Source organism: Xenopus laevis, chromosome 5L, assembly GCF_017654675.1.
Source record: "Xenopus laevis strain J_2021 chromosome 5L, Xenopus_laevis_v10.1, whole genome shotgun sequence".
In the NCBI taxonomy this organism is placed as follows: domain Eukaryota; kingdom Metazoa; phylum Chordata; class Amphibia; order Anura; family Pipidae; genus Xenopus; species Xenopus laevis.
The window spans coordinates 122,434,177-122,578,355 of record NC_054379.1 but is presented as its reverse complement, the minus strand read 5'-3'; the positions used below and the strand labels follow the sequence as shown (position 1 = coordinate 122,578,355).

General features: G+C 38.5%; 3 protein-coding genes across 4 annotated transcripts; 2 read left to right on the top strand and 1 right to left on the bottom strand.

The window, feature by feature from the left end:
- The first annotated feature begins 30,095 nt into the window (after positions 1-30,095).
- On the top strand, positions 30,096-31,644 carry c3orf80.L (chromosome 3 open reading frame 80 L homeolog). Its single transcript, XM_018262455.2, has one exon. The coding sequence runs from the start codon at positions 30,450-30,452 to the stop codon at positions 31,011-31,013; it is 564 nt and encodes a 187-aa protein (XP_018117944.1). The 5' UTR covers positions 30,096-30,449; the 3' UTR covers positions 31,014-31,644.
- A 6,169-nt stretch (positions 31,645-37,813) lies between these two features.
- Positions 37,814-109,055, bottom strand: ift80.L (intraflagellar transport 80 L homeolog). Of its 2 annotated transcripts, XM_018263749.2 has the most exons (21): positions 108,547-109,055; positions 106,884-107,035; positions 106,120-106,161; positions 104,247-104,468; positions 103,852-103,962; positions 102,801-102,869; positions 101,642-101,751; positions 99,899-99,988; positions 93,885-94,022; positions 66,946-67,125; positions 65,783-65,901; positions 61,999-62,073; positions 59,479-59,642; positions 56,520-56,584; positions 54,947-55,082; positions 54,291-54,438; positions 52,739-52,910; positions 48,228-48,317; positions 47,972-48,138; positions 45,649-45,772; positions 37,814-38,203 (listed from the first exon to the last, which is right to left on the bottom strand). In XM_018263749.2, the coding sequence occupies exons 3-21, from the start codon at positions 106,154-106,156 to the stop codon at positions 38,081-38,083; spliced, it is 2,340 nt and encodes a 779-aa protein (XP_018119238.1). In that variant the 5' UTR covers positions 106,157-106,161; positions 106,884-107,035; positions 108,547-109,055; the 3' UTR covers positions 37,814-38,080. The 2 variants fall into 2 exon arrangements, with proteins under 2 accessions (XP_018119238.1, XP_018119237.1); XM_018263748.2 differs by lacking the exon at positions 106,884-107,035 and having other exon boundaries at positions 108,547-109,054.
- Positions 109,056-109,235: 180 nt separating this feature from the next.
- On the top strand, positions 109,236-141,439 carry smc4.L (structural maintenance of chromosomes 4 L homeolog). Its single transcript, NM_001087902.1, is given in 24 exon segments — positions 109,236-109,550; positions 110,915-111,041; positions 111,683-111,861; positions 112,133-112,324; positions 112,852-113,028; positions 119,812-119,976; positions 122,826-122,953; positions 123,038-123,178; positions 124,694-124,844; positions 124,991-125,155; positions 125,252-125,485; positions 126,050-126,235; positions 132,036-132,197; positions 132,326-132,551; positions 134,729-134,808; positions 134,899-135,051; positions 135,133-135,259; positions 135,391-135,580; positions 137,010-137,154; positions 137,331-137,504; positions 137,607-137,789; positions 140,138-140,370; positions 140,599-140,782; positions 140,946-141,439. Coding segments are annotated over 23 exon segments (3,873 nt in total). The 5' UTR covers positions 109,236-109,550; positions 110,915-110,920; the 3' UTR covers positions 141,123-141,439.
- The last annotated feature ends 2,740 nt before the right edge of the window (positions 141,440-144,179 follow it).

Genomic DNA, 144,179 nt, shown 5'->3' with positions numbered 1-144,179 from the left:
AATACCCTAAAAAAAATGGCTGCTAAATTAGTGTAGCATATATGCTGTAATTGGCTTAATCTATAAGTGATGGAAGCATTTTTTAAACACTAAATAGCAGTTTAATTAGGGTTATGTTAATCTGAGTTTGTTGAAAGCTGTCACGAAAATAGATGTCATCATCAGTTAAGCAGCACTTAATAAACCCGACCCAATAGAGAACTACACTGGTGAATAGCAAGCAATGCATTTTCAAGAGAATAAATCTAGATTTGCAATTTGCAAATTCATAAACTCTGTTTACTAAATTCCTTTCCCATCAGTTGTTTTATACATATTTGGTATAGATTAGGGATGGGCGAATTTGACCCGTTTAGTTTCACCAAAAATTTGCCGCCGTCGAAATATCGATGACGCCCATTAAACTCTATGGGCGTCAAAAGATTTTTGCGGCGAAACTTAGGCCTTAAAGGGGTTGTTCACCTTTAAATTAACTTTTAGTATGATATAGAGAGTGATATTCTGAGACAATTTGCAGTTGGGTTTAATTTTTTATTATTTGTGTTTTTTGAGATATTTAGCTTTTTATTCTGCAGCTATCCAGTTTGCAATTTCAGCAAGCTTCCTGCTTGGGTCCAATATACACTAGCAATTATGCATTGATTTGAATAAGAGACTGAAATATGAATAGGAAAGGCCTGAATAGAAAGATGAGTAATAAAAAGTAATAATAAAAATAAATTTGTAGCCTTACAGAGCATTTGTTTTTAGATGGGGTCGGTGATCCCCATTTGAAAGCTGGAAAGAGTTGGAAGAGGAAGAATAGCTCCAAACTTATAAAAAAATTAAATAATGAAGACCAATTGAAAAGTTGCTCAAAATTTGCTCATTTTGGAATGTTTTGATCGTCATACCAGTGAACTGGAAATTGAAATTTGGTCTGAAGAACCAAACATCTTTGAAAGCAACAAAAGCCACTCTCCCCATCTATTTCCACTGAGATACACTTGTTCAGCTTGTTCTTTGCCATAAAGCTTTCTGCTTTCAAGTACAAAATTGTCTACCTGAGCAAAATCCAGCAGTGAGTAGACTGCTCTCAGCATGTAATAGCTCCTGGAAGGATATATGATATATAAGATCTCTTTAATGAACATTTTAGAGAGGGAGAGTAACTGGCAATGCAGGACAGTTGGGTCCCCCATTTGGAAGAGAGTCAATATCTTAAAAGTCTTCTGACGGTACAGAACATTATTTTATTGTCTGTTTACTAAGGTATCTAGAGTTTCTGCTCCAAATAAAATATTCTGTTAAGAATTCCTACATGGACCATAAGTCTAAAGAAACTTCAGCATTAGCATATTCAGATACACCATATAATTTGCATTTCAAACTGGAATTGTTTTTGTCTCAGGCAATCAAAAAAGTAGCAAAAATCTGCTCTGTGCCCTAGAATGCTTACACTATGCTTAGGAGAGCAGTGGAGCAAAGGATGATTACATACTGTCACACTGCCTTCTGTCTGACTGTTACGCACAGGGCCGCCATCAGAAATCGCAGGGCCCCATACAAAAAAAATTCCTGGGCCCCCTGGGCTGCGCCCACCACAAGCCCCACCTACAGGTCCGCCCTCCACACCCCACAGGTCCAGCCCCCACCACACACTACAAAAAAAATAAAACATTGGTGGCTATGGTTCCCACATGTTAATAAAAAAATATTGGTGGTCAGGGCCCCCCCATTAAAAAATATTGGTGGCTAGGACCCCACATGTGGAAAAAAAATTGGTGGCCAGGCCCCCCCCATGTTATAAGAAAATTGGTGGCTAGGGCCCCCCTTAAACGTCCATGTAAAAAAAACTTGCATTTTCTTCCCTTATTGCTCACAGAATTTCAAGTCCTGGTAAAGCTGCATGGTGATTGGATGAGCTGGAAGAGAAGTTCAAACCTCAGCTATCCTATCCCTGAGCAGCTCAACCGGGACTTAAACTCAGTGACCAATAAGGGGAAGTAATGGACAGAAGATACCTCCCCTTGTGCTCCCGCCCTGCCTTCCCGAAGTCAGCAGCTCTCAGAAAGCAGGGGGGCTCGGCTAATCAAGAAAGCGCGCAGGGCCCCCTTACCCTCAGGGTCCCCTACAACTATCCCCCCTGTCTCCCCCTGATGGCTGCCCTGGTTACACATATGTAGTAGTAGTATATTCTTGTATATATAACGATACACTGAGAAGGAAAGATAAGTCATGGTAAATACAGGGAGGGGGCCCAAAATCCTAGAGTATGTGCATTCATAATGTCCTAAATTGCCTTGTGTTTAAGAGCTGTAACTGAGTATTGCAAATGCCATAAGTGATTCTATGAAATTAAGATGTTATAACTCCTGCTGCTAGAGCAGGGCTACCTGTCTCCCAGAAGGGCAGTGACAAGCATAATTTGTGTAAAGGGTCTCCATGCTGCACTATAGCTGTCACTCACACTTTCAAAAAAATCTTGGAAGCCAGTTCTTAAAGGAGAACTGACCCGTAGCCTCCAAGCTTCCTCCCCACAGCATCTAATCCTTTTGAAAGTTGACTCATCTCCTGACCTGTTATAAATCTGCAGAGTTGCATTGCGGAGTTCAAAGGCGCCATCTTGTGTTTGTCTTCTGATCCTCTTCTGTCAGTTGCCTATATACAGTAGATCTTGTGGGAGCATGCCCAGTAGAAGCTGATTCAGGATCTACAGTAGATTCCACTGCACATACTCCTGTAAAATCTGTGTCGCCACTCTACATAGAAAAATCACAAACAGAGAAGATGGCGCCTTTGAATTCCACTGTGCAGCTCTGCAGATTAATAGCAGGTCAGGAGACGGGTCAACTTTTAAAAGGAATAGATGCTGCGGGCAGGGAGCTTGGAGGGGGGCAAAAAAGCAGGCAGTGGAGGGGGGCTAGGGTTAAGTTCTCAAAAAAATATTGAAGAACAAAAAGAGCTAAATAGTTAAATAAAAGCTACTTCATTTAGGCAAACGCCCCACAGAGGCTGATTTCTTGTCCTGTGGAAAAACTCAGGCAAAGAATCAGCCCCTACTTTGGCAGTTCAATCATTCACAGAATGATCATTACAACAGTTAAGAGCTGAATTGTCAGATATGCATGATGAAAATATAGAATTCTACCTCTACCACCAATATCCAAGGCTTTTGCCATAAATCTACATGAAAATGTTACTCAGAGAGCACAACACGTCTTATGGCATCATAGTTTATTTATTGAAGGAATGTCATGCACTACATGTTTAGTTTTAATAGTCTTCCTCACGTGGATAAATCAGTGACAACAGCAAACTAACATTTAAACCATTTTCCCCACCAACAAGTTCTACCAGCTCCATGGTGTGGCAGATACATAGATAATTATAAGAGCAAATACGTAAATGTCATCTAGTGTCCTACTTCATAACAGCACCTTTAAATGAAAGATAGTACATATCAAATAAGTAATATCTCTGTATATAGTATAAGAAATGGTAGTTGTCTGAGCTTTAAATGCTTTTGTCATTCAATGCTTTTTCTTTAAAGGTACCGTTTGATTTAAATTGAATATGGACTGAATTCTATTTTCTATATGAACTGAACAACTCTCATCATTAATACAACTTAGGGTAGGATACAACTACCATTTCTTATACTATATGCAGAGATATTACTTATGTGATGTGTGCTATATAAAACTGTTATTTAAAGGTGCTGTTAGGGAGGAGGCCACTAGATGGCAGTACTTCTTTGGTCCATAAGATGAGTTGTGCTCTGTTGGTAACATTATATTTCAATTTGAAACTTTGTGCATTACACATGGGGGTTGCAGCCTGTTGAGAAGTCCTAGAAAACATAATTCAGGAAAAGGACAAGTGTTTATCTACTTTTTGCCTATATCGGTCTCCTCGTCATACACTCACCGAATATCGTACAAAATGATAATATTTGTTCATGTGAGACCACCTTAACATACAAACACACAAAGTAGTCCTACACAATCACCTCACCGCTTTTTGTAGCGTCAGGTGCCGACTGGGCTGCTGCTCAGGTCCGGTCCATACTCCAAAACATATTTCAGCAGCACTCCGATATAGTGAAAATATAATTTATTTGTGCAACAAGTGATGCAGCTTCACTTATAATAAATAGATTATATTTTCACTATATTGGAGTACCACCTTAACACACGCTACAATATCCTTACTTGTATACCAGCTACCCTGTCTTACCTCACACTCTTAAAGCATGTTATGACAGTAGGTATATACTGTCTCTTGACTCTTACTGAAGCCCTAATTCATGGGCTCCTTTCTCCGGACTTCTACGAAATTGTCTAGCCTACCTCAGGCTCTCCTACAGCATTCAACCCTTAACAGCATGTAGTTCTAATAGACACAATTATGGGATTCCCTCCCTTATGGAATGTGGTGCTTCCATGCAGCAAGCAATACCCTGCAAGATTTTACAAGAAGTGATTCAATTATTTGTCATATTGTATCTTTAAGCACTGGATAATACCAAAGGGTGTTGTCCAACAAAGATGTTTATGGAGCCCTTCTGCAGACTGGGGGAAATAAACATACTTTGGAGGCCCATATTCGGCCATTGGGAATTAATTTAGACATCACTGCAGGAGAGAAGTTTTAGCTTCTTCTCTTCTTCTTTATAAAGGTTTTAACCTTTAGATCTCCAGATAAGGACAGCACCAGAACAACAGCATGGAGTTCATAGAGACAGAATTATAGGATACTCTCCCTTATGGAATGTGGTGCTTCCATGCAGCAAGCAATCATATTGTATCTTTAAACACTGGATAATATGAAAAGGATGTTGTCCCACAAAGATGGTTATGGAGCCCCTGAGCAGACATACTTTGGAGGCCCATATTCGGCCATTGGAACTGCAATTAGACATCCCTGAGGAAAGGAGTTTTAGCTTCTTCTGTACTTCTTTATAAAGGTCTTACCTCTAGATCTCCAGATCAGGACAGCACCAGAACAGTTCAACATGGTGCTTGAAAATATATGAATCCATTTGAAATTGTAATATTTCTGCATAAATATGACATAAAACATGCTCTTTTAAAAAAAAATTATGTGTGGCATAAGTATGGGGACCTTTGTTTTCACTAACAGGTGTGGCCCCTTGGGCAGCAACAAATACAACTTAATGTTCCAACTATTAATGGTTGATCAGGCCTGCACATTGGCTTGGAGGAATTTTAACCCATTCAGAATGAGTTTTGCCAGACGTATCTCCCAACCTGCAATAACAAGAGATCCAGCATCAGGTTTGCAGGACTTTGTCGCAAATAGACCAGATACAGACTATATATTATTTATTTTTTTTGATCATTGAATTAATTGTAGGTCATGGGCGAGCACATGGAACAATAGACTCTACCTATAAATCCTGCTTCAAAGATCCTCCATTTGTAATAATGTCAAGATTATTTGTTATAAACTTTTAATCTCTATTACATTTAAGCTGTAAATAATGATAAGCCAATTCTGATGCTTACTCACTGCTTATAATACAGGAATGGCAGACTACCATTAGATCATCAGAAATCTTATGTTCTAGTTATGATGGGATTGCAAATTGGCTAGAGTCCCAACAATGTGATGTCTCCCCTGGGAAGGAGGACTGGGTGAGGCCACCGTGAAGATGATGGAATAGAATAAGCCTGACAAGGGCATTTGTCATTTCCTCTAAGTGCATGTACTGTATTGTAATAAATGTGTTTGAACATTTCATCAAACTTATTTATGTGTTCTGTGCAGTGAATGCCAATTTGTGTGCTGGAGGAAACATTCCCTCTGCTCACAAAGGGACAACTGAATCAGCCACACTGGTGGAATCTCTGAGCCCACACTTGCCCACCCACTCCCTTGTCTTCAAACAATACTTATTTTGTGTAATACTAAGTATTTGATTAGACTGTGATGAATGCTGTATAAAGGAAAAAGGCTCTTTCTAGCCTAATGCTTTGTCAGTATATTTTCCTTCTCTTTGCATCCTACTCAGAGGTATTTTCTATCATGTTGCCATTTATTAGAGCTATAGCCAAAATGATAGATCTAAAAATGAAGCAAACAGCTATATAAAGTCATGATGTTAAATGCCCATTTTTTACTGTATATTTGGAGCAACATTTTGTTGCATAGACTGCACTGAATACTATGGAAGCCAACTGTAAATAGGGTGACTGATATAAATTTATATCTGTATTTGAAATGACTCCAAACACAGTATCTAAACAGATACTTAAGCACAGAACAGGCCCTTTATAAAAACAAGGCAAATGCATTCTGAGTGCCTTAACCAAGGCATATAGTGTAATAACCATCTCCATTTACTTTCTATTACTTGCTTTCTCCATTTACTTTCTATTTGGCAGATACATACTATAACTTAGTAGAAATCTTGCCGTGTTAAATTGAAATGATATCCTGTTTACAAACAGTACTATCTTATATTTATTTAACATAATACATGCTGGGATGTAAAAAAAAAAGTGACTTTATTCTGCATATTATCATTTAAACATAAACTATCCTATTGTAGCAGAAGCATTCTCCATAGACTTTGCAAAAGGGTGCTGTGTTGTGGGCAGATCATACCATTTTCTTAATGCCTATAGATTCGGGCTGACTTCTATGGCCCTCCAGGGATTTTTATGTCCAGAGTCTATTCAAGAAATTCCCAGACTTCTTCATATGAAAGCTTCATTTTAATATAATATGAACCGTGGATATGTGGAATGCCAAATTATCCTCCCAGTTCATTAAATAAGTTGGACAGCACTGCTATGACAAATGGCTCTTACACTTATGGGTAAATTCAAATATCCATAGAATACAATATCCTGCTATGCCATAGGTTAGAAAACAGAATATGGGCCATAGTCTCCTTATTTAATTGTTACTGGGGCATAGTCATGAGGATTGCAGGGTTTGCTCCAAGCCAAGGTCTAAAAATGTCTAATTGTAGGGGCCACAAGGGATGAAGGACCTAAGTCAACGAGTGAACGTCTTGTGTAGTGTATACACTATAAGACAATGGTTGTTTTGGCATTTGATCCTCTTTTTATTCTTTGTGGGTTTTCTTTTTCTCAATGACTTACAAATGTGATCTGCTGCTCTCCAGTATAATGAAGTGGTCTCTAGGGTTCCATTTACAGTAGGGTAAATGACAGACTGGGGAATGAATAGGACAGGGTCTAACCAGAAATAAATGAGTAAAAATATCAATAAACAAATCTCAGGATTAATACGGTTGCTGAAATCTCTAAATATTATAAGTCCATTTAAGTAAACTGCTCCTTTAATACCAGGTGTAAATAGAGAAATACTTTGCATGGTAATTGGCAATTTTGCTGCACAGTCTGTGGGCCCCAGCTACCTGCCTGCAAGGTATGATTTCATGTTCATGCACTTGGAGCAAGACTGCCCTCACCACATAAACCCAAGGCTGAATCCAGTAAATTGAATTGCTTATTGTTTATTGTGATTCAAGCATAGCAGGCAGATATATACAGACTGCAATCTCATTTGCACAGAGATACATTTGTTAGCTGTTAAGGCCTCGCAAACGTAATGTTTTTTAAATATAAAATGTTTGCAAATGGGCATAAAAAAAGATAATATTCAAGTTCCAAGCAGAGCTGATCAAAAGACACCTTATAACAGCACAGAAAGCTGGTATCTGCAGGATGAAATGTTATTTTCTGTGGCACTGAATGTATCTGCTGAAGGGCAAAGAGACCATAGGAATCATCATAATGAAGGTAATGACAGGAAGACTGGGCTGCATGTGGATGAATGCCAGAACTCACAGCATAGAATCTAAACACTGAGCAAAAGAAATGGGCAATATATTTTCTGATGGCACAGAACTAGTGATCAGCACAGACGCATGCTGCAGACTGCACTGCGTTCCCAGTCATGGCGTATTGCGTCTTGACTGATTTTTAATTAAGCTTACAGCAAGTGCATGTCGTGTGCATCCATGATCAATTAGATGAGGAGGGAATATGTGTTGAACACTAGCTACGGATACAGTTGTGTTGGTCCCCCTACGTGCAGGACTCAGAAGAATTGGCCCTATTTTGTCATTTTGTGTTGGTTGTACCACAAAACGTACCACAAACATAATGGCAGCACAAGGTGTATTTGATCCTAACTAAGATATAAGTAATCCTTATTGGAGATGAAAGGGATTTAAAGCTGAAAATATGTTTTAACAGACTTAAAGTACATAGATCCAGATTATGGAAAAGCCCCTTATCGCAGGCATTCGGGATAAAATGTCCCATAGCTTGCACCTTGTGTGTGCAACTCAAGCCGTTAGTGAGCCCTGTACTTACTAATGACTGTAGTTACCTGCTACCAATGCTTTGTGTATATACTGTATGTGCTCCCTGTATGGGTCCTAAAGTGTGCAAGCTGTAACCCATTAGGCTAGTGTCAGACCTTGTGGATCACAGGCTGCAGAGAAATGCAAGCCAAGAATCTGCTTCTCATCTCTTTCTCTGTACCTTGATGTGCCTGCACCCGGACACATTACCTTGGGCCTCTGCCGCATCTGCTGCACTGGAGCCAAGGTAATGCATTTAAAGGAGAACTAAAGCTTAACTAAAGACGTAGGTATAAATGTTGTACATTATGTTTTGTGCTTCTGTACCAGCCCAATGCAACCACAGCCCTTTAGCAGTAAGATGCCCAGTAGCTCACTATCTTCTTTTCTACTGATTTACTGCACATGCTCTGTGCTGGTGTCACTTACTGAGCTTAGGGACTCACTCACAATGTACAGTACACATAGAATATAAATGTCACAATATAAGGCTGATTAGTAATTAATACAGATAATTACTACAGGGCAGCACAGAAACCAGTGCAACTAACATCAGAATTTAATAATCAGTCTTGTAGCATCATCTTATATTACAGAGAAACCTCATTTTCTGCTTGATAATTTGTGATGACCTCTAAGCTTAGCTTCTCAACAGCTGCTCAGAGCCCACTGAGCATGTGAGTGTCACAGACACTTTCCAAGATGGTGACCCCCTGTGACAAGTTTGAAGTCCTGGATTATTGCTGCTATTGACAAGCTGAAACTTTAGGCTGGTGCAATAAGTTCAATATATATAAAATATGGCATTTTAAGCCTTATTCATTTTTAGGGTTTAGTTCTCCTTTAAATACAAGGATTTTCAGGAACAGAGGAGCAGTGGATTCCCAGGGGTATATTTATCAAAAAGTGAAGTTAATAGTGAAGTTCCGCCACTAGAGTGAAATTCCACCACTCTCCATTCATTTCTATGGGATTTTTATAGGCGTATTTATCAAAGGGTGAACTTTCACTTTCACCCATTGATAAATACGCCTTTCAAAATCCCATAGAAATGAATTGAGAGCTGCGGAATTTCACTCTAGTGGCGGAACTTCACTCTTTGATTAATTTACCCCCCAGTCTGCATTTCTCCGCAGGCCGAGATCTGCAAGGTCTGACACTAGCCTCAGAGATTTAGCACTTGGTTAAATTAACCACTTTCTCTTTAAAGTAAAATGATTCAAGTGATTGAAATGTTATTCTATGCATGTATGCAATGTGTACCTTTTGAATGGGTGATTTCACTCTCAGTCAGGGAGACTGGCAGATCCGCTGAATGAAAAGCCTATAGTTAACGTGATTGCCTATTAAAATATAGATGAAAGAGTTGAAAGAATTATGTATTTCCCTACATTGCACCAATTCACCTTTTGATAAAGAGAATGAAGGGACAAATAAATAAATGAAATAATGCAGTTGGCAAGGATGCTGACCGCAGGCAAGAAAATCGCTTCTTAGCCAACCCTTGAGATTCTTACAGTAATGCATGTGGGTGTCTATTAAAATAATAATGTACTAAGAAATAGCTGATACCAGAATTAACTCTATCAGCTACCAGAAAGCTCGGAGAAAGTCAGTGACTCCCTTAAAGAGATAACGGCAGCACTGGAAAAGAGTATTCCAACCTGTGTGACCTGTGCACAAATGACAACCCCTGGACAGATGAAAGTTCCCCTTTCCTGAACCTTTGTAAACTATACTATTGGTGACCTGTACTATATCAGAACTACAACTCACAGAAGGCCCTTGCTACTGCCCCACTGTTTCCTTATCATTGGAATATTTATTTATTTACATCATAGAGAAATTTGTAAAGCAATGGCTGCTCTCGTGATGGTTATACAACTAATCAGGGTTGGACTGGAGTGGCGGGACACCGGGAAAAAGCCTTGTGGGCATCACAGCCCTGTCAACCCAGGCTCAGTCCCCCGCAGGGCATTTAGGCACCAGCCCTACCCCCAGTCTAATCATGGTGGCAAGGAGGAAGTGCTGTCCGTGCTGTACAGTGGCAGTGGGAAGGGGGCTGGCCAGTGCCATATGGAGGAGCTTCAGCTGGCGACTGGGGTGGGCCCCAGTCTCACAGTCCGACACTGCAACTAATCATATACTCTAGACCTAGACTAAAGTAAAACATTGCTTTCCCCAGTTAAGTGCTAACCATTCAGCTGCCTATGTTCATGTGGTTTTCTTTAAAATGTTATTGTAGCCATTTTGGTCTGTCTGTCATGGAAATTTTTAAGCACTGAAATACTTCCAATAGAACTAACCAGGCTACAGTAACCTACGTTAGTTTATTGTTAACAGAAATAAAGTCTCGACAGACATGAAAGTACATTGAATACATTAAAATAAAAGTGCAAAAGATACAAAATATACGGTGCTGTGCATGACACTTTCCACCTGCTCCGTTGTTGGCATTGCACTTAGATCCATATTGTATGACTACAGTCATTTCAGTGCAGGTTGCTGCAATGCTGCATGCATCTTATTAACAACCATTTCACATGTGGGAAGTTCTGATTTGTAAAAATTATGAGGCAGTAGACGATGAGGTGCGTAAAAAAGTGAGAAATTGATATATATATATATATATTTTTTTTTTTATTTTGCAACATGCCATGACCACTGTTTCATTGAATGCTAGGGCAAATTGATCTTAAATTATTGAATTCACTTTTATATATATATAGAGAGAGAGAGAGAGAGAGAGAGAGAGAGAGAGAGAGAGAGAGAGAGAGAGAGAGAGAGAGAGAGAGAGAGAGAGAGAGAGAGAGAACTGGAAATGCCGGCACAGCACGTATACTGGTATAAGGTGCCTGGTTGCAGAGCTATGTATTAGTATTTACAATGGCTCAAAAGAAGCTAGCACACACAGGACTTCTGGAGAAAAAAAAGGTTTTTATTTTAACAGAAAAAAACTAACATTTCGGCTAGGTCCCTAAGTCAAAACCTTTGAGAAAGGCTAAGGACCTAGCCGAAACGTTAGTTTTTTTCTGTTAAAATAAAAACCTTTTTTTCTCCATAAGTTCTGTGTGTGCCATTATATATATATATATATATATATATATATATATATATATATATATATATATATATATATATATATATATATTGTAAAGTTCAGGGGGAGTGGGATTGCCCATGCACTACGACCACAACACAGTAGTAGAATAAATGTCCTTTTATTCCTTATTCAAACAAACAAGCTGTATCCTCAGCAGGTAAAATTAGTCAACTTAAATTATAGTCTTCAGCATAAAGTATAAATCCCTTTCATGCACAGCAGAATTGAAAGAAAATAGTTCATATTTCCATTCAGGGATCAGGCTCACGTAGCCTTGCAAAGCTTTTCCCAGACAGGAGAGCAGTTTCCAACACACTTCTCTTCTGCAGACCTCACCTGTGTCTACCAGGAGCAAGTATATATATATATATAGATATATATATATATATATATACTTGCTCCTGGGATCCGCACTCCTAAGGGCAAATGTTCATGTAAGTACCCGGTTGCTGCTCCTGGGAATTTATGCATAGAAACACATGTAGTAGGGCACTCCTGGGGTTTCTTTAAAAATGTGTTCTTTTATTGGTTTATCATCATGGTTCAGATTCTGTACCATGATGATAAACCAATAAAAGAAAATTTTTTTTAAGAAGTGCGCTACTACATGTGTATGTGTATATATATATATATATATATATATATATATATATATATATATATATATATATATATATATAAAACAGTGAATTCAATATTTTAAGACCAATTTGCCCTAGCAATCAATGAAACAGTGGTCCCAGCATGTTGCAAAACTGTGGGCCTATCCATGCCTGCTGAAGCAATCCCAGTTTAGGCACTGACATTTTCTGGATAATTTTAAATTACAGAAATATCATAAATAATAGGTTGACATTAGAAAATATATTTTTTTCAGAGGAAAGTCAGCCAACAATATTTCAGCATGCCATTCTTTTAGCTTTGTTTGTTTTATTTTTTTTGTTTGTGAGCCTACATTTTTATAAGTTGTTAATGATTACATTATCATTGTATCCTCTCTCTCTCATCCTCTCTATAGCAATCTTCATCGAGATCACTGCCGAGTTGCTAGAAGTTACATGGTGATTGCATTTGCCACTTTTTTATTTATGAGGTTTTTGAATTTTTTAAGAACTATTTTGTGCTCACTAGCATTTCACCTACTTTTGTAACCATAGACCATAGAGGGGAATAATTGATAGACCGGAGGATAAAAAGGAGTGGGCTGAATAGTGAGGAATCTAATAAATTTTAAATATAAGTTCCATATATCATTTTTATAGATTTTTTTCCTTGAGAAAGGTCCTTGTGTGGGACTGAAATGTCAGATTGATAAACCTTTTCTTTCAACATATTTTGATGTAATTGTGTAAATCCTTTGAGTGCTGTGATACAAATGTGACATGAATGTGAGTGTGATCAAGTGTATCCAATATGGCTCCTTAGTTACAAAATGGATGTACTGACATTAGTTGGAGTCAAGGAACAACGTTTATCAAGGAGGAAACATATATCTCATTCACATGGTTGTAATTCTAGGCATAGAACTATTGTTTTCTTTCTCATGGTCACAGTTCTGGGCGAATGGCCATTATTTTGGTATATGTCCACAATTAGGATTAGGATCGCCACAGTCCTTTAAAGTGAAATTCTAGGATGAACTTTCACTTCCACCCTTTGATAAATACGCTTTTAAAAATCCCATAGAAATTAATGGAGAGTGGCGGAATTTCACTGTGGCGATCTCTAACTTCACTCTTTGATAAATATACCCCTAAGTCTTTATGGTGATAATTAAGTACTTTAAATAAGTTGATCATTATCACCCTAATGACATGGGGGCAAATTCACTAAGCGCCGAAGCGCCTAACGCTAGCGTTGGGCATTTTCGTTACTTCGCAAATTCACTAATGAACGCTGGCGTAAATTCGCTAGTGTTACTTCGCACCCTTACGCCTGGCAAATTTTCGCTACGGACGTAACTATGCAAATTCACTAACGCGCGCAGTGTACTGAACGCTACCTTTTACGCTAGACTTCCTTCGCCACCTCACCAGGCGAAGCGCAATAGAGTAGATAGGGATTTCTTCAAAAAAATAATATAGAAAAACGCCAGCGTTTTTTGGGACTTAGAAAAAATTTGAACTTTTTTTGAAGCAATCCCTATCTACTCTATTGCGCTTCGCCTGGTCTGAGGTGGCGAAGGAAGTCTAGCGTAAAAGGTAGTCAGTACACTGCGCGCGTTAGTGAATTTGCGTAGTTACGTCCGTAGCGAAAATTCACCAGGCGTAAGGGTGCGAAGTAACACTAGCGAATTTACGCCAGCGTTCGTTAGTGAATTTGCGAAGTAATGAAAATGCCCAACTCTAGCGAATTGACGCTAACGTTAGTTAGTTAGTGAATTTGCCCCTAAATGTTTCTGGCATAAGCAATTGTACAGATATATATGCCCGTGGCACTGTACTCCACATAAACCACCAATATCCCAGACACTGAAATGAAAAAAAACAAAACCTGTTTTCACAGTGGTTACACTGTCCTTTGCTGCCTTTAAAGTCTCTACTGGGAATAGAGCTGCATTAAAACCATTAATATTTGTTAAATGGCCTGCATGCATTTTTAATCAGCAGCGAATGCAAAAATATTGAAAGAGTATCCCATCATCAAAGTACAGTTAAATAATGGCAACGGAAAGACAAATACTCAATCACTTAAGCAGAGATAAACACAAACGCTGGTTTGTTATAGGAAAAGATATGATGTACAACTTGATGATGATTAAAGGAGTGAAACGAAAATAATGTCATCAAAAAAAAAACTCAACAAGCAATGAAGTAAAAGATACACAAAATGTACTTGTATGTCTTACCAGCTTCTGACACACAGAATGATGTTGTGACATTATGGGGTCATTAATCAATAGGAAGCAAAGCCCCCCTGCAAGATAAATGATGCTACTTATATATATGTCCCAAAATAGCAGCAGCTGTTCATGGGCTGTTTCTAAATTAAGCGACTGATTTTTGTATCAACTCACACCGTGTGGATATATGAGAATTGTCACTTCATAACTTGTGTGTGTCGTTTATATGACTAACAGTAACGGTAGCCTGCAATGTGTTGGAAAAATGTCGAACTTTAGAGCATATTTATAACGTTTTAAACATATATAATTATGTCGAGAAAAAGAAACATTTACAGGCACATTTCAGCCAGAAACATGAAGGCATGCCCAGTGATTTGTCTTACCAAGGTCTGGAGCTGGTTTGTATGGAGAAATCCACATCCTTCAAAGGGAAGACTTTTGGACATTTACTTTGCAGACATAATTTTTTAAGTGTTTCTAATGAAGCCCTAGAGCCGGGGCCTTGTTTGAGAACTTGGTAATGATAAAATGTGGCTTTATTCAACAAACTGATTTTAATAAATATGGATTTATTTATTAATATTTTTATATATTGATATATATTCAGTAGGGATGCACCAAATACAGGATTCGTTTCGGGATTCTGCCTTTTTCAACAGTATTCTGATTTGGCCGAATCCTTATGGCCAAATCCTTGTGGCCGAACCTAATCCTAATTTGCATATGCAAATTGGGGGCTGGAAGGGAAATCACGCGACCTTTTGTCGCAAAACAATGTAGTAAAATATTTTTTACCCACTTGTACCTTTCCCTCCCCTGATTTGCATATGCAAATTAGGATTCGGATTCAGTTTGGTATTCGACCGAATCTTTCACGAAGGATTCAGGGAATCAGTTGAATCCCAATTAATGGATTTGGTGCATCCCTAATATTCAGTACAAGGACATGAAATTAAACTGGCAATATGAGACAGAGAAGGCTGGTGCAGTTGTGTCCATATAATAGACCCAAGTGCATCTTATTACTACAGGTATGGGATCCATTATCCAGAAAGCTCAGAATAACAGAAAGGCTGTCTCTCATAGACTCCATTTTATCCAAATAATACTAAAAATGATTTCCTTTTTTCTCTGTGATAATAAAACAGAACCTTGTACTTGATCCCAACTAAGATATAATTAATCCTCATTTGAAGCAAAACCAGCCTATTGGGCTTATTTAATGTTTATATGATTTTCTAGTAGACTTAAGGTATGAAGATCCAAATTACGGAAAGATCTGTTATCCGGAAAACCCGAGGTCACTAGCATTCTGGATAACAGGTCCCATACCTGACTACGATAATGAAAAAATTATTTGGGATTTCCAAGTGAAGCAATCACTTGTTCCTTTTCTGCCTTCTTTATTGCTGTTTTGCATTTGTTGTAATATTTGCAGATGTATTTATATAACCCTTTGAATGCATTGCTTCAATCTCTGAATCACCAAATCACACACAGATATTCTGCATAGCCAGTAGCATTCAGCAAAGCAAAAGAGATGCCTTATCACTCAGTGTTACAGCCTGGAATTTATTATTTCTGTCACAATTTTTTTTTTTTTGCTATACTGCAGTGAACAGACATTAGAACTGCACAACAGCATTTATACTTTAACCACAGAGAATGGGGCTTTTGCCTTACTTCACTGTAGTCTAAGGTCACGCTAAGCTGGTTTCTTCCTGCATTAATTTAATAGCTTGCTTCCCAAGTATCAGTGAGTACCAGAGTTCGGTATACATTAATGCAGATTTTACTGATACATGTGCAGTGTGTGATCCTTTCAAATGTTTAAAAGGACAACATTCCACTCATTTTAGTTTGTCAATGGTTTTCTTTTAAACATATGATCACAAAATGACTGCACTTCTATTATTATGCTCACTGGCCATGGGATAGAACTAGAATAAGTACAGTAGGTGCAAGCGCACTAGAACAAAGCTATTTTTAGAGGCCCATTAAATTCTGCATAAGAAAATATATAGTAATTTCGCCATATATTTTTATGAAATAAGGTTCCAAAATCCTCTAGCCCTGGGGCCCTCCTCTATTTTATATCATATCCTCATTTACTGTATATGTTCCAACAGTTTTGCACACATATATGTTTAGAGGAAAAACATAGGGTGTTTTGTGCCCAGTAGCATGATGTTGGTACTGTATGTCATATACTCATTTTTATGGTATTTTTCTTCATGCAAATAAGCACTAATTACACCCATCCTCATTAAAACCCAACTCTTCTACCAACTATCACTTAATTTCTCTGCTTCTCTTTGTCAGCAAAACGTTTCAACATCTCACCCACAACCCTGAATCCATGTCCAGCATCTCACTCAAAACTTTGTTCTCAACTCCTGCATTCTGGATTCTGCCCTCTACACTAAACTACACTACACTAAACCAGAATCTGCTCTCATCAAAGTAGTCAATGATCTTCTCATACCCTAATGTAATGGCCCACCATGCTGGCCATCTTTACTCCTTAATTGTTCCTTTCAAGACACTTTCCTTTGGATCAACCTCACTCACGTGCAGAGAATAATGAAGATTTAGGAAGGCTTAGTCTCCCCCAAAATGAGGCCAATTGAGATATATTAAACAATACACTCTCCCTCGTTGCTCTGCTTGTCCACTCTCTCTACTGGTGTTCCACAAGGCTCTCCTCAGTCAGCCAATATCTACTCCAGGTTTCTTTCCATCTGCTATCTCTTTCTGAATGTCGCTATGTTACTTAATTTAACCTAAAATGCAATTTATAGTATTTCTGACTTCAACTTTCCCAGCACCTTACATGTTTCACAAATGAATTCTGTTCCATACGTTGCTACTAGGCTCATCCACTTACAGTTTCTTGTCATTCCATATGAACCACTCTTCTATGCAAATACTTTCAGAAGCTCCCATTTTTCTTTTGATTAAATTCAAACTTTCAATGCCCTTTATCATAAAGGGCATTATCTGCTCTGATAATCTGCTCTGATCTAAAAACACATCTCTTCACATTCCCTTTGTTTCTATTCCTCTTAACTCATGCCTCTCAAACTTCTACCACATCAGACTATTTTCTTCTCTCCAAATCTTCAATTGCTTCCTACAATTGTCAGATAGAAACGATAGTGTCAAAAAAGTAATTCGCTGATTACTTATTTCTTGCATTACTTAAATTCCTGTTCACCCTTTGCCTTAATCATCTTCCAGTCTGTCAATAAAACCACTGGTTCATCTCATGCACATTGGTAACTTATTTAACTGATAACTGTTTATATTATATAACTGGAAAGCTTCAGAAGAAAACCTTAACTGAAACAAAAACTAACACAATCACATACCATCCTCAACATCATACCAAACTAATTTCATGTTTTACTGCTACAGATCCCACTGACAGTTGAAGGCAAACTGACACTGGAGGGTCAGTGTAACACAGGGAATCGTTCTATGTCTGCTATTGATTGCAGCCATGATAAAAGGCCATTTAAGGCCCGAAACATTGTTGTGATGCCCAGAAGTCTGCAATAAAGGCAATTTTAATTCATATAGATTGAGTGGTGCTGTTCAATCACAATTGCTGCTATTGATTGCAGCCATGACACAGGCAATTAGTGATCCATAGAAATATTACCGAGAGGGCATTGACAATTCACATACAAACAGAGAAGAATATTAATTTGGTTTGAAGGACAGTTAAGTATTGTGCCGCAGGAAGAAGATGTGCAAAGGCAGAAGAGACATCTGGTCAGTGTGGTGTGCTGGAACACACTCCAAGAGCTGCATTAGAGCTGCAGCCCCCACAACCTGCTTGTAGAGCCACTGCTGCTGTGAGGGTGTGAATCCATTTTTAGGGTTTCCTTTTTCATTGACCTTGGACTCAGTCAGGTTGATCATTGCTTAAATGGTAAGTTTAGCAGCAGCTTCAGATGTCAGTGCCAGCCCAGCATCAAAATCAGAGCAGAAAGTGAATAATAGGGCTCTGTGCCTGCCAAGTAATCTTCATTGTAAAGGACCTACAACCCCATATGCACTTCCACGGAATGCCGGTGCCTGTAATTATTTTTACTGCACATCTGACATGTATAAGTCTGCAGCAGCTTATCTTCAGTGTTCCAGGGTTCCAGCATCAGGAATAAATCACTTGCAAGTGCAACAACTACTAATGGGATACAAACATAAAGACACAGATACAGTGAGAATACAACAGCGTTACAGTCCAACTGTAATTGTATCTAAGGAGGCATGACTGTCCCAAAGTAGAATAAAGGGATTAACTAAGATTTTGAACAGTTCCTGACAAAGTACAATCAACATGTACGGTAGCTTGATTATAAATAAAACCCTACACCAACTCTTTAACAACCAAACACTGTAGTTCTCAACTTGTAATGAAAGATGATAGGCAATGCACCATTTTACACCTCACATATTCACTGTTCTAAGATTAGCACTGAGTATGATTTCTTTTGTTTGTTTAGATGCCCTGGAATGTATGAACAAACAGCACAAAAAAATCAATATTCAGGCTTCTAAAATAGATTTCCTAAAAGGGACTTAACCCTGTAATTGCTTCTGAGGCTTTTCACTGTGCATTTATTTTGTGATTCGTACTGCTTTTAAGTACATTTCTAGGGTGCAGTTCCAAAGGCCGGAACTAGGGTTGCCACCTGGCTGGTAGAAATGATGAACGATGCCAATATTATTAAGAAAGAAAAAGATAGAAGTATAGGAAGGCAGTTCCTTTTTGTAGTAAAGGTGGCAACCATAGCTGGAAATTTGGGAAGGCAGAAGAGTCACGTGCCTAGGGCAAAATAGTGTGTTTGTGAGGCAGGGTCGGACTGGGGGCCCGGAGGCCCAGCAAGGCTGCTACTTCAGAAGCCTCCACACACACCCGCCCCCAAAGCCCGTTCCAGCCCCCCGCAACCCTCCACCAATCTTCCCGCTCGCACTTACCTTTCTCCTTCAGACAACTATGGTCAGGGGCAGCGGCAATAGCAGGTCTAGGCTAGTTGCCCATTGGGGTTTTCACGTGTCCTGCTGGCCCAGTCTGACCCTTGTGTGGTACATCACTGGGCAAGTACCTCTGCTTCAGTACATGAGTCATACGGGGGGTTCAACCATGGAGACAAGCGGGTGGGGTTGAGGGTAGGGCATGCTGGGGCTTGCCATGGTCCGTAATCTGAAAGCACTATTGCCCAATTTAGACCATTTTGATGAAATGCCTTCACGTCTATCAGGGATAAATTCTATACAAGCAAAAATGGAGAAAAATGTCCACACAGACTCACCCACTTTCGCTGCTCTTGTATATAACCAGGGTAATAACAAGATGGGGTAGGAGCATGCCATTCCAACACTGAGCTTCAACGCTGTGACACCAACAAAAGGCAAAACAGGTTGCGCTTCTTCTCCAAGATTAAAAACTGTTATTTGTTTGTTTGTTGAAATCATGAGTAGCTGCTGTGGTTCAAAAGCCTGACACGTTTGGGGTATAAACCCCTTTAGACTATGCCTCTGATTAAGGGTTTTATACCGAAAATGTATCAGGTTTTTGAACCACGACAGCCACTCATGGTTTTAACAACAAATAAATGAAAAAGAATTTCAATCTCTTAACAAGGAAACTTTACTCAGTTATGCAATTGACGTGGTTTACCAACAGAGATTTACATTCATCCTGGTACTTTGTCGCTCACTGCAGAGGAGATTTCCCACATGTGACAAGGTACCCTGTCTTCCATCACCCTTAATCTTCAATAACACTCTGTTCATAGTTCCTCCATTGAGAAAATATGCAAAAACTTAAAAACACATTTAAACCATTTGAAGGCAAAAGTTATTGATGTGTGGGTTGAGAAAACTTGACCCACCCCCGAGAACGCACAACCGACCCTAACCCTCCGTGAGCTCCTACTTATCTGTCACCACCCACCCCAACATCACAGAAGGGGTGAGGCACACTGGTGAGTGAATATATAAAAAGGAGCATGTCCGGCGGAATTGCGGCACTAGGAGGTTGCAAACTTTGTGCGGCAGTTGACCCAAACCAGTGGGTTCCACGGGCTTCAGGTCGACCCCCACATCACTAGTGAGTAACAGCTTGGAAACAAAATTGCTTCTCGGTGTAACATGCATAATTTGTTGGCATAAGAAACTCATTAACACTATACAGAGAAATCTTTCATGTAACATGTATACTGTATATCAAGTGGATCAAAATAAGCTTCAACAGTGATGTATATTATGTGGCTTTCGAGCCATTACAAATGAGAGTCAATTTCAGCAAGAGCTGGGGGATTGTAGCATGGACATCCCTGCTCTCTGCACTCATACTCATCTGTACTTGGACAAATACTGGCCTACAGAGTGTAGCAAATGAAATACATTTGCTGGTTAAAGTCGTTTTTGCATAACAGCATTTTAAAACCCACTTTATTTCTGTTCTGGGAGTCTCCAGGCATGTTAAATCTCCCTAAAGTAAAATATGCTTACACATCCCACAATGCAGCTGCCATATCATATACATATATAAAAGTACAAATAAGAGCTAATACCTCTACTTTTTAAAAATATTTTTTTTGATATAATACTGGGCCCCAGAGCAAATTATTTTTTAGGCCCACAAAATGTCTAGAGGTTGAACTGTTGTACCAATATTTATTCAAATTATATATGAATTAGGGCCTCATGGGGCCCCTATATCACCCGGGCCCCCCTGCAACCGCAGGGTCTGCTTTCTCTGTAGTTGCTCCCCTGTTTGTGCCCTATTCTAGACATGAAAATCAGACATTTGGGGGGCGTGGCCGACTATGATCTAGGTAGGACGCGCGTAGTTTGAGCTCCGTTTCTTTGGGCCCTAAGCAACTCGGTAATTAGCATACAAAAGCCTTTTTATCTCTGGATTCGGGTATTATTCTTGTTTTTATACGATGGGAAGACGCAAGATGAAGGAATAGACATCGCATAAAACATCGCATACGCCATGGAACATGAGAATCCAAGATGGCGCCAAAGCTGAATCAGAATGCGCATCTACCTCCTCGCCTTCTTCAGCGGCTATGATCCAGCAACTTCACCAGGTCAGTCTCAAACAGCCCCAATATTTTCACCTAACAACGATGGTCCTGTCCGAACAGCTGAATGGCCTACAAAACATGCTAACTAATACAATCACTAAGGCCATAACTTCAGCCATGCAGACTATACGGGGGGAGATAGATGACCTTGGGGAGCGCACAGACCGTGTGGAAACGGTTACGGATGATTTGGCACAGCGCCATACATCAATAGAAGAGGAGAACTTTACTCTTCGAGACGAACTGTCCCAATTGAGAACCCAATGCGAGGACCTAGAAAATAGGTCACGGCGACAGAATTTGCGATTTAGGGGGGATACTGGAGGATTTAGAACCTCAGTCTTTACAAAAATTTCTAAAAGACCTCTTTAACCAACTGTGCCCAGATCTACCGGAAGAATCCACACCGCACTCTCGCAGCTAAACCACCTGCAACTAAGCCACCACGAGATGTGGTAGTATGCTTTCACTATTATAAGACTAAAGAGGCCATTTTGAGTCGTGAGCTCCAAGAAATAATCTGTCAAAATTTGAAAATATCTATTTATGCGGATTTATCCCCAACAACTATGCCCCATTACTCAAGCACTCCGGGATAATCGTATCCCATATAGATGGCGTTTCACATTCTGGCTAATAGTTAATAAAGGGTGCAGGCAACATATCCTATGAGACCCCAGGGATGGCAAGAACTTCCTTACTGCGATGGGACTATGCAAACCATCCAGAGAATAACAGAGGGCAGACACTTCACCCAAGATGGATGTCGCCCCAATATGGTCCAAAGTTCGATCTACAGCACAGTCGCCAACTTCGTCAGGACAGAGCCTACATCGACAACCTAATTCAGAAAAGGACCGAACACCACCAACTACTTGATGGAGTCAGCTTACTAGAGGAGGAAGTCTGCTTTCCCTTTTTTTTTCTTATGGTTCCTGTCTCCCCATTCTTTCCCTATGTTTGTTTATAGGGTCCTGAAGGAGGAACTCATCTTGACTTTACACCTAAGTGCGTATTTAGACATTCCTGGCCTGCACTGATGCCCTTTCCCCCCACAAGGCAGTCAGGAAATATCCAAATATCACCTGGACACACTGCTAGATGGAGGTACCATTTAAGTCATAAGACCAGTATTCCAGTAGTGCCTCTATTGTAACCCAGAAGGGTTAATTACTTGTTTTTGTATTTGTTTGTTTTTTACACTTGTTGTGTGCTTAAATATGTTCAAATGTTTACGGTTGAAACTCTACCTGCCATACTTTTCTTGTTATGTAAGTGATGTATCTTGGGAGCCATTTATCATAATCATTATACTTAAAGGAAAACTATACCCCCCAAACAATGTAGGTCTCTATAAAAAGATATTGCACAAAACAGCTCATATGTAAAACCCTGCTTCATGTAAATAAACCATTTTCATAATAATACACTTTTCTAGTAGTATGTGCCATTGGGTAATCATAAATAGAAAATTGCCATTTTAAAAAATAAGGGCCGCCCCCTGGGATCGTAGGATTCACTGTACTCACAAACAAACCAAACAAACCCTACATGTTAGGTCACATGAGCCAATTAACAGACAGAGTTGTGTCTTTTGCTTCAACACTTCTTCCTGTTACAGTTAGAGTTGAAGTATTTCTGGTCAGGTGATCTCTGAGGCAGCACACAGACCATCACGAAATGGTGGCTCAAGGCAAGAGATGTAAAAGGGCAATATTTACTTAAATATATATTCCAGTTTGGTGAGATTCTTTAATATACCACTTAATATGATATGAACTATCTGTTGCTTAAGTGTTCATTTTGGGGGTATAGTTTTCCTTTAATCTAGAAGGATCCCATAGCAGGGGTCTGGTTTTTTGCATGATTTTTATTGCTTTAATAAAGGGTGTTAAAAATGGTGCGTTTACTGTCTATTAATGCCAAGGGGCTAAATACCATCACTAAAAGGCTCATGTTATTTAAGGATTTAAAAACCCAAGGGATAGATATCGTGATTATTCAGGAAACGCATTTTTCAAGTATTAAGCCATGTCATTTATCATCTAAATATTATCCCATAGCATTTTATGCTTCAGGACCACATAAGAAAGCAGGAGTGGCGGTGTTAATACATAAACAATGTCCCTTTCAAATATTGGAGTCATATAGGGATCCTAAGGGCCATTATCTAATTCTTAAAGGAACTTTAGCCGGAACATCTGTATCTCTTATTAACATTTATGCATCAAATAGGAATCAGATAAGTTTTCTAAAGCAAATTCTGGAGAATCTTCTAACGCAACACACAATTATGGGAGGTGATTTTAATTTAATTTTTTTCTCAAGACAAAGATAGTTCTCACTCCTCAAGGGATAAAACCTTCATTCAACATTCTAAAAGTTTTAGACAACTAATGAGACAACATATTTTACAAGATGCATGGAGAATTAACCACCCTAGGGATAGCCAATTTACTTTCTACTCTAATCCACACCAGGTCTATGCATGTCTATTTTTCTTATCTCACAGATGCCTTAAAGGAAATTTTTCAACTAAGATATTGCCAATCTCATGGTCAGACCATGCTCCTGTGCAATTGACTATTACATTCAATCCTTTCTACCACATAGACCAACCCATTGGAGAATGAATAAAGCAATTTTAACTGACCCACAAATACAAATGCAAATTAAAGAGGCTCTCAAAGAATATTTTTCCCTAAATGCCCCAACGGCCCCTTCAATTCCGGTCTTATGGGAAGCCCATAAGGCAACAATTAGAGGAATTTTAATTGCTATCCAGAAGGAAAAAACATCATATAAATATACTAACAAAACTTACAGATGCTTTAGAAAATTCACAACGCCAACATCAGCTATCTAATAATGCAGAGACTTGGCGAAAGCTTATGCAAGCTAAGCAAGAACTACATAACTATAGGCTTAAAGAACTGGATAAAACCATACAATGGTCTCGACAAACTTATTATGAACAAGGTGATAAACCCTTAACCCTCTTAGCGAATAAACTAAGGGAGCGGAAAGCTCAGTCAACTATAACTAAAATAAAGTCCCCACAGGGTTTATGTACTCATAATCCAGATGAGATAGCAGAGCACTTCCGCCAATATTATAGCAAACTGTATAACTTGGCAGATGACCCAATTCATTCAACAACTACTCCGCCGATCTTACTCCAAAACTTTTTACATGTAGCAGATATGACTAAATTATGCTCTGAAGACCTAGAGCTCCTTAATGCAGAAATAGCACCTGAAGAAATCTTAGCCACCTGGAAATCGAAAGGGAATGGGAAGACCCCGGGTCCGGACGGATTCCCCTATATATATTTTAAATCCTTCCAGGACATTCTATTACCACACTTAACCACCCTCTTTATTAAATTCTTGACAGGGACCCCATTCCGCCCTCTATGCTTGCATCATACCTCACCCTTTTACATAAGGAAGAAAAAGATCCATCCCTCTGCAGTAGCTACAGACCTATAGCTCTGCTTAATTCAGATCAAAAATTGTTCACTATGATCCTAGCAAATAGGCCCGGCTCTAATCCACCCAGATCAAGTTAGTTTCATTAAAGGAAGGCAAGCGGGTGACAACACTAGGTGGACCATTGCTTTGCTAGAAGCAATTCATAGACGAGGCAAGCCGGCCTTACTGCTAGGGCTTGACGCTGAGAAGGCCTTTGGCTTAGCTGGCCCTTCTTATTCACACTGTTAACCCACTTGGGATTTAAAGGTTCATTTGTTACTGCTTTAAGGGCTCTATAGAGTACTCCTACGGCACAACTCAAACTTCCAGGGGCAACAGGGAAAACTATAAAGATTAGCAATGGAACAAGGCAAGGTTGCCCCCTATCTCCTCTTTTGTATGCCAAAAGTATAGAGCCCTTGGCAGATTATATTAGTAACCATCCTGATATTAAGGGAATTGAGGTAGCTAATACAGAATACAAAATAGCATTGTTTGCGGACGATGTCTTATTATCCCTGGCAAACCACCATATTTCTTTACCATCTCTCCATAAGGCACTAGATATGTATAGTCATTTCTCTGGATATAAAATTAATTGGGAAAAATCGGAGGCTCTCCCACTATGTATTCAGGACACTTCTCTAAATTTTTATAAATCGAATTTTAGATATAAATGGAAAACAGACTTTCTTACCTACCTAGGGACAAGGATAACACCTTTATAGAGACCTGTTTAAAAGAAACTTCCAACCACTGAACTAAACCACAAACTAAACAGCTGCTCCAGAAGTGGATAGACTACCCGATCTCATGGTTTGGCCGAATAGCAACATTAAAGATAAGCATCCTGCCCAAATTCCTATATTTGTTCGAAACCCTCCCAGTACTGGTTCCATCCAAAACAACATCCAACAAAGTTTTCATAAATGTATTTGGGTTAGCAAGAGGCATAGGCTCTCTAAAATGGTGCTTGTTGCAAGCAAAGCACAAGGTAGTCTTTGTGCCCCATCCATACAGAAGTATCATGCTGCAGCTCATTTGCGATGGATGATAGCTTGGTCTCGGCTTAATACCGTACCACTATGGGCAAGAAAAGAAAATTTCTTTATAGCTCCAATACATATGGGAGCCATTCTCTGGAACTCAGACCCTCATTTAATACCTCCTAAAACTATATTGGAAACCTCTAAATCGACCCTCACTATCTGGCAGAGAGTGAAAGATAGATCATGTTTAATTTCTCCCTTTTCCTTGATGACCCCATTTCTAAAAAACCCCAGGTTTAAACCAGGAACACAAGCATCTTTTTATAGAAATTGGGGGGGAAAAGGTATGTTTAAAATACATGATGTACCTACCACAGATGCCTCCCAGATGCTCCAATTCAGAGATCTACAAGCAAAATTACACGAGATTCCAATACGGTTTTATGAATATCTTCAAGTACGACACTTTATATTACCTTTTCTTGCGTTCAAGTGCAACACAATTCTCACTCCCTTTGAGAATATTATGAGGGGCGGATGGCCTCAAAAAGCCCTTTTATCAAATATATATAAGGTCTTAATTTCTCTACCAAAAGAGAATTTCCCAAAACATAAACACATGAGGTATTGGGAACAAGAATTAGAAGATCCCTTGCAATTGGAGGACAGGGAAGCTATTTGGCGAAATGCCAAGTCAGGGGTGACGTGTGAAACAGAAAAAAAATGTATATAAGGTAATGATGCATTGGTACATGACTCCTCAAAAGCTGAATAAAATGAACTTGGATCTTCCAGATCAGTGTTGGAGAGGTTGTTCCAATAGAGGATCATTATTCCACTTACTCTGGGAATGTCCAATGATTACGGGATTCTGGGAGGATGTACATAGTTTATTAACAAAAGTTATCTGTAAAGATATAGGGAAAAACCCTGTAACACATTTGTTGGGAAAACCATTGGAAGGGATAGCTAGTACCTTCCAGAAATTAGCCAACCATATATTGACCACAGCACGTATTACTATAGCAGCCAAATGGAGATCACCAACCATTCCCTCAATTATGGAAATCCATAGCAAGCTTGTCACAAATATGCGTTTCGAGAGTGTGGTTGCTCATATCCAAAACAAAACCCATACATTTTTAGCTATATGGGCTCCCTACGAACTTTTAGGAAAACCAGCTGATTTATAACTTACATTTAATAAAACGGGTATAAAGGGGAGATCCATTCCGAGATATAATGGCATGATTGGGCCAATGTCCGAAAAAGAATAATTATCTGTTTCCCAAGAACAATATACTAAACATACAGAAGGAATAAGTAAAGGTAGACCAGTTGATGTTATCTAAATTTAATTTTATTTTTAACTGACATTTCAGTATGCAACAGTATTTACAAATAGATAACAAAATACATTGATAAAGTCATTGTTGTAAAGTGTGAAAAGAACACTGTGTGTATCCATTCTATGCAATGTTTTCTTTATGCAACTGATGCAAACTTGATTTTATCCAATAAACAAATCTAAGTTACAAAAAACAAAAGAAAATCAGACACTTAGGTGCAATATGTGATCTCATGTAAGCGGCAGCGTGAGAGTGGAACATGGGAACATGACCCTGCACAGTGCTGACGTGTGCTATTGAGTTGGTACAAAGAGACAGACTATGCATGATGCAAATGGAGCTCTGTACATAGGCAGGTGTTAACTTAGGGATGCCATGTAGGCAGCAGTCACCAACAGACTAAATGGAAGGGGGGGTAGGTGTAAGTTCTAATTTGTGCATTTTGGTACCCAATAGTGCACCTAACTGTTGTGTCTACCTGTGTTACATGAACCCTATAGATGCATAGTTAATCTATCCCTTCCCATTCCTTGTTCAATCTCTGATTTCCCTACTAAAATAACTCATTTAAACCACCAAAGGGCACAGTATTTAACCATTGCAGGGTCACTAATAGTGCTGTATGGAAGTTAATTTCATTTCAAGCTATACAGCACCTTTGGTCACCTTTGGTTATTGTGTTTAGACTCTTAAGCTGGCCATAGACGCAAAGATCCGATCATACGAATCCTCGATTCGTACAATTTTCGGACTATGTATAGAGTCCCATAATTTTTCGTCCCATAGAGATCAGTTGTTTGATTGATTGGACAGGTTAAAAGATTTCTGTCGGCCGATATTATCTCTGCATGTATTGCCCATCAGACGATTTTCAGTGGGAGACTGTCACCAGCTTTTGTCGGACATAACTTTCGTATGATTGCTGTCAGGGGCAGAACATCGGCTGATCTGTAAAGATTAGTGGCAGGTCGGGATATGGGGAAGTCCGATTGTTTGAGGAATAGAATGATCGGATATCTGCGTATATGGCCAGCTTTACAATATAAAAAAAAATGTAGTTTAAACAGTTGCATTTCTGAGGGGTGGTTCACATTTCATTAACTTTTAGTATGTTATAGAATGGCCATTTCTAAACAACCTTTGAATTGTGTTTTATTATTTTTTTTTTTTTTTTTTATAGTTTTTGAATTTACTTACTTTCTTCATTTTACGGTTTCCAGCTTTGAAATGGGGGGGTCACTGACCCCATTTAAAAATAGATATTCTGTAATGCTACAGATTTATTTTTATTGCTATGTTTTATTACTCATCTTTCTATTCAGTCCTCTCCTATTCATATACCAGTCTCTTATTTAAATCATTGCATGGTTGCTAGGGTAATTTGGAACCTATCAACCAGATTGCTGAAACTGCAAATTGGAGACCTGCTGAATGAAAAGCTAAATAACTGAAAAACCACAAATAATAAAAAATGAGAACCGAGTGCAAATTGTCTCAGAATATCAGTCTCTACATTATACTCAAAGTTAATTTAAAGGAGAAGGAAAGGCTTGGTGCACTTGGGGGTGCATAACATTTGGCAAAAGGAAGACGGAAGAAGATCACTCCGTGGTGCTCACTGGTATAACCCTGGGCCGGTGCAGTTTTCTGCTGATAGGAGCACCAGCCCAGGGTTTCAGGGAAGTCAATACAATCACTTGGGTTGTTTAACATTTGGCACCGCCAAGTGCACCAAGCCTTTCCTTCTCCTTTAAAGGTAAACAACCCCTTTAAATTGCTTATTCCTCCCTGCAAAGAAATTGTATTGACCAATCACCTTTTTTCTTCCATCAATTTATGAAGACTGATACAGATGCATATGTCTCTTTCAGTGTAATAACACAGATTGTCACTGTATATTTGCCTTTCAGTTTTGTGTCACTGTCTCTTTAAGAAACCTAATCTGGTAGCTAAAATATTGATCTCCCTGTGGATGTGCGCTTATAGATTCCTGAGCAACTAGACAGAATAGATTACCAATCAATGCTAATCTGAGTGCAACCACTACAAAATAAAAAAACATAATATGGAAAACTGGAATCATGGTGCAAACCATTTGCAGTACGTCCCAGGGACAGCCCCACTGCTGTATCTTGTTTCCATTTATTAACCCTACAGGAAAGCTTTTGCTCTCGCTTGTAGTGTTCTTTCTTGTTACATTGGCAAAGTGAATGGCAAAGGGGGACCCTACAGGCAACAATTCCTGGGGACCGCCCCAAAGTCACCAGAAACCATAGTATTAATGTATTGTAGGCATTTTAATACAGCTGGCAGATATATAGGGGTTTCACATATGTAGCTGGTATGTCTGTGCATTCATCTTCCCCCCCCCCCAGTCCCAGAGTTTCAAGCTGCATTAAACAGTCATTTCCTCAAATGACCTGTAAGCTGCTAGTGGCATTGATACTCAATAACAATGTTTGTAACTGGAGCAATAAAACCTCCTTAATTGTCATTGTTTTTAAATTGTTGTCTGATTGGGGTACTAACATCTCGGTGAATACAACTGTGATGGGCTAAAACGTGACCGAGGTAACACTTACCTTCATCATTACCCCAGTGATTGGAGTGTAAGCTGCTTGGGACAGTAATAATTCCTTAGATGTCACTGTGAGGTTTTAGGGATGCTGAATGTTTACCCTTTATAATACATAGTGACTGGATAGAAGAATCTTTGTCCTTGTATCCCATTAGTAATTGTTGCACTTACCAGTGATTTATTCCTGGTGCTGGAACGCTGAAGATAAGCTACTGCAGCCTCATACATTTCCAAGGTGCGGTAAAAATAATGACAAGCACTGGTATTCTGTAGAAGTGCATGTGGGTTTATAGGTCCTTTACCATGAAGCTTACTTGCCAGGCACAGAGCCCTATTATTCTCCCTCAGATTGCAGTGTGTGCTGATGCTGGGCTGGCACTGACATCCGAAGCTGCTGCTACACTTTACATTTAGCAATGATCAACCTGAGTGAGTCCAAGGTCACTGGAACAGGAAACCCTAAGACGGATTCACACCGTCACCAGCAGCAGTGGCTCTAACAGCAGGTTGCGGGGGGCTGCAGCTTTTCATTCCTCGGTCAGTCCCCCTCCCAGAAGACTCATCAAGATGTGAGGTTGCTAGTGACACTTCCAAAGAGTGCCTGCTGCAGTCTGTCTGCTCCCCCTGTGCTCATCAGAGAGGTGCATGAGCTGAGGATGGTGCAGTGCTTTCTGGAGAGGTCCCTGCTGTTCAGGGCAGTGCTGCTATGGCTTGAGCTGTTGCAGGAGTCCCAGGCTGGCTGGAGCTGTGGGGATCTGTTGTGTGGCGACAAGGAGGGCTGCTGTGTGTTTGGGAATGTCAGCCACACAGAGATTAAATGCTGTAAACTGCCTTTCCACACTTTCCTAGACAATGTGGGCTGGTTTGTCAGGAAGCTGTCTGGGCTTCTCATATTGCTGGTTCTGTTTGCCATCGGCTACTTCTTGCAGAGGATGATTTGCCCCAGCCCTCGCAGGTACAGCCGGCAGCAACAGAGGGGTCAGGGCACTCCTGGGCTGCTGAATGAGACCAGCTCTCAAGACTCTCTCATAGACAGTGTCCGGCACTTGCCTGAGCATGAGCTTCACATCATTTCGTCTCCAATTTTCCTGCAGCTCCCAAGCTATGAGGAGGTCAAGTATTTGCCCACTTATGAGGAATCCATGCGACCCAACCAAGTCATCCTGCCTGTGTCACAGATACCTGCCCAGGCACTAGAGGATAACAGGCCAGGACCTTAACCCTCATACTGAAAATGTAACAGCTTTGGGTGAAACAATGACTTAAAATACAGCACTTCACCCTATTTGCTACCAGCCACTCCTGCCTTCCCTTCCTATCCTAATAACAATTCAGAGTCTGTTCCAGTACACCTCACTGACACGCAGTCTCTCCAGCCTCCATCTCTTTTCATCCTGCAGCCCTTCCCGGCATCACTGCCTGTCCTACAAACCACATTAATATTTGTCTCTTTTTCCATTAGCCGCTTTTGCATTTGAAGCATCAATGTTCTAATGTACTAAGCGCCAATGCCCTAATGTTTCTGTGGAGCACTGACTTCCATCTGTCACGGCTGCAATCAGTAGCAGCTTTTTCCACATTCTCTGTTCTGAAGGGAGAATTTCAGCAGCAATATTCAAGGACTTTCATCATTTATGTAGATCATTCGTGTTATTTCTTACTGTAGAGCATGTCTTTCCAAGCTAGAGCTGTGAGGGTATGCTGGGGGTTGCAGTAGTACAACAGCAAGAGAGATCTGTAGGTTGGCCAGCCATACCATGAAGAAGGGCAGTCTATTTCCCACGACTGGGTTAAAGCACAACTATCCTGCTGCCCTTAAATCTTTACTGCACCATGTTTAATTATCTTTGATTTCTCATTATGTTTTTAGCTCCCATAATTAATTCAATGCACTGCTAAATACCTTGCTTTATAGTGGTAAAGAATTGCCTTGTAAACCAAGAATTTCTAAATTGTCACCCACCGATGGGTAATGTAATAGTAGATGTCATTTGGACTTAACCCCCAACTGTACCATTCTTATAGAACTTTGCCTGCACTTCCCATAACTGGTTTGATGTTCAGGGATGAGTTTCTCCCCAAGTTCTCTTCCAACAACAACCAATGCTGTCATGAAGCAGAACTACTACAAACTACTACATAGCCTGTATTTTGACTTGGATGCCATGGTCAACTTTCCTTCATCTGAAATAATCCTTCATCAGGAGTAATGCATCTTGATCCTTTAACTGGGTAATCAATAAACTCCTAGATATCACTTGCAAGAAAACTCTGGGAATCAGATTCCGAGCTCTGGAAAGAAAAGCAATGAAATATCATACATCTCATTTACATCTTGTTTGGTATGTACAGATGCAGCCACTTTGGTTTGTCTGTTTGACACAGAATAACTAAACACAGATATCCCATTTATCTCATTTAACACAGAAAACTGTGTCACAACATCCCATCTAATTAAAGCATTCACCATTGTGAACAATGGTGCTTTGGTATGCTAATGAAAAGGTTAAATGCATTAAATGAGTTAAGATAACTTTAGATAACACAGTTTCTTCAATTAACTCTGAGTCATGACGCATTTAACTCACAAATCCAAGTGGCTTCATCTGTATAAGCATTTATCTCAAGTGCCTGAGAACAGGATTATTCTATCAGCTGAACACATTAACCACTTAACTGTTGTTCAGGCCAAGAGGAATCTAAAAGCTGAGGCCACTGTGCAAAGTTGAACGGCATTTAGGATGAGGCAGCTCCAAACGCACACTGTGACTTTGAGGCGGAAAACTCCTGCACCTTAAAGGGGACCCGTCACCCAAAAAAAGTATTCCATATCCTATTTTCTCATGTTAGTCAAGCAAAATGAACTTTAATTACATTGTAAAAATTATTTGAATCTTGTTTTCTTCTTGTGGACACTGTTATTAAGACAAGCCTTGTATCATCTCAGAATCTTGTTTGTGCATCAGAATGGGGGACCTGATGTCCATCCCCATGCCCTGGCTAAACAATTAAGTGGTTAAGAGAACTGGGGGAAAGTGGGGAGAGCAGTGAGATCTAGTAAGTGATGAATGGAAAGTGAAAGTAATTGCCTGCCCTGTCTCTATGCCTAAGGAATAGAGGAGGGGCAGATTTTTAAATGAGTTTACAACAGCTACAAACGCTTTAATAAAAAAAAAGAATTTGGATTTCATGTTTAATTTGAAAAGGACTTTTATTATACAGCTTTTTATGTCTGGGTGACAGGTCCACTTTAATTATAAGGGTCTTCTTTTTAACATGAATATCAAGCCATAGACATTGCCAGGTGCTTGACTAACAGCTGTGATCGACTTAGGATGAAAAACATGTCCCTACTTTATAAAAAAATGTCATTTTTATAAATTGTGTTACGGCTCTGTGTTTTTATTGGCACATTTTGGGTTTAGGGTACTACATAGGGGTCACCTATGAGGGCTACATGACTTTGGTGGATATTCACGGCAAGATAAAATAGAGATGAATTGCAGAAAAAATATTTCAGTTGAATGCCTTGTACATAGGCCTACAATGTTTATGGTTTACAATATTTTTAGATTTTTATTTTAATTGACTGTCAGAGCTGAAAACCTAGCAAGTTAAAAATGTATCATATTCTATTAAACTTAGGGTTTTACCAGTTTGGACTATTTTTACTGGACAAAATCTATTTACTGATGTAGTTTAGTGATGTCACACCTCTGGAATACTTTTACCATGCGGTTCAGGGATGTCCAAACTGAAACCACCAAACTGGGACTGCAGAGCCATTAGCAGAACACTAACTGGTGCAGTACAGGTTTATATATATATATTTGTGCGTATATATGTGTGTGGGTTCCCTCCCACATTCCAAAAATATTCAGGCAGGTTTATTGACTTCTGATAAAAATTGGCCCTGGTGGGTATGTGACTGTGATAGGGATCCTAGATAGTAAGCCCCACTGGGGTAGGGACTGATCAAAATGATGGACAGTCTCTGTAAAATGTAACTGTAAAATAAAGCATAATAATGCTGTAAGGCTTTATGCAAACTATAGTTATATTTCTGTAATTTGTCTGTAATAAAAGATTAAGGTTTTCTGAATGCACTTGAGGCAAGGGGAGATAATATAGCAGCCGTATCCCCAGCCGCCCTTTATAACTGACATGCTATAAATTGCCATCATTTTGTCCCTGTTGCCCTGAATTTCAAGGTGCACAGATAAGGCAAGTCATAGACTACGGTTGCCACCTGTTTGGTTTTGACCCTGAACAGTTTGGTTTTTGTAAGGCCTGTTCAGGTCTGAACTTTCTGTTCGGTTTTCAACCTTATGAATCTGGCCAATACTGTACATGAAAAGCATTTAAATACTAAGATACTCAACTTTCTTATTATTACAGGTACAAAAAAAAGCAAATCAATCAAAAATCAGAATGTTTTTTTCTAAATTAGCATTGCTGTATTTCAGAGCTTCCTGGATAACTGATTTCTGTATAAAAGATCTCATACCTGTAATTAAAGGATTGGGCTTAATCATCAAGCAGAATATAGATAGAGATAGGGGTGCCACCTGTGTGGTTTTGAACTGGGCATTAACACTTTAAACCATTGTGAAAACTGGACAGAAATCCAGCCAGCTGCATCTAAGTGATGCAATAACCTTGCCCTGATGTCATAACTCTGCCAACATCATTGTGCCCACCTCTGATGTCATCATGCCTGTTCCTACATCACTCCCCCACCCCCAATGTTATCTGCCCCGCCCCCATGTTCAGGTTTAGCCATCAACAAAGGTGGCAACCCTATCATAGACCATAATGAGGCTTTGTTTTGAAGGACAAACTGGTACATAAATAGACTGAATTCTGGAAAGAAAGTGGGGCTTTGCAGATATAAGTATAAAACAAGAAATGTGTCTGTGTTGCCTTTAACAAGAATTACAATGTAGTAGAATTATGTGGCAAAGTGTAAGTGTATAAAACAAGAGTGGGAGCTGCCATACTATATAACATGACTACAGCATTCTCCTTAAATGCACAAATTAATCGGATTATGGATGCTGCAGCTGCAGTTGTGACAGCACCTTTAAAATAATTTTAAACCCATCACTGCCACTTACAGTGCAAATGAATTTATCAAATTTGCATTACATCCTGGATTCAGCTGAATCTGATCTTTTCCAGCATTTTCTTTGCCAGGCAACTTTGGAAAATGAAGTACCAGGTTTGTTTTCCTATCAGCGATCTACTTATTGACGGTGGAAAAACATACTGGAGATTGTTCACTAGTAGTGCAGATTAAAAAGTGGGTGACAAATCTCTCCATGTGCCATTAGTAGGGATGGGCGAATTTGACCCGTTTCGCCAAAAATTTGCTGACGTCCATTAAAGTCTATGGGCGTCAATTTTTTTTTTAATGCACGTCTTTTTTTTTTTTGATGCATTTCCGTGGCAAAACAAGGCGAAATAATTCAATTCAATTCAATTGTCGTTTCTGATTCAGTTCAGGATTTAGCCGAATCCTTTTTTACAGTTTTGGGATTTGGCCGAATCTCAAAACCATGGAGTCTGTGCATCCCTACATGAACAACGATTTAAATTGAATAATTAACAAATCCTATGCTGCCATTTTGTTCACTCTTCTCTGATATTTTTATTTCAATGCACCAAAACTATAAATGAGCTTTTTAGAGTTTGTTCTTTAGCAACTTGCCTATTATTTCGGTCCTTGTGTTTGTCTCTCTGCTGGAATGCAGATCAGCAGCAGTGATTCCAGATAAAAACAGGTATTATAATTAGCTAAATGGCAAGGAAAGATTGTAGTCTGGTGCGCTTTGTGCATCTTAATTATAGATCTGCGGCTGATCTGTTTCAGAGTATAATAGAGCTGATTCACTTGTTACTGATATAGAATGTTGATTATAAATATAAGGAATATTGTATCCAGCAGTGTAAGTTATAAGGCTACAGTTTGAGAGTAAAGTACTATACAGTAAAGCTGTGCCAGACAATGTGGGCTAGCTTTGGTTCAGATTCCGAAGTTCAGTAACATGACAAAAAGCAGAATGATGGACTGACAGGACAGGGGAGTAGGAGGTCGTCAGACTAAGTAGCCGAGGCAATGGGTGAACAGCAAATTTCTATAATGCAAATAATGCAAGAGCACTAACAATTTGGGCTAAGCCTTTCTTTTTGTTTTAGTCTGTATCAGTTTTTGCTGCCTTGTTCTCTGAAGAGCTGAAGACGGTGAATAACTTTTTAATCGTTGTTTGTCCAGGATCTGCAGATATTTTCCCATCTGAGACAGGAGAAGGCAAATAAAGTAAACTGAAAAAGGCAGTTTGTTTTATTTTTTTTAAAAAGATTGTCTGGCTTCATAAAGGAAGTTTGCTCAGTACAGATACACGTCTGCTGCTGCTTTAGCATTCTAAGAGAAGGGCCTGTCCTCTGTATTATTTTATATAGAACACCAAGTTTTTTTTTTATGACCCCCAGGGACTAAAACAGTGGTACAGAATGTTCTCTCATAATAGTTTACAGGGAAAAAAGGGAAAATGGTATCTATATTATTTATTACAGTGAGTTTCAATCATATACTATTCTCAGTCAAATATAATTACCACTTTGGGTTCCCCCTTTTAAGGTCAGTTTATTGCTACTCAAATGTCAAGTAACATTGTTTCCTGTTTTTGTCAGCAGCAGAAGCAAGTTCCTAAAGCTGTACATCAACGGCCGATGCAACCCTCACTCCAAACAAAAATTGTAATCCTGTCCGATCAATATCTGGCTGATTTTGGACCAGATATCGGTTGGGGAGGCCTGTTGGCAAGCCCCATGCCAGGATCGGAACTAGGGGTAGGCACTAGAGGCATCTGCCTAGGGCGCAAAGATGTGGGGGCGCTGGGCAGGTACCTGTTCAAATGTTTTCTGCCTACCCCTAGTCTGGCTTGTTTGCTCCCCTGCTGCTCGATTCCCTCCTCTCCTCCGTCCGTCACTCCCCTCCCTCCAATCTCCCCCTACAATGCATGAGCACTTACTTGTGCGCGAGCTCCCATGGCGGTGGGTGGGGGTAGCCGACCAGGTTCCTAGGCCGCCCTTTTGGCTTGGCCCGGCTCTGTCCCATACACAGGCCAATAAACTGCCGAATCTGCCAGTTTTTATTGGCTCCTGTATGGACACCTTAAGTTAGCCAATTCAAAGACATAACATAAAGTTATTTCTGCCACAGTTAATGCACTGTGCTTAGGATAACCCAGGGGCATAACGACAGCGGAAGCAGACCCTGTGGCTGTAGGGGGGGGGCAGGAGGTATAGGGGCTTCATGAGATCCAATTTCAATAAATATTGGTAAAACAGGTCAACCTCTACACATTTTGGTGCCTGAAAAATAATTTGCTGTGGCGCCCAGTAATATCGAGTTAAATAAGCACTGTGATTGGCTATTTGGTAGCCCCTATATGGATTGTCTGTTTGACAGTACAACTGGTTGTTATACAACCAAAACTTGCCTCCAAGCCAGGAACTTAAAAATAAGCACCTGCTTTGAGGCAACTGGGAGCAACATCCAAGGGGTTGATGAGTAAGTTGTTGTTCAAGGTTGGAGATCACTGCCCTAGGGAATATATACTTGACCATGAGCAATGAACACGTTTTCAGCAGAACAAGATACAAACAAAGATGTCAACTGTTTATGATGCTTACTATTCTAACTAAACCAGATGTAAAAACTGCACTGCCTTGACACTTCCATGTAGTGCAAAGACATTATTCAGGTCCTCATTAGTAAGCATAGCAAACGACTGTTAATAAAATAGTGGAAAATGTCCTAGGTCACAAACATGTCAGTAATCTCCAGGCATATAAAAATAAAGGAGTCAGAATACGGACATGCTCCCAAAGAAAATACTTGAAACAATGCAAAACAATATTACAGGTATTTATATGAAAAAAAAAGGACCTTTTATGCTCTTGAAAATGACACACCGTTTAATCCTGAAAAAAATAAAATGCAACTCAAAAGAAGCAATATAAAGACTTGTTTTATTCATAACAATAGTTTTAAAATGTGCAAAATATACTTTACATTATAAATATGAAATGATGTGCATTTAACAATAGAAAATAATTTATACATAAAAAGATACACTATTAAAGGTATTTATTTAATTGATCAAAACAGTCATTGAACATAGACAATAACACAGTCCAATCATAAACTGGTCTCCAGAATAAAAAGCTGTATCTAAACACAAAAGAACTAAAGGTAATGTAGAATGCAGGCCTAGGCTCATTAGGGATTTATGGAGACACTGCTTCTCATCGTGGTACCAATTGAACCAGCAGATGCTCTCTCTCTTTCTTTAAGGAGTTCCATCTCAATTTTGGCATTTATTTTCTCCCAGTCTACTTGGACCTGTGAAAACAGCAAAACGGGAAGTATATCGTTCAACAAAAGATGTATTCAGATTCAGCAAATTCCTAAATTACAAGACAAAGTATGGGATAGAGCATGAATCCCTCCGATGCCTCTACAATGAGATTTCTGGTTTTGGAATACAAGTTTCTTTTATGACACATGTATTCAAATATAATTGACATGGTATACATTGCAGGGCATTTAGGGAAGTATCAAATGTAACGTGGCTACACGGAGATTAAAATCAGGGGTTTGACATTATTAGGAGACGCTTCACTCAAAAAGGTTTCCATTTTGAATCCTTATGATGCTATGTACAGCCAGCATCAGACAAGGGTCTCCTGGGCCTACCACGGCTGCAATCTGAAGGGCCCGCGACTTGAGGCCCTCCAGTGTCCGCCTTTCCCTCCCCTGCGTCCGTCTCCCCAGCGTCCGTCTTTGCCTCCACCACGTCCGTCTCCCCTCCCCAGAATCCGTCTCCCCTCCCCAGCATCCATCTCCCCCTCTCCAGTGTCCCCCTCCCCCTCCCGTGCAACAATGTACCCCAAATACCCCCTTTGTCAGCACCATCCACAGGGACTGGTCTGGGCAGAAGGGACTCATAAAATCCGGGGCCCACCAGGTTTTCTCCCGGTATTCCGACGGCCTAGTCTTACCCTATGTACATAACAAATCATTCTTTTGTACCAACTACAATAATTCTAAATGAAGCATCTTCTACCATTTTGCAACATATCTATGCCAAGAAACAAATATTTCTCACAAGAGGTGAGAATTTAAAAGAAACAGTACTGGAGCCTGCCAGAAAATACATTACATGGCAACTAAAGACAAAATGTAGTAAAAAAAAAAAACAAAAAACAGTTAGCAATAGTAAGGTTGTGAGTTGCATTAACAAAGTCAATAGGCAGCCATTAGTGAACAAAACATACATTTAATGGCCTAATCAATGTATGGAAAAAAAATTGCATACGGTATAGGGCATGAAAACAAAGCAGTGTTCTTAGTACAGCGGAGACTGCCAGAGTGGGGCTTGGTTAGTAGGAACAATATTAGCAGAGGCCTTACATAATATCATCAAATGATCACAGTAATTAGGTTATAATACACAAGAGCCATGAGCCAGTGCTTAGTGATGTAATTTCCATCACATGACTCACTGTGTATTAAAATAATACACTTCCCTGATCTGTATAAAAGTTCATGTAACTCCTTATATTTTATTTTACAGGGGGAGGGGTACATCATTTTTTTTATCAGATTCTTTTTCAAGTTACAAAAAAAAGCAATAATAGGTAAAGGAAAAAGAATAAAGGAAAAAGATTGGCACTCCATTTAGTTATATCCTAGGTATTCCATTTGGTATACATTACACACTTGGACATTATTATACTTTATACATCTGACAACCATTTGTCCCAGATTTCTCCAAATTTGCCTGGACAGCCTCGTGCAATATAGGCAAGTTTTTGACCTGGGAGACTGCCATTCACCAATTTCTTCCAAAATGCCTGCGTTTGGGCTTCCACGGCCTTCCGGGTCATTAGTATGGCTTTTTTTGCTTAGTGCAAGAGCTGTAACAAGCACAGTCGTTCATTTGACTTTAATGTTAGTCCCTCCAAGTGGCCCAATGGGCAAAAAGCAGGAGTCTATATGGTCGGCAGGCCTATATTGGAACCCATAACCCTTAAAACCTCAGTCCAAAAGTGCTGTATTTTGGGGGCAATCCCAAAAGACGTGAAGGTAAGTGCCAGAGTCCTGATTGCATTTCATACAGATATTCGGGCACCCTGGGTAGATCTGTGCCAGTCTACGTGGAGTCAAATAGACCCTATTGAGAAATTTGGTATAAATAGATCTGTCCCGTACTGCAATGCAAGTGGTATTTGGTCTAATATGTCTTTCCAGGCACCTTCCTCTATGTGGGGAAGATCATGGGACCACTTCAAGCAAATGGTTTTAATTGAATCAAAACTATCCTGAAGTAATATGTGGTAAAACCAGCTTAGCACTTTAGAGAGTACTGGTCTGTGGAGATATTTCTCCAGGGTAGATGTAGTGGGGGGGGGGGGTACATAATTGACTATATAATATGCAAGGTGAATTAAGAGCAGGGTTGAAAGCCTACAGTTTAAAGTATCAATTGACTGAATGACTGGAAAAAAAGCTATTTATCAGGAACTTTACCATATACCCACACACACAGTTTTTTTTTTTCAGTTCTCTATTTACTTGTACGGCATAGAATTGTTAATGGCATACTTGCCACTATTTTTATTCTTTGATAACTACTACAGTGAAACTCAATTTTACATCCCTGATTTTAAGTTTTCCCTCATTTTACATTGTTGTTTTGTGGTCTCACCTATATATTATGCATAATATATTTCCCTGATTTTACATTTTCCTGGGTTTTACACCCTTTTACAATGGGTGTTCTACTGTATTCATAAACTATTTTGATGACTAATCCTAAAGACATTAGAGAGTTGTCAGCATTCCCTCTGCTGAACTCGACCAAATTCTACAATTTGAAATATAGATTTTCTCTACACAGATTCTTTAGTCAACTGACCACGTCTTACATGACACACATGCTTGGCCACTATTGACTATTTCAGTCATTTGGGATTCAGATTTTGATTAAAAAGACAAAGTTCAATAGGTAACACTAAACACAGGACAATGGTTGTCAGTCAAAAACAAATAATTTGAGCAGCCAAATTGCTTCATGCATAGCCTGCTAAAAAGAAGTATGAAATGTAGACCTTTTCATATGTTTTCCAGCATTTTAATTCAGTGAGATTTGAAACTTCACTGTGATATATTTTGTATATATTTCAAGTTACTTGATCCATCATAAGTCAAATGCTGTACTTCCCCATTATTAAGTCGCAGGAAAAACATTCAGAAAAAAAGTAGGGTTGCCAGCTTTTTCTTATTCAAACTCTCTAGAAAATTCCGTGTAATATGAGAGTTTTGCATGAGGTTTTAAAAAGGTAAGATGGCAATTCCAATCACAGAGTATTTTTGTATTAATTAATTACATAAATGACTAGGAATGGTAAAGGGGAGTAGCAAATGTTTTTCACAGTTTCCTTTGAGACTAAAAAAGTGAGGAGGAAGAATTAAGACAATGAATTACCTGGAAACCTGTGTTCCGTAAAGTTTTGAATTACAGAAAGGCTGTGTGCCATAGGCTACATTTTATCCAAATAATTACATTTTTTTTTTTTCATACCTGTACCATCTAACTAAGTAATGGCTGCTGACTGGCATTTTAGGGCACACATATTGTTTGTGACTCCACACACCCAGTATTTGTTGGCGTGAGGTCTTGGCTCTGTTTAGGTGAGTCTAGATCAATGTTCCCTCTAAACTGCGTTCTAGTGCCTGCACATGCAAATTTTGAGGCCAGCGTACACAACAAATTATAAAAACACAAAATTTTGTATTTATTCTGACCTGCAGACACAGTTTTTAAAAATGCTCACACAAGTTTAAAAATATTTTTTTGCACATGCAGCCAAGAAGGAATTAGAGGGATTATTGCTTATTATGGCATTAACATAGTGAAACTGAAAAAAAAGGCCTTCTCCAAACTTCTGACGCAAAAAAGGTAAGAAGAAGTTGTAATATGCTGTAAAGTAAGTTGGACGGGGGGGCCCATCAGGGCTGCCACCTAAACAGTCCCCACTTATCCCTGGGTCCCCCTCTTCAGTTGTGGGGCCCTGCATACATCGGCATTTCACCCCCCCATGCATAACTTTCCGTATGATTTGTCAGTTGGAGTTGCAATCAGGAAGTGGTAAGAGAGAGTGCCAATAGTTTGGCAGAAGGTGTGGGGTGGTGGGTACCACCAGGTTTTTCTCAGTGTTGTGCCGGCCTAGTCTGACCCTGGTGTTAAGATTTATTTTTAATGGAACCTGCATCAAATTCTAAAGATGTAGTCTACAACTGAAGTAGACTATTACTCCTCCAAACTTTACAGTGGTAGTTTATCCTTGCATAATGGCAGGATTTTTGCATGGCACTGAACAAGATGATGCTTTTGCATACCATGATGACCCATATTGCTATGGTGTCAATAAAACTATTTTCTGCTGAAGTTGCTTCCAGAGATGGTACATGCTCATTACATGCTTCAGCACTCAGCAATCAATTTCTGTAATTATGTGTGGTCCACCACATTATGACTGGGCAGTTTTTGTTCTGGGACAACACAGCTGACCAGAATCAGCTCCAGCACGGAGCTTTAGTATGACCTAGGTTTGAAGCTATAGATAAGGTGAATGTGTTCTTAATTGTATGCCTGTGTCAGCAAGGTTATAGGCATCTTGTTTGAGTGAATAAATGCATGGTTGATGGGACCACTAGACACTTGATTTGCCGAGTCTTCTGCAATCACTCTCTGTAGCATTAAAAGGTTGCAAGCAGTGAGGCATATAATCAGTGCAAATCAAACTTAGCCAAGTTGGGGTGAAGGATGTTGTGGTAAAGATAGCCAGATAATATTAAAAAGTAGCATAGTATAAAAAATGTGGACTGTACAACTACATTTAATAATCATCAGAGAAGTGGCATGTTGATGCCATTGCTTAGGTTGCACTAACATTGTGTGGCTAAGGAGACTACCAGCCATAAACCATACTAAACAGGCCAGTTATTGACTGAACAAATCAAATGTATTTTTAAAGAGAATCTGTTGTGATGCTTGATAAAACACTGGCATTGCACAATACAAAAAAAAAATTGAAATGCATCACAGAACCAAATAAAAACATTATGGTAGAACCCCGAGATTCTACGTTTCGCAGATAAACCGTTAAATCTGGGGGAAAGAAAGATGCCACTTGCCTTTATGGTACCCCAGAAAAACAGCATAAATTTTGGTAAACATCCAGGTATTTTCATGCTGAAGCTTTGTATTACATAGTTGTTTGAATCCAGAGTAATGTGACAAATCTTACCATGGTGCACCACCCTAAAAGATAATAAAAACCACCCTCTCAATCCAGACCTGGCTTCAACTGCACTTTTATGTTGATCAAAGAGAAGAAGACCCAAAGCCGTGTGAGATGTTTTCTGCCAACTCCGCTGTACAACGATACAATAAAAGAGACACACTGGGGGTGTAGGGAGGGAGGCGGACTGTTGTTTCTCCTTTAAAGGGGTTTTTCAACTTCCAAAACTTTTTTCAGTTCAGTTTCTTTCAGAATTACCAGAAATAAAGACCTTTTTTTCAATTACTTTCAACTTTCTATTTGTGACCGTTTTTCTAATATTGAAGTTTAATTTTTCTTATGCTTTTCTGAAGCAACTCTGGGAGGGGGGTCACCGACTGTAAACTGTTCTTAATTGATACATTAGTTTCATTAGTACATTATCTTTGTCCCTGAGTTTCATTCAAGGCAGCTGCTAAAATTAATACAATAGTTATAATATTCCACAGATTGTTGAGCAGTTTGTCAACCAATGTAACAACTTGTAACAGTTCAGAATCTGCCCCGGGATCACTCAGTTGCCAGACTGGAACACCAGAGACAGGAAAATTAAACTTTAACCTTCAATTCTGCAAAAAATTGACATGGAAAGCAATTGTAAAAATGTCTGAAAACAGCTTAACTGGAAAAGGTGTTTACAAGGTGAAAATATCCATTAGCCAAAGGGTTACTATAAAATAAATGTATTGTATTTGGCCTTTTTAAGAAAAAAGGTTTTGTCGAACTGCTCTTACATCACCAATCGTTCCTTCAGTGTCTCCTACAATGGAGTAGCATCTTCTCCCCTACCTCTTTCTGTTGGAGTTCCCCAAGGCTCTGTCCTGGGACCATTACTATTCTCCCTCTATACTTCCTCCCTTGGCAAATTAATAAATTCTTATGGTTTCCACTACCACCTCTATGCTGACGATACTCAGATCTATCTCTCATCTCCTGATCTCAACCCAGAACTCCTAACTCGCGTCTCCTCCTGCCTGTCCGCTATCTCTACCTGGATGTCACAACGCTACCTTAAATTAAACCTCTCTAAAACTGAAATGGTTCTCTTTCCTCCAACTAACACCAGTAGCATCCCCGAAGTATCCATCATAGTTAACAATTCCACTATCACCCCCTCTCCCCAGGCCCGGTGCCTTGGGGTTATCCTAGATTCTGCCCTGTCATTCACTCCTCATATCCAGTCACTTATTAAATCTTGTCACTTCCACCTAAGGAACATATCCAAAATACGATCATTTATCACCCAAGACGCTGCCAAAATTCTTATTCACTCTCTCATCATATCGCGTCTAGACTACTGTAACTCTCTTTTAATTGGCCTCCCCCTCCAGAGACTGTCACCTCTCCAGTCCATAATGAACACTGCTGCGAGGCTCATACACCTCAGCAACCGCTCCTCCTCTGCCTCGCCATTCTGTCAATCCCTGCACTGGCTTCCGTTACCTTTCAGAATCAAATTCAAATTAATGACACTGACTTTCAAAGCACTTCATAACTCTGCCCCACCCTACATCTCTAAACTCATCTCTATATACTCACCCACTCGCTTACTACGCTCCTCTACTGACCTGCTACTCAACTCTTCTCTCATTACCTCCTCACATGCTCGCATTCAAGACTTTGCAAGGGCTGCACCCCTCCTCTGGAACGCTCTCCCACGGTCTGTCCGACTTTCTCCCAACCTTTCTACTTTCAAGAAATCTCTGAAAACGCACTTCTTTCGAGAAGCCTACCCTCACTCTGCTTAACTACCAAACGCAATACCACATTTCTCACCCACTTAATTCGATCTTGCCCACTCCCACACCTTGTGTATTACTCCCTTCCCTTTAGACTGTATGCCTATGCATAGGGCCTTCCTCACCTTTTTGTACCTGTATTGATTGTGATGTTTGTTACTCCATATATTCTATGTATGTAATTCATGTGATGTAGTTGTATAATCACATTTACTTTACAGTGCTACGCAATATGTTGGCGCTATATAAATACATGTTAATAATAATAATAATAATAATAATAATAACTGCTCAAATCTATGCTACATCATTTAAGGAGTTTGTAACTGTATAGCACTTAGCTTTTAGTTAGGCATTGGCCCCAATGATCTTCCCTGGAAAAGCCAAGCCCTTCATCCACTGGCAGCAACTTACCATTATAGAGTATCCCTATGCCACAATTGAGCAAGCCTTATGATTCTTGGGGTTTGCTTTCTACACTGTAATAAGTGTATAACAGCTGCCAGAAATTATAACTGATTTGATCACTGCAGTTTTTTCTTTGGAAAATCACAGTGCCATTTCCCTTACACATTCTTGCTGAATCACTGAATCCTGTGATTTGTGCCACTTAAAATATATGTATGCATTTTAAAAGGACTTTGAAGGGCATTTCATTCTACCATTGTACTCTACACATATCCATCAGCAGACTACTTACACCCTCCGCATACTGCAGAAATCTCTTGTTGGTTTCTTTCTTGCTGAAGTTATCCAGATACTTTTGTCGATATGCCAAAACAGTATCGACGTGGGTTTTGTGTTTCACTGCTAACTCTAATGCCCTGGAAAAAAAAAACACGCAAATGCAATATAAGCAAAGAAACAAAATGCTTCCAAGATACATTATATTTATTAAATCAAAGTTCATTTTTTGACTATAGATAATAATAGAATGTCAAATATAATTATTATACTTGTCCCCAACATAAGCATTCAAACAGATCCATGCTATTTAACTAAGAATTTGGTAAATAATGTATGTGTGTATGTATAATTTTATTTGTATAGTGCTACTTGAAAGCAAAGCACAGCAGAAATCTCTGAGAGAAGGGTTGGTTAATAAATTTGATAGAATTTGGAGGCATGATGGGAGGCAGTAAATTATATGTCTAGAATAATTATCATATATGCATTGAGTTCTTTATACATTTGCTTATTCTGGCAATTGTCAAGGTGTTGCTAGAACAGGGAACATGCAAACAGTTTGGTGCATCTCGATCATCATAGTTGAGACATTTACAGACTGAGATTTGCTTGAGCATAGTCAAATAACAGCAAGAAAAAATACAAATGGATGGTTCAGGTTTGTTCTTATCTTTCTTTGTAACTTCAGGAAGGTGGAAAAGGAAAAGTGTCTCTGTATTGACGTAGAAACATGTCAGTTCCAACATCAACACTGTATGCATTATTACAAGTAACCTTGTATCTTATTACATGCAAAAAAGGCAAAAAAACATCAGTCCCACAAAATATCTAATACGCCAGAACAAACATGGCATTGGATCTCAGCCATCCCCTTCTTGCGGTGATCAGAATATTTACAGAAGGTCCTGCTGTCCCGCAAATGTGCTGATTGAAACAGAGACAGGTAATCCCTTCCCCTCAGTTCGACCTCTGGATTTAGCCATAAGCAAACTTTAGCCTGATGGGGGGTGGGAGTCATCTAACCAAGGCATTCTCTTATGTCCTCTGGAAAGATGTATTGTTGAATAACCATGCATAGCATTTAATTTGTCCTCCCCTTATATATTAATATATAAGTAATTATCACTGCTCATAAAACGCTTCTGTATCAATGTAGACAAACTCAGCTTGGTCAGCCTATTTCTCATAACTGAGATCTTCTTTTCCATTTGTTTACAGCGTTGCCCTTCTCTGACCTTCACTATTTCCATGATGTCCAGTACTTCATAAATATTACAATTTAATAGTTGTATTGCTTCAAATGTGTTAGTCAATAACCATCTCCATTTAAAACTATTTTTGGCAGTCTTTTTAGTTTGGGAGTCCCCTTTGCTCAGGATAGAATTTTCTAGTTAGCAAGTAAGGAGCATAGTGTACCTTTTGTACTGAGCTGCTGGTGGCTTTTCGCCATAATTTGAGTTAGAGAAGCAGAGGTTCTGAACATCTGTTTGTTTATTTAATATTGTACAAAACATACAACAGTGAAGTGCTTAGTCCATTCATGGGTAAATATGAAGATCCTCTTTCCCAAGCATTACTGAATATCAGATAAATAGTATTTTAAAGGGATACTGTCATGGGAAAAAATGTTTTTTTTCAGAACACATCAGTTAATAGAATTCTGCACTGAAATCCTTTTCTGAAAAGAGCAAACAGATTTTTTATATTTAATTTTGAAATCTAACATGGGGCTAGACATATGGTCAGTTTCCCAGCTGCCCCTAGTCATGTGACATATGCTCTTATAAACTTCAGTCACCCTTTACTACTGTACTGCAAGTTGATGTGATATTAGCCCCCTTTCTTTCCTCCCCTCAGCAGCCTAACAACAGAACAATGGGAAGGTAACCAGATAACAGCTCCCTAACACAAGATGATAGATCTAACAACAGCACTCAATAGCAAAATCCAGGTCTCACTGTGACACATTCAGTTACATTGAGTAGGAGAAACAACAGCCTGCCAGAAAGCAATTCCATCCTAAAGTGATGGCTCTTTCTGAATTTAGATGACCAGGCAAAATGACCTGAGATGGCTGCCTACACACCAATAGTACAACTCAAAGAAATAAACTGACTGGTTCAGGAATGACATTTTATATGGTAGAATGAATTATTTGCAGTGTAAACAATGTAATTTAGAAATAAAAACTACATCATAAAAATCATGACAGAATCCCTTTAATGATAAAGCATCTCACTATATTTTGGATAGGTATAATTTAGTTGCATATATTAAATACTACAATATCTGTTTATAAGCAGTGACTGCTGTTCTAGTTAGTTATCGTCCGTTACCTGTCCCAGTTGTAAGAGTCAATGTTCAGCTGGATGGCTTGGTAAATAAGACCAGCTTGTAGTAGCACAGCTTCTTGAATGCTCCCGCTGAGCAACTGGATGTTAGCCAATCTCGACTCCTTTGATGGTAGGTCTTTTATGGAATTGATGTACTGAACTTTATCAAGCTGCAAAAAAAATAAAGGACACTGCAGAAAACAAAAACGCTTATCCACATAAGACAGGTATTAAGGGAGTAATTATGCACTTTCCATACATTGCCAATTGCTGCATATGCTGCTTGTGCTGTTGTCAACTCTTTACTTCCAATGGCCATGGCAGCTAGACAAGACCACATGGTTTGCTCCTAAAAGTGTTGAAGCAGAAAGAAAAGAAGCATCCTGTCAGTAAAGTTTCAGATAAACAGTACAGAGTTGCAGAAGGCCTCCAAGGAAGGAACAAAAACATTTTTTTTAGATTTTGATATTTTCCAAAACAAAAAAAACCCCACATAGAAATACAACATAGAAAGGGGAACAAACATAAAGGGGGAGAATAAGGGAGGGAAGGAGAATTGGACTTAGTATTCTGCATTGACATGTTCTTTATATATCAACACTGATTTGGTTTATGTCAAAAGCTCCACATAATTAAAATGTTATCCCATGCATAAGAATAGCAAAGTCTGATTGCTTGTTTCCTCCTGCTCCAATGTGATTTTATATGTAACAGCTAAAATTTCTTAATTGTACTCCCCTGTATTGTTCAGGGACAACTACATTATATTCAGACTGATTCATTATGAAAAAAGTAATATTATTAACTGGGGAGTGGGGTTTGGAAGAAATTCCAGCTCTTTCTTAACTGATGCTCATTGACTCCTTGTTACACTGGGTGCTCTTGACTGGGAGACACTGAGGAGCATCTATATAGACATAAATGTTCAAATGATAAAACTTGACTTTTAAAAGCATTGTCAAGATGAATCAATTATAACCAGAGGTTTAACTTAATACTTTGTGTCAGTTCAGTTGTTTTCAGATAGCTCACCAGGCTTTTTCATTTAATACCTATTTGGGTTTTTCTAATGTAGTGTAAAATTTATTTTTTCACCTTATGCAGCTCTGGGGGGTGGGGTCTCTAACTTCATTAAAGTCAGCTGTTAAAATTGATATAATAGTTGCTAATATTCCACAGAGAAATGTATCAACTAAATGTTGCAAAATTTCAGTTCAGACTCTGCAGTCAAAAATAAAAAATAAAAAGCAATAGAAAAAAAATGCATTTGGAAGGTGAACAACCCCTTTAAAGGAGAACTAAAGCTTAACTAAAGAAGTAGGGCAGAAATGTTGCACATTATATTTTTGGCTTCTGTACCAGCCCAAGGCAACCTCAGCCCTTTAGCAGTAAAGATCTGTGTCTCCAAAGATGCCCCAGTAGCTCCCCAACTTTTCTGCTGATTCACTGCACATGCTCTGTGCTGCTGTCACTTACTGAGCTTAGGGACCAACTCACAATATACAGTACACATAGAGTATAAATTCACTATATAAGGCTGATTAGTAATTTATACAGATAATAACTACATGACAGCTCAGAAACCAGTGCAAGTAGCATCAGGATTTATTAATCAGCCTTGTAGCATCAGCTTATATACAGGCATCAGTTTAGATCCAGGCCAAGCAGTATTGGAGCCCAAGATACTACGATTTGGCCTGGCCCCCTGCCTGTCGGCTGCCTCATTTGCACACCCCAACATCACACTCGCGGCATCACCTCACCACTCAATTCTCTCCCCTGGCCCCTGTCCACCTGTTCCCATCCCCCAACTGCTCAGTCCCCACTGACAAATACTGGGAATGCAACTGTCACTGTGCTAATCCTGTTCCCTGTAAAGGTGGCCATAGACACACAGATCCGATCGTACGAATCGAGGATTCGTATGATTTTCGGATCGTGTGTCGCGTGTGCCGACATCTTTCATCCGGGAGAGATCGGTCGTTTGGTCGATCGGTCAGGTTTGATTTTGACCCGACCGATCCCGCCGGAGCCCATGGCACATCGTAATCTGATCGTTCGGCCATACGGCCAACAATCAGATTACCCCCGATATAGCCATGCCTGTTAATGGCATATTGGGGAAAGATCCGCTCGTTTGGCAATATCGCCAAACGAGAGGATCTTTGCATCTATGGCCACCTTAAAAGGCTTTCACCTTAGACTGTGAAAGCTGCAGTACACACCATATATATATTTTGAAAAGGAAAAAAGACCAAGTGCATTGTTGCCCAGTGTTGGCAACCAATCACAATTTGCATGGAATGTTTTACTTGCAGCTGGCTGAACAAAACTTATCACTAACTGCTTGCCATTGAAGTCATTGCCATGGAGATTAATATTTGCAAAAAAGGCTTATTTAGCCAAAATAACAAAGGGTAACATTCCAGGCCCTTGTTCCCTGATGAAGGACCTTTATAAGTTTCTGTGCTAAATAAAACTGTGTTGCATTTATCTTTACAGTATGCTGACTGGATTTTATTGCTGTATGTGCCAGGTGGGTAAGGCACTTTCTTTGGTACCCTGCATTGGCATTTCAGAGCTATTCAGTCTAATAGGACCAATTTGCTGTGCTACCAGTGGGAGTTTGACTAGGCTCATTTATATGAAAGACATTGGGTTTATGGTTTATTGACTTATGTTTTTGTTGACTACTTTCCATAGTATTGCGTAAGTACAACACTTAAAAGAGAGCTAAACATCCCCAACGTGAAAAGCCCCTTACACTTCTCTCCGTAGTGCCCCCTCCCTGTGCCCCTAATTGAGCAGAGCTCAAGGATGCCATCTTCCGCATCTTCAGTTTTCTGGGATCCTCTTCCTTCCCTTCAGCCATTTATGGCCAAACATCTCTGTGTCGTGTTCTCTTCCGGAAGAAAAGAAAGATGCGGAACATGGTGCCCTTGAGTTCTGCAGCGCTACACTGCACAGATATGCGAGTTTCACAATTAGGGGCAAATTTTTCATTAATGCACTATTTAGGGCAGAAGTAGGGAGGGGGCACTATGGAGGTTAGTAGAAGGGGCTTTTCACATTAGGGGGGTTTAGTTCTCCTTTAAGGTAGTCAATATAATGGTAAAATGGGAGGGATCTCTCGATTAGGTTGTGATTTACCGCAAGGCTGCGGCACAATGAAAATTCAGCTACTGGGTAGGAAAATGTACTAAAAAGGAAAGAAAAAAGGGAATGGGGCAGGGCTGGGTACATTTCTCAACTCACCTCCTATTTTATACAGCCCATGAAACAGAAAAATAATAGTGGAAAAGAAAAATAAAATGAAGTAAATGAATAATAACAAATACCAAGCAATAACATACAGATGTAGGATGAGTTTCTTTCTCACTAATGTTTCATGAAACTTCAGAAATCAATACTTGAAAGTATTTGTTAAAATCTACACAAATGTTTATAACAGGCAAATGATAATGAAGCAGGGTATCTTAATCTTTTTCTCAGGGGACACAATTACGTTTGAGAGCTTGCTTTAGACTCAAAAGGCTAGTTTAAAATGAAGTATGCACCTTATCGTAGTTACAACTGCATACTGTAACTGAACATTTCACTTTATTAATGTTATCATGGAGGCACACTCTAAACAGCATGGGGACAGAATCAGCATCAGACGACAGTGAACCTGACCTCAAGGCCCCCCCTCCACTGACTTCCACCTTTGACAATAACATGCCCCCCTCCCCTGTCACAGTGACTGAGTAACTGGGGCCCACCAGGATTTCTTACTTTATGTTTGGCATTTAGTAAAAAAAAATACAATTAGAATGTCACCATCCAATCTGACTTAACAAGGCGGTGGCCTCCTTTAGTATCAAGGCACACACTCAGATTCAGGATGGTTTGGTCGCCCAGCGGCAAATCTCCTCTTCTTTGGGGCGACTAATCTCCCCAAACTGCCTCCGGCCAGCTCGAATGTAAGTTGCCGGCGGGATGGCATTCAGAGCGATTTGTTTTCCGAAGTTGCCCAAAGTTTCCTCGTGAGGCAACTTCGGACGACTTCGGAAAACAAAGCGATCCGAGTGCCATCCCGGCAGGGATTCACATTGTAGCTGGCAGGAGGCAGTTCGGGGAGATTAGTCGCCTGAAGAAGAGGAGACTTGTTGCTGGGCAACTAATATCCCCGAATCTGAGCGTGTGCCCTGACCCTAATAAAATGGCAGTATACCACTTTATTTAACATGAATAGTGCTTGTATTCATGTTTGGTCCTTGCAAGGCAGATAACGAGATTATGAGACTGGTTAAATAGATAAAAAAAAGTGCTCAAAATATAATAAGTTAGCCAAGAATTTAATGTAAAAGTCTGGAGTGAAGGGATGTCTACCATAATAGACAAAACACTACTTTCTTCCATTGCATCTCTCTTACCTGAAGAAGGGCCACATGGGACATAAGTGTTCATTTTGTTTGCTTTTGATCCTGACTGACAGACATTCATTTAGGAAGCTTTTCTAAAAGGTTATCTCACAACAAGTTAAATGTGTAAACTTAAGTCTCAAAAAGAGAAGTTTCATACAGTCCCAGTCTGAATGATTTCAATTCTAAAGATAATGCAAGCAGCTTATACAAGGAAGATCTTGAAAGAGAAACAAATGTACATGTATTACCGACTATGAAATTCTCAAGTCATCATGCTGAAAGTAACACACATAACTATGACAAATTGTGTATTACATTATAAAGAGATCAGTGTTGAGCACAGAGCTATTTCAGGATATTTTACCTTAACAGAACTACAAAGTCTCACAGCATCATCCCATTTGGAAGAACTGACATATCCATGAAGAATTGCCGGATATGGGGATATATTAGTGTGTATAAGTGAGCCATCACTCCTTCGGATCGTCACTCTGTTGCCGACAAAGCTCACAATTTGAGGAGATTTGCTGAATTCACTAAAAGAAAAAAAAAAAGACACATCAACCTCCAATCAACAGTGCACTATGCTAATTTACATGTTTTCCCCAGATACACTAGGTAACAAATGTCACACAGCATGCTTCCTTGCAGACAACCTGGATATAAGATGGACATACTGTACAAAAAATCTGCCATGTATTGAGTCCTTAGAAAGTATTTTACAGTGTGGCAGCTTCCTCCTAGAATGAGGGCATTTGAAACTTTCCAGTGAAAATGTTTAACAGTGGGTAAGAAAGCCACTTCCCTCTAGTAGTGATGTGTGGGCCGGCAAGATACCCGCGGGGAGGGGGGGTTCAGGTGACCTTGCACCCCCATTTGCCACCTTGTACTGCCGGCTTCAGACTTCTGTTTGTAAAGACGCGCGCCTGCTCGCCCCGCTCCTTTTGTGATGTCATCTGCAGGGCGGGCGTGGGTCTTTAAAAGGAATCCGGCTGAGGGAGGGCGTTAGGGTCGGATTTTTCCGGACCCGCACATCACTACCCTCTAGTACAGTATGACCTGAAAGATTTTTGACACTGCATATGACAAGGATTTTGCTATATTTGCTTTTTTTTTTTTTTTTAAAAAAAAAAAAATTTGTGAAAGATGTCTAAATGGCAGTATTTTCAAACAGATATACAGATATGATAATATTGTCTTGTTATGTCCCAGGCCATTTTCCCTCTAATTCCTACTCGTCCATGAGTGCAAAATCATTCTTTTGTGTTCACATTTTAAACACAAAATTGGTGTGTACGAGCACGAGCGTACACCTTAGAGGGAACATTGGTCCCAGGCAGTCTCCGCAGTAGCTCATTGGAAACTTTGGACAACATGGCAGAAAATAACAACCCTGGATTCATACCTAGGATGCCCTGTTTATATATGTATATATACAGTGTATATATATATATATATATATATATATATATATATATATATATATATATATATATATATATATATATATATATATATTTGTGAAAAGAATTATCAGTAGTCTCTAAAATTTTCAAAAAGTCTGAGCAAGGTAATTAGGCATTAGCTAATGGCGAGCTCCACAGTCCCTGATGGAGCAAAATCAGCCCATCCATTTCTACCAGCATGCCCTTCAGCCATTATCCAGTACTTCTGGTGAAATGCCATCTTTAGTTTTCAACAAACAGTTCTTTGTGGACTGTGGCTAAATATCGAATATTTGCCTTGCCCCGGTGCCTAGGTGTTTATTGGCACACTTTAGTCTTGCCCTGATGTTCTTTCTGGACAGTTTTCCAGAATGTATTTAAACATTTTTTTGGAGTGACTTTAAGTCAGCACCAATCACATAAATTATAAAATACAATCTACGCAAGAGTAGCCAATCTATATCACCATACCTTCCTTCTTTTTCCAGAATTGTTTTTGGCAGAAGATCTTTGTCTACATAAACTACATTGGGATAGTACCAAATCAGAACACGATATTCTTGAAGTCCACAGAGTATACTGAACGTGTCGTTCCAGGCTAACATGTGTACTGAAGCACCTAGGAAATGCAATAATAAAATGAATATCAAAGATCTTTTAGAAGTCTATATTAGAATAAAAGTATGAGAAAGTAAACATTATGTAGATTTTTTTCATGAGATCAGTTGTTTTGCTCGCAAAACTATTTTTAAATCCATTGGGGAGCAATGCAAAGTGCAAGTTATCTGGTTTGCATAATTTTATGTAAATAATCTTAAAGCATCCTAAAGTGCAAATACTGTTTCGAGAATGAATCCCCATGTTTTAGGGCACTAATACCAACACACTGGGTGTACTGGAAGGTAGAAGACAAAGTAGGTTTCTCTATTTTTTCCCTCCCACACACAAAAGGCAACTTTCCTTTTAAAGGAAGGGTTCATTATACCAAAAGAAACAATTCATTTAAATGGTGTACAATGGATTGCAGTTGCTATTGGGCAGACCATTTTTTGTCAGTTAATAAATATTCACATCAAGTTACACTTCTTCTTCCAATCTCTCTCTATAAGCATGTTGTGAGGACTTACCAATCTGAACTGATTTCTGTTCTTTTCCAAAATTTCTTACTGGACAGATGTACAGGTCTTGATTTTTGTCAATGAATGCAATTTTCCTTTCATTTGATGGTCCTCCTTGGTCAAGAGCTATTTCTAGTATTTCCTTCTGCAACACACCAAGAACAATTCTATATCTGAGAATTATGTGTAAAGCAACAAAGCTTCCCTGGAGCTCTTGGTTGTGCAGGAGGAACAAAAGAAGTGGCCCCTTCTGAAGGTGGAACAGGGCTTGGACTGCGGATGAAGGGTGATTTTTCCCCTTGTCTAATGACCTCATCCAGATCTGGGCCGAACAGCAGTTTGCCTTTAAAGGGGAAGGTGGTCAAAGACAGTGGCGTAACTAGTTGTTACTGGGCCCCATAGCAAATTCAATTAAGGGCCCCAAAATATTTATAAATTGGCCTATTTTACCAAGATATATTAAAATTGCTAATTAATTAGGGTCTCACTGGGCCCCCTACACTCCTGGGCCCCCCTGCAACCGCAGGGTCTGCTTCCTCTATAGTTACGCCCCTGGTCAAAGATTTATTGGAAGAAAGGTTAGCTGACCACAACATTAGCCACAGGGATCTGCGTGCTGCTACTTCCAGTACACCAAGGGAGATAGAGACCGAACGTCGGAGGAGGAAATCATCATTTTGCATAATGTGTTCCACAGTGGAATGCATGGATATTTTTTTATTGAATAAAAGTTTCCGAGAACAGTGTGTAGAGTCCAGAAGAGAATGGGAGCACGGGAAGAGAAGTAAGCCTCTAGAACACCTGAGGGTGTCTGCTGGGAAGCATGCAGGTGTGGGCAGGCTGCTGGTGTCAGACAGATAGTTAGCACAGAAGTAGACACCAGATAGTGTAAGGCTGGTGATACAAATCCTGGACGGGGGAAGCCTAACTAAGGGGAGATTCTCTTCAGTTAAGAAACCCCTTTTGCCAAGACTAATTTGTCTGGCAGCATAATATGCATTGTAGATGGTATCTACTAATCCATTCTCCCTATATGTCTTTACAACATAGGCCTGTTTTTTATTCTATAAGGTTTTTGCTATAAATGACTAAATATATAACTTTATAGAATGATAACTGTGATAACTAAGACTTTTTTATATACATGAACATCCTATATAATGCTTCCTGTGTGTGTATATATATATATATATATATATATATATATATATATATCAAAGTGTCAGACAAACTACTCTGCTCAACTGCAGGGAAAGCTATTTCAAGCACCTCGCTCTCTTAGACTTTAGATTTCCCCGATAAGTACATTGTAAGCATGCAGTTATATCATCCTAGTTCCGGTGTCCTGATTCCTTTAATGGCTTTACGTAAATTGGTGTACACTGCAATGTTTCTGCAAGCAAAGAAGTGTCCAGTTTACTTGCAAAATACTTCATTGCAGATAGAATTTTCAAGCACTGCTCTCATACAAACTTGGCTCTTTTCATCAGCATGATTTATCTTAAGAAGCAGAGTAAATAACAATCAATATAGCAGAACAGATAGCATTTGTAATCAAGAGAAATAAACATAATGAGACTACCTCGTGTGTAAGGGGCTTGCCATCACCTAGTGTTTTTCCTGAGAGGGCATCAAACAAGTAGATAGCTGGAAATTAAGAAAAAAGCACATTATAAATGCTGTCTAAAATGTATTATTTCACTTTTTCTTAAATATTGCATAAACATTCTACAAACAGAATTTTAACTCAGTTCTGGTCTCATTGTCAGAGCAGGATTCTTTAAAGAATCATTATTTAGCAGAAAAGCTGCTGAACAATACACATTATAAGAAATATTGCCCAGTTTTCCTAGAACACACGGTCTAGTCTGATATATGCTGTCACATTGTTTGAAACTGCAAATTTTTGGTTTTTGTTTTGGGCCCCAGAACAAGCAGTTTGCCTGATAATATTGTCGCATGATTGCACCAATGTACTGAAAATGGAAAACCATGTTATGTGACATCTCCAATCAGCCTATTTGTGATGTAAAAGGAAATCAGAAACAGAACGTGGCTGCACTTTAGTAGTGAAAAAGCAATGAATGGCCGTGGCATACAATATCGGACTGTATAAGCTGTAATTTGTCTTTTGTATAGCCATCCACATCTTATAATGACAGAGAAGATACCTGTGAAGCCCAAAGTAATGAGCGACCATTTGGAGGTTTAAACTTAGTAAAACAAGTAAGACATAAAACTCTTTATAAAAATCACAGTAACAAATATGCAGTTGCATTTTTGAAATATATGAACTGGCCAGATCAGGAATAATTTTAACACAGCTAGCCTGCCTAATATATATTGCAATATAAAAACTTGCAATCCCTGCTTTAAAGCACGTCAGGGCATTTTAAAATTACTCACATTATACGGCACAAAACCCCTTAGGGTAATACAGTCACTTATTATTGCAGTGTTTTGTTTTTTTTAAAATGTTATTCTTAAAGGAAATGTATAACTGATTTGACTGCTATTCAAAACAGTTTTGTAATTTTCGAAATATGAAGACGATATTAAGAAGAATGAGATATAATGAATCTTGTAACTGCAGTGCCACCTGCTGGTCAGTTTTCCAGTGATCCAGTCGACAGAACGTGTCAGAAGAAAGAAAGAGACCTGTTCTGATGTAGCTCTGCTCAGGAAGGACATGAGACAAGTTATCTTCTGACGTTCCATTGACCGTTGACCAATTCACACTTAGAAAACTGACCAGCAGGCAGCACTGTTATTATGAAATTAATTATAGGAAAAAATGACAAAATGTAAACAAGCAATCCTATAGCTGAAGTTGATATAAAACTCCTAGCAACCCAGGCAGCTCAAAGCTGTCTTAAAGGCACATTAGATATTTTAGGTCTATAATCTCAGGCCTGGGGTTACTCTTCACAATTCCCATTGTCAGCAATGGACAAGAACCCACAGCACTTAACAATGGGGGTCATTTATCAATACTGGGCAAATTTGCCCATTGGCAATAACCCATGGCAACCAGATTGTTGCATTCATTGTTCTACTTGCAGCTGGCTTTAAAAAGATAATCACTGATTGGTTGTTATGGGTAACTGCCCATGGGCAAATTTGCCCAGTGTTGATAAATGAGCCCCAGTGTTTTCACCTTTTGTGTGAAGCAGTAACAGTGTAAATCCCTATTGTACCATATAGACTTTATTGGATATTAATATTAGTAGAGGGACTACCGTACATCCAGTTATAGGCATATTAAAGACGCTGTTCACCTTTACATTAACTTTTAGTATGAAGTAGAGAGTGATATATGATATGATACAATTTGCCATTGGTTTTAATTTTTTTCCTTTGGTTTTTTAGTTATTCAGCTATTTATTCAGCAGCTCTCCAGTTTGCAATTTATGGTTGCTAGGGTTCAAAAAAAACCTTGCCCTGATTTTAAATAAGGGACTGGAATATGAATAGAAGAGGACCTGAATAGAAAGATGAGCAATAACAATAAATGTGTAGCCTTACAGAGCATTTGTTTTTTTCATGGGGTCAGTGACCACCATTTGACAGCTGGAAAGAGTCAGAAAAAGAAGGCAAATAATTAAAAAACAATAAAAAAAAAGAAAAAAGAAAAAATGAAGACCAATTGAAAAGGTTCTTAGAATGAGCTATTAGAAAACCTGTTGAAAAAACAGTTTTGTAATATACCAAGCATCACCATGTTAACCCCATGATACACAAATTTCTAAACATAGAAAATAAGGTGCTGCCAAGTATAACAATTTTTTTTAGAAAGAGGAGTTAAGCTGGCCATAGACGTGCAGATTATTAGCCTATTTAGGACAAACGATCATCCCTGCCAATCTTCTGACCTGCAAGTACCATTCAGATTAATATAAAGTAGTAAAGTGAACAAATCACACAATGTTCTGGCCATTAACTGACAGGCAGCAATCGTATGAAAGTTATATCCGACAACCACTTGTGACAGTCTCCCACTGATATAGTCAGATAGGCAATACATGCAGAGGTCTTATAGTTAGCCGATATAAAACTTTTAACCTGTCCGATCGATCCATGGTACGAAAAATGTCAGCACACAATCCGAAAATCGTATGAAACTTTGTTTAGTACAATGTTATCTTTGTGTCTATGGCCAGCTTTAGCTTGAAAAAAAAATTAAGAGTAAAAATGTCTTTTCCCCCAGAATTTGGATTATACCAGGTCTATTTAAAACAATGGCATAAATAACAACATCAGCCTGGGGGAAAAAAACGGCACACTTAAATAGCATCATGACTGTGAGGCATGTAATTAATTTACACAACGGTCAACAAAGAAGGTACTGGATACACCATTTATTTTACATAATGTTTGCACTATTTTTGCAATAATTTATTGCATCTGCCTTCATAAATATGCCCCTTACCTTGTTTCATAGTTTAAATTTCGGCAGACACATCTGGATATGGACTATAATGCCCTTTTCTGTGAAGTTTTTAATTTGTGTTTAAAGGCAAGGGTAAATTCTGAATACTTACACTTTTCATCCGCTTTGTCCTTAATAGCTATGGTGTCATTACTCAGTGACACACTCTGTTCATTGAGAATATCTGTTCTAATTCCAGGTACCTTTGGCGAGGATATCAGACGACCTTCATAGGAATAGAGCCAGAAACTACCACCATCCACCAGAAGGAAATGTCTGTAGGTAAAAAGAGAGATGAACAATACCACAAAGGAAAGCTATGATGACTACCATCCCCCTTTTAAAGGAGAACTAAAGCCTAACTAAAAAGTAGTCTAGAAATATTGTACATTTGGGCTTCTGTGCCAGCCGAAGGAAACCATGCCTCTTTAGCAGTTAAGGTCTGTGCCTCTGAAGTATCTACCATCTTCTTTTCTGCTGATTCACTGCACATGCTCTGTGCTGCTATCTGTTACTGAGCTTAGGGACCGACAAAGTATACAGTACACATATAATATAAATGTCACAATATAAGGCTAATTAGTAAATAATACAGAAAATTACTACATGGCAGCACAGAAACCAGTGCAACTATCATCAGAATTTAATAATCAGCCTTGTAGCATCAGTTTAGATGACAGACAAAACCTAATTTGCTGCTTGTAAAATTTGTGATGACCCCCAAGCTTAGCTGCTAAATAGCTGCTCAAAGCCCACTAAACATGTGAGTGTCGCAGACACTTTCTAAGATGGTGACCCCTGTGACAAGTTTGAAGTCCTGGATCATTGCTGCTATTGAGAAGCTGAAACTTTAGGCTGGTGCAATGAGTTCAGTATATATAATATGGCATTTTTAGCCACATTCATTTTTAGGGTTTAGTTCTTCTTTTACATATACTGAAAGGCAGCTTTGCAACTTATACAGTATTGTGGATATACCGTCATATGAAAAAAGTTTGGGAACCCCTCTTAATTCTTTGGAGTTTTGTTTATCATTGGCTTTTCAAAGTAGCTATTTCCTTTTATTATATAACATGCCTTATGGAAACAGTAGTATTTCAGCAGTGACAATATGCACCATAACAAAATTAGACAGGTGCATAAATTTGGGCACCCCCAACAGAGATATTACATCATTACTTAGTGGAGCCTCCTTTTGCAAATGTAACAGCCTCTAGATGCCTGCTATAGCCTTTGATGAGTGTCTGGATTCTGGATGGGGGTATTTTTGACCATTTGTCCATACAAAATCTCTCCAGTTCAGTTAAATTTGATGGCTGCTGAGCATGGACAGCCTGGTTCAAATCATCCCATAGATTTTTGATGTTATTCAAGTCGGGGGACTGTGACAGGCATTCCAGAATATTGTAATTCTTCTTTGTAGATTTCTCAGTGTGTTTAGGGTCTTTGGGGGTCATTTATCAAAACTGGGCAAATTTGCCCATGGGCAGTAACCCATGGCAACCAATCAGATTGCTGCATTCATTGATCTACTTGCATCAGGCTTTAAAAAGCTAATCACAGATTGGTTGGTATAGGTAACTGCCCATGGGCAGTCCGACCCTTGACTGTAACAAGGGCCCCAGTCCCTGAACTAGCCACACAGCCCCACAGCATTATGGAACCTCCACAAAATTTGACAATAGGTAGCAGGTGTTTTTCTTGGAATGCGGTGTTCTTCTTCCTCCATGCAAATCGCTTTTTGTTATGAACAAATAACTCAATTTTTGTTTCATCAGTCCAAAGCACTTTGTTCCAAAATGACAGTGGCTTGTCTAAATGAGCTTTTGCATACAACAAGCGACTCTGTTTGTGGCGTGAGTGCAGAAAGGGCTTCTTTCTCATCACCCTGCCATACAGATGTTCTTTGTGCGAATTGCGCTGAATTGTAGAACGATGTACAGATCGTCTGGAGCAAGATGTTCTTGCAGGTCTTTGGAGGTGATCTTTGGGTTGTCTGTAAACATTCTCATAATTCTTTGCATATGCCACTGTATTTTTCTTGGCCTGCCAGACTTGGGTTTTACAGCAACTGTGCCTGTGGCCTTCCATTTCCTGAATACATTCCTTACAGTTGAAACTGACAGTTTAGACCTCTGAGATAACTTTTGGTAGCCTTTCCCAAAATCATGATACTGAATAATACTGAGGCAATTGGCCTCCTTGAATACCTTTTTTCATGATTGGATACACCTGCATATGAAATCAACGAGCTATTTCAACCAATTTGGTGTTGCCAATAATCAGTACTGAGCAGTGACATGTCTTCAAATTAGCAAAATTACAAGGGTACCCATATTTTTGCACAGCAAGTTTTTCACATTTGATTTAATTCCATACATCTGAATACTGCTTCACTAAAAATCTTTGTTCAGAAAACACCCCAGTACTCAGATGTCCCTGGGAAATGAAAGACATACCACTGTTATCTTTTTTGTTAAAAGTGGAGTAAATTATTATGCAGGCTTAGAGGGGTTCCCAAACTTTTTCATATGACTGTATTTATATGGGCCCGAACTTAAGGTCAGATTTAAAATGTATCGATTGGCAAAAACTATTAAATGAGAACAACCAAAGTATGGGATCTCTGTACCTTTCACACTGTAGAATCAAACTAACAGTTCCTTCTTTCAGGCTAAAAATAATTGGTGTGTTCCAATTCTTTGTGCTGTGGAAGAGGAGAAAAAGGTAATCATTAATCATTTTAGAGTATCTTAAAGCTTATAAAATAGATATTTAATGTTACATATTATCATGGTTTGATACAAGGTAGCAGGGCTGTATTGGGACATGTTATTGGCTTGCAGCGGACTGAAGTTTTGTAATGGGCTTTCATTCCCCTTTAAAATACTAGAACAGGAAAAGGGAAAAAAGCAGCAGCATCTCTATCTGTCCTTCCATCAGGCTCAAATATCTTTCACAGCAGGCTTTGAATAAGCAATGGGGAAACTGGCTGGAAAGAGCTAAAAGTGTTAGGCTGCTTCTGGCTCACAGGCTAAATATTTGATACCCCTGCACAATCAGCATTTCAAAAATACAGAGGGACTTCACATTATACTTGCAGAAATGGTGCAATCAATCAAGTCTCACAAACTCACTACCTCCTGAACTTTAACCAACACCAAATCGATTATCTGCAACTAAAACATTTTTCTTCCCTAATATGGATTTGGCTAAGGAACTGGATTGTTTCAGGGGAAAGCAAAGAGGACATTTGTCCTAGATCCCTTGGCAAGAAAATAGCTTTGGTAATATTACAAATCATATATTATTATATATGAGATATCCAGCTGATATTGATCTAAAACTCTCAGCATCCCACCAGCAGCCAAAAGGAGTTGCATTTCAACAACAGCTATTGGGGACAAATATAACAACAATTTTACCAGCCGGATGGCAACCCTAGCTATGTAACTAACATCAAGTTTAGGGGTATTAGGCCTCCTATACTGCCCAAGACATTCATGCATGGTAAAGCACCTTGGTCTGATAGGGGTGAGACAACCTCAATCTTGGTTCTGCCACAATGAATTTTAAATGAAACAACTCAGATGCAGACTTTCAGTTTAAATTCAGTGGGTTGAACAAAAAGATTGTGTTAAAAAAGAGGCTTTAGTTCATCACATTGTTATGCAATCACTTCATTTCAGGGGTTCAAAAGTAATTGGACCATTGACTCAAAGGGTATTTCATGGGCAGGTGTGGGCAATTAATTTGTTATGTCATTATCGATGAAGAAGATAAAAGCCCTGGAGTTGATTTGAGGAGGGGGGTGCTTGTATGTGGAAGATTTTGCTGTGAACTAACAACATGCAGTCAAAGGAGCTCTCCATGCAGGTGAAACAAGCCATCCTTTAGCTGCAAAAAACAGAAAAAACCCATCCGAGAAATTGCTACAATATTAGGAGTGGCAAAATCTACAGTTTGGTACATCCTGAGAAAGAAAGCACTGGTGAACTCAGCAACGCAAAAAGACCTGGACGCCCACGGAAGACAACAGTGGTGGAAGATGGCAGAATCATTTCCATGGTAAAAAGAAACCCCTTCACAAAAGCCAAACAAGTGAACAACACTCTCCAGGAGGCAGGCGTATCGATATTCAAGTCTACCATAAAGAGAAGACTGCATGAAAGTAAATACAGAGGGTGCACTGCAAGGTGCAAGCCACTCATAAGCATCAAGCATAGAAAGGCTAGATTGGACTTTGCTAAAAAACATCTAAAAAAAGCCAGCACAGTTCTGGAAAAACATTCTTTGGACAGATGAAACCAGGATCAACCTCTACCAGAATGATGGCATAAAAAAAATATGGAGAAGGCGTGTAACAGCTCATGATCCAAAGCATACCACATCATCTGTAAAACATGGCGGAGGCAGTGTGATGGCTTGGGTGTGCTTGGGTGTGCATGGCTGCCAGTGGCACTGAGATCTAGTGTTTATCCATGATGTGACACAGGACAGAAGCAGCCAAATAAATTCTGAGGTGTTCAGAGACATACTGTCTGCTCAAATCCAGCTAAATGCAGTCAAATTGATTGGGAGGCGTTACATAATAAAGATGGACAATGACCCAAAACATACAGCCAAAGCAACCCAGTAGTTTATTAAAGCAAAGAAGTGGAATATTCTTGATTGGCCAATTCAGTCACCTGATCTGAACCCAATTGAGCTGCATTTCACTTGTTGAAGATTAAACTTTGGCCAGAATGGCCCACAAACAAACAGGAACTGAAAGCCTCTGCAGTAAAGGCCTGGCAGAGAATTAAAAAGGAGTAAACCCAGAATCTGGTGATGTCCATGAATTCAAGACTTCAGGCTGTCATTGCCAGCAAAGGGTATTCAACCAAGTATTAGGAATGAACATTTTAATTTCAGTTTTTTAATTAGTACTTGTGAGCCCCTGAAATTAAGTGATTGTGTTTAAAAAAAGGTTTTAGTTCCTCACATTTTGATGCAATCATTTTGTTCAACCCACTGAATTAAAGCTGAAAGTCTGCAGTTCAACTGCATCTGATTTGTTTCATTTAAAATTCATTGTGGTAATGTACAGAACCAAAATTAGAAAAAAGTCCAAATATTTATGGACCTAACTGTAATGCAAAAAATTAAGTTTTAATGTAAGAAAAATAAAATGCAGTGTTGCCCTGCACTGATAAAACTGCTGTGCTTTTCTCAAAAGAGAAAATGCTCAGGTTACACTGCAGATAGCAGATAAGCTCTGTAGAACATAATGGTGTTATATGTTATTCACTATTTAACCTGTGCCATATAGCCTTTTTTCAATTTCCACAACTGCTACACTGCAGCTTGTTTATATGAACTGTAGTAGTATTTCTGAAACAAACAGATCCGTTTTACCAATGCAGGGCAACAGTACAATATTTACATTACTTTAAGACACTTTCACTTTGGTGTTACTGTTCCTTTAAACATTCTATGCAGCATAATATTCACATGCTGCCAAATGCACATGAATACAAATGAATACATCAAAAAAGATAACTGCATGTAGAACATTTGAACAAAATATTTTGATAAATGTTTCTAATAGTAGACCTTATGTAGAATGTAAAGTGTGTAAATAAAATGGATGCAACAATGAATCTAATCCACCCAGAGACAAAATTAAAGGAACAGTAACATCAAAAAATAAAAGTGTTTTAATGTAATGAAAATATAATGCAGTGTTGCCCTGCACTGGTAAAACTGGTGTGTTTGCTTATAAAACACTACTATTGTTTATATAAATAAGCTGCTGTGTAGCCATGGGGGCAGCCATTCAAAGGAGAAAAGGCTCAGGTTACACATCAGATAACAAATAAGCTCTGTCTGTCTAATGAAGTTATCTGTTATCCATTAGATATCCTGTGCCATATAGCCGTTTTTCAATTTCAGCCAGTGCTCCCCAGCAGCTTGTTTATATGAACTATCGTAGTGTTTCTGAAGCAAACAGATCAGTTTTACCGGTGCAGGGCAACATTACATGATATTTTCATTACTTTAAAACAATTAAATTTTTTGGTGTTACTGTTCCTTTAAGTTTTCCCTGCAGCTGTTCCCAAATGTGGCATTCATACTCACAAAGGATCTGGAAGTCACCCTTCATTGTGTAGAATAGGTGACCACCACTTACAGTGCAAAGCAAGAAAAACAATTACTTAAAAGGTTTTTCTTGGCTTTGGTACAGATGTTTTGATTCTTTAACTTTTCAGCAATACAGAGTGGATTAGCAGCAACAGTGCCACCTGCTTCCTATGACAGCAGTTTAACAAAGGAATAGAGTTTGGTATTGTGTTGAGTTAAAAGACCTTTGTGCTTCTCATGATTCAAAAGCAGTTAATCAAAGAAAACTGTTCATAGACAAGAAAACTTCTTACCTAAACACATAGCACTGGAGGGACGTACAGACTACTAAATGTCCATAGTTTAAAGAAGCCTTAATCACTCGCTCACGGAATTCCAGTAAATCAACAGCATCATTAATCACATTCCGAACCTGAAAGCAAAAAAATATAAGAGTTAAAGACAAGATGTATGGAATCAAAAGTCCTCCAAATGTACATGGCTTGTATTTTAGCTCTTTTATTTGTCCAGAAGGCTCAAGAAATATACCAACTGAATTAGAGTATCTTTAATTTAGAAGACAAACTAACCACAACGAAAGGTAATGTTCGGAACAATTAATCTCATGCATGGGGCTTAAAACGTGCAGGGGGTTTACTATACCAGCTGACAGATGAAACAGACCTGTAATTGATATTCCTTGTGAAAATTCACTTGGTCAATGTTACCTGCTCTAGGTGCTTACCAGGCCTGCTGAGAGGCTGATTGATGTCCATTAATTTAACCAATGGATGCATGGAAGGAGACATGAGGGTATCAGTTTTTGGCATGTTAGTACCGAAGGCCTTGGTGTCTCCTGCCAATGGCACTCTGAGAGCCGACAGATAATATATAGTGAATAAAGTACCCCCTCTTGTACTGAGGAGTTTCATGACCATATAAAAACACAAGGCCGAAGGCCGAGTGTTTTTATACAGGTCATGGAACTCCGAGGTAACTTATAATATCCTCATATTTTACAACTGGGGGTACTTTATTTATTATAATACACAAATTTTAGTGAGTCATGTGACAGAAATGACATCACTACTCACCGTTTATAACTGATGACATCACTACTCACCGTTTATAAGGATATAATTTACAGGATATTCATGGCTTTTGTGTATTATAGCTCAATATTTACTAATTGGTGTACTGTTCAACGGGAGTCTAAAGATAAAATACAAATATGATGCAAACAACTATGGCCCCGTTTCCTCTCTCCTTCTCACTTGATTAGTCTGAGATTTAGTATACTCAGTATGCACAATTGTCTTCTAGTTAAATTTTTTGTATGTCTATTTTGAGCCAATAAATCACTTTTTGAGCACTTTGACAACTTCTCCAGTGTGCTGCAGTAACCGTGTGCATCCTAGTTAAAATTAGTCATAGTGAGTTTAAACAGAACTTAAATACAGAACAGAAAAAAGCTGACCTGCATTGCTCTCCTTTTTGTTAAAGTTACTTCAAAGTTCTTCCACTCCCAGTGCTGCTCCACGATATGAGCAAAGATAACATGTCCATTTCCACAAGCACCTGCAATCTGAGTACCGTCTACAGACCATGCAATGCTAAAGATGCTGCCGGTGTTTGGCTTTTCCAAGGAATAAGACCACTAAAAGAAAAGACAGAATGCTTTTACTTAGCCTTAGATAACATTCCACATGTTAGCCTGTTAATGTTCCACAAGAAACTAGATCAATGGTAATAATTGGTGGCAAAGGATAGCTTGAAAGGTATTTCTGACCTTGATAAAAGGGCACTTGCAAGGACTCTAGGTGAGTCCAAGTTATATAAAATAATGCAGGTCCACTCCAGGGTCTGGAATCGAATAGGGTATGGTGTGCTGCTTGCGTCTGGGGGAGACGTTAGTAATAAACGGAGATCTATTAAGATTAATTGAGCTTTGGTGTAGAAAGGCGATGAGGCAAGCTTACTAACAGTGCTGAAAAGCAAGAGCTAATTAAAATACCCATTCATCAAAAACACAAAAGCAACATTATCCAGTAACTGAAAGGAAAATTTTGAAAAAGCCCGTCCAAGTACAAATTGCTGGATACATCATCTTGTGCTTTAGGGAAGGAATATTAATGCTTTTGCCACATTTAGCCATTTAATTTCTTTTGCAGGACATAAAAACCCACAAAACTTCAAGCCCTTGGGATACTTGTCAACTGTTGATATATAAATATAATGAGGTAAGACAAGTGTAACAGAAGGACCCCTTTAAAATACTGCCAGTCTGTTTATTTTATAGCAGTACTGCATTAGAAAAAGTGATTTAAGGGCGTTTCTAAAAATACAGGTTAACATACAGAGTGTATTTTGAAGGCTATAAAGAAAGGAAGAGAAATAAGCGAAGGCCTTCCATTAGTACTGTATGTCTCATAATACATGAACTCGCCAAACTCACCATATATTAAATGATTCCTACATATTTTATATATGTCTAATTAAGAGCTATATATATATATATATATATATATATATATATATATATATATATATATATATATATATATATATATATATATATATATATATATATATATATATATATATATATATATATATATTCAGAGCCAAAAAGCAAAAGATGCACATGATACAGTGTACTAAGTAATAAATCCAAAAGAAAGTTCCAAGGTTTTAGATAAGTTCACACTCCTTGTCCGGCTTACACTTGTATCCCTTAAAGTCCGAATCCCAATTTTAGATATTAGTGTACTAAGTATGCCTAGACAATTCTGGTTCTGTTGTTCCATTTTATGATTACTTTAAAAGTGAACTCCACCCATAAATATTTTTTTTGCATAATATCTGTTAATCAGCTGGCTTCTGCTACATTGTTAGGCTTGTGACACATGGGCACATTCGGGGAGATTTAATTGCCTCTTCTTCTGGGCGACAATCTCCCTGAACTGCCTTCGCGTGTCTTCCCATTCACTATAATGAAAAGTAGCCTGCGATAAAGCACATTTTCCATTTGAGGCAACTTCGGAAACGAAGCACAGTGTGTGCTTTAGCGCAGGCGACTTTTCATTATAGCGGACTTTTCATTATAGTCTTAAGTTTAGGTCAAAATGGGATATATTTTCCCTTAAAAATACCTTCCCATTCTATCAGCTGTTCTCCTCATGTTTTCCTCTCCTAATTTATTGCCTCTTATTTTCTCTTTTGCGCTCCATATAGTCTTAACCTTAATTTCTCACTCCTGTCCTATTGCTTAATTGTGTGCTGGTTTTCTTTCCCATTCTGTCAGGCACTGTTATGTACTCCTTAGTTATATCTACTTCTGCTCTTATTGTACTATCTTTAGAGCCTTCTTATACAGTATCTTCCCATTCCTCCATTCTTCTCTCCCCTTCTCCTGTTTCACTGCTTCTCTATCTGTATTATCTATTTATCATTATCTATTTGACCCTCTCTTTTTCACTTTCACCTCAGGTCTTTGTTTTCCACTTGTGCTTTTAATGTGGGAAGCAGGTGCACTGTGTTACATTACAATTGTTGTAGGACATGATCCGTGGTCATGGCAGACACCATAAACTGAATTTTGAAAATGTGCTTTAAAAGGATAATGTAAATCATGTGGGGGAACAGGTGTGTAAAACAAAAAGGTGCAGTAGCTGTTAGAAAACTAAAATAGCTCAGGTAGCAGCTGATTTTTGTAAAAAAAAAAAAAAAAAAATGTGCAAATCAAAGTTGCATTTCCCCAAGTTCTCAGTCTGATATTTTGCCATGGAGACAGCTCAGCACTGGAACTGTATCAGGACGGAGCATAGAAGGACATGGAAGCTGTAATTATGTGGCCGTTTCACATAGTTTCTTGCTGTACTGCTGTACTCTTGCTCTTTGAACACAGCAAATGCCTTCACTACCTCTCATGTGCCTAGTAGAGAATTTACTATCAAATATAGGGGGAATTAAAGAGGCTTAGCACTTAGTTCATAATACATTCTGTAGGAGTACAGAACAACTGTAACTACTCCATGATTCCGATTTACTATTCCCAGGTGTTTTGAAGCGATTAGAAATATGACTCACAAGCAAGAAATGTTTGGAATAAAAGAAGGAAACTTTGGCCCTACTTTGGAAGTCTAAATTTTATCACAACATAAAGCTGTATTGAAACCAGAAGACAGCACCGCATACAATCCACAAGGACAGTGGCAAATAAAGATTATACACAACAATGCTGGGAAAATTTTCTTAAAAGCAAAAATAAAAGCCAGAAAGAAGTTATGCCTAGAAGGTGAGGTAAATTATGCACCACTTACAATTCATTCAATCTTTGTACAGGTATGGGATCCTGAAACCTGTTATGCAGAAAATCCATCTCCCAAATTTTTAAACATGATTTCCTTTTTCTCTGTAATAATAAAACAATATCTTGTACTTGGTCCAAACAAAGATATAATTAATCCTTATCGGAAGCAAAATTGACCTGTTTGGGTTTATTTAATGTTTACATGATTTTCTAGTAGACTAAAGGCATGAAGATCCAAATTATAAAAAGATCTGTTATCTGGAAAAACCCCAGGTCCAGAGCATTCTGGATACCAGGTCCCATACCTGTAGTTATGCCCCAAACAGTCAGACTCATAATTTACCTTTTTCTGCTTTGCATACCTGTGAACTGTGCAAACCAGTTTAAAGAACACGAGTTTCTGAGTTACCCATAGACAGACTTTGAGAGAGGACACAGGAATGACAGACCTGTTGATATTATTGTTCTGTGTCTTGTAACTTTTTCTTATGTTTATCTTTCCATTTTATATGTCTGATGTATTCAATTTAAATTGTGAATATGCGTTTCAATATATAATAGTTACAGAAACTTCAAAAATGAATACAATAGAATTCTGTTTTTACATACCCATACGTTACATTTTCCTGGTCCAGAAAAGCTAAGAACTGTTTGTTTCTTCCCAGAAAAATGTAAAAGCGAGGTTCTACTGTAAATGGTATACATGCATTTTTTTTAAATTCTTGATGAAAAAGGCATCCAACCCCTCTTGAGACAAGACACCTTATTTGTAAAGCAAAACGCAGCAGGCAAAGTGCAATAAAGAGCCTTTAAATTGGCCTTTTTTCCTCACTTTGTTTGGGGCTGTTTGCCACTGTTCTCTGTTTTGAAACGAAAGACCTGTGGCCATGCCTTTGGATTCAGAGCTGAGTTAGCCAGTGCAGGATCCAAAAAAGGTGTCCTGAGGCATGCAGACATCCCCTTTGCTCGCCCCAAGCCCAAATCAGGTGCAGAGGGCAGCCACCCCAGTGGTGCAAGTTCTCTATAAGTGAGCGCTAAGGGGGGCGCTTTTACACTTGTGTCCCAAGGGTAGTAAATGACCCCTAAACTCTTATATACACCAGTACAATCCATTGCACTTTCAGATAAATCCTCCTTTGTTCTATAACCAGTGGATATCACTGTGTCCTTTGGAAAGCTGTAATGGTGAATAAAGAATCAGAGATGACCAAGCAAATCGTGTCGAGTTTGGCCATAATGCTGCATTAATTGAAATGGCCCCAGGAGATTGGACAGCAGCAGTCAAAAACAGAGGTTTGCATCTACCAAAGTAAAATACAAACACAACACAAAAATAACATATTAAATACGGGTATTTGGATCTATTATCCAGAGTGCTCGGGAACTGAGGTTTTCTGGATAAGGGATGTTTTCATAATTTGGATCTTCCTACTTTAAGTTTATTAAAAATCATTTAAACATTAAATAAACCCAATAGGTTTGTTTTACCTCCAGTACGGATTAATTATATCTAGTTGGGATCAAGAACAAGGTACTGTTTTATTATAACTGTGAAAAAGGAAATCCTACTTAATATTTTGACTTATTTGATTAAAATTGAGCCTATGGGAGATGAACCCGTAATTCAGAGCTTTCTGGATAACCGTTTCCAAATAATAGATCCCATACGTGTACCATTTATTTGCTTAACTAAACAATGAATACCACTACAATGCACAGTATCTTGAATTGCTGATCTGCTCCTTCATAGATATAAATGGTAGTTTCTCTTTAGGAACATCTGGTTCTACTAAATGGAACTTTAGATAAGCACCTTCTGCCCTTATGGGGCATACAGCAGATGGTAGGAAATTTGTCAAAATTTGTCAGTCTTTCACCAGCACTAATAACAATGAGGAAAGATTTATATATTGAAATGGTTTGCTTTTTAAATGGAAAAAAAATCACATGCTGGATATGTACAGCATGCCTTTTTACTTTGTGCTTACTTCAAAATCCTTCAGGTTTTTATATATACACATAGAAGACATGAACAGATAGATTTATACTCTGGCATACTATATAACGCATTGTAGATTTCTAGTAAACCCCTTGCTAGCTATACTTACTATAATGATCATTCTGGAATGCTCATGGTCCCTGAGCAGTGTGACTCATATAGATTATTATTAAAGGAGATCTCCACCCAAAAACTTTTTTTTTAAGCACAAAAGAAAATGTCATGCTAAGCAATGTTTCCTTATACATTTTCAGTGGTTTTAAAGTCATTTGTAAATGTAATTACAAATGAATACAGCACTTGTTTACCTCTTTCTGATCTCTGGTTCTTACTGGTGAAAGGTAGAAGTCAGTTGGCTTTTACTACATTGTTTCTGAACCAGTAATGCAGATACTATAAAAAGCCAGAAAGATTCCACTTCAATAGAAATCACGTAAACAAATAATAACAAATGCATATTGTTATTGGAATTGGAACAATATATTGGAACGTTACTTAAAACAAAATTTTATTTTATGTAAAAAAAGAACGGTTATATGGTAGAGAGCACAGCTAGAATTGTAAAAGGTGTTTTTTTTTGCATGCCCTGAGGCTGAAACAAAACATTTAACCCATACTTGACCCCATTCACTGCTGATAAAAGCAAGAAAAAACTGTTCAAAGTTGTAATATAATCCAATTTTCTCACTGGCCAAGAATTGTAAGAATATAAGTAAAAGAAACAAGCCCTAATGCTGGCTATATAGATAAAGGTATGGGATCTGTTATCTAGAATGCTCGGGACCTGGGGTTTTCCAGATAATGGAGCTTTCTGTAACTTGGATCTTAATACTGGCCACAGATTCGGGGAGATCAGTCGCCAAATCTCCTCTTCTTCGCGGCGACTAATCTTCCCGATCTGCCTTCCGCCGGCTAAAATGAAAATCGCCTGGGGCAGGCACACGGAGTGTTACGTTTTCTGAAGTTGCCCGTATTTGCCTCACAAGGAAAATTCGGGCAACTTCGGAAAACAAAGTGCTCTGTGTGCCTGCCCCCAGGCAATTTACATTTTAGCCAGCGGAAGGCAGATCGGGGAGATTAGTTGCTGTGAAGAAGAGGAGATTTGTCGCCTGGCGATGGAGCACTGACAGATAAGGAAGTGAAGACACAGCTCCTCCTCATCTCCTACTTTTCTAATTGTTTGGACTGTCGCTCAAACAAAGGGAACAATATAAACTAGATGGTGTCGTTTCTGAAGAAACCACAAGATGTTGGCTTTGAAATGCAAGAGGTGTTGGGGCCAGTCGCCCCTGGTGCATAGAGAGTACACAAAGTTGGTAGAATCTGGTTTAAAACTGTGAAAATTGAAGCAGATCAAATTGTACCATTAAAATCAATGGCTCCACCCACTCAATGGCTCCACCCACTTTTAAAATTTGAACCCCAGTCCCCCTGTGACCGACTGTGCCAAGTTTGATGTCCCTGCCATTAACTGTGAAAGAATGGCAGCAACTTATATATTGACATTGATTAGCAATAGGTAACTATTAGTGAGTAATTGTGCTGAGTTTGGGACACTTGGCATGGACGCCGTAATAATAGCAGCAATTTGGCGTTTTTTATTAAGGTCAATGGCTGAAGTCCGATTGGCTGTTGTTGCCCCGCCCCCTTTTTTCCTAATTCTGAACCAGAGTCTAACACTTTAAGGTTTCGGAATCATGACATTTAACCTGTAAAAATGGCAGCAGTTTTATGTTTTTCTCTTGAAAATCAATGAATGACATTTGATTGGTTGTTGGTGGCTCCACCCACTTTTCCTAACTTTGAAGTGCAAACACCCAGTGAGCACATTTGTGATATTCGAGGTCCATGACATCAATAACGTGCAAATGGCAGCAATTTTAATTTTTCCCATTGAAATCATCAAAGAAATCTGATTGGTTGTTTTTGACTCCACCCACTTTTCCAGATTTTGATCCCGGTCCTCCAGGGACCAACTGTGCCAAGTTTGAGGACCCTCCCATGAACAATCTAAGAGCGGCGACAGTTTTAACTTTTCCCATTGAAACAAATAGCTAATATTTGATTGGCTGTGGTAGACTCCGCCCACTTTTCAAAATTTTAACCCCAGTGACCCATGGTGCCAAGTTTTGGGTCTCTGGCTTTAACACTGTGGGAATGACAGTGTTTGACATTTTCTCATTGAAGTCAATAGGGAAAATGTTTGTTGCTCCGCCCACTTTTTGGAGTCCCCAAAATGTGACAGAACTTTTCAAGTTGACCCCATGACTAAGTGACCCAAGTTTGGTGAGTGTAACTTTAATGCTGTACGAGTGGCAAAAGTTTCAAATTTCCCAATGAAAGTCTATGGGAAAAAATGGGGTCTTTGGGGGGCCGCCACAGGGCCACGGAGGGTGGGATCGCTTAACAGAGCACAAGCAACCTATTCGGGTATGAGCCGAACAAGTGTGCAAAGTTTCATAATTGTACTCCTAAAACTCTGGGAGGAGTAGCGTTTAGAAAATTGCTAAAATTTCATTGGCTGTTGGTAGCTCCGCCCACTTTGGGGTGCCCCCCCCAAAATACATATTTTTATTCGGGGTGGCACCAACAATATACGGTCCGAGTTTGGGGAGTGTAGCTTCAAAACTGTACGAGCGGCAGCGATTTGAAAATTTTCCCTGTCAAAGTCAATACGAAAAACGGCGTCTTCGGTGGTCCGCCGCACGGGCGCAGTGGGTGGGATCGCTTACTAAAGCACAAGCAACGTACTTTGCTATAAGGCGAATAGGTGTGGAAAGTTTGGCGCTTGTACCCCTAAAACTGTAGGAGGAGTAGCGTTTAGAAAACCGGGGGGCGCTAATAATAATAACTAGATGGTGTCGTTTCTGAAGAAACCACAAGATGTTGGCTTTGAAACGCAAGAGGTGTTGGGGCCAGTCGCCCCTGGTGCATAGAGAGTACACAAAGTTGGTAGAATCTGGTTTAAAACTGTGAAAATTGAAGCAGATCAAATTGTACCATTAAAATCAATCCAAAAAACCTGATTGGCTGTTTTTGGCTCCACCCACTTTTAAAATTTGAATCCCAGTCCCCCTGTGACCGACTGTGCCAAGTTTGATGTCCCTGCCATTAACTGTGAAAGAATGGCAGCAACTTATATATTGACATTGATTAGCAATAGGTAACATTTGATTGGCTGTTTTAAGCTCCACCCAGTTTTCCGAATTTTAACCCCAGTCACCCAGTCATGGTCTGTACCAAGTTTGGGGCCTCTGGCTTTAAAACTGTGAGAATGGTAGTATTTGAAACTTTTACATTGAAGTCAATAGGTAAAATCTGATTGGCTGTTATTGGCTCCGCCCACTTTTCCTAAATTCTGACCACAATCACCCAGTGAGTAATTGTGCTGAGTTTGGGACACTTGGCATGGACGCCATAATAATAGCAGCAATTTGGCGTTTTTCATTAAGGTCAATGGCTGAAGTCCGATTGGCTGTTGTTGCCCCGCCCCCTTTTTTTCCTAATTCTGAACCAGAGTCACCAAGTGACTAACACTTTAAGGTTTCGGAATCATGACATTAAACCTGTAAAAATGGCAGCAGTTTTATGTTTTTCTCTTGAAAATCAATGAATGACATTTGATTGGTTGTTGGTGGCTCCACCCACTTTTCCTAACTTTGAAGTGCAAACACCCAGTGACCACATTTGTGATATTCGAGGTCCATGACAGCAATAATGTGCAAATGGCAGCAATTTTAATTTTTCCCATTGAAATCATCAAAGAAATCTGATTGGTTGTTTTTGGCTCCACCCACTTTTCCAGATTTTGATCCCGGTCCTCCAGGGACCAACTGTGCCAAGTTTGAGGACCCTCCCATGAACAATCTAAGAGCGGCGACAGTTTTAACTTTTCCCATTGAAACAAATGGCTAATATTTGATTGGCTGTGGTAGACTCCGCCCACTTTTCCAAATTCTAACCCCAGTGACCCATGGTGCCAAGTTTGGGGTCTCTGGCTTTAACACTGTGGGAATGACAGTGTTTGACATTTTCTCATTGAAGTCAATAGGGTAAATCTGATTGGCTGTTTGTTGCTCCGCCCACTTTTTGGAGTCCCCAAAATGTGACAGAACTTTTCAGGTTGACCCCATGACTAAGTGACCCAAGTTTGGTGAGTGTAACTTTAATGCTGTACGAGTGGCAAAAGTTTCAAATTTGCCAATGAAAGTCTATGGGAAAAAATGGGGTCTTTGGGGGGCCGCCACAGGGTCACGGAGGGTGGGATTGCTTAACAGAGCACAAGCAACCTATTCGGGTATGAGCCGAACAAGTGTGCAAAGTTTCATAATTGTACTCCTAAAACTCTGGGAGGAGTAGCGTTTAGAAAATTGCTAAAATTTCATTGGCTGTTGGTAGCTCCGCCCACTTTGGGGTGCCCCCCAAAAATACATATTTTTATTCGGGGTGGCACCAACAATATGCGATCCGAGTTTGGGGAGTGTAGCTTCAAAACTGTACGAGCGGCAGCGATTTGAAAATTTTCCCTGTCAAAGTCAATACGAAAAACGGCGTCTTCGGTGGTCCGCCGCACGGGCGCAGTGGGTGGGATCGCTTACTAAAGCACAAGCAACGTACTTTGCTATAAGGCGAATAGGTGTGGAAAGTTTGGCGCTTGTACCCCTAAAACTGTAGGAGGAGTAGCGTTTAGAAAACCAGGGGGCGCTAATAATAATAAGAACTAGAGAGGTACATTTCCTGAAGAAAATGTGAGTGGTGCTTGCCGTGGCAAAACTCAGGCCCAAATCTGATTGGCTGTTGTTGCCCCGCCCCTTTTTTTCCTAATTGTGAACCACAGTCACTCAGTGACTAACATACCAAAGTTTGGGAATGCTGTCATTTAATGTGTAAAAATGGCAGCATTTCTATTTTTTTCTATTGAAAATCAATGAATGAAATTTGATTGGTTGTTGGTGGCTCCGCCCACTTTTTCTAAACTTGAAGTGGAAACCCCCAGCGACCACATTTGTGATATTCAAGGTCCCTGACATCAATACTGAGAGAATGGCAGCCTTCTTAATTTTTCCCATTAAAACCAATCAAAGAAATCTGATTGGTTGGTTTTGGCTCCACCCACTTTTCTTAATTTTAATCCCAGTCCCCCAGTGACCAACTGTGCCAAGTTTGAGGACCCTGCCATTAACCGTCTAAGAGCGGCAGCAGTTTAAAATTTTCCTATTTAATTGAATGGCTGAAATTTGATTGGCTGTTGTAGACTCCGCCCACTTTTTGTAAATTTTGGCCGCAGTCACCCAGTGACCCACGGTGCCAAGTTTGGGAGCTCTGGCTTTATTACTGTGAGAATTACAGCTGTTTACATTTTCTCATTGAAGTCAATAGGGAAAATCTGATTGGTTGTTTGCGGCTCCGCTCACTTTTTTGGGTCCCCAAAATAGGACAGAAAAGTCACAACACCCCATTCCCGAATAAGCTGAACGGTTTGACACCTCATTCATGGGTCTGCGACAAACTAATTATTCGATAAATTCCCCATTATAAGTCAATGGGGCAAATTTGGGGACCTCTCCTGCCCCGGGGGTAAAACTTATACCCTCGTGTGGGGTATCATCTGACACAGGTCGCAAACCTCTTCAAATGTGGTAAATTTAACGTTTCTACAAGATTCCCTCTCTGCGCTAGAATCCGTCAAAAGTTGGCCTCAATGTTAATCTATGGGACTTTTCGGGGTGGTTAATTGCCCCCGCAAGGGGCAATTAACCACCCACCCCTTAGAAAAGTCATACCACCCCATTCCCGATTAAGCCGCATGATTTGACACCTCATTCATGGGTCTAGGACAAACGGTGTGGGACTAGTTACGCGCCAAACTTTCATACGGAAGAAGAATAAAAATAAGTTTGCAAGATAACAGTAGTGATGCTTTGCTTCGCAAGCACCACTAAAAATAAGTTTGCAAGATAACAGTAGTGATGCTTTGCTTCGCAAGCACCACTAAAAATAAGTTTGCAAGATAACAGTAGTGATGCTTTGCTTCGGAAGCACCACTAATAAAAATAAGTTTGCAAGATAACAGTAGTGATGCTTTGCTTCGCAAGCACCACTAATAAGTTTGCAAGATAACAGTAGTGATGCTTTGCTTCGCAAGCACCACTAATAATAAGAACGAGCTGAACTAGTAGATCAAGATGTTGGCTTTTTCAAAGCCAACATAATAAGAATAACTAGTAGATCAAGATGTTGGCTTTTTCAAAGCCAACATAATAAGAACGAGCTGAACTAGTAGATCAAGATGTTGGCTTTTTCAAAGCCAACATAATAATAAGAAGAAGAATAAGAACGAGCTGAACTAGTAGATCAAGATGTTGGCTTTTTCAAAGCCAACATAATAAGTTCAATCAGCCTGTGTAAAGGGTTTGCCTGTGTATCAACCTCTTTTGTACTTAAAGTAACAGTAACGCCAAAAATGTAAAGGGTTTTACAGTAATAAAAATATAATGCAGTGTTGCACTGCACTGGGAAAACTGGTGTATTTGCTTCAGAAACACTACTAGTGTTTATATAAATAAGCTGCTGTGTAGCAATGGGGGCAGCCTTTCAAAGCTGAAAAAGGAGAAAAGGCACAGGATAAACAGCAGATAACAGTAAGCTCTGTACTATACAATGGGAGTCTACAGTGGTTATCTGTTAGTTACTGTGTATCCTGCACTTGAATGGCTGCCCCTTGGCTACACATTAACATGTTTTTATAAACGAAAGTAGTATTTCTGAAGCAAATATACCAGTGCAGAGCAACAGTACATTATACTGTCAACAATTGACCTTTTTGGTGTTACTGTTCCTTTAAGGAGGATAGCAGTGATGCACATTATGTTTTGGGTTTCTGAACCAGCTTAGTGCAACCCCAGTCGTTTATAAATAAAAGATCTGTCCCTCTCTAAAGATGCCTCAGTAGCTCCCCATTTTCTTTTCTGCTGATTCACTGCATATGCACTGAGCATGTGCATTTCTCTGACACTTCTAATAACAATCCAAGATGGGGGGCAGGTTTATTAATACATGCTGAACTTAAGGCTGGTGCAGTAAGTTAAGTATATAAAATATGGCATTTCTAGGCATATTAATTGTTAGGGTTTAGTTCTCCTTTAAGGCAGTGGCACATTGTGGAGCACTCATTCTGCCATTATCCTCTCAGGGAAAACCACAGCAATAAAATATCCTGAACATCTGGATGATACTTCCCGTCACAGTCGCTGGGTCACAAAGGTTTTTCCTGAAAATACTGCGGGAATCAAACACCTCTGTGAGCCCTAAACCTGCATGTGACTGAAACCAGTTATGGTGAAATTTGAGTGCTTTTTTGCCGTCCTTCATACCCTTACAACTACAGGTATGGGACCTGTTATCCAGAATGCTCGGGACCTGGGGGTTTTCCAGATAAGGGATGTTTCTGTAATTTGCAATTCCATACCTTAAGTCTACTAAAAAAAATTAAATATTAAATGAGCCCAATAGTATTGTTTTCCCACAATAAAGATGAATTATGTGTTAGCTGAGATGATATATGGGGTACTGAAAAAAATATTTGATTAAAATAGATTCTATGAAAATGGCCTTTCCATAAATCGGAGCTTTCTGGATAATGGGTTTCCAGATAATGTTTACTATACCTGTATATACAACATTATTTTTGACTTTGTCGTGGTTATGTGATGGCAGTTTAAGTTTTTCCGTAGCCTCATCTTTGTAAGAAAGCAGAAAGTAACTTTTCTATACACAAACATTGTATACTGCCTTTAGTACATTTTTACAAAAGGTCATAAAATGTGCTGCTGCTATAATTTCTAAAAAAGTACTGTATCATGCAAAATTCAGTAATTTCCTCTATTTGCCTACCACTTTGCATTATGGTTGCCACCTTTAACGGTAAAGCTCCACGAGTGTTTTTGGTCGGATCGACGCCCACCGACAAAACAAATGTGACAAGTCGAATGGAGTCGCACACGTGAAGATACAATTGGACTAAATGAAAAGTCGTCAGTAACAACTAAACGGTCCAACTGTCGGATAAAGGTGCTGCTCTCTGTGTCCACATCCGACAGTCGTGTCTTGTCAGATGTAATGTAGTTGTTACCTCCGACTTTTCATTTAATCCAATTAGATCTTCACGCCTGCGACTCCATCCAACTTGTCACATGCGTTTTGTCGGCGGCCATCGATCCGACCAAAAACACTCGTGGAGTCCAGCCCTAATAGGTGAGAGTTGCAGATGGGCAGGGGGTGTTGGAGCAGGTAAGATTGAGGCAGCTGTGATTGGCCGATTTACAAATCAATCAGGGCAGAGTACTGTCTGGCCTTCAGACTTCTGAAATTCAGACAGGCAGTGTTCAATCAAACAGCCCGTTTAAAAACCAGACACGTGGCAACCGTACTCTGAATACATCTTTCACTCAGAAAATTATTTCAGGCAGAAAGGATTTAAATCTATAACAGGAACACTTATGAGCAGCAGAAGCTAGTTAATACTGATCACATTTTAGGGTAATGCTACAGATTTAAGGTATATGGAACACCATATTTTTGAGCACAGCGTCAAAGTCTGAAGGGGGCAATTCTGTGTATTTTGGCACTGCAACGAAAAACTTGGTGGTCTTATTTCAACCTAAACATCATCATCATCATCATCATCGTGTATTCATAGTTTCAGCAAGGCACTCAACACTTACATCCTTTTATAATGAACAAGGGTCACAGAATAAAAATGGCAGCAGATGGCCCTGTTCCCAAGTTTATAATCGAAAGGATTTAAGTAACTACAGGTATGAGATCTGTTATCCGGAAACCCATTATCCGAAAAGCTACTAATTACGTAAAGGCTGTCTCCCACAGACTTCATTATAATCAAACAATCCATTTTTAAAAAATGATATTCTTTATCTCTGTAATAATAAAACAGTACCTTGCAGCGATGTACGGGCCAGTCCGATACCCGCGGGTTTACCTTGTAATTAATCCAAACTAAGATATAATTAATTCTTATTGGAAGTAAAACCAGTCTATTTGGTTTTATTTAATGTTTACATGATTTTCTAGTAGATTTAAGGTATGAAGATCCAAATTACAGAAAGATCTGTTATCTGGAAGATCCCAGGCCCCAAGCATTCTGGATAACAGGTCCCGTATCTGTACAATTGTTTAATAAGCCAATTATTTTCAACAGAACAATATACAAGCAAGTTTGATAAACAGTACACATACAACGAATGTAATTAAGTTCTCCTTTGAAATAAAATAAATATGCAGAAGAAGGGTTAATGACATATGTAGTTTTTGCCAAATCCCAAGGGGGCAGTTTGCTGAATCAGTCACATTACATCAGACACATAAAAAAAAATATGTGCGCTGACCAGAAAGTGGGTCTGGTTCCCTTCATGTAACCATTGTAGTGGCAGTTGACTCATTCTTCCACTCCATGAGCCCCCAGTCTTATAGTGTATTTTCCGACAGCCACTGCTTTATTAGACGCCAAAAGAAAAAAATACAAAAAACACGTAAAGAAAACAATGTGACTAGAAATTTATGTGACTTGCGAGAACAAAAGGATACTCTAGGATACTGGAGTCACTATTCATATGACTTGAGGAAATATATGTTTTTGCAACTTAAGTATTTGCTGTCCGTTTCTACTATATATAAATAGTATTTGGTTTTGCCACCAATATGAACGCATGCAGTTTAGTTAGCATCAGGTAAGGGACCTGTTATCCAGAATGCTTGATACCAGGGGTTTTCCCGATAAGGGATCTTTCCATAGTTTGGATCTCCATACCTTAGGTCTGCTTAAAAACATTTAAGCATGAAACAAACCAAATTTCTTATTGCTTAGCAAACAAATATGGATTTAAATGGCTAAACAAGGATAAAGTCTGTAAGTGAAGAACTGTTTGTTTAAACAGGGCTGTAAGGGACATGCAATTCTGTATTTCAGAGCATTCTGGATAAAACTTTTTTTTCTGGATTAGAGACTCTTAAAAACATTAAAAATAGTGGTATGCTCCTTTTTAAAGTATCATTGCTGCACTGCTTTAGAGTTAAATATTTGACATCAAGTTCAATCCCTACAAATGTCCCTTACAGAGATACTATAGCTAAAATCTGTCAAGGTCATGTAGAAGATGTTTTTCGCCTTTGTGATTCTCGTTTTTTTTTTTTTTTTTTAAGGTGGTTTGTGCTCGAAAACTCGATCAATCGAGTTTTGATTTTATTAGAGATAGAAAAAACCTCACATACTCGACTTTTGAGAACCCCCTATAGGTATGAAGATCCAAATTACGGAAAGATACGTTAATCCAGAAAAGCCCAGGTCCCGGGGCATTCTGGATAACAGCTCCCATTCCGGTATAAGGCTGCTTGAGAAAGCCAAACAAGAATTCAACCCTTTTCACGATTATCTGGCTAAATGGGCATGTTTGAAATAGAGGCTATCAATACTATTTATTATTGTATTCTTAGTGAAAAAAACTTGCATGGCAGCTGAAAGTCTTTTGAAAAAGAAAAGGACTGCATGAAATGCCTATCAATATAAAAAAAATGTTTTACCCAATTTAGCGTAGCAGTCCATTAGTTAATGGGACTGTCGAGAGAACAATTTACATGTTTAATACCCCAAAGATGCAAGGATTAAAATTCCTAACTGATCAGCAATAAATCATTTGGACTCTTTAGAGGCAATTGCTGAACATGCTTTAGTTTATGGTTTTTTACAACTCTGTAAAATTTCACTTTATAACCTTGCAGTAATCTACAGGGAAAAAACACTATTTTACATGGAAGGGGGGGCTTTAATTTTTTAACGTGGTGCTAATTTGCACCAGGGCAGAAACTTGTTGCAACCCATCAGCCTTTGTTTTTGTAAATATTAGGTTATTAGAAAACACTTTCAAGGTTCATGACCTTAAAACCTTAGAGAAACCTTAAGTGATTTTTAACTTATTTGGGAGTAAATTTATTCCTCTATAGAGTTTTAAAATGTTAACCTTAGCTTTAATTCCTATTTCGATCATAACATATAAATATATATGGTACAAGTACAAGATGACATTTGAAATGCTTTATTTAAATAGAATATATGTATTTTAGGAATATGAAAACCCCACAATGTGTTCTACAGTCTGTAGATAAAGTCAGCGACAGGGGTTAGAGCAGCCAAAAAGCTAAAAAATTAAAGTGCTTTAAAGTAATGAAAATATTGCGTCCTGCACTGGTAAAACAGATGTGTTTGCTTCAGAAACACTACTATAGTTCATATAAACAAGCTGCTGTGTAGCAATGGTGGAAATTGAAAAAAGGCTTAAATAGTGGATAACAGATAACACCATTATTTTCTACAGAGCTTATCTGCTATCTGCTGTGTAACCTGAACCTTTTCTTCTTTGAATGGCTACACTGAATTATATTACTTTAAAACACTTATTTTTTTATGTTACTGTTCTTTTAACATTAGGATAACTGGCTGATCTAGCATTTTTTAATCACTTCTCCATTCCTGGACATTTGTGCTAAAGTTACATATGAAAGAACTTCACTCCTTCACTTATTAGGGGTTTCTCGCTTTAGCTATCATTAAAAACAGCTGGGAATAGGTTACATTATAAGAAGTTCTATTGAAGTCAAAGAAAAGTATCATTGCTGACTACCAAGCAATTTGCAGCATCCCCCCCCCCAAAAAAAAAACAGAGACAAGAACACCACAAATCATCTGTCAACTCCCATATTGAAGTGAATAGGCATTGTGTGTTTTTACAGAAATCCCACTGACATCAATGGATGGGCAATTTGTTGTTGTATATTCCATTGTTTACTAAGATTAAAAAAATGAGGCAGCCAAAATGCTACAAATCACAAACTATTACAAGCATAAAACAGATTTTTATCCAGCAAGGTAAGACCAGCAAACAGATTACTAATTAATGTGTGGAGTCTAGACAGCAAGTGATGGTTCCAACAAACTACAAGGCTGATATGGAGGAACAACAAAGAATTCTCAGCAGCCACAAAAGCAGAACAGATAAAGTGTTAATTGCACTTGATGGCCGTTTACAAGAAATTTGCAGGCATAAATATAATATAAATAACAAATATTGGCTTGGAACACAAAGTTAAACAGACGCTGAAATGATCTGTGCTCTTTAGCTGAACCATAAAAATCCAGACGTACAATAAAATGTGACTGCAATTATTCCTCCTCCTGTATTTTGTCTGTTATCACTTTTACTACAGATGATCAGTTACTTTTCCTGTTCACCGAAATACATACAAACGGGCAGGGCTTTATACAAACGGATACACAAATATGTCCTTCAGCACTTTTTATATAGCATGTATTAAATAGAGGAGAAGCAGTTGTACAGTCATGAGTAAAAACTGCATAAATAGCAGCAGAAGTCTAGTAAACTCAAAAATCAAACCAAAATTAACTATATAACATCTTCCCATACACTTCAATGGACTTTGAGGAAAAGTGCACAAAATGGGAGCAAAGCCCTTGGCAACTGTTAACAGAGAATTAAAGAAGTAGGGCAGAAATGTTGTACATATGTTCTAGGCATCTATACCAGCCCAAAGTACCCAGAGCCCTTTAGCAGTAAAGATCTGTGCCCCCAAAGATGCCCCAGTAGCTCCCCATTCTCTTTTCTGCTGATTCACTGCACATGCTCTGTGCTGCTGTCACTTACTGAGCTTAGGGAGCAACACAAAATATACAGTACACATAAAATAGAAATGTCACAATATAAGGCTGATTAGTAGATCATTCAGATTATTGGTACACAACAGCTCTGAAACCTACACAACTAGCTTCAGAATTAAATAATCATCCCTGTAACATCAGTTTATATGACAGGCAAATCTGCTTGATGTTTTGCGACAAACCCCTTAGCTTAGCTTCTCAAAAGCTGCTAAAAGCACACTAAGCATGTGTGTGTCGCAGACACTTCTAACAGAATCCAAGATGGAAAACTCCTATGACAACTCTGAAGGCCTGAATCATGACCATGACCCTTGGTTCAAGAAGTTCACTAAATAAAAATATGGCAACTTTAGTAATATTTATTTTAGGGTTTACTTCTCCTTTAAGTGCAGGACTGCCTTGTTCTACACCTTACACCTTATTTTTCCAGTAAAAGGTGCAGTGTATTCATGTAAAGACCATTTTCCCCAGTACATGTGCTCTGTGCATGGACACCAAGGCTTCCTATATTGTATCTCTTGCAGGTGATCTCAGTGGTGGCCAATAAAAGGGCAACCATGTTTAGGAGTTTTAACCTTGAAAGCTGCAAGTAAGTTGCAGGTAAAACTTAGTCCCTGTGTAAAATGTATTATGAAGCAATAAAATTCTTAATGAATCAGATGAAAATTGAGCGTAGGACTGTCCAAATATGGGATGACTTTGACTTAGTTGGCCAGCTTAAATATATTGCAATATATGGACAAACAATCCCTGTTGTTTAAAGGGTAAGGCATTTTTTAGTAGCAGTTATGCACAAAATGTCTCAATGTCTTAAATATATTGATAATGGGTTGAGTGCAGAGGACTTCTTGAATTTGTCTCTTGCAGCTAGGGCAATGGCAAATTACTACCAATACTCTATGAAAGCCTTTATTGCAATGTTTATTGTTTAAAATGCAAAATAAAAACCTTTAAAAAAATGCTAATGAACAAACTTATAACCAAAAAATACAATTCTATTTAAAGGGGAACTCCACACAAACATAAGCTTTTTGAAAATTAAACATAATTTCAAGCATATTTGCAACATACACAAATTAAAAATTATGCAGACGTTTCATGATTTGTAATGGTTTGGAATGGTTCCCTAAGCCTAGCCCCCTGCTCTCCTGCTGATATGTCTGACTACTATGTCTGACTACTAGGGCTGGCTGACTACTGTTATGTTGTATCAGCATCCATCTGTCCTCAGCCTGCATCCTCCAAACCCCACAATTCCCTGCACATGCGATTTCAATAAGGAATGGAACATCACAGTGCAATGCATTGTGGGTTATGCATGCTGTCTGTAAGCTGTGGAGAAGTTGTTACAATTTGTAACATCAGTGTTTTAGTCCCTCCTTCCCTGCCAGGATTTCAAATGATGCAGAAAGAGAAGAACATCTGGATTTCAGCATAGAAAATGGCATTTATTCATACATTTTGAAGAAACCGACAACTGTGATGGGTATATTAGGGGTGTCTGTGTTATGTGGGCCTCTTGGTCAAATTTTGGTTTGGAAGGGAGATATGTTAAAGGGATACTGTCATGGGAAAAAATTTTTTTTCAAAATGAATCAGTTAATAGTGCTGCTCCAGCAGAATTCTGCACTGAAATCCATTTCTCAAAGAGCAAACAGATTTTTTTATATTCAATTTTGAAATCTGACATGGGGCTAGACATATTGTCAATTTCCCAGCTGCCCCAAGTCATGTGACTTGTGCTCTGATAAACTTCAATCACTCTTTACTGCTGTACTGCAAGTTGGAGTGATATCATCCCCCTCCCTTTCCCCCCCAAGCAGCCCAACAAAAGAACAATAGGAAGGTAACCAGATAGCAGCTCCCTAACACAAGATAACAGCTGCCTGGTAGATCTAAGAACAGCACTCTTTTGTAGGTCTGCCCATACTGAACTGCCATCTCTTAAATAACCCCAATTCTAGACTAGGCTTAAACAGTAAATTATTAACCAGCGGCTGAAGTATATAGGAAAATTTGATAAGAGAACTTTTATCCCTAGTGCTAAACCAGACTTTAAACGATGGCCCTATTAATCGGTGTTCCATAACCCTTTTGGGCACCTCTCCTGGTCTTGCCCATAAATAGCTCTTTAATGGTATATCCACTATGGATCTTTCTAAATCTATATAATCTTTGCTTTTCAATTGGTAAACCCATGCATTTATACGGGTTAAGTGTATTGACAGATACAGGTATAGGATCCCTTATCCGGAAACCCGATATCCAGAAAGCTCCCATAGACTCCATTTTATCCAAATAATCCAAATTTTGAAAAATGATTTCCCTTTTCTCTGTAATAATAAAACAGTAGCGTGTACTTGATCCCAACTAAGATATAATTAATCCTTATTGGAAGTAAAACCAGCCTATTGGGTTTATTTAATGTTTAAATTAATTTCTAGTAGACTTATGGCACGAAGACCCAAATTATGGAAAGATCCATTATCTGGAAAACCCCAGGTCCCGAGAATTCTGAATAACAGGTCCCATACCTGTAGTACATATGGGCATCAGGAAGAGCTACTCCACCCCTGTCCTTGGGTAGAACCAGCACCTTGTGTTGTATTCTGGGGGGCTTCTCTGACCAAACAAATTTATTTAACAGAGTTTTTATATTGCGAAAAAGGGAGGCTGGAAGTAATATTAGTAGCGACTGCATATAATAGACCAATTTTGGCATTAGTACCATCTTTATAGCCTGAATTCTACCCATCCAGGATATATTTAATTTTCTCCATGACTCTATTGTTTGTTGCATAGAATTGAATACCATAATTGATTTGGTATTATTCACCTAGTTGGGACGTAATCTTTATACCTAGATAGCTTATATAGTCTTTTGTCCATCTAAAAGGAAAGCTCTGTTCCAATGTGCTCTTTATAATGTTTTTAATGTTTATATTAAGAATTTCTGATTTGGTGTAGTTCACCTTAAAATTTGACATTTCACCATAATGCTCAGTCGAAGAAGGTTGGGGAGAGATCTTATAGGATTTGTTATAAACATTCACAAATATCTGTGAAGGCAGCAATTTTATGTTCATATATTTTTCTTATCTTAATTCCTGAAATATTTGGATCCAACCTTATATGGGATAAGAGAATCTCCATCACCATGACAAAAAGTAAGGGGGGACAGAGGGCATCCTTGTCTAGTTCCATTATGTATATAAATTGGAGGCAATAATAATCCATTAACATAACTTTTGCATAAGGTTCTTGGTATAAAGCTAGTATACGTTCTATTGTTCCTGCTCCAAGACCAAACCCTTTCATTACCTGTTCCAAAAAGGCCCAGGACACCCTATCAAATGCCTTCTCTGCATCTGTGGTAAGTAGTAATGCGAGATCTTTACCTTTCTTAGCTAAATGGATTCATGATATTACTTTATATACATTTCTTTTCCTTCTCTTTCAGGTATAAAGCCTGTTTGATATAAAGCCTGTTTGGTCTTCATGGATTATTCCTTGTAAGTATTTTTTTAGTCTGTTTGCCAGTATCTTAGCATATATTTTTAGGTCTATGTTTATTAATGAAATTGGTCTATAGCTGGCGCATAATTGTGGGCCTTTGTCAGGTTTTGCAATAATTATATGTGCTTCTTTAGCTTGTTTGTGAAACCCTTGTGAAGAATTTATGCTATTAAAGTAGGAACAGAATAGTGGAGATAGATCTTTCTTGTATGTAAAAATAAAATAAGGCACTGTAACCATCTGGCCCAGGACTTTTATCTATTGTTAATGAGTCTATTGTGGCCTCGATCTCAAGTATAGAAAAGGGACGATCTAATTCTACTTTATTAATTGCCGATATAGTCTTCAGGCCTCTTTTTGTTATATATTGGTCCATCTCCTCTGTACCTAAATTATTATCTCCAGGTATTCCAAGGTTATATAACTTCTGGTAGTATTGGTGAAAGTTAGATACGATGCTTTGAGTATCGTGAAGAACATGTTGATCTTTATCAAGTATTGATATTACATGTTAACGGATTTAGTTTTTTTTTAAGGTTTGGGAGAAGTGCTTATTGCACTTATCCCCTAATTCACAAAACTTCTGTTTGCTATACATATGGGCCTTGTAAGTTCGAAGGTCTAACAGAGCCTTAAGTTGCAACCTTTTATTTTCTAACTGTTGTTGGGTATCTATATCCAGATGAACTTTATGTAATATTTTTAATCTATGTATTTATTTTAGCATTGTATTAATCTCGCTCTCTTTCTCTAGGCTACTGCATACGGATATCACCTGGCCCCGCAGAACGCATTTTATTGTTTCCCATAATGTTGCTGGTAAAATATCAGGAGAAGAATTATCTGTTAACATCTGTTGTAACATTTCTTTTATTCTTGGTGTCTTTATTATGTAATAAAAAAATCATTCTTCATATGTGTTCTCTCTTGATTGCCTGTGGTATGGTAAACAAAAGGGTTATTGGGGAGTGGTCCAAATGCAACCTATCTTCTATTGTGGCTTTCTTTACAAGGTGCAGCCACTTTTGAGACATTAATATGTAATCTATTCTTGAGTACATTTGGTGCGTTTTTGAAAAGTGGGTATAATCTCTATCTTTAGGATTTAATGCTCTCCAACGGTCAACCAAGTACAGATCATTCAATCCCTCTTTAACCTTTTTAAACCCCTTAAAGGATATATGACCAGTACCATGCGAAGAATCTAAGCATGGGTTAAAAGTTAGATTTAAATCTCTGCCCACTATTAGCATCCCTTCTTTGAAATTATCCAATTCCCTTAAAAATTTGCTTATAAAACATGGTTGGCCCTGATTAGGTATGTACACATTAGCAATAGTCACATCCATATTCCCTATTTTCCCTTTCAATAAAATATATCTTCCCTCTGCATCAGCTTTCATTTCCTTTAGGTGAAACGGTATTTGTTTATGGATCAGTATCATTACAGTATCATTACTCCCGTTGCTTTTTTCAATGGATTGTTACTAAAATATAATTGCGGATATTGTTTAAATACTATCACAGGTGCTTGCCCAATTTTGAAATGTGTTTCCTGTAGTAGAATGATACTAGCATGAAGTTTCATGCAAAATTGAAATATCTGGTTTCTTTTTGCCTGTTCATTTAAACCATTTACATTATAGCTAATTACCTTACATTGCATTATGGTCTTTTTACCTGTTTTAATTAGTATTTGTATGTAATCTTTACGTTTATTGTACATTTACTGCAGAATACGGGTAAATAAGTACATGTATGGGACCTGTTATCCAGAATGCTCAGGACCTGGGGTTTTTCAAATCTTTTCATAGTTTGGATCTCCATACCTTCGGATCTTCATACCCTATGTCTAAGCACTAAATAAACCCAATAGTCTGGTTTTGCTTCCAATAAGGATTAATTATATCTTAGTTGGGATCAAATACAAGGTACGGTTTTATTATTACAGAGAAAAATTGCATAATTTTGGGTTATCTGGATAAAATGGATTCTATGGGAAACAGACTATCCATAATACGGAGCTTTCTGGATAACAGGTTTCCAGATAACGGATCCCATACCAGTATTATCACATCAAATGGACAGGCAGGGTAGTGTCCCTGCTAATTCTCCAGGTTCCCCAGGGGGCAGACCAATAGTCTGGTAACCATAACGTAACCTCATTACTGGTTAATTTACAGAGAGACACACTTTGTAGGGATGGTGTTATGCCTCACACTTAAATTAATAGATTTGGACCAACACTTTTAGAAATAGTCTGCTTTCCTACGTGTAGGACATGTATTATAGTCACTATGTTTCTGGAAGGTAGAGGCAAAACAAAGTTTTTGCCGTCACGCCACAGGAAGATCAGGCTGCATCAGAGAACAAAACCCTTATGGAAAAAGAAAGCTATACTCTCAGGAGCATAACATAAGATAATGATTTAATAACTAAAACAAATGACTCCGCCAGAGGGTCTGGCTGGGCCCCTCAATTCAGACACTGTCATTTATATTCTCTTACTGAACACGATTTGGAGATATGGGATATATAAGAGAGCATAGTATGCAACATTTCAAAAATACTGCCCAGTGGATTTACAAAAAACATATTTTATTCCCGATTCTAAATCTTCCAAGGCTAGACAACTGGGTTTTGCAACATGTATTGCCCTTAAATATTTGTATTTTGTAGCCTCTGAACTTGAAGCATTTTCAATTTCAAAGACAACGTAACCAAATTAAAGTAAAATAAATTATACTATTGGTGTCCATGAATGCGTGTCTTTGCTGAAAATGTCTAACCCAAACAATAAACTGAGTTTACAAGAGCATTTAACTGACACAAAAAATTTAGGAAACATCCATCAACACACTACAGGCTGTGAGGTATTCATTACTGTACATTAAAAAAAAGAAAATTAACCTAGTTCACATACAATATGTACCTTACATTTTTTAGGCTTTTTATTTGTCTAAGAGACATATTAAAAGGGGATTGTATAATTAAGTAGTTTCTTTGAAGGTATTACTTGACCACCTGTAGTTTCGGTATAACCTAAGCAACTTGTAAGGCCAATCACATGGGTTGGTAATAAAATACTGCAGGCATACAATTATAAGGAACCCCCCCCCCCCCAAAAAACCACAATGAGACATAATGGTTTGTATACTAATGCAAGTTCCAGTGTAAAGCTATGAATGTTTTCCCCTGATACGTAATTCCAGCCATACATCATTCAGGCAGTATCTCATTTCAAAATGAAATTGTAAAAAAACAAGTTTACTTTTAAATAAAAAAAAAGAGCGCACACTTTTTAAATAATACATACAGCTGAACTTTGAATTAGCGATCTGAACATTGTTTATTAATATATTTTGTAAATGTATAGATGCTCCTAACACATACCCAATTCATGCTCAAATATACATACATTTGCCTCAAAACTCTTCTTTCTCTTTTAGCTAGGCAACACATAGCCCTGTAAATTTCATTGTTATTGCTAAAATTCCATTACACGTACTGGAGTGTTGGCCCACTTGCATGACTAGTCCAAGTAACCACACTGCAGTCTCTTCTGGATTAAACACATTTTAAATATTATATTTTTGTATTCTAAATGAATAAAAAAAGAAGTCTCCAATGTGAAAGGTTTTTTTTTTTTCATGTCCTTGATAAAAAAGGTGAATTAAAATAATTTTTATTATTAGTATAGTTTTAGGGATACTACTATTTTTTCTAAAAGAATAATAGGACTATGCAAAGGGAACAGTTGATTCCATTATAAATGTATAGGCCATGCAACTTTGAAACCATGAAAATCCTTTGCTAAGAATAATATGCCAGAGATTTTTCACCGTCCAGCAGAGGGGGTATGAAGCTAACTGAAAAGCAAAATTTAAAAATATAAAAAAAAAAAAAAAAAGATTTCTACCTCTCCCACTATTCACAAACATAGAGTGTAGTGCTACACAATCAATCTCACCGCTTTTTGTAGCGTCAGGTGCCAGCTCCGGACTCTGTCTGTCCAGGTCCAGTTCAAATTCCGATACAAACTCCAGCAGCACTCCAGTATAGTGAAAGAAATTTATTTGTACAAATGAAGCTTCATTTGCACAAATAAATTTCTTTCACTATACCGGAGTGCTGCTGGAGTCTGTATCGGAATTTCTACCTCTCCCAATATGAGATAAAAACTAAAAGCAAAGCATCGCTCTCTTCCGTTATGTATGTTCAGGGCCGCCATCAGGGGGGAACAGGGGGTACTACTGTACCGGGCCTGAAGGGGGGCCCGGCCGTGGTGCACTTATCAAAATAGCCTGGCCCCTCTTGACTGGCGTGAGTTATTATGCAGCCGGAGACTACACGTTTATAATGTGCAGCGAGTGCGCCAGGCGCGTGATCCCTCCCCGACATGTCCCACTGACACGCTGTTATTATATCAATGGATGATATAATGTTCCCTGTCAGTTACTGATAAAGCTCAGTGAAAGCGATTCCCTCGACTGTAAATCCCCAGAACAGTCTGACCTGCATTCTGGCCTCATGTCGGGGGAGCGGTGCTGAGTGTGTGGGTGGATCCGACTGTCACACGGAAACACCTTTAGCTGGTGAGCTGTGTGGCCCTGAGGGGAGGCACCGCTAGGGTGGGTATGGGGCCCTGGGATGTGTCGGATTCCATACTGTATGCATAATGTGAGAGAACTGACAATGTTGCACTGGGGCTGCTATGGAGAGGGGAATTGTGTTATAGCTGGGGATTGTGCCTTTATTACATACAGTGCCAGAGATAGAGGGGGAGGTGGTTGTAAGTAGGTTTAGTGTAGTGTGAGGGGTTAGTTTACGTGGGGTAGTGTGTTGTTGTGTGGATTAGTGTGTTACACTGGTATTTATTGTATAGGGAAGGGGTGTCGTTTATTATTGTGGTTGGGCCTAATGTTATTTTGGGCCGAGGTTTTGTGTAGTTTTGTAAAGGGGGTGTTGTGATGTAATACACGGGGAGTTCATGCGCTGTGTTGTTGTATGTGATGTGTGTTTAGTGGCTTGCAGGGTAGGGGCAGTTGTACTGGCTTTGGGTTAGTGAGCATTATTGCTATTTTAAGGGGTTAATATGCAGTATTGCAGCTGTGGGTAGGGATGCCACCTGGCAGGTAAAAATGATGTTTGTTTTTTAAAAAAAAACCTTTTATGGGGGGCCCTGGTGCCAATGTTTTTTTTTTCTTAACTTGTAAGGGGGGCCCAATGTTTTTTTAAAAAAAAACTTTTATGATCGGCCCTGGTGCCAATGCTTTTTTTTTTAACTTATAGGGGAGCCCTGGTCACCAATTATTTGGTCCCTGACCACCAATTTTTTTAAAAAAAAACTTTTATGGGGGCCCTGATGCCACTGTTTTTTTTTAACTTATATGGGGGCCCTGACCATCAAAAACTTTTTATAACTTGTGTGTGTGGGGGGGGGGTTACCTTTTTTAGCGCTGGGGTGGGGCTTGGGGGCTGGAGTGGGCGGGGCCCAAAAATTTTTGTTGTACGGGGCCCCGTGATTTCTAATGGCGGCCCTGTGTATGTTTATTAGTATATTTTACCACCTTGACCAGACTGGAGTGCTCTTATGCTGCAATGCTTGCAATAACTATTATGAAGGATGGAACAATGATTGCAGAACATACATATCCAATGCTCTGGATGTCTATGTTCTGCAATTATTGTGCAAGTTTATAAAAATAATTGTTTGTTTATAAAATGTAGCACTGCTGTACCCACTTGGAATTTTATAATTACACACTAGCAGTTATGATACTGTACAAGAATTTAAACAAACAGAATATAAGCAATGATACCTTATGAGTTATTTTTACTCACCCCAGTTTTATCACACAGGCGCAAAGTATGGAAGGATCCCACAGCAAACAGTTCCCCATCAGGTGCCCAGGACACAGAAGTTATTGGATACTCATGAGACGCAGAGCTGTATAAGTTGCGGCCATTGCGGTCCCAGACCTTAGGAAGCAAGCAGGAACATTTGAATTTGACCTGCAGTGTACTTGTCACTTCACTCTGTAAATTTTACATCAGCTGTATGAAGATTTCAAATACAGGTATGGGACCTGTTATCCAGAATGCTTGGGACCTGGGGTTTTCCGGATAACGGATCTTTCTGTAATTTGGGTCTTCATGCCTTATGTCTACTAGAAATTCATTTAAACATTAATTAAACCCAATAGGCTGGTTTTGCTTCCAATAAGGATTAATTATATATTAGTTGGGATCAAGTACAAGCTACTGCTTTATTATTACAGAGAAAAAGGAAATCATTTTTAAAAATTTGGATTATTTGGATAAAATGGAGTCTATGGGAGACAGCCATTCCTTAATTCGGAGCTTTCTGGATATCGGGTTTCCGGATAAGGGATCCTATACCTGTACTGTATGTAAGTGCAGTTTATCCTTCGTATTTGTGACAAATGTGAAATAGGACATCTTGTCGGATGCAACTTAGAACTATCATGTATAATTTTTTTTCCGTAGCTAGGGAAAAAAAAAGTATACATATGACCCTGCTCTACTTACAGAATCTATTTATCTATCTTGGATATAGACAGAGATATAAGGATAGTTATACCTTTATTAGGGATGCACTGAATCCAGGATTCGGTTCGGGATTCGGCCTTTTTCAGCAGAATTCGGATTCGGCCGATTCCTTCTGCCCGGCCAAACTGAATCTGAATCCTATTTTGCATATGCAAATTAGGGGCGGGAGGGAAATCGCATGACTTTTTGTCACAAAACAAGGAAGTAAAAGTGTTTTCCCTTTCCCACCCCTAATTTACATATGCAAATTAGGATTCGGTTCAGTATTTCAAGTAGGATTCGGGGGTTCGGCAGAATCCAAAATAGTGGATTCGATGCATCCCTAATCTTTATATCAGGTTTTCAGAGAGCAATTAGCCTGTGGGAGGAGGAGTGTGGGAGTATACTGGAATACAGATACAAGATCCATTACGAAAAAAAATTAAGATCCAAATTACTACAGGTATGAGACCCGTTATCCGGAAACCCATTATGCAGAAAGCTCCAAATTATGGAATGGTCTCCCATAGACTAAATTTTATCCAAATAATCCAAATTATTTAAACAGTACATTGTACTTGACCAAACTAAGATATAATTTATTTGTATTGGATGTAAAACCAGCCTAATGGGTTTATTTAATGTTTAAAGGATTTAAAGTATGAAGATCCAAATTACAGAAAGATCTGTTATCCGGAAAACCCCAGGTCGCAAGCATTCTGAATAACAGGTCCCATACCTGTATTATCTGGAATACCCAAGCATTGATTGCCGAAGTAACGCTAGCGAAAATTTGCAGTGTTTGGTGCCCTGGACGGAACTTCGCACTTAGTGAATTGGCGATGTCCTAGCGAATTTAAGCCTGGCGAAGTGTTGCGATGGCTGTGAAGCTCGCTTGTGAATTTTCGCCGGTTAGGGAATTTGCCCCTTAGAGAGTGTGCTTTGGCTACAGCTTAGACAGAAGAGTGAAATGAATTAAGAAGGCAGTATTTATAGGAAATGAGGGTCCCTCAAACTAGACTGAATAAAAGGGTAGGCTAAAACAGTGTTTAAATGACAGACTTGAAACCAGTAGCAGTTGTTAAATGCAACCAGATGTCAAGTGAATGGAGGTTGCGTTGAATTATAAACTGTGGAACTGCATCAAGAAGGTATCTGAGAATTGTAGTAATTGTAATGAAAAGCCAATAGACTACAAAGTTAGCAGTGTCATCCATCAGACCCACTTGACATCACTAACACTGTGATTAATTCATAGCATTTGCTGTTAAAAGAATGGACTACCATATCATTTAGAATAAAAATCAATATCATATCCTGCTGAAAAGTACTTATTGATGATCCAGACTTTATTCTATTTTTTTCCGCTTCTAGGTTAGTTGGTTCTATGACTGTTGTAAGAGTTTAGAATCCACAATGCTGATTTCTAACAGACAAATGCAAGTAGACAAAGGCACTTAAGGGGGCTAAAAATCCAAATATATAATTATATAACATTAAAGCAATAACAGTCTGACCTTTGTTATTCTCAACCCTGACTATGTCACTGAAACAATGATGCAGTAATCACCTCTCATTCAGCCAAGACTCTATTTCCAACATCCTTACGCACTTCTGTAGCCCTCTCATCATTCTTAAATTCTCCTTCTTTACAGGTATGTTAATTACTGAACAAGCAAGGCACTGTGGGAATTGGAGTCTTGGCTGATGGGCAGTTGAATGCTGCTATATTGTTACAATGGTACATGTAGCCAGGACCTGTAGTGCAGTACATTGAATAGAAAGGAGTGGACAGATACTGGTTTTAATAGAAATTACAAATAACATTAAAATTGCTGAAAATGTGCAATAAATATATACTGGATCTTTGCTTAGAATGACTACTGCTTTTATTATGCAAAATGTTATATTTGGGTTTACAATTCTTTCAGGACAGTGACACACTGAGGCAGATCAAGGGTCGAATTTCGAATTCATGTGAGTTTTTTTAAACTACCAGAAATTCTACCGATCAAAATGTATTACGGTAGATAAAAAAGAATTTTCTCAGCTCAGACAAATTGGATCGACCAAAAAAATCAAATCTAATGTGATTCGAATTAGAAAAACTCAAATTGAATTAAAAAAACTCAAATGTCAAACATGACAGAATTGATCGCTGGACCTCTCCCAGTTACTTATAGCGCAATTCGGCAGGTTTAAGGTGGCGAATAGTCAAATTCGGGTTCTTAAAGGGCATCTTCTTCCACGCGATCTTCTTCCTGCTTTGAACGGCGCATGCGCAGTAGATCCGTACCGGCGAAATGATCCTACTGCGCATGTGCCAAAACGCCGTTCACAGCAGGAAGATCGCGTGGAAGAAGATGTCGTCTGAGAACTCCCTGGACTGGACCTGCGCAGAAGGGTAAGTAACAAGTTAGGGGCATTTGCCCAGCGGGACGGGTAGGCCAGGGGGGAGGAGGGAGGGTGGGCAACAAACGGGAGGGGGGGTGGGGTGTTTGCGCCGACTAGGTTTCCTTCCCCTTTAAAGGAAAACTATACCTCTCAAACAATGTAGGTCTCTATAAAAATATATTGCATAAAATAGCTCATTTGTAAAACCCTGCATCATGTAAATAAACCATTTTCATAATAATATACTTTTTTTTACTAATATGTGCCATTGGGTAATCATAAATAGAAAATAGCCATTTTAAAAAAATAAGGGCCGCCCCCTGGGATCGTATGATTCACGGTGCACACAAACAAACCAAACAAACTATACTTGATAGGTCCCATGAGCCAATTAACAGACAGAGTTCTGTCTTTTGCTCCCACACGTCTTCCGGTTCCAGTTAGAGCTCTAGTATCTCTGGTCAGGTGATTTCTGAGGCAGCACAGGCACCATCATGAAATGGTGGTTCAAGGCAAGAGATGTAAAAGGGCAATATTTACTTACACATATATTCCAGTTTGCTAAGATTCTTTAATATGCCACTTAATTTGATATAAAATATATCAGTTGCTCAAGTACTCATTTTGGGGGTATAGTTTTCCTTAAATAAATCTGCCCCCCTGTGTGTGTTGTCAACACACACTGCCAAACATCAGAAAATACAATTACAGATATATACGGATACTGAGAAATGCCTCTGCTAATACACTCAAATTGCACAAAAATATGTACAAGTAATTTTTGAGCCATTTTGTAGCCGCAACAATATGCATCGTGTTTCACTGCCCTTAAAGTATCAGTTGCACACATGCATTTGCTTTAACTCAGCCAAACATATATTAGGTTCTTAAAGAGGCAGTTCACCATCATAAAACAACATTTTCAAAACAGTACAGCACAAATAATGCCTTTTTTAAAATTGCTTTCTATTTTCTTTTTTACCATTTCCTTAGTAGCAGCCAGTGGCATAACTATTACTGGGCCCCACAGCAAATTATTTTTCAGGCCATCAAAATGTCTAAAAGTTGACCTGTTTTACCAATAATTGTTGAAATTTTATATAAATTGGGGCCTCATGGGGACCCCCCGCCAGGGTCTGCTGCCTCTGTAGTTACACCCCTGGTAGCAGCTATGGCAGGAGGCAGACTCAAAAATGACTTTCAGCTTGCAATGCTGTAACTGTAGTAAGAGCCAAGAGTGCAAAAAATTTAACTGGATATATATTTCTTCTAATACAGATTACACTGAGATGTAGATTTAAAAACACTGAATATTTTTCCTTTATGTATATTGCAAAGTTGCTTAGAATTAGATTTTCTTCTTTTGCAAAAAACAGCTTTTTGTTGGAGGACCCCTTTAAAGCATCATGTGACATGTGATATGACTTAACACTGAATATAACTGATGACATTACTATTAACCTTTTATAAAGGATATATTTATAGCTGATTCATACATTATATGTAATATGTAAATATGGCAACATTTATTGCTGTGATTGCATTAAAAAGGCTGGTGGAAGGCTGGGCAGTTCAGATTTCTAAAATGCATATGTATATATTGGCTTATAGCAGATACAGTAACAAAGACATACGGTAGTTTGCTAGCAACTTTACTAAAGGGGTTTTCACCATGAAATTAACATTTAGGGGGTTATTTATCAAAGGTCAAGGTTTGAACTCGAAACTCGATTGGTATCTTACTTAATAAATGTGAAAAAAACGATTCGGCGAGTTCGTGTCCTGCAACCCGAAAACTCTGCAAAAAAAACTCGAATTGCTTGAATCATTCAAGTTTTCAGGCAAAAAACTCGAACATCAAGCAGGCTTTTAACCTCTTCAAATGGTTCAAAGGTTTTAGGTGGCGCATTTTCGGGTTCAAGCTATTTCCAGGCTCTGGGTATAATAAATATCAAATATTCAAGTTGTTTTTTTAAAAAAAAAAAAAACTTGCTCAATGTGAGTTTTGACCAAAAAAATACAACTCGAAAACTCTAATTTTCATGGAAAAAACAACTCAAACCTTAATAAATCTGCCCCTTAGCATGGTGTTAAGAGTGATATTCTGAGAATTTGCAATTGGTTTTCTTTTTTCTTTTTATTCGTGGTGTTTTGAGTTAGCTTTTTATTCAGCAGCTCTCCAGTTAGCAATTTCAGCAATCATTTTACTAGGGTCCAAATGACCCTAGCAACGATGCACTTATTTGAATAAAATACTGAAATATGAATAGAAGGGGGCCAGAATAGAAAGAGGAGTATTAAAATGTAACACTAACAATACATTTGTAGCCTTAGGAGCTGCCTCGGTAATAGAGGCAGAGTTGCTAGATTTATAAAGATGGATTACTTTAGAAACATGGCAAAAAAAGGCTTGTTGTTACTTACTGTATGGAGGTATGGTTGACAGGTTACAGAGTAACAAAAATTTACATTGATAGGTCAAGAAGTTTCTACAGATCTAGTGTTTATGATGTACCTGATAATACAAAGAAAATGAATCCAAAACTGTAGAAACAGTTCAGACACGTATTATATACCTGGTTAATGCATTTTTACACAAGTGATGTATAAGGAAGTAATAGGAGCAATATTTAGTTTGGTTGATTCACATATTATCTGGTACTACATGAGCAAAATCAATAAATCCCTATTCAGAGACGCTTTATGTAGAGGACATTGCCTGGGATGCTGAAAAAGGAGCTGGAGAAGGCATTTAGACCTCTAAAAGATTTTTCTTTATATTTTAACATTAAATCAAATGACCTGGCACCATCAGCTGCTAAGGCTCCAAACTGCTGGGGGATAGTTGATGGTTTGATTTTATAAGAAGACTATGGCGATAGTGCCCATGTATTTAGACAGTAGCTTTTTACCTTATATGTACAGTCCTCTCCTGCTGACAGGATAAGATCATTGACAGAATTCCAGTCAACACTTAAAATGATCCCATCGTGTGCTTTCCACTGTTAAAAGAAGGACAAAGAAAACAAGGTTATCAAGATGTACTAAGCTGTACTAAATCACTTCTCTGAGATCTTGCAAAAGCCTAAACAGGAAAAGCTTGCCACCTTGTCCTTAGCGAGAATGCAAAGGGGCTAATTCACTCTGATGACATTTGTCAGTTAGTACCTTCAGCTTAATTACGTGCTGTGTGATCAGTGTTGCTGGCAGATTTATTATGATTATAGATCATTACAGGAACGTGTCAGTATCATTTTAAAATCCTTCCTGGCCTATAGGGTCTTTGTCCTTCTAACATCACTGCTGAGGCAACTGTATAAAAAGAGAAGCGATTGCCAACACTGAGCAATGATGAAGAAAGGCAAAGTGTTAGTTTTAAAGGGACAGTATACACCCGATTTCTACACAAGTCCTATGAATAGGGTTTGTGTTGAACATACTTTTTGACTATTGTTTTAATTTCAAAAAAGACAATGAAACCAGTTTCACTTTAGCACTTGCTGGTGCTGATGAGCAGAGAAGTATCTGAAAAAACTAAATTACCAGTTAAGTGAGAAGTCCTCTGATAATGAGCTGCTCAGATGCTTAGGCATTGGAGGGGTTTGTTAAAAAAAAAAACACAGTTTCTAATTAGTGTGCTATAATGGCACAAAAGCAGGAAAATGTGCATTTTTTATAATTAAAAGAATAGTTAGAATGCATTTTCAACATACGTTTTATTCACAGCACTCTTTTTTTGCAATGGTGCTTTTAGTTATCTACAAAGTTGTGACTTTGTAAAATTCTAATGTCATGGTAAATATTCATTTTACAGAAAATTTATCAAATTTGACATTTCACACTTTAGCAAATACCCCCTACCCCAAATAGGAGATAGGTAATAAAAATAACTATATTTGCCAGGTGCAGTAGCCCATAGCAACCAATCAGCAGTTAGCATTTCCTAATCACTCGTTGAAAGGTAAACGTCATTTTAATCAGCTGACAATGTACATGCTATTATGTGATTTGTTGTTATATATCCTCATTACAGTCAGCTTCAGTCACAATGTCAATAGCAGAAAATTACACTTATGGGCAGATTTAGTAAAACTCATATTTGAGTTTTTTTAAATTAAAACAAAAAACAAAACTCAAACTTGATAAAAACTTGAATTGGGAAAAACAATTTAAATAACGCAAAAAGAAAATAAAAGTTCACTTAAATCACATTTTACTATTCATTTTAACAAGTCTGCAAGATCTTTTTCGAAAAATGAAAATACAACTCCCTTAGCTTCTATAGAAGCTCGCCAGCTTTCAGCGCTTTTTTTTTTTTAAGTTAGAAGTTTTTTTTTTTTTTTTGGTTTGTTAAATCTCAATAATTTGAAAAAAAACTTGAATTCCCAAATAACCATGGTCAAAATGTTTTGCCGAAACCCCCCCACCAAAAAAACATGATGTCAAATTTTAATAAATCTGCCCCTAAGTGTGTAAAGCTGCAACAAGAAATACTCCCATAGGTTTGCTCACAGTCTGTACAGAAGAATACCATAAAGCTATGCTCAGTAGAGGGACTGTACTCTACTAAGCACAATTCTAATAGAAAATGTGTTTACCATTAACTATTTACATACTGTTTATTAGTCATAATGTAATGTCATGAGGTTTGATACCTGCAGAACTTTGGAACTTGGCTGAAGTGGCTTGATGATTAGCTGCTTTCCTAAGGGGTAAAGAACTTTCTCTGAATCAGGACTCCAGGCCACAGAGTAAACTGGAGAACCTATAAAAATGATAAATACACACACTCTAGTGACCAGATTTGTAGACCTAATGTCACAACCAAAGAAAATGATAGTGAAAATTATTTAATTCATCTCTTCTTCCCCTCTCACCCAGCTCTTTATCAGACACATCTCCCCAATTTAGCAAATGTCCAGGTCACCAGAAACTCCCTCTATTGCTGGTAAATACCATCAATTTCAAGTTAACAGCATTATTTTTTTAGTCCTTAATAATGTTTCATTCATTTTTAGTTTCTATTGATCACTTTGTTCTTCGCTCTGTCAGTCCTTATTCCACTCCCCTATGTGCAATATTCTCCCTATTTTCCATTCTTCCTCTTTACAAATCTACTCCATGAGCTAAATTTTACCTTTTTTTGCCATTTCTCCTAGCTGGCATTCTCCGGCATTCTTATGTTTATCCCATTCTTTTGGCATATGCAGTTGCTTAAAGTGCTGCTAAGCCTCTCTGTAGCTGACAGAAGGTTTAATTTTAAACATCTGAAAAGCTAAATTTGTCACTTCTATTGGGCAGGTGCCTGTACCATACTCTCAATAAATTGGGCAGAAGTTTAATCTCCAGATTAAACTAAACTGTGGTGGAGTAAACTACTACTATGAAAAGTGAGAGAGAGGGTTGTTGGATATAGAAGATGGTTACCAGATTTATGGAGGGGGGGGCTATTTCAGAAATGCTAGGCACATTTAGCCCAGTCAGCCTTGTCTATGGCAACACTTTATCAGAGGTGAAAATGAACTGCCCCTAGTAACATTAAGAACCAAATGTCTTTTTTTAGCACTGGAAATGTGTCTTTTTTAAAAATGTGGCCACCCCTTAATTGATCTGAGTGTAAGAAAGGTAGTATTAGGAAAGGGGGCTGCATTGGGTCTGCTGCATCAGGTGACTGCAGTCCCTTTGTTGACTCAAAGTCTAATTTTAGAGCAGGAAACCCTAGTTTCAGATTATGAATCACTGCAAATTTCAGGACTCCAGATAAAGGCATTATTGAAACACAATAACTATGGAAATTGGAAAGTTTATCCTTACCATTCTGTGCCAAGGTGGATCTCAGCATGCCACTCTTTGACCATATTTTTACATGTCCATCTTCACCAACTGAATAAAGCAAATTTTAAGTAAAAGAGGAATGAATGGTCATGTCCAAATCTACATTTTATTTTATACACATCATGGCAAAGGAAAGCAAATACACATGAACTGCACGGATTAATTTTCCAAAAGAATACTAAACTAGATCAAGGAAACCAGGGTTTAAGGAATTGATAGGACTGCACTTTTTTCTCAGATCCCCAAAAATTTAAGTAAATGAAATTTAGTGGCAGTAATCACATATTGACGTATAAAAGGACACTCACTGAAACAGACTTAGCTAAAGCAGATACATAATTGCAACCACAGCAAGTATCTTTAAATAATCTGGGTCAATTACTTTACTGCTGAATGGCAGGTAGGGATGCACCAAATCCACTATTTTGGAATCGGGCGATATCCCGTATCCTTCGCAAAAGATTCAGCTAAATACCGAACCAAATCCTAATTAGCATATGCAAATTAGGGGTGGGAATGGGAAAACATGTTTTATGTTCTTGTTTTGTGACAAAAAGTCACGTGATTTTCCTCTCCGTCCCTAATGTGCAAATTAGGATTCGGCCGGGCAAGAAGGATTCGGCCGAATCGAATTCTGCTGAAAAAGGCAGAATCCCGAACCGAATTCTGGATTCGGTGCATCCCCATACTCCAGCTAACACCTGTCAAGGTAATGTAAAAGTCAATGGCGGAGGTCCCTTCAACCATCTGAAGATGTTTGTAGCCTTTATGATGTTTGGGGTTTTATCTGTGATTTTTGCTCGAAAACTTGATTAATTCGCGCAATTCGATTTTTTTTTCTGCAGAAAACTCAAGCAATCCGATTATTTGAGTTTCTCAGCCAGAATTCACGGATTCAAGTTTTTTACATTTAAGTTTTTCATAAATTAGAAAACAGAGTTGTGAGTTCATTTGAGGTATAAAAAACCTAATAAACCTCTAAAACTCGACCTTTGATATATAACCCCTATATTCTGCATTTACTTCTCACCTGTAACCAGAGCAGTTCCATCATAATTCCAAAGCCCAGCAAGCACAGCTCCAGAATGTGCCTCAACACTTTTCTCCAGCCTCCCTAATTTAGAAATCAGATGGAATTTTCCTGTAACATAATAGAGGTTATGGCATTTCTGTATGTGTTTAAAACTTTTTAAAAAATAAAAAAAACACAATTTTCTTGCAAATCTTCACACAAAGATAAACGCCTGCACCACTCTCCTAATGTATGATATAATTGGGACCCTAAAGAACGGAGAATGCCGATGTGAATAGTGAGTGGGTGAAAGCACATTAGCAGTAAAATAAAAAGACAGACTATGATGAAGCTTGAATAAAGTATAATATTTATAAGGCATGTAGTTTTCAACTTGAATAACTGACACTTACCATCAGAGCTTGTTAGCACAAACATTTCGGCCTGTGCTTGCTTTCTGTTACCCACATTTTTGGGTAACCAGTGAAGATCAATTGGATATGTATCATCTGACAATTTCACTACTAGCGTTGTTTCACCAGTTAACAAGTTCCATTTCAAAATCTGGTGGTCATCACTGCAGGAATACAACTCATCAGCAGAGGTCCATCCTATGCAGCTAACAATCTCTTTATGTGCGGTGCAATTAAGGAATCTAACATGCTTGCAACTGCAAAAACTTACCACGAAAGACAAAGATTCTAAACCTCCATCTCGGAGATCCCCATGTTTATATAGCTTTGTCTACACATATATATATTCCTTGGTCTTGCTCTCTATCTGCACCAAAGTTATGCTTGTCAGTATTCCGACATGACCCCTTTCTATTCAATATGTTTGCTTACATATTATAAATACCAACAAATGTACAACGGAAAACTTGTCACAGGACAAAGTAACAACTGGAGAAAATGATAGAACAATATAATTAATATTACTTCAATCATTCCCTTCTGTATTTGTCTTAGCAAGCTGCAAAATGCCTAGAGCCAGAATCACAGTGAGCATGAGATTGAGTTCCTGACTCAAGGACAGCAGCCATGGTAGTTGCGGGCATTAAAGCCTTTATAACACCAACAAAAATAAATAGAAATGCCTCAAAGAGCCAGGAAGCAAAAACACTGTTGACATGAAAAGTTACTTTAAATGTCAAAAATGTTCTTGCTTCTTGGCTCTAGGAGACATTTCTATTTATTTTTGTTGGTGGTATAAACTTCCGACATATATTGAGTGGTTAAATCACGTAGAAGAAATAAGGAAGCTAGAAGAGATAACACACATTATGATTGATAAAAGCAAGGTCTATTGTGGTAGGATTTTCTAAAATCTCAGTAAGAGACTGAATACTTGTAGGGGCACATTTACAAAGCTCGAGTGAAGGATTCGAATTAAAAAAACTTCGAATTTCGAAGTGTTTTTTGGGCTACTTCGACCATCGAATGGGCTAGTTTGACCTTCGACTACGACTTCGACTACGAATCGAACGATTCGAACTAAAAATCGTTCGACTATTCGACCATTCGATAATCGAAGTACTGTCTCTTTAAGAAAAACTTCGACCCCCTACTTCGGCAGCTAAAAGCTACCGAAGTCAATGTTAGCCTATGGGGAAGGTCCCCATAGGCTTGCCTGCGTTTTTTTGATTGAAGGATATTCCTTCGATCGTTGTATTAAAATCCTTCGAATCGTTCGATTCGAAGGATTTAATCGTTCGATCGAACGAATAATCCTTCGATCGTAGGATTAGCGCTAAATCGTTCGACTTCGATATTCGAAGTCGAATGATTTTAGTTCCTAGTCGAATATCGAGGGTTAATTAACCCTCGATATTCGACCCTTAGTAAATCTGCCCCTAAGTGTAACCAGTTTTTCCCCTGTATATTAGAGTACTAGTAAGGGAAGATGTGTTGGTTAAATACATGAAATCTGTACGAAATATAGTGAAAACTTGTTGTCAATACTTGAACTATATTTACTATGTTCTTGTAAAATTATTACATGCTTGATTCTACCCTCTTGTCTTCTGTATCCTTTTCCCCTTGTTTATAATTAAAAAAAGTTGCTTGACATGAGTGCAAAATACAATAAATAAAACCATACAAGGACAAGACAGTATTTGAAGGAGGCTACAACGAAACCCATTTATTTGAAACACACATACATTAAGCATTTGAGAGGGTTGACTTTTTTTAAGTCTCAACTTAGGAGGCAAATATCATCAATCTGCCCAAAAACATTTAGACACACACTATTTTAATAAAGATCTATTTTTGTAGTAAAGGATATGTTTAGCTTCTTTTAATAATGATGTTTTCAGGTGCATCTTGCCTGGAAAGTCAAACAAATTGAAGGTAAACATGAGCTTTGCAGAAGGGAAGATGGTATACATGTTAAAAATAAATAAATACATGTATACAAAATGTTCACAAGAAACTGTGACAATCTTTAAATTTACACTTGTTATTTAACAAATGACTATGTTTTCACAGACTAGGTTTAATTGGTGGATCACACTAGGCAACCTTGTAGCTAATGACTCATGGTACTATATACTGCAGCAGCCAATAACCTCTGTAACATATCACATATGCACTGAAATTATTTAAGTAACCATGCCATTAACAAATTAGGGTGTATTGAGTTTGAAAGCAACAAAGGTAAATATGGGTGTTAAAAAAAAAAAAAGCGGAGGGCTGATGCACAGGTCTGAGCAGGTGATGGGTCAGAATTTAGGCAGGGCTCCTAACTTTTGTTGACATTATCATGTTGGCTTAAGCTGGCCATAGATGTAAAGATTTTTAAAAGTTCTTTTCATTATCGTGAGATACCGATTATCTCAAAACGATAGTTTAAATGTACGATTTGTCCATCAACTAAAAAGACCAATTCAAGCGATATTGCCAGGAAAACTGAGGGTAGCTGCCTGATTGGCCCTGCAAACATAGATAGATTGCACTGGGACCGATAAAAATCTTTTAACCTGGCCGATCATTTTTCTGACACGTTGGACAAAAAATCGTAAGATGAACGATCGCTCGATTCCCACTAACCTCGCGATAATTTGACGGATTGGTCGGACTGCACTGAAATCGATCGTTCACCAACAAAAGATCTTTGCGCCTATGGGGACCATGACTCTATGGTGATGGCAGCAGTTTGGTCCAGGTTATACAAAGGGTGAAGGACAATAGGATAACTGTGGCTGAGTTGGGAAAATAAAGATGTAGGTTAAAAAAATGTCAAATCCCCAAATGACTAGCTCCCACTGATAGGAATAATCACATTTACAGATAGGGTTGCCACATTTTGGTATAGTTAAGCCACTGTTATCAATGAAGTCTAGAGATAGGAAGGCATAGAAAAGCATTGCAACTAGGGTTGCCACCTGGCCGGTATTTTACCGGCCTGGTCGGTAAAAATGATGGTTGATCCCAATGTTATTAATAGGGAAAAAAGATAAATATAAAATAAGGCGGGTATTTTTTCCAGAAAAGGTGGCAACCCTAACAACACTATCATTTACTGGATTATTACATACAGTATTCTTATATGAGATGTCAAACAAGTGGCACTGGGGGCATACATACACTGGACACCATTATTCAGGGGTCCCTAGAAGCTATGTTGAGTACTTTGCTTGAATTTGCAGGTAACCTGACATCTGTAGCATGTACTGTATATGGGCCAAAGTAAAAATGTAGAGTCTGATTAGGAAGCCATGGTCTCGGCACCCTTAGAGATATTACTTACTAAAACCTAGGCAGGGGCGTAACTATAGAGGAAGCAGACCCTGCGGCTGCAGGGGGGCCCAGGAGTGTAGGGGGCCCAGGGAGACCCTAATTAATTAGCAATTTTAATATATCTTGGTAAAATAGGCCAACTTATAAATATTTTGGGGCCCTAAATTGAATTTGCTATGGGGCCCAGTAACAACTAGTTACGCCACTGAACCTAGGGTTGTCATCTGTTCGGTTTTGAACCAAACTGTTCAGTTTTTGTAAGGACTGAACTTGAAAGTCTGATCTTTCTGTTCGGGTTTCAGCCTTATGAAACCCAAACAATAATCTGGCCAATACTGTACATGAAAAGCATTTAAATTCCTAAGATACTCAGCTTTCTTAATATTTCAGATACAACAAATAAGCAAATCAATCAAAAATACGATTTTTTTTTTCTAAATCGGCATTGCTGTATTTCAGTGCTTTCTGTATAACTAATTTCTGTATAATAGATCTCATACCTGTAATTGAAGGATTGGGCTTAATCATCAAGCAGAATTTAGATAGAGATAGGGGGGGCACCTGTGTGGTTTTGAACTGGGCATCAACACTTTTAAAACATTGAATATAAATCCAGCCAGTTGCATCTAAGTGATGCAATAACCTTGCCCTGGTGTCATAACTCCACCAACATCATTGTGCCCACCTCTGATGTCATCATGCCTGTTCCTACATCACTCCCCCACCCACGATGTTATGGGCCAGGCATCGCCATGTTCGGGTTTAGCCATCAGCAAAGGTGGTAACCCTACTAAAACCCATAATATCTGATCTGCTCGTCATGAAAGAATTCGGGGGCAACAAACAGCCTGTGTGATCCACCTTAATAGCCTGCACAGTATCAAACCTCTCTTTTGTGCGCAGCAGGCAAATGACTGGACAGCAGTTGCATATAAAAATCGTATAATTTAAAACAAATGAGTCGCAAATATACCTGCGCTATACACCGTTCACATGCAGGCCTTCCTCCCCAGCGATGCTCGAGTTCTGTGTCTGTCTCAGGTCGCTATGGTTACGTCTCGCGATATTTCTTCGATTGCTCTCTCTGCCTTTCAGCCTATGGTTTATCCCAGTGACGTGCTGGGAGCTGCAGTTTAAGAGTCCGAACTACGTCACAGCTTAATGTAGTAATAACAAAGTACAAGGAAGCTTTGATCCCGCGGCCGGGAAACAGGTTTTATTCGCGTCAGTCCCAAAAGGCAGTGGTTACTTCACAATTTTTAGATGCCAAAATGTGCAGCCAAACTAATAAGCCTGCATATATCAGTATCTAAATATATGAAGGAAAATATACGTTTACGTTTGTCTTACAGGCACTAGCCAAAACCAAACATAGCCGATGTTTTGCTTTCCCGGCGGCTCACACTATCCTCATCCACCAATCACCGTCCTCCTCACATCTGTAAGAAAGACATCTCTCCTTGCCCCTCCCACTTCAACAGCTCACACACTGTCACGCCCCCTAATGTTGCCCCGCAACCAAGCCCCGCCTCCATACCGCCTTAAAAATTGAGTTGTAACTTTTGTATAAGTATGTATTTAATTCGCATGTATATGTTTTCAAGTGAGTATAACGGTGTTGGTTGTAGCCTATAAGAAAGAGTTGGCATAAAGCCTTACTCTCTGCCGATTTGTTGCTTCTGCTGGATGAAAAGGGCAGACGCGCTGCGCATTTTTTTTCAAATCTTTTGAGTGTCAGTTCCCAGAATGCCCTGCGCCGTGTAACGAATTTCGGTTCGAGTTTAGATTTTGGGCGCCATTTTCGAGTGGAGTAGCTGAGCAGCAAAGGAGGAAGCGACTGTGCGCACTCCCAACTTGAAAACAGCCGTTCGGGAGACGGAAAAGGCTTCATTCACGCTCGGCTACGACTCGAAAAATCGGCAAAAAAATCAAGGAAGCCGCTGTTAAAAGGGGCAATTGATTGGAGTGATTTTTCAGGTGATTTTCCGCCCATTTTCTTGTTTTTAAAATTTTAGCGGGCTGGGGAGGTGTGACAGGGACACGAGCCGCCGCTGCCTCCGCACATGGGACAGGCACTACTTTCTCATGTTCCCCGGCTCAGACATTGTCTCCTGTCCCCCAGTGTGTGCAACGTGATGCCGCGGGCTCTTCTAGGGCTGCCCACCGGCACTGACCTTAATTTTCTCCACACAAACTTCAGGATTGCGACTGCCGTGTGAGAATTGTGCCGCTCCTCAGCTGTCCCACCTCAAAACCTGAAGCCGACAAACAGCTGGAGGGCTGCAGAATGGATCCATTTACTGGATAACAGCTGGAGGAGCGCGCTGTCACACAGACATTACTGATCATGTAGAGGCTTTCTACGGGCTTTTATTCCCGCTATTATCACACGGCATTCACCGCCTCCGATGTTGCTGAACTGCCCCTATAGCATCAGACAGGCTGGGGGGTGTAGTTGAACAGCTTCTGGCTGATTCTTGTGGTATCTGACAGGGTCAGTAGAGTACATGCAGCTTATATAGTGGGACTGTGTCGTGTTCTTCTATATCATCCTTTTCATGACCATGAAAGCGACATTGGATCGGCCGATATATGACAAAGGGATCGGTCATACCACGGCCACCGATCCCTTTGTCTCTCGAAGGAAAGCCGGAAAGAAACACAGCAATTTATAGTTGATGGAGCCGCTGTATAAAGCCTTATTAATCACAGGAGGGGTTGTGTGGCGATGAGCAGTATGGCAGCTCCCGTACGTGTAGAAAATAGACTAGCGCAGTTTGTGATGCTCAAACCTCATTCATGTTGGGAATAGGAATGTTGTGCGAGTCTGTGCCCCCCCCCCCCCCCAATAAGTGAGATAATCGCTTGTTACAGACAATGGGCCATTATAGCACAAGTAATACACCGCTCTGTTTTGGGATAGACTATTGGCCCTTTTAGTCCTCGCATAGAGTGTGACCAGTGCTAATAGCGCCTAGTCTATAGATATTCTACAGTAAAGGCAACACAACTTGTACTACTCGGGGCTGTATAAACTTTTATTTTTGCACACAACGTAAAGTGAGCTCAACCGATTGTCGCTGAGATGTAGATTAAAAGCAATGATGGAACTGCTAGCGCATTGGGTTCTACAGAGAATGTTCTATACACAGTAAAGTCGATCGTATCCCATTGTGTAATACAGAGCAGGTTATGAATGATTAGTACTTCTAGCCCATTGTTGTTATTTAAGTACTAATAGTACATTGGAGTCGTATGTGACGTGCGCCGGCGCAAACTGTGCTAATAAAACAGCGTGTGCGCTGAGAGCTCTCTGATCCGTTTCTCTGTTCCATTCCCAGGGCACCATGCCACCCAAAAAAACCAAGACGTCCACAGCGGTGGCTAGAGAGGCCACAGAAAGCCCCATGGCTGAGAGGAGCCGGGCTCCCGACGCGGTGCAAGCCGACCCTCCGGCACCTACACAAGGTAAGCGAGCTGTGCCGGGACTGGCGCTATTGTTGCACGGGTGATGAGAATGATGGGAGCTTGTCGGAGTTGCTGTCTGACTGTTGCGTAGTATTGATCACAGCATCTGTGCAGCAGCCTCAGTGTCACGTCCAATGGGAAATGTGCAGCTTCATGTGTTGCTCTTGCGACTGCCACTGATCTGTGCCCATTGCGTCAGGCTGGAAGGAGCGGCGTTTCCCAGTGAAGACCCTAGCGGACAGTCGGGGGCCATCGGCCAATCACAGAGCTGCTTTTAACTCTTTCACTGTCGGGATGGGAGCAGCGGCTGTGTGACTACGAGAGCCCAGGACGTCGTTCTCTTACTCTTTGTCTTCTTCTTACAAATAAACTTCTAACACACACACACAGGGCACAAAGCCCGGCAGAGGAAAGTCTCATTGCTTGTCTTATTACAACTCTCGGTTCACTCTGTCATTCTGTGTGCGAAGTAGTGCTGTTTATATTGGCCAAATATCTTGTAATAAATGTGGGTGGAGCAGGGAGTGTAAAGGAGGGGGTTAAACAGCATCTTAAGTCTCCAGTAGAGGAGATCAGTTTTAATTTCAGCCATCATTGACTGGATGCCCAATATTCTTATAATGCTCTTTTTGTGTTTGTAGAATCTAATAATGAGCTGGTTGATAGTCGAAGTTTAGAAGAGATTTTGAGTGGCATCCCTCCTCCCCCACCTCCTGCAATGACAAATGAAGCTGGAGCTCCTCGTCTCATGATAACCCATATTGTAAACCAAAACTTCAAATCTTATGCAGGAGAACGCATTTTGGGGCCTTTTCATAAGGTAGTGTTTCACATCATCTGCATGTCTTTCCATCTCCATTGCTTCTAATATTATTGGATAAAGTTTTATATTTTCGCTGCCTGTTCAGCAAAGCTGTTGTCTGATTACTTGTTTTACTGCAGCAAAGATTCTCCCTGGCAATCTGTCTGAATTTCTATTGGTAGAACCGATAGAATTACAATTGTGAGAAGGTTTCTTTTACTGGATGTAATGTTTAATGTTTGCTCCTACTTTAATCGGAGAGAAATAACGTGTTTTTATGTTTATTCAGCGTTTTTCGTGCATAATTGGGCCCAATGGCAGTGGAAAATCTAATGTGATTGATTCAATGCTCTTTGTTTTTGGATATCGAGCCCAGAAGATAAGATCCAAAAAGCTCTCTGTGCTGATCCACAATTCAGATGAGCACAAAGACGTTCAAAGTTGTACAGTAGAAGTTCATTTTCAAAAGATCATAGACAAGGTAAACCTGGCAGTCTCTAATTTTTCTTTTTTTGTAAGTTTTTTTTCTTTTTAGTGGAAGAAGTCCCCCTTGGATAATTTAAAAAATATTTTTACAGTGTAATTAATAAATTACAATAGGTTTTGGAGCCCTGCTTCCTAAACAAATATTACACTGCTTTTAAAAGCTTCATCAGTCTCTTATTTAATGTGCGGCCCATTTTATTATTTATTTTTATTTTTTTTTAATGCTCCTATCATCGTTTTTTTTTACACTTTTAAGACCATTACTTTTTGTAGTCTCCTTCACTCGCCCCTCCCCTTTTTTGCTTCCTGGTTGCATGCTGCTTTTCTTTCCATTGTCCCCCTGTCTTAGATATGTCTCAAAAATAACATTATGCACCATTGCTTTCTCTTTTTCAAAAGGGATACAGATTTCTGTTTAATTACATTGTATATATATATTTTTTTTTTTTTTTTTAACAAAATATGTAAAATTCTTTCTAGGTTTGCTCATTTTTTGTTTTGTTTTTTTTGCTTTCATAACAGGAAGGGGATGATTTTGAAGTAATTCCAAATAGCAATTTCTATGTATCCAGAACTGCTTATAAAGATAATTCTTCTGTCTACCACATAAGTGGCAAAAAGGCAACCTTTAAGGATGTTGGCCTTCTACTCCGAAGTCATGGAATTGACTTGGATCACAATCGGTTCTTAATCTTGCAGGTAAGATGGAGCTGCACTTGTTTAAGGGATGCACTAAAATATTAAGTTGTTGCATTTCTGTTTTGAAGTCACTGCTTTTGTAGCTACTTTTGAAGAAATTGTTGTTGAATGTCCTAAAGAAGTGTAGCAGCACATCATGATTTGCATGCTGTATCAGAGATTCTAATCATTATTTGCTGCTTCATTATATTGGGGAAAATCTATCGACTTGTGCTTATATTTATTTTAGTTTTTAATACACTTTTTGCTTCTTATCCCCTCGCTCCGTTAATCTATTTGCTCCGCATTAGCAGCACGTAAATATTGGGTGATATGATATGGAGCCCCAGTATTATTGTGCTGCTTAAGTGTGGCAAAGATCTGCACCAGTTTTCTGAAGTTTGTTTTGATTTTATTAGTTTGTCAAAATTATTTGCTACGAATTCCCAAAAATGTCATGTTTTCCACTTTTTTTTCCCTCCTGCCTCAAATGTTGAGTCATAATTAAGGATTTACATATTCAATTTTCAAAGTAAATAAAGGCAGTGGGGCATTATGCTTATTCTTTTACCAATACCTGCTTTATGCAAAAGGCAAAATTCTACAACTACCACCTGCACAGATAAAGTGGATGATTTTAAATGTTTAGTAATTCTATGGAAGGTACTTTCTGGTGTTAAACAATTTTTAGGGAACTGGTTCTTTCTCTATTTAATTGCCAATTTTTATTAGTTTATTTATTTATTTTTTTAAGTTGACTTCATTAAGCAGGTAACACAGTATATACTGTGTTATTGGCTCATTCGAGCAATGGGTGCATTTTTTTTTTTTTTTTTACAAACACAAACCTGTTTAACATATAAATAAGGTTAAACTTCACAATTTATAGTAATTATTTGTATTTGGCACTACTGTAAAACCTCTTTTTTTAAAACTCCTTGTTTTTTTACTTTTGTCTACATTAAATCCTAGTAGGGGTTTTTTTCTCCCCTCTCTGATCATGTATTTTTTTTTTTTTTTTTTTTTTGGCCACTGTTTTACAGTGTGAATGCAATTTGTTTGCCTGAGGCTTACCAGCATTGGAAATGCATTGAAAACTTTTTTGTGATATTATATTTTAATTTTGCATTCTGACTGTCAGTCATAAATTCTTAAAGAAATAGTACAACGCTGTTCAACCATCATATAGTTTTCATGGGTTTGATGTAAATTAACTTTAAAAAGCAAGAAGATCTTCACCTTTAGTACAGTTTTTCATGTTTGTACTGAGCACTTCACTGCATTTTGTAGAATCCAAATCCATTTTGTGACAATGAAGAGAGAATTAAAAAAATACTCAAGCAGCTATCACTCTTTGGTTATAGAAATGCCATCATTAAAAGTTGTCGGCCCTACTGAAATTCAGTTGACATTTAACCTTTCTTGCTTAAAGTAAGAGTTTTGAGAATAGTGAAATGTGCTTCTATTCCTAATGTGACATGACGGCCCCTTTTGCCTTTTCACTGCAGAAACCACTTTCTTTGCTTCCTTTGTTCCTAGACAGAAGGCTGTACTCTCTATTAGTAGGGGACAAACCTTTCATCTTAAAATTGATGGGTGAGAGGGGGTGTTTGATGCAGGATTGTGTTTTGTGTGGTTTTTGTTTGAAATTACATTTTCATTCATGCAAGTATTTTATCAGACTGAATTTGCCTTAGCAGCTGATAGACTTTAAATAATTGCTTATGTTTAAGATATGGGGAACTGCCCATTCAGCACCTCCCTCCTAGTTTTCATAATGCTACTTTTAATATAATTCTAATATTTGCTATTGATTTGAAATTCTTGTATATGCTTTTAAATTTTTTTTTCGATATCTAGTAATACATTTTATTAGGGTGGATATGACTTGTCTGTTACTGGATTATGTTAATTTATATGGAACAGTAGTTCTGGAATAAAAAAAATATATATATATATATATATATACATACATACATATAAATAATCTGTTAAATATTGAGATATGGATTTGGAGGCTGAAGTGTGTTGGGGTTTTTGTTTTTTTGTTTTTTAAAGGCTGGCTGTTTTTTGGGGTTTTTTCCTCTACCCCCCCCCCCATAAATATTTTTTTTTTGATTATTACTGACTTAAATTTGTAAGTAATTTGACTACCATTAATTCTTCCGTTGATATCTACATACAATGGCTCTATTAATGTGAACACTAAACCTAAAACATTATCATATGTAACCCCTTCAGTAAATAGTTAGTCGATGCTCTACTCTTTTATCTACTCTTGTCAATTAAAGCTGCTGCTCGCCTTTTTTAGTTAACCTTTAGTAGGATGTGGAGAGTGAAATTCTGAGACAATTTGCAATTTGTTTTTAGTTTTTGAGTCCTTCAGTCGCTTTTTTTTTTTCAGCAGCTCGCCAGTTTTCAGTTTCAGCAACAATCTGGTTGTTAGGGTCCAAATTACCCTAGCAACCATGCATTGATTTAAATAGAGATTGGAATACGAGTAGGAAAGGGACTGAATAGAAAGAAGAGTAATAAAAAGTCCCAATAAAAATAGATTTGTAGCCTTACAGCGCATTTCTTTTTAGATGAGGTTAGTGACCCCCGTTTGAATAATGGAGAGTCGGAAGAAAAGACAAATAATTAAAGAACTATATAAACAATGAAGAGCAATTGAAGAGTTGCTTAAAATTGGCCATTCTATAACAACTTAAAGCTGAATCACCCCTTTAATGAAGCACTGTAACCATATATGGTGAGGTCCATGGGAGTTTTATGGGTCCTGCTTTGCCCAAAGACATCATAGAATTTAGTTTGGCACTGACTGCTGTGATGTGTCTGCAATATTGATTTTAACTAATTTCCTTGAAAATGAGGCAGCTAAGAAGGGGTTAAAATGTTTTTAAACCACACCATACAAAGAGGAGAAAGGGAATATTGTAGTCCCACTTTCCTGTATGCCACCTGTACTCACTGGCATATGCAATTAATGTAAAGAGGAATCAACACATTAAATTACACCCCCATCATTTGTCTTTTGAGCCAAATGAAAGGTGAATGTGAACTTCATGCTCCTTGGGTGCTGCTGACTAGCAAAAAAATAAGACATTAACTTTTCAGTATTAACCAATACTAGTGAATGTGTGCTGAACATAGCTGTACTGTATATTAGACAGTAGTGATAATAAATGCTCTGCATGCAAATAGCTTATGAATATTTTTTTTAAATCATTAGCTAGCCAGACATAATTACATAAGTTTAAATTAAAATGTGAATTAAGTAGAGTGCTAGTATTGGCCCTTGCTCAGTTCTCTTCATCATCATTAAATACAGCTCTAGCAAAGTTGCACAAAGTAAGACCACAGAAAGATCTTGCATTTAAAAACAATGGTTACAGAATAAACCTAGGTTTAGAAGGCCCTTCACAGAAGAACTAAGTCTAAAAATACTTAACACTTTGACTTAACACTGTAAGTGCCAGTAATACTGTAGGAGAATAAGATGAGGTTAGTCTCGGTTCACCTTTAAGTAATTTTTACTATGAAGAATACTTTAAAACCTTTTTATTTTTTTTGTCAGCAGCTCTCCATTTTGGCATTTCAGTAGCTATCTGGAATAGAAAGATATTAAAAAGCCTTACAGAGCAATCATTTTCTCACTTCAGTGGTTCCCATATGAAATTTTCAAGAAACAAATAAAAAAACAAAGACCAATAGAAAAATGTCCTGTAAAATAGGACATTTTATAACATAAGTTAACTCCAAGCTGAACATTCCCATTAAATTCAATTGTGAAGACATCAGATGTCAGTGAGTGCTGGCACCTCCACGGATAGGATAGCATTTGCTATTACCTACGGACACATTTGTTATGCATGATCACCATAAATATAACTTGTGATGAAATGTGTTCTGCCTGTACCCTTTTAAAAAGTTCTAAAATAATTGTTTTGCTTAAACATGTACCTTCCGTTCTCTTCCTAAATGAGAACAGACCCCCCCTCTCCGCTGCATTGTGTCTGACTTTCAGATAAGGATACATTCATTATTAGGGATGCGCCGAATACCGAACCCAATCCTAATTTACACATGCAAATTAGGGTCAGGAAAGGAAAAAAAAAATCTTCTCTTGTGACGAAAAGTCAAGTGATTTCCCTTCCACCCCTAATTTACATATGCAAATTATGATTCGTATGGGCCAGGCAAAGGATTCGCCCAAATCCTGCTGGAAAAGGCCGAATCCCGAACCGAATCCTGGATTCGGAGCATCCCTATTCATTTTACATTTGTGGACTCGTAATTTGAGTAACTGTCTTTTCCTCCTCCCATAGTTGCTCAGAAGAACCAGAGGAAACTGAAAAGTGAAAAAGTGTTTTAGTTCAGTGCAAGAAATAAGCAAAAAGAAAATGTTTTTTTTGTTATTTTAATTATGTTTAGCACAAACCCTTTTTAATAAAGGAAAACTATACCCCCTGAACAATGTAGGGCTCTATAAAAAGATATTTCATGAAACCGCTCATGTCTAAAACCCTGCTTCATGTAAATAAACAATTTTCATAATATACTTTTTAAGTAGTGTACCATTGGGTAATCCTAAATAAAAAATTGCCATTTTTAAAAAAAAAAAAAAATAAGGGCCACCCCCTGGAATTTTGGGATTCACGGTGCACACAAACAAACTACATGTTAGATCACATGAGCCAATTAACAGACAGAGTTGCTTCCACACTTCTTCCTGTTATAGTTGTAGTATTTCTGGTCGGGTGATCTCTGAGGCAGCACACAGACCGTCACAAAATGGTGGTTCAAGGCAAGAGTAAAAGAGCAATATTTACTTAAATATATACAGTATAATCCCCCCCCCCCATTTTACATCCCCTAGTTTTTAAGTTTTCCCTCATTGTTGTTTTGTGGTTCCACTTATAAATTATGCATGATCCATTTCCCTGATTTTGCATTTTCCTTGATTTTACATAATTTTTTTCTGGTCCCGTGAAAAAAATGTAAAATGGGGGTTCTACTGTACATCAGTTTGGTAATATTCTTTAATGTGCCACTTAATATGATATTAACTATCTGTTGCTTAATATTTATTGTGGTAATTTTAAAGGACAAGGAAAATAAAAAAAGTAGCTAGAAATGTTGTACATTATGTTTTGAGCTTCTGTACCAGCCCAAGGCAACCACAGCCCTTTAGCAGTAAAGATCTTTGTCTCCAAACATGTCCCAGTAGCTGAAACTTTAGGCTGGTGCAATAAGTTCAGTATATAAAATATGGCATTTTTATCCCTATGCATTTTTAGAGTTTAGTTCTCCTTAAAGACAAAGCGGTATACTGCCTCTTGAAGTCGGTTGTGGTAAATGCAAGCTGTAGTGAGTCAGACCCACTTTATACAGTCTGCTTAGAATTTTATTTTTCTCCCTAACAATGATGGTGGAGAAATTGCCTGTACAACCACCCTGTGTTTAATTAGTAAAGGCAGGCAAAACACCAGCCTAATAGTGCTCAGACGGTGGATGTTGCCCCCAAAACCTGCAAACCTAGTCAACTAATGTTTAAAAACAGGACTTTTTAGTTTTTAGATCCTCTGCCCCAAACCTTAATTTATTTTTTTTTGCCTATTGAAAGAAATTGTAATATAAGCAATTTTCCAACCTACTGTACATACATTAAAGGTTCAGTGGTTTTAATGTTATTTACCGTATAAATAACATTCCCTTCTGCTCTGAGTCTAACTACATTGCATTGCTCTCAGGGTCTAAACCATTGAAGATGTGTTATGTATATTGGGAACTTGCTTATAATTACACTTGCACTGTGTATAAAATAGTTTTTGGGTGGAGCATCCCTAAAAAAGAAAAATTAAAAATATAACACAACCAGAAAATACTGCAATCTCTACCCACAGGTATGGGGGGTCTATTATTCATTCCATTCCCTCATTCAAACCACTGCCTTGGTGCTTGGTTAAATAAGACCCTAGCAACTAGATACCTGATAAAATACCATAAAAAATTAAGCAAAATTGCAAATTTTCACAATAGCTATGGCTACATCATATTAATTTCGAGGTGCATTACCCCTTTAATAATAATCTGTACAGTACCTTGTAACTAAACTGCAAAAAAAATCTGTATTTGTGACAAAATAATCCAGTTGGGTTTTTTTGGGGGGGAGTTGTTCTATATGTAGTTAATATCTGACCGCAAAGAGTGGGAAAGACCTGTGGTGGTTTATAGGAGCCTCAGGGATGGACAGCAGTATTAATGGCAGCATTTGATTTTTGGTTAATGCTATGGCATGTATTAGAAAAATGCTTTATTTATTACTATTGGGTGCCTGCAACAGGCTCAATTAAAATTCCCATTTAGGAGCAGATATTGGCTGGGAATTCAGCCAGACTTTACAGTTCCAAACCAATTGTCTAGTGCACACCCAGATTGTTGCCCACTCCTGTCTGTACCTGATCAGTGTTTGGTAAGGGTTGTGAAATTCCGGTCAATTGAGGACCGCATTGGGCTTTGGATGCAGACCTTGACTGATGGACCTGCACAGGAACCCCATCTACATCTGACCTGGGTAGCAAGTGATCATTGACCTGTGCAATTTGATTTGCCATAGGTGGCTAAACTGGGCAAAGATCCACTCTGTTTATCAGACAATTGGATCTTCCTAGAAATGGGCATCTTTAGTGTATTGAGAACAATTTTAATTTGTTCAGCAATAATTGTGCCTCCAGAATCAAATCCGTGCATTAAAATATGACTATGAATCTGTGTTAGTCGTTCATTGGTGGTTTTCCACAGGGTGAAGTTGAACAGATTGCAATGATGAAACCGAAAGGTCAAACTGAACATGATGAAGGCATGCTGGAATATTTAGAGGATATCATTGGTTCAGAGAGATTAAAGGAGCCCATTCAAATACTATGCCGCAGAGTAGAGCTACTAAATGAGCAAAGAGGAGAAAAGGTAAGTCTGCTGCTTAATTGTATGTGTGTTTGTGTGAGAAGTGTTGGAAATCTTTTCAGATATAATATAATAGTATGTAAACACAACATGTTGTGTCCAAATACAATATGCACTGACATTCCTTCAACATTCACAAATGGAAAACTGCTTATGCTAATGCAAGTAACGAGCAAGATTTGTTTCAATACATTGTGTGTGTGTGTGTAAATTGACATGGCAATTTTAGGTTACATTGAGAATTTGAAATTGTGTTTTTGGGGTGTTTTATTTTTTTCTGTTTGGTTTTTAACTAGGGATGCACCAAATCCACTATTTTGTATTCGGCCGAACCCCCGAATACTTTATGAAAGATTCGGCTGACTCCTAATTTGCATATGCAAATTAGGGGTGGGAAGGAAAAACATCTTAGACGTCCTTGTTTTGTGACAAAAAGTCATGCTATTTCCCCCCTGCACCCTAATTTGCATATGCAAATTAGGATTCGGTTCGTCCAGGAAGAAGGATTCGACTGAATCCAAATCCTGCTGAAAAAGGGTGAATCCTGAACCGATCCTGGATTCGGTGCAATCCTATTTTTAACCCAAAATGTAAATAGCCATGAACATTTGTATGCATTAGCATCTCAGCCACTGAATAAACTGTTTTATTTGCTGAAATCCCCCTGACCATTATTTAAGTGAAAGGACAAATCAATTTGTCCAGTCTGTATTTATGCACTTTACTGAGTAGTTCTTCTTCTGTAGGGTCCTTTCCCGTAGAAAGCGCTTGGGACCATTCTAACACATGGGACAACTGAAGTTCAGGTCCATATAAGAACTGCATGTGCTCTAGTGGTTTTAGGGTCCTGCCTTTTTAGTCTGAATGTAATGCTCATAAAGGAGAAGGAAAGTCGGCAATCATTTGGCGGGCCAAAAGCGAGCTGAATTACAAAAAAAAAATTAGAACGTTGATAAGTAACCCCTGTAGTCTGTAAAGCTGACCATAGACGCAAAGATTTGATTGTTCAAATCTTCGTTCCGTACGATTGTCAGGCCTTGTGTGCAGTGTCCCAACATTATTATTGAGATGGTGATCGGTCGATCGGACAGGTTAGAAAATTTCTGTCCATTACCGATAATATCTCTGCATGTATTGCCAATCTAATGAGATTATTGGGAGACCGTCACCAGCTTTTGTCGGACATGACTTTCGTACAATTGCTGTCTGGGGCAGAACATCTTTTATTTTACTACTTTATTTGATCTGAATGGTTAGTGGTAGGCCGGGAGAAGGCACTGAACGGTCCAATATGAAGGTAAATGTACACGTCTATGGCCAGCAGGCTAAAATCTGCCCATGTGTGCAGTGACAGGCAGATACCATTTTAGTGCTTCAGACATGGGTCAGATTGGAGCACACTGGAATTTGAACTGCTTTTTTTGCACAGGTGGAAAAACACTTGGTGTGACATAGCACTAAGGGCCATAAACCCACTCTCTACGGCACTTGTCAGCTTCCAAAAACGTAGGGCCTATTTTACTGCCATGCTTCTGTGTTCTTGGCGCATAAATAGTTAAATGTTTTATTAAACAGTTGGACATTGTGAAAAGTAAAGTATCCATGATATTTCTCAAATATTTTATTTGCTTTGTGGGTCATTGTGCCTTGTCTGGTTTTAATTTTGTAAACAAGACATTTAGAATTGTTTTAATCCTGAGGTTTTTTTGGGGGAGGGGGTTGTAATATATGGTTATGGCATCCCTTTGAATTCCTATAGCACCACTTTTTACCTGCATTTATCATGACTCTATCTATTAGCATTTTTTTGAGGATTTTGTTTCAAATTATAAATGTGAGGAAGATTAATTTTAAGTTTAGCATCTGTGTATTTTTAACGGATTGTTCTCTATGGATGCCTCCGTGAGTATTTTTTAAACGGGAACTATCGTGAAAATGAAATATAAGCTTTGCCATACTGGAATCAGAAAATAAAAGAAGTTTATCTTCACTATTCTTCTCTCATCATCTGTTTCTCTTCATTCTGTCTTCATGCAGAAGTTGAATGTCAGACTTTCATTGATCATTTGATCCAATATATCTTAGGGGGATTCCCTTTCCTAAACGATGTATTACAGCTCACTTAAATAGCCGACTGCAGCACAAATACATTCTAACAAAATTACCAACTTTGGCTCAAACCCTACACATAGGGAAACAAGATTCCTGGTGATTTCTGGTGAAGAGTGAGCAGTAATACTTCCAGGCAAAATGAGCCCCCCGAAGGCTTTATTAGACTTAGCTGTCATTCAAAATCAGACTCCCAACTCCTGTATGAAGACAGAATGAAAAGAAACAAATGCTGAGAGGTGAAGAGGAACTTGATTATTTCAGAAATGGGTCAGAATTTCTAATTGAATATATTTAGAAATTATTTTAGCATGGTGACACATATTTTAAATTTTCATTGTAGCGATATTTCCCCTTTATGTTAATGTCAACCTTGGTAGATTCTCTGCCAGACAAGACACCTAAAACTTCCCTTTTCACTGTTTTAAAAAAAAAACACTTCACTGTGCTTCTTTTTTTTTCTTTATTTTTTTTTTTTTTTTATATATATATATATATATATATATATATATATATATATATATATATATATATATATATATATATATATATATATAACAAGCATCCACCTTGTGTGCACTGTGAAAGCCAGATAACTGTCGCTACATTTACAGGTTTATTCGTTGGCTGCTCTTTTTAAGAGAGAGCTGCATTTATGGCATTACCCGATGTTTGAGTATATGAATTTTAAAAGTTATGAAACCTATTTGCTCATTCCATGGTGTTTGCGTTTCATTTAACAGCTAAATAGAGTTAAGATGGTAGAAAAAGAAAAGGATGCATTAGAAGGAGAGAAAAATAAAGCAATAGAATTCCTTACTGTAGAGAATGAAACGTTCAAGAAGAAAAATCAGCTGTGTCAGTACTACATGTAAGTACAAATGTATGTTCTGGTTTTGTGTTGTGTTTTGTAAAAGATAGATATGATTCAAAGTCTTGCCCTTTCTGTTATCAGACATGACCTGCAAAAACGATCACGTGATAAAGAAGCCCAAAAAGAGAAGATACAAGAAGATACAAAGGATATTAGTGAAAAAAGCAATACGCTTTTGGAAACCATGAAAGAAAAGAACAAGGCACTTAAAGATGTGGAGAAGTAATTTTCTAAAATCTTTCTTTCTAACATCATCTGTGCCAGAATTTTCCTGAAACACTATTTTAGAAACCATTTTAAATATTCACTAATAAATCTGAAACAGATTTTTTTTTGTTTTTCTTCAATAGCCTCTTTTGGGGTTATAGTATCTCAGTTTTAAGGTGTCACTATAAACTATAATTTTTTCTGCAGATACCAGAGTTTACCTGTGTTGTAATGGATTTATGGTAACTGCCTATCAAAATTTAGGGAGACTTTCCCTTCTTTGAAGATTGCCATTTGTGGCCCTGAATTGGTGATGTGTGGGTCAGGAAAAACTCAACCCGCGCCTGACTTCAATGGGGAACTATTGCAAAAATGAAAATTTAATATAAGCTTCATCATACTAAAATAAGAAACTTTCTTAATACAATCAATTAAAAATTCTGAATTGTTTCTGAAATAATCGCGTTTATATTCACTATCCCTCTCTCAGTATCTGTTTCTCTTCATTCTCTATTCTTGCAGCAGTTGCATGCTAGATATTGACTGTTGCATCCAATATCTCTTATGGGGGGCTCCCTTTCCTGGCAGATGAATTAAAGCTCACTCAAGTAACTGATTCCATTACAAACAAAATATAACAAAATGACTGACTTTTGCACAAGTCCTGCATGTAGAAAGACAGGATTTCTGGTGATTTTAATAGTGATCTCCTTAATTGATAATACATCTTCTAGGCAAAAGGAGCCTCCTATAAGATATTAGATCTAACTGTCAATCATTATCTGACACCCAACTCCTGCATGAAGACAGAATGAAGAGAAACACATGCTGAGAGAGGAATAGTGAAGATAAACTTATTTCAGAAACTGTACTGCATTTTTGATCGATTATATTTCTAAATTCTCTGATTTCAGTGTGCTGAAGCTTGTTAAATTTTAATTTTTGCGATCGTTTTCCCTTTAACTCACATCAAGCCTTACCTGCAAAATGTTGTCATCGTAGGACCCTGCTCTGTATGCTACTTCTGTGCGTGCCTCTAAGGGAGCATAAGAGTGTACTTCCCCAGTCTGACCTGCATCCAACCTTAACCTGATTGGTTGACCAAATTTCAACCTGAACCTGCCCAACTAGATATAAACCTGTGGGTTTCAGGTCAAACCCTGTATCATTTTCTTTTAAAGATGATCTGCACCTTGGCTGGGTGACTCACCGGTTTTCCTTTATTCGTTTTGCCAGCAATGCTTCTAAATGCATGTTCTAAATTTGGTCCTGTTCCCTGTGTATCCCTGCCATCATATTGCCATTCATGTGCAAATGTGTAGCAATATGGCAGTGAAGATCATTGGAGAACAGTTTTGAACATGTTAATAAGTACCATGTGCACATCAGCAAAGAGTCGAACCTTATCTCCAACAAAACTAGACTGGTCCACATAATTGGGACCTTTTTTCAATTTGGGCTATTACTCAAATGATGCTTGAACTAGATTTTTTTTTTTTTAATATGAGGTACTTTGTCTTCCCTGTCTAGGCAGCTTAATAAAATAACAAAGTTCATCGAAGAAAACAGAGAGAAATTTACTCAGTTGGATTTACAAGATGTCGATACCCGTGAAAAACTGAAACACTCAAAAAGCAAAGTTAAAAAACTACAAAAACAGCTTCAAAAAGACAAAGAAAAGGTATACACTTATTTTAACCATTTATTGTTTCTCTTTATTTATTGCTTTTCTTTTTTGAACATTTACCAATTTTGTGAATATTTTAACAGATTTAGAAAGAAATTTTTAAAAGAAGAATAAATCATTTCCCGTTGATTTTTTTTTAGGTTGATGAATTAAAGAATGTGCCTGCTAACAGCCAGAAAATTATTGCTGAAGAGACAAATAAGAAAGATCTGCTGGAAAAGCAGAAGGAGAAAGAGGAAGAGCAGCTTAAAAATGTTATGGATAGTCTGAAGAAGGAAACCCAAGGTTTACAAGAGGAAAAGGAGGTTTGTCATTTGTATTGTGTTTTTGTACAACATATTATCTCGCCATATAAGTTAGTCATAATTCTCTTACATACTAATGTGATTTGTAATGCACAGGTAAAAGAAAAAGAACTGATGGAGATTAGCAAAACTGTGAATGAGGCGCGTTCAAAAATGGATGTAGCTCAGTCAGAGCTGGATATATATTTGAGCCGCCATAATAGTGCATTGTCTCAACTTAATAAAGCAAAAGAGGCTTTAAACACAGCTTCAGCAACTCTAAAGGAAAGAAGAGCTGCCATAAAGGAGCTAGAGACCAAGTTACCCAAGGATGAAGGTGACCTTAAGAAAGTGAGTGCTAATTTCTCAAATTTCCCCCCCATCCTATTTAGCCGTTTGTGTGGAGGACCATAGATAGTTATTTGAGTAATGAAACGTGAATTACATAATTAGTCACCTCAATCATTCACTCCAAGCTACATTCGTTTTGTTTATCTTCATTTGGTGCTCTTAATTCCACTTTCCCCAAGCCTGACCCGGACCCACTAACCTGCCTTGGAAACGTTATGAATTTTCACCCTACCTGCTCTCCACAGTGTTCATCGCACCTGCCGGAAGTGACGTCACAAAAGCGTTTTTAACCATTAGGACACTTGGATTTTAAGATGTTTCCCCTGCCACCTGAGCCCCTCCCCCCCCCCCCCCCCCCACATTGCAGAGGATCGGGTACCTGCACGACAAATGAATAATCCCCTGAGTCACAATCATATTGCGGGTACCTGATCCGATGCAGGACTCTAGTACATGCATATTAATGCATCTCAACATGTTAGTGTTGTTGAAGCCTTAAACAAATTGTGACTTTAGAAGAACCACTGTATGCGTAAAACTGAACTTTTTTTTTTTTAATTACAGCGAGAAAAAGAGCTTGAAAGCCTAGTTTCTGAAGAAGGAAATATCAAGAATCAAGTTCGGGAGTTAAGGCAGAAAGTAGAAGAAGCAAGGAGTTCATTGTCTGCAAACCGTAGCAGAGGAAAAGTTCTTGATGCCTTGATTCAGCAGAAGAAATCTGGCAAAATACCTGGAATCTTTGGGAGACTGGTGAGTGTACATGTTCTGCTGAATAAGGGATGTTTATTAAAATATGCGAGTCTGCTGCATGAAAAAAATTATTCTTGGACTTGTTAGGTGGAAGTCACCTAGCAGTGACTTAAACAAAGAAAGGAGCAATGCAATTATTAACAGTACAGGAAAACAACATGCAATCACTAGAATGCAGTATGGGGCCAGGTACCCAGAGTGCAGTGTGGCTCCAATTGCCCTCAGATCTAATTGGAAATTTGCTCTTCCTCTCTGATAGTCTGAAAAAAAAGATGTAATTTGGTTTCAGCTGGAGGTGTGTTAAACAGCTATAATGGAGAACACAAGTATAACATTACTATTTAATAAGAGTAATAAATATGGGTCTGTAAAAGAACCAGACTTTAAACTGCTTACCAAAATCAGAAAATAATAAAAAGCCCATATATTTTTCATTCCTTTACATTTGACACAAAAAATTGCAAATTACTGTATAGAACCCATTAATAAACCTAGTTCCCAAGCTCAGTAAAGTCTTCGCACCTTGTCTGTTTTGCCTAAAGTAACTGCACCACACATCATCAATGGAACTGAAGCTCCCTCCCATGGATAAAGAAGAAAAACAGCTATTGACTAAAAAGCACCTCCTTGTATTAGAAGTAGAACTAAAGCTAATCATAATTACAGGTATGAGATCCGTTATCTGGAAACCCTTTACCCAGAAAGTTCAGAACTATGGAAAGGCTGTCTCCATTATAATCAAATAATCTAAATCTTTAAAAAGTATTTCCTTTTTCTCTGTTCTAATAAAACAGTACCATGTACTTGGTCCCCACTAAGCTATAATTAATCCTTATTGGAGGCAAACACAGCCTATCGAGGTTAATTAATGTTTTCATGAATTTCTAGTTGGCTTAAGGTATGAAGAGTCAAATTATCCAGAAAACCCCAGGTCCCGACACTCAAGGAGCCAGTGGCTTAACTAGATCCACAAAATAAAGTTTTCAAGGAACGATCCAGACTGCAGGATTAACTGCTCAATTAGGTGTTTATTGTTCAACAATAAACACCTAATTGAGCAGTTAATCCTGCAGTCTGGATCGTTCCTTGAAAACTTTATTTTGTGGATTGATACGTTCGCACGCACGGCGGAGGTGCATCACAAGGTTTCGATCGGAAGTTTTGCTTGCATTTGTTTGAGGTAACTAGCAACAGTGATTTATTGGCTTAACTAGATGTTATTGGGCCCCACAGTAAATAAATTTTAGCCCCCCCCCCCCAAATATGCAGAGGTTGCCCTGTTTTTATCAATAAATATTAAAATGGCTCAAGGGTGGTGAGGATGGTACACACAGGTAGATGAGGGCAGGCAGTACAGCTAGGGACAGGGAAACTTCTCAGGACCTGGTCCCCCTTCAGCAGTCTGATGTGTGAACAATGTGGGCACTTATAGTCTGGGACTGAGGTGTGAACAGTGGCAGGCTTTAGGGGCCGTGGACTGCCAGTTGGACAGCACTGTCTTATCTGAAAGCAGTTCCTTTTTGAAGTTCTGGTTCTGAAAGCACAGTACAGTACAAGTATGGAACCCGTTATCCAGAATGCTCTGGACCTAGAGTTTTCCAGATAACGGATTTTCAGTTAAAAAAGATCTGTATTTGTCGCAATAAACAATGTAGCATAGTAAAACTGAAAGCATTTGTTTTACTTCTGAGCTAATTTGGTTCTTTAAAGGGATTGTTCACCTTTGAGTTAACTTAATATCATGTAGTGCATGATATTCCGATACCATTTGCTATTTGTTTTCATTTGTAGTTTTCAGTTATTTAGCTTTTTATTCAGCAGCTCTCCAGTTTTTAGCAATGTGGTTGTTATGATCCAAATTACTCTAGCAACCATGCATTGATTTGATTAAGAGACTGGAATATGGAGAGGCCTGAATAGAAAGATGAGCAATAAAAAGTAGCAAAAACAATTACATTTGTAGCCTTGCAGAGTATTTTGTTTTTTGTCTGAGGTCAGTGACCCCCATTTGAAAGTTGGAAAGCGTCGGAAGAAGAAGACCAATAATTAAACTATAAAAATAAATAATTAGTTTGGGAGACCGATTTGGGACATCCAATAACTCCGCAAGAGTGGAATTTAATCTGGAACACCGTCTCTAAAATCTCTCCTAATACTGCTATAAAAGAGTCGGTTTATAAGGTGATGATGCGTTGGTATATTACCCCAGCTAGAAAGCATAAATATGATCATACTACCTCTAATTCCTGTTTTCTGGGATGCAATGAGATTGGGGATTATAAACACATTTGGTTGACATGTCCCATAGCAGCTATGTATTGGAAAGATATTTTTCAAACAATTGGCACTGTATTTAATAAACCTGTTACTCCTGAAGCCACTATAGCGCTTCTAGCTCGGCCAACCAAAGAACTTACAAAAACTCAGAACACTTTAATGGGGCAAATTTTAGCGGTGGCAAGATCAACTTAGAAAAGCATTGGCTCCAAAAGACTATAGATGCTCAAGGTATAGCAGAAAGAATTAACCAGACACATAATTTGTTGTATTTAAAGGAAAACTATACCCCCCAAACAAAGTAGGTCTCTATAAAAAGATATTGCATAAAACAGCTCATATGTAAATAAACCATTTACACATTTGTCTTTTGCTTCCACACTTCTTCCTGTTACAGTTAGGGGCCGATTCACTAAGGGTCGAATTTCGAAGTTAAAAATACTTCGAAATTCGACCCTCGGATTGAAATCCTTCGACTTCGAATATCGAAGTCGAAGGATTTAGCGCTAATCCTGCGATCGATCGATCGAAGGATTTTCCGTTCGATCGAACGATTAAATCCTTCGAATCGAACGATTCGAAGGATTTTAATCCAACGATCGAAGGAAAATCCTTCGATCAAAAAATCACAGGCAAGCCTATGGGGACCTTCCCCATAGGCTAACATTGACTTCGGTAGCTTTTAGCTGCCGAAGTAGGGGGTCGAAGTTTTTTTTAAAGGGGAAGTACTACGACTATCGAATGGTCGAATAGTCGAACGATTTTTCGTTCGATTTCGTTCGAATTCGAACGAATTTAACCAATTCGATGGTCGAAGTACCCAAAAAATACTTCGAAATTCGAAGTATTTTTCATTCGAATCCTTCACTCGAGCTTAGTGAATCAGCCCCTTAGAGTTGTAGTATTTCTGGTCAGGTGATCTCTGAGGCAGCACAGAGACCATCACAAAATGGTGGCTCAAGGCAAGAGATGTAAAAGGGCAATATTTACTTAAATCAGGGGTGTCCAAACTTTTTACAAAGAGGGCCAGATTTGGTGAGGTAAAAATGTGTGGGGGCCGACCATTCAGCCTGACATGCTGGATCCCAGGCAATATGAAATGGGAAGCCACTATAGACACTGGGACTGAACCAGCAGCAGCTGTAACACAACGACAAGTACCAGTCTAAAGCAGTGCAACCACAATTCCCAGCATTCCCAATTGGCCAGACACGCAGCAGCTGGGACAGCATACTGATATATGCTGCCATAGTTTTATGCCCGGGCATAGGATTGAAGCCGGGATGCCCAACCTGCGAGCCTGACAGCTGTTAAAACCCGGTGGGCCCCGGCATTGGTGGGCCCTAGGCCCTCTAGTTGCATAATTGCATTATGTTCAGAGGAACCAGCTGCTCTGTACCAATGGGCCGCTTGCCCAGCCCTTCTGCCGCATCGCTCTACACTCACGAAATGCGATGCTTGAAGGAGTACTGTGGCAGCCCAGCCAGACTGTATTTAGAGCAGCGTGGACCAGGAAGTGGATGCTGACGGCTGGCTCTGACATGCACGTAACCTCGCTCTCATCCTGGAGTGATGCGATATCCCAATAGCCAACAAGCATGCGCAGCAGTAGAGGTGCGGTTGAGCTGTTCTGCAGCGTGCACGCCGAGCGCTCCTAGAAGTGTGTGTGCAGAGCGGCGCGCCACGGTAGGGGGCGGATGGGGAGGCCCTGTCTAGGGTGCCTTGTGGGTAATCCGGCCCTGGCTGCGGGCCGATTAAAACTGGATCGCTGGCCGCAGTTGGCCCGTGGGCTGTAGTTTGGACACCCCTGACTTAAATATATATTCCAGTTTGGTAAGATTCTTTAATATGCCACTTAATATGATATGAACTGTTGCTTAAGTGTTCATTTTGGGGGTATAGTTTTCCTTTAACAGCTTTATTGGCAGACACAGTAGAGAAACATATGCAAATCTGGGCTCCATGGAATATGTTTATGCAATCGTGAGAAATCAACAATAGAAAGAAATATAATGGCAAATGTAGGTTAAATAGATTAGTACTGGAAAGAACAATTCAATGTCGTTAATATCCTATACTAACATTCCCTCTCCCATGACAATGCCTATATTGAAAATAATGAATGCTTTATTATTTGTTATTACATGTTATTGGATAAATAAGAGATCACAAAAAAATAATAATAATTAGTGAACCCCCCCTTTAAAGCAATTGCGGAAAGAGGATATGGTATTTAATTACCTCTTACTAAGATAAAGCTCCTATAATGGACACTTCCTTGTCTGTAATGAAACACAGGGGAGGCGGGACTAAGGGAAGTCGGGGGAGTCATTTATGAACATAGGATCTAAATTTCATGAGTGCAATAGCAGCAACCAATCGGAACTTTGCTTTTACTTTTCGAATTATAGCCAACTGCACTGGCACAATGCAGCACCTACTTAGGGATGAGGCTTCTCTTTAAACTAATTCCAGTGATTGCATGGTGTAGAAGAGAAAAGCTGTGATTCATTGCATATACAACATCTATATGTAACACGTAAATGGTGCTTAGTGATGTTGCATAACTCACTGAGCTTGTCTGTGATTTGTCCTGTTTAACAATAAGGGGAGACATCATTTGCAGTAATTTTTTTTTTTTTTTTTTTTTTTTGAATTTTATAATCTATTAATAGAATACACAAAACACATTTTAATAGCCATTTATCTGACTGTTGCTAATTGTGTTTTTTTTTTTTTTAATGGGGAACTCCTATTGTTAGAAACATACAAACAAACTAATGGCTGCTTTATTCTTTTTTTATTTATTCTTTTACAAACAGTGTAAATAATTACATCTAAAAACTGAAGGACAGAAAGACAGACCAGAACATGTGAAATAAATTAAATACTGGATTTTAATTTTATAACTGCTCCCCCTTTTTTTTAAATTAAAATGAATTTTAAATGGAATGTTGTCTGTTTTACTGCTATTTTGATAAATAGCTGCTCCAGTACAATTGTCGCTTAAAGGAGAACAATGAAAGGTGAACTAAAAGTATTGCTGAATAGAAAGGCATCCTTGTATTTCTTCATTATTTGTGTGTTATTGCTTGCACTCTGTAGCGCGCTGATTCAGGATAGGGTGTCTCTCAGTCAGATGACGCAGCCAAAAATAAGTCTCCTTTTCCTCCACACTGCCTCGGGCAGCCTTGAGTCTAAGTGCACATGCGTAAATAACGAATTAATCCTCCTTGCTACAATGGCGCGCTTCTAGTTACCCCAGGGCAAGGGGAGGTATCATTCACGCATGCCCACAAGTAAAATGTAGGTATGGGAAGTAGCGTTTACCTAACAAAGATGGCGGTGGCATTACGAGACAAAGGTTGTAATTTTGATCAAGCAAAACAAATTATTTACTTAGATCGTGGTCTTAAAACTTAGCGATCAGCTAGAACAGTGTATGAACTGTTACAGTGCTAAGTGGTTAGTTGTTACCTTTCGTTCTTCTTTAAATGAAAACAAAATTTTTTTCAAACCCTAGGGTGATCTTGGTGCTATTGATGAGAAGTACGACGTTGCCATTTCATCATCATGTGGTGCGCTGGATCATATTGTTGTTGACACCATTGATACAGCCCAAGAATGTGTAAATTTCCTGAAGAAACAAAATGTTGGAGTGGCTACTTTCATTGGCTTAGACAAGGTAAGTACATGTGTTTTTTTTTTTATATATATACACACACACACACACACACACACACACACACACACACACACACACACACACACACGCCAAATAAACCTTTCTAATTTTGTTTAATTTTGCTGCAGATGAAAGTGTGGGAAAAAGGCCTCAATAAAATTCAGACACCTGAGAATATTCCCCGTTTATTCGATATGGTGAAAGTGAAAGATGAACAGATAAAGCCAGCATTTTATTTTGCCTTGCGCGATACCATAGTTGCAAATAATTTGGATCAAGCAACCAGAGTGGCTTTTCAGAAGGATAAACGCTGGAGAGTTGTGACCCTGCAAGGACAGATTATAGAGCAATCAGGTAATCTAAAGAAGAAAAAAAAGTCAGGGCTTAGATCAGTGATCCCCCAACCAGTAGCTCGTGAGCAAAATGTTGGCTCTCCAACCCCTTGGATGTTGCTCCCAGTGGCCTCCATGCAGGTGTTTGTTTTAGAATTCCTGACTTGAAAGCAAGTTTTGGTTGTGTAAAAACCAGGTGCACTGCCAAACAGAGCCTCAATCTAGGTTGATAATCCATATAGGGGCTACCAAATGGCCAATCACAGCACTTATTTGGCACCCCAAGAACATTTTTAATGCTAGTGTTGCTCCCCAACTCCTTCTACTTGTGAATGTTGCTCACTCGTTCAAAAGGTTGGGGGTACCTGGCTTAGATTAGTTTTGTTGAGTAACACAGGCCATCCTTCTCCAGACAGGTTTTGGTTTCATACATTTAACAGAAAATTGAATATGTGAAGTTAAAAGTCAAAGTATGCAGACAACTAAATTAGGCCCAACAAAAAAAATCAGTTAAAAGGGCGAGCACAAAAAATAGGCTAATGAGAGAAGGGAAAGGGTTTAAAGAAAGCAATGAGGAGGTAGTATGGGAGAGCAAAAAAATGGCTGCTAAAATGGGAGTGCAAAACCATCCCATGAATGAGAAAACCAACAGCAGAAGCAATAAAGATACTACAGAGGTGATGGAGGAAACTATAAACTGAAATACATAAAATAAGGTCATAGAAAATAAGGTAAAGAAAAAGAAACAAACTTAAGAAAACAAACTTAAAGGGGAACTGTTGCGAAAATGTAAAGTTTTATCATACTAAAATAAGAATCTTTCTAAATATCTATTAAACTTCATTACTTCAGTCACGTGTGATATTGTGTCGCTGTGCAACCTTTGTACTTTTCTGTTACTTGTCATTTGATGTACTGCCAACTGTTCTTCATAAATAAAAACTTTAAAAAAAAAAAAACTTCATTACTTCAGAATCTTTACCTTCACTATACTCTCTGCATCTGGCTCTCTTTATGTAGGAGCTGGGTCTCAGATTTTCATTGACCGTTACATCCATTATATCTTTTAGGGAGCTCCCTTCCTAGCAGATGTGTAAGAGCTCACTCAAATTGATTCCAGCACAAACAAAGAAACCGACTTTGGCACACATCCTGCATGTAGAGAAACAGGATTTTAAAAGGGTGAGCTCTAATACGTCTTCTAGGCAAAAGGAGCCTCCCCCCCCCCTAAAAGGCATTCAAAATCAGACTCCCAACTCCTGCATGAAGGGAGACAGATGCTGAGAGCAGGAAATGGAAGTGTAACTTGATTATTTCAGAAGTGGGTCAAAATTTAGTTGATTATATTTAGAAAATATTATTTTATAAATTTCACTGATGAAGCTTGTATTGAATTTTCATTTTCGCTATGTTTGCCCTTTAAAGTAACTGAAAATAAAAGAAAAGTCCGATCTTGCGAAATCCAAGATACTTTTTCTTTTGTCTTGATTCGTCTCACTTGTGAGTAATCAAGAAACTTGATCGCCTTTTTTTTCCCCAATATAATGTTAAAGGACAACGAAAGGTTAAAAAAAAAAAAAAAGCTCTTAGAAAGGCTGCCTTTTGTATGTACTTTAGTAAGATGGCAGTGGAATATCTACAGATGGGATACAAATTAGGAATGAGTAAAACTAATTGGATTTTATGAGCGAAAAATATAGCAATCTTCTAATACACTAGGAGCCAGTATTTTAGTCATTTCTTTTGTTCTCCTTTAATTTCTCTCTTCATCTCTGCAATTTTCTTGAGCTTGAATATGCCTGAGAATTTTCCTTCTGTGCAGTAACATTTCCATAGACTTCTGTTTAATGGATTTACTATCTCAGCTTAACCTGTCACGAGTAAGTTCGGTGATGGGAATTCTTAATAAAATAGAATTATACTCTTGTGTGCCCACTGATTAGAACATCACAGACCACCCCTATGTTTTAGGTAGAAAAAAGAGAAAATGGATAAATATCAGACAAATCTTGATCTGTCTGAAGTACATTTATAGTATGAGATTTCACTTCCTTTTTATCTCTGCTCTTAATAAATCACCATTTGGTGCTAAGATTTAACTGTGAGCTGCAATTTGTTTTTGTGCAAAAGTGTTGATATTTGTTTTAGATGTTGAATGATTTGTTAAAGGAATCAAATGCTTTTTTTTTTTTTTTCTAGGTACTATGACTGGTGGTGGTGGAAAAGTGATGAAAGGTAGAATGGGGTCGTCTGTTATGGTTGAAATTTCAGATGATCAGGTTAGTATTTAAGAAGCTGAGTACTCTTACATTGAAATAGTAGCATTTATAGATCATTTCCCATATCAATGTTATATATACATTCTCTAGTTACAAAAAATGGAAAACAAACTGAAGACTGACACTACCAGAGCTACAGAAATTCAGGATCGCAAAGCTCACCTGGAAGAGGAAGTAGCCAAACTCCGTCAGGCCACGAGGGAGATGAAAAATACTTTTGAGAAGTATACAGCCAGCCTCCAGGTACACAGGGAAAAAGAAATTGTTCATGCTGAATATCCAAATGTAGCTGCGCACTGTCATTACTGTATGTTTGTTTCTTAGAGCCTTTCTGAACAAGAGGTACATCTGAAAGCTCAGGTAAAGGAGCTGGAAGTTAATGTTGCTGCAGCTGCACCAGATAAGAACCAACAAAAACAGATGGAGAAAAACCTTGAAACTTTGAAAAAAGGTACTGCATTAGTGTTCTGCTTCTTCACACCATAGCCAAGAACAGAATATTTGCATAGCTACCTTGATGACAGAAGGACACACACTGCATACTGGCCTTATTCAAACTGATTGATGTGTTATGATTTTCAGAATATGAAAAAGTTGCAGAGAAAGCTGGGAAAGTGGAAGCTGAAGTGAAAAGGCTGCACAAGCTGATAGTCGATATTAATAATCACAAGCTGAAAGCTCAGCAAGACAAATTAGATAAAGTCACTAAAGAGATTGATGAATGTGCCTCTGCTATTACTAAAGCTCAAGTTTCAATCAAAACAGCAGACAGGTATGGTGGAAATCATGTTCATGTTTGCTCAAAATGTTACCAAAATTCTCTTCGCCACAATTACAAGTAATCTATTCTATGACCAGCAGTATCAAGTGGAGAAAATCCTACATGGGCCATGCCACTAGTGAAATACACACACACACACACACACACACACACACACCCCTCCAGTCCACAATGTTGGCATATAGTTAATATTCTTGGAATTGGGTGACTGAAATTCCCGTCAGGACTCCCACCCCTTGCTGTAGTACAAGCGTCTTAACTGGTGTGTGAGGCAGGATGGCACAATTCAAAAGTAAAATCAGATGTGGATAATGATACTGAAACTGTCCTCTCTAACTAGACGCTACCTTGAATTTATTTGCTGGCACTCATTCATTGTTCCGGTTTTATTGTACTTTTGACTAGAGAGAACTCCCCCCCTGTTATATTGTCCAGAATAAGGAGGCTTAAATATTACATGTCTCATTACTACTTATTAATAATGCAAAGACTAAACTTAAGATAAAACCAAGTTAAAGGTATTCTGTCATGATTTTTTTAATGATGTCATTTTTATTTCTAAATTAAATTGTATGCACTGCAAATAATTCACTCTGCAATATATAATTTCATTCCTGAACCAGCAAGTGTGTTTTTTTTTTTTTTTTTTTTTAAAAATGTATAATATTGATGTGTATTCAGCCATCTCGGGTCATTTTGCCTGGTCATGTGCTTTCAGAAAGAGCCAGCACTTTAGGATGGAATTGCTTTCAGGCAGGCTGTTGTTTCTCCTACTCAATGTAACTTAATGTGTCTTAGTGGGACCTGAATTTTACTATTGAGTGCTGTTCTTCGTTCTACCAGGTAGCTGTTATCTTGTGTTAGAGATCTGCTATCTGGTTACCTTCCCATTGTTCTGTTGTTAAACTGCTGGGGGTGGAGAAGGGAGGGGGTGATATCGCTCCATCTTGCAGTAAGGAGTGACTGAAGTTTATCAGAGCACAAGTCACATGACTGGGGGCAGCTGGGAAACTGACAATATGTCTAGCCCCATGTCTGATTAAATAAATAAAAAAATATAAAAGTGTTGTATTTAGTCTTGTGTGCTGGTATTTTTTCTTCTATTATATGAGCGTATGCTGTTCCCTCATACTATGCAACAGACTCTCTCTGCACCTGGATGTGCCACAGGCAGTGTTTGGCTATGGACTGGTAGAACTAATCAAGGTTAAAATGTTAAATATTTTATCTGTCATATATGTAATCGTGCAGGCTTTGTCCATCGCTCAGCGCTAAGTACAATCCCTTTCACCAGTCGATCAAAAGGCTGTGATTAAAATGCATCTTTGTACATTTGTCGTCCTCCTGTGTATTTAATGCAGTATGAAAGACCTGTATACAGTATGCTGCGTTTTTAATGATCCTGCTTATGTTCCTTTAGAAACCTGAAAAAGTCAGAGGAGGCTGTTGCACGCACTGAGAAGGAAATTGTAGAGAATGATAAATCTATAGAAGAACTCACTGAAGACTTGAAAAAATTGGAGGAGAAAGCGACGACAGTAATGAATGAGTGCAAAGAAGCTGAGGTACTACAAGTATAGATTGCCTTTGCTGTTAATAAGTGAAGTTCCTATAGGATTACCATGTTCTACTTGTGCTGATATGGATGTGCTGCTGTTGGGAACAGCAAAGTCTAGTTCTCTGTATTAGTGTTCAGTACAATAGGAAAAAGAAAGTTAAATCACTTCTATTGTATTTTCAGTGCTCCCTTCCAGAGGTTCAGGAGCAACATCGCAGCTTGCTTCAGGAAATCAAAGCCATTCAGGAGAAGGAGCATGCTCTTCAGAAGGAAGCACTGAACATCAGACTTAACATTGAGCAGATAGACAGTCACATAGCAGAGCATCAGTCAAAAATCAAATACTGGCAAAAAGAGGTAATGTTGCCCTTTTTTTTTTTTTTTTGTCTAACTAACAACAGGTCAGCTTTGTGTGCTATGTGTGTTGTGTTACATGATGCTTTCTCCTTATTTTTGCAGATAACGAAAATAAGTCTCCACAAGATTGAAGACATCCCAGAGGAAGTTCTTCCTGGTTTAGCACAAGAGGAATTGGAAGCAATCAAAGATCCTGATCAAATAATAAATCAGATTGCACTTTTGGAAGCAAAAAGTCATGAGATGAAGCCAAACCTTGGAGCTATAGCAGAGTATAAGAAGAAGGTAATGTTTCCTGACTGTGGTATTTTACTTTAACAGAGAACATCACTTCTAACATGCATTACATATAAGAGAAAAATGCTTTTTTTTGTGTACATTGTACTCTTTGTTGGCAGTGTGGAGCCTCACCTTCAAGCTGATGTCCCTATCTTTCTCCTAACACTTAAAAGGGAGCTATTGCAAAAATGGAAATTTAATATAAGCTTCATCATACTGAAATAAGAAAAGTTTTAAATACAATCAATCAAAAATTCGGTAGTGTTTCTGAAATTATCAAGTTTATGTACACTGTTCCTCTCTCAGCATCAATGTTCAGGAGTTGGGTGTCAGACGATAATTGACCGTTATATCCAATATATCTTATGGGGGGGGGGCTTCCTTTCCTAGCAGATGAATTAGAGCTCATTCAAATAACTGATTCCAGTACAAACAAAATATAACAAATTCAATTCCTTTTGCACAAATTCTGCATGTAGAGAGACATGATGTCTGGTAATTTTAATAGAGTGAGCTCTAATACATCTCCTAGGAAAAAGGAGCCCCCTATAAGATATATTGGATCATTCATCTGACACCCAACTCCTGCATGAAGAGAAAAAGATGCTGAGAGAGGAATAGTGAAGATAAACTTGATTCTTTCAGAAACCGTACAGAATTTTTAATTGATTGTATTTAGAAAGTTTCTTATTTCAGTATACTGAAGCTTATATTACATTTTCATTTTTGCAATAGTTCCCCATTAAGCCATTTTGTGCCACAAACCTGCATAGTACATGGAGACACAAGAAATTAGTTCTACAATTCACTGGTTTGTAAATGAAACACTGGAGTGCCCTTTTCTTCCATAGTAATATTAGTACTGCCTCTTTATTGTCACCCTCTTGTAGCCTGCACATTACTGGATTACTGTATTCCGTAACTTCCCCAATACTTGGCAGCAGAGTTTGCATTGTTTTGCTTGTTTCTACAAATGATCACATCTCTTGCTGGAGCTGTAAACGAGGCTGCAATCCACTAGCTGACTTTGTAAACAAGTACATCTGTACTACTGCCATACACCGGATAATATGCAGACCTCCTATGGTTTCTTTACAAATAGCTGCCAGCCTCTCGCTGGGGTGATACATTTCGGGCAAAGTTTTACATTTGATACCCTAAGGAGGATGGACTACTAAAGTCATAATACTTTATAGCTGAATGGGTGTAACTGAAAGCAACACTATGCACACAAGGCAAATAGATGGCTTGTTTTTTATATGCCCATAAGTATTGCTATAATAATTGACCTGAAATGATTGCCCTGGCTTCACTGCATGTGTAGGGTGATATGTTTCAAATATACATAGTAAGTTAGGTTAAAAAAAATACACAGGTTCAACCTTTTATATATATATATATATATATATATATATATATATATATATATATATATATATATATATATATATATACCAAGTATTGTACAAAAAACCGCACTCTCAGGTCTTCTCAAGGGTGTAAAAAAAGAAAATATTTATTTCGACGTTTCGGCTTCTATACTGAAGCCTTTCTCAAGTGGATATATATATATATATATATCTATATCTATATCTATATCTATATCTATATCTATATCTATATCTATATATATATATATATATATATATATATATTATATATATATACATACATACATACATACATACATACATACATACATACATACATACATACATACATACATACATACATACATACATACATACATACATACATACATACATACATACATACATACATACATACATACATACATACATACATACATACATACATACTAGTTAATCCAGAGAAAGGCAAAAAAAACCACATATGAAGCCTTTTCAATTTGCCTCAGAGGAGAAAAAATTCCTTCCTGACTCCAAAATCTGCCTAGTCCCTGGATCAACTTGTACTATGATCTATCTTCCATAACCCTGTATTCTCTCACTTGCTAAAAAGCCATCCAACCCCTTCTTAAAGCTATCTAATGTATCAGCCTGTACAACTAATTCAGGGAGAGAATTCCACATCTTCACAGCTCTCACTGTAAAAAAACTCCTGAATATTCTAATGGAAATGGGTGACCTTGTATCAGCTGGAAAGACCTACTGGTAAATAAAGCATTAGAGAGATTATTATATGATCCTCTTATATTTATACATAGTTATCATATCACCTCTTAAACGCCTCTTCTCCAGCATAAACATCCCCAACTTAAAATAGCTAGAAGTTTCCAAAGTTACAGGGCCATGTGCTCTTTAAACTGTATGTGAAATCTGCACTAATCTATAAGGTATAACCCAGATTCTTTATTTCAATCTTGTAAACAGGAGGAACTTTATCTCCAGCGAGTGGCTGAACTTGATGAAATCACCAATGAAAGGGACAGTTTTAGACGTGCGTATGAAGATCTTCGCAAACAAAGGCTGAATGAATTCATGGCAGGCTTTAATATCATCACAAATAAGTTGAAAGAAAACTACCAGATGCTGACACTGGGGGGAGACGCTGAGCTGGAATTAGTAGACAGTCTGGACCCATTTTCAGAAGGCATAATGTTTAGGTTGGTAATAAGTTAAGCATCTATGTATTCTTTGTGCTAATGAGTAAATGTTTTTATCCTCATTCTATCTTGTAGGATTTTCATGCTGAATAAAAATAGTAGGGAGGGGTCTTTTCTGAGACCATTTTCTAGACAAGTAGTTTGTGAGCAGTGAGTGCTCAGAACACAAGTCTGTGTAGCATTTCATCGGAGTACTTTAAGCCTTTTCTTGTGTTCCCCTCTAACCAGTGTGAGGCCCCCAAAGAAGAGCTGGAAGAAAATATTCAACCTGTCAGGTGGTGAGAAAACACTGAGTTCTTTGGCGTTGGTATTTGCTCTTCACCATTACAAACCAACACCACTTTACTTCATGGATGAAATCGACGCAGCTTTGGACTTCAAAAATGTATCCATTGTCGCATTCTATATATATGTAAGTATCTTGGCTCGCTCCAGCTCTCGGCTAGTGATTGGCCAAAAGTAGCCGTGTGTTGTATCTTCATTGAAGAATGTTGTGTATGGCAGTAAGCAACGGTTTGATTTGCATATGCTGTGACGAATGTCTGCATGCTAACACATTTGTCTTTCCATTCTAGGAACAAACCAAAAATGCCCAGTTCATAATTATATCTCTAAGAAACAACATGTTTGAGATTGCAGACAGACTCATTGGAATTTATAAGACGCACAATACTACAAAGAGTGTTGCCACAAATCCAAAGATAATTGCGGCAAAGGGACTCGCTGAGATGCAGTCGGTGGGATGTGCGTGAGCCTTTACTCAAAGGACTTGCCGTGTCTCATAATAGATGCCAGCAACCTGTCGCCCACCTCCATCATCAAAACATTCCAACTCATTGTGTTTGGAAATTCTATGCTGCTGCTGTTACTCTTTTTCTCTCCTTTCCATATTCCTCTTCCTTTTCTCTCCTTTCCATATTCCTTTTCCAACCTAATATTTTACAGTGTGTGTATATATTTCAGTTTGTAATTCCACCTTTCATCATATATGTATGTTCCATGTTTCCATGTTTCCATGTAAAGATGCTTTTATTATTTGAGAATTTGAATAAAAATGAGTGACTCTTTCAATACTGCACCTTCCTAGCTGTTGTATAAGCAATTTTGCTTTGCAAGCCCCCACAACCATAGGTTGGTTTTGTTTTTGGAAACACAAAATGTATTTTTCAGCAGGTGCATTTGCCTCATAAAATGACCTTATGTGCTCACAGTATAGAGGGAAAGGTTGTGCCTAAATCTAAAGCCAGCAATCACTTACAGCTGCTTGTTTTAGGTCCATGAACAAGAGGATCTTTGTCTAACTTGGCTTCCACCATGTTGGCCCAAATCAGGGTGATCAGATCAAACTGTGGGCCTATGGAGAGGAGACTAATCTATAGAACTTCCACAGAAACGCCTAATTATTACATGGATATTCTCTGTTTTTATAGGGAGTGGAGAAAAGACAAAGGTATTAAGCAGAAATGTCATTCAACATAAATTCAATGAAGAGAGCTTGTGCTGAACATTTTCTGAGTTTTATATTTAGGCTATAACGGGGAGATTTATGATAGAAGCATATAATTGATCAATTTACATTTCCTGCCCCCCCCCTTCATAGGTAATGTAACTATGACACTGCATGTATTTACAAAAAAAGGGGTTTTTAGTTACAATGTTATGATTGTAAACTTTGTAAGCCATCTACCACGTCAAGGTAAATCCCACATGGTGGTCCCCAATTATTTACCTCCAGTCATGGTATTGATATACTATATAGTAGCATTTCCCAGGAGAAGTGCCTCGTGACCTCAGGCTGAGGTCTTGTAAATAGTTGCATAGATACTAGATGACTGATGAATGTGCATTGATCAATGTCCCCTATTTTGTTGTTTGTAGCTAATTTTGCCAGATCAGTAGCACTTACACTTTATATATTTTTACTTAGCTTTGGAGTGATCCCACAACCCCCCTTTTTTTTCTTTTTTTTGCAAATGTATTGTACTCCATGGTCCTTGTAATGTTAATTAGATTTCCAGTGTCCAACCCACCTCCTCTCCTGCTTTGTGTTTTCTTAGCTGGACTCCATTATGCAGGAAGATTATCTGTGCACTGGAAATCAAATTCTCTTCATAGCAAGACATGGAGTAGCTTCAGTTCCCCTGTTAAGAAATAACTACTGTTGTTGGTTTTTCTTTTTATATTGATTAAACCAATAGGCCAAAAATGTGTTCAGCACAAGCCAAATTCATTGCACTCGTGTTGAAGGAGTGCTCAATATATATCTAATGCATATAGAGCACTCTCCGTCTCATCAGCACCAGCCCCATTAACTGACAATACAAGCTGTTTAAGGGCTGAACTCCACAAACAATTCTTGTCAGTTGGAGGCGCCGAATAAAATGGGAGTGATCAAAAAATCTCAGGTATAAACTCGGATATGAACGCCACACGCTGCAACTTCAGCCCCATTGTATTCGGCGTCTCTGACTTGTTGCCTGCATTTTGTTGCGGCGCAACGGATACAAGTTAAGCCCTAAGTCAAGTAAATGATAGGGGCAGGCACTGAAACTACCTGGCAAGCTAAGACAGGAGCCACAATTCCCCCCCAATGTGTTTATGAAGATGAAATATAAATCATGTGAGTAATGTAACCACAAACATGTACAACCACACTCCATGCTCAAGTGCTTCCTGCGCAAAGATTTAATGTTTAATACAATAGTAAACAATATATATATATATAAATGTATAGAATTTATTACCAATCAGAAGTAGGTTAAATTCCATGTTGTGTTTCTTCATGTCCTGTAGGCATCGTGTGTATACTTTAATTCTCTGCTTTGTGGCCCACAGTGAAGGAGTTCACCTAAAACTTTCCCATAGGCAATAATGTGAATCGCTGGTGGTAAAACACGTGTCGCTCCAGTTTCCCAAAATCGATTGAAGTTTCCTCTTGTAGCGATTTTGGGAAACTGGAGCGACACGTGTTTTACCAACAACGATTCACATTATTGCCTATGGGAAAGCTTTTTACTGAAGAGTGCAGGAGATTAGTTGGCCAGAGAAGCAGTGATTTATCGCTAGTGATTAATCTCCTAGTGCAGGGGTCCCCAACCTTTTTCACCCATGAGAAACATTCAGATTTAAAAAGAGTTGGGGAGCAACACAAGCACGGAAAATTTTCCAGGGTGGTGCCAAATAAGGGCTGTGATTGGCGATTGGTAGCCCCCAATGTGGACTGACAGTATACAGTAGGCTCTGTTTGGCAGTACATCTGGTTTTTAAGCAACCAAAACTTGCCTCCAAGCCTGAAATTTAAAAATAAGCAGCTGATTTGAGGCCACTGAGAGCAACATCCAAGGGGTTGGAGAGCAACATGTTGCTCACGAGCTGCTGGTTGGGGATCACTGTCCTAGTGTGTCACTGCCCTAAGCCGTTCCTAATCTGATTTGTATTTGCTCAGCTTTATCTCCATCCTGATGTGTAAGGTTTAAGACAGTCATATATACAAGTATGGGACCTGTTACTCAGAATGCTTGGGACCTGGGGTTTTCTGGATTTTTTTTAAAATTTGGATTTGTATAAAAGGAGTCTAAGGGGCAAATTCACTAAGACGCGAAGTGCCGAACGCTAGCGTTTTTTCGCTAGCGTTCGGCATTTTCGCTACTGCGCAAATTCACTAACGAACGCTGGCGTAGTTTCGCTAGTGTTACTTCGCAACCTTACGCCAGGCGAATTTTCGCTAGCGACGAAACTACGCAAATTCACTAACTTGCGCAGTGTAGCGAACGCTACCTTTTACACTAGACTTCCTTCGCCACCTCAGA

Bases quoted from the DNA above. Each gene is read 5' to 3' on its own strand.
- c3orf80.L (XM_018262455.2), top strand. From the start codon at position 30,450: ATGGTGCAGTGCTTTCTGGAGAGGTCCCTGCTGTTCAGGGCAGTGCTG.
- ift80.L (XM_018263749.2), bottom strand. From the start codon at position 106,156: ATGCACCTGAAAACATCATTATTAAAAGAAGCTAAAC. The intron at 103,963-104,246 runs GTAAGTGTCAGT...ATTATGTTACAG, and splicing joins TGTGCTAACAAGCTCTGATG to GAAAATTCCATCTGATTTCT. The intron at 55,083-56,519 runs GTAGTCTCATTA...GGTGTGTTGCAG, and splicing joins GCAAGCCCCTTACACACGAG to AAGGAAATACTAGAAATAGC.